The 108,789-nt window shown below is 45.9% G+C and overlaps 3 protein-coding genes across 15 annotated transcripts; 2 read left to right on the top strand and 1 right to left on the bottom strand.

Moving 5' to 3' along the window:
* The first annotated feature begins 22,278 nt into the window (after nucleotides 1-22,278).
* Nucleotides 22,279-38,659, top strand: RPS6KL1 (ribosomal protein S6 kinase like 1). Of its 13 annotated transcripts, none has more exons than XR_011258017.1 (11): nucleotides 22,279-22,413; nucleotides 23,808-24,092; nucleotides 25,402-25,526; nucleotides 26,487-26,579; nucleotides 32,496-32,543; nucleotides 32,932-33,064; nucleotides 33,992-34,600; nucleotides 35,033-35,122; nucleotides 35,289-35,371; nucleotides 35,515-36,876; nucleotides 37,132-38,659. XR_011258017.1 is itself a non-coding variant. In XM_069595181.1 (11 exons), the coding sequence occupies exons 2-11, from the start codon at nucleotides 23,828-23,830 to the stop codon at nucleotides 37,240-37,242; spliced, it is 1,653 nt and encodes a 550-aa protein (XP_069451282.1). In that variant the 5' UTR covers nucleotides 22,279-22,413; nucleotides 23,808-23,827; the 3' UTR covers nucleotides 37,243-38,659. The 13 variants fall into 13 exon arrangements, 4 of the variants coding, with proteins under 4 accessions (XP_069451282.1, XP_069451284.1, XP_069451285.1 ...); XR_011258019.1 differs by having other exon boundaries at nucleotides 35,033-35,136; nucleotides 36,781-36,876; XM_069595181.1 differs by having other exon boundaries at nucleotides 36,781-36,876.
* Nucleotides 38,660-39,754: 1,095 nt separating this feature from the next.
* Nucleotides 39,755-60,693, bottom strand: DLST (dihydrolipoamide S-succinyltransferase). The gene is made up of 15 exons (XM_069595179.1): nucleotides 58,322-60,693; nucleotides 57,687-57,720; nucleotides 54,891-54,939; nucleotides 52,340-52,395; nucleotides 52,132-52,206; nucleotides 51,836-51,891; nucleotides 51,231-51,342; nucleotides 49,572-49,727; nucleotides 49,128-49,204; nucleotides 48,171-48,268; nucleotides 44,765-44,895; nucleotides 43,280-43,353; nucleotides 42,890-42,973; nucleotides 42,330-42,497; nucleotides 39,755-41,341 (listed from the first exon to the last, which is right to left on the bottom strand). The coding sequence occupies exons 1-15, from the start codon at nucleotides 58,706-58,708 to the stop codon at nucleotides 41,207-41,209; spliced, it is 1,692 nt and encodes a 563-aa protein (XP_069451280.1). The 5' UTR covers nucleotides 58,709-60,693; the 3' UTR covers nucleotides 39,755-41,206.
* A 15,254-nt stretch (nucleotides 60,694-75,947) lies between these two features.
* On the top strand, nucleotides 75,948-84,873 carry PROX2 (prospero homeobox 2). Its single transcript, XM_069597072.1, has 4 exons — nucleotides 75,948-77,336; nucleotides 81,404-81,511; nucleotides 82,556-82,750; nucleotides 84,271-84,873. The coding sequence occupies exons 1-4, from the start codon at nucleotides 76,047-76,049 to the stop codon at nucleotides 84,454-84,456; spliced, it is 1,779 nt and encodes a 592-aa protein (XP_069453173.1). The 5' UTR covers nucleotides 75,948-76,046; the 3' UTR covers nucleotides 84,457-84,873.
* Nucleotides 84,874-108,789: the final 23,916 nt, after the last annotated feature.

Here is a 108,789-nt window from a genome sequence, read left to right as displayed (position 1 = left end):
TTCCGTGTGGAGAATGGACCCTAGGGGCACGAGACCAGGTACAAATACCACTGAGAAGGCCAGAAGAGAGTTCGATCTTAATTATGCATTTGAGCTGGTTACCCTGATCATTCATTCATTCCTGAACATTTTTTGAGTCTACTAAGACCAGGCATTTTGTAATGGATACATGTGTGAAGGGGCAAAATATATTAGCACATGAAAGTCTTTCCAGTTCAGTTCAGTCGCTCAGTCATGTCCAACTCTTTGCGACCCCATGGGCTGCAGAATGCCAGGCCTCCCTTCCCATCACCAACTCCTGGAGTTTACTTAAACTCATGTCCATTGAGTCCGTGATGCCATCCAACCATCTCATCCTCTGTCGTTCCCTTCTCCTCCCGCCTTCAATCTTTCCCAGCATCAGAGTCTTTTCAAACGAGTCCGCTCAGGTGGCCAAAGTATTGGAGTTTCAGCTTCACCATCAGTCCTTCCAATGAATATTCAGGACTGATTTCCTTGCAGTCCAAGGAACTCTCAAGAGTCCTCTCCAACACCACAGTTCAAAAGCATTAATTCTTCAGTGCTCAGCTTTCTTTATAGTCCAACTCTCACATCCATACATGACTACTGGAGAAACCATAGCTTCGACTAGATGAACCTTTGCTGGCCAAGTAATGTCTCTGCTTTTTCATAAGCTGTCTAGGATGGACAGGGAGGCCTCGCGTGCTACAGTCCATGCAGTTGCAAAGAGTCAGACATGACTCAGCAACTGAATTGACTGACTAACTGACTAGGTTGGTCACAGTTTTTCTTCCAAGGAGCAAGTGTCTTTTAATTTCATGGCTGCAGTGACCATCTGCAATGATTTTGGAGCCCAAGAAGATAAAGTCTCTCACTGTTTCCACTGTTCCCCATCTATTAGCCATGAAGTGATGTGACCAGATGCCATGATCTTGGTTTTCTGAATGTTGACTTTTAAGCCAACTTTTTCACTCTCCTCTTTCACTTTCATCAAGAGGCTCTTTAGTCCCTCTTCGCTTTCTGCCATAAGAGTGGTGCCATCTGCATACCTGAGGTTCTTGATATTTCTCCCAGCAATCTTGATTCCAGCATGTGCTTCATCCAGTCCAGCACTTCTCATTATGTACTCTGCATAGAAGTTAAATAAGCAGGGTGACAATATACAGCCTTGAAGTACTCCTTTCCCAATTTGGAACCAGTCTGTTGTTCCATGTCCAGTTCTAATTGTTGCTTCTTGACCTGCATACAGATTTCTCAGGTGGCAGGTCAGGTGGTCTGGTATTTCAATCTCTTGAAGAAATTTCCACAGTTTGTTGTGATCCACACAGTCAAAGGCTTTGGCATAGTCAATAAAGCAGAAATAGATGTTTTTCTGGTATTCTCTTGCTTTTTCGATGATCCAGCAGATGTTGGCAATTTGATCTCTGGTTCCTCTGGCTTTTCTAAATCCAGCTTAAATATCTGGAAGTTCACAGTTCACGTATCGTTGAAGCCTGAGTTGGAGAATTTTAAGCAGTACTTTGCTAGTGTGCGAGATGAGTGCAATTGTGCAGTAGTTTGAGCATTCTTTGGCATTGCCTTTCTTTGGGATTGGAATGAAAACTGACCTTTTCCAGTTCTGTGGCCACTTCTGACTTTTCCAAATTTGCTGGTATATTGAGGGCAGCACTTTCACAGCATTATCTTTTAGGATTTGAAACAGCTCAACTGGAATTCCATCACCTCCACTAGCTTTGTTCATAGTGATGCTTCCTAAAGCCCACTTGACTTTGCAATCCAGGATGTCCGGCTCTAGATGAGTGATCACACCATCGTGATTATCTGGGTCGTGAAGATCTTTTTTGTATAATTCTTCTGTGTATTCTTGCCACCTCTTCTTAATATCTTCTGCTTCTGTTAGGTCCACACCATTTCTGTCCTTTATCGAGCCCATCTTTGCATGAAAATTTCCCTTGGTATCTCTAATTTTCTTGAAGAAATCACTAGTCTTTCCCATTCTTTTGTTTTCCTCTATTTCTTTGCATTGATCACTGAGGAAGACTTTCTTCTCTCTCCTTGCTCTTCTTTGGAACTTGCATTCAAATGGGTATATCTTTCCTCTTCTCCTTTGCTTTTCACTTCTCTTCTTTTCACAGCTATTTTAAGGCCTCCTCAGACAGCCATTTTTCCCTTTTTGCATTTCTTTTTCTTGGGGATGGTCTTGATCCCTGTCTCCTGTACAATGTCACAAACCTCTGTCCATAGTTACTTCAGGCACTCTGTCTGTCAGATCTAGTCTCTTGAATCTATTTCTCACTTCCATTGTATAGCCACAAGGGATTTGATTTAGGTCATACCTGAATGGTCTAGTGGTTTTCCCTACTTTCTTCAATTTAAGTCTGAATTTGGCAATAAGGAGTTCGTGATCTGAGCCACAGTCAGCTCCCAGTCTTGTTTTTGCTGACTGTATAGAGCTTCTCTACCTTTGGCTGCAAAGAATATAATCCATCTGATTTCGGCGTTGGCCATCTGGTGACGTCCATGTGTAGAGTCTTCTCTTGTATTATTGGAAGAGGGTGTTTGCCATGACCTGTGCATTCTCTTGGTAAAACTCTGTTAGCCTTTGTCCTGCTTCATTCCGCATTCCAAGGCCAAATTTGCCCATTACTCCAGGTATTTCTTGACTTCCTACTTTGGCATCCCAGTCCCTTATAATGAAAAAGACATCTTTTTTGGGTGTTAGTTCTAGAAGGTCTTGTAGGTCTTCATAGAACTGTTCAACTTCAGCTTCTTCAGCATTATTGGTCAGGGCATAGACTTGGATTACTGTGATATTGAATGGTTTGCCTTGGAAATGAAGAGAGATCATTCTGCTCTTTTTGAGATTGCATCCAAGTACTGCATTTTGGACTCTTTTGTTGACTCTTTTGGAGAAATGGCTGCTCCATTTCTTCTAAGCGATTCTTGCCCACAGTAGTAGATATAATGGTCACCTGAGTTAAATTCACCCATTCCAGTCCATTTTAGTTCCTGATTCCTAAAATGTTGATGTTCACTCTTGCCATCTCCTGTTTGACCACTTCCAGTTTGCCTTGATTCGTGGACCTAACATTCCAGGTTCCCATACAATATGGCTCTTTACAGCATCAGACTTTACTTCCATCACCAGTCACATCCACAACTGGTGTTTTTGCTTTGGCTCCGTCTCTTCATTCTTTTGGGAGTTAGTTCTCCACTGATCTCCAGTAGCATATTGGGCACCTACTGACCTGGGGAGTTCATCTTTCAGTGTCCTATCTTTTTGCCTTTTCACACCATTCATGGGGTTCTCAAGGCAAGAATACTGAAGTGGTTTGCCATTCCCTTCTCCAGTGGAGCACGTTTTGTCAGAACTCTCCACCATGACCCATCTGTCTTGGGTGGCCCTACATGGCCTGGCTCATAGTTTCATTGAGTTAGACAAGGCTGTGGTCCATGTGATCAGATTGGTTAGTTTTCTGTGACTGTGGTTTTCAGTCTGTCTGCCCTCTGGTGGAGAAGGATAAGAGGCTTATGGAAGCCTCCTGATGGGAGAGACTGACTGAGGGGGAAACTGGGTCTTGTTCTGATGGGCGGGGCCATGCTCAGTAAATTTTTAATCTAATTTTTTGTCGAAGGGCTGGGCTGTGTTCCCTTCCTGTTATTCGAGGGAGGCCAAACTATGGTGGAGGTAATGAAGATAATAGCGACCTCCTTCAGAAGGTCCCATGCATGCACTGCTGCATTCAGTGCCCTCATCCCTGCAGCAGGCCACCGTCAGCCCACGTCTCCGCCAGAGACTCCTGAACACTCACAGGCAAGTCTGGATCAGTCTCTTGTGGGGTCACGGCTCCTTTCCCCCAGGTCCTGGTGCACACAAGGTTCTGCTCGTGTCCTCACAGAGTCTGTTTCCCAGTCCTGTGTAAGTTCTGGCGGCTCTATGGTGGGATTAATGGTGACCTCCTCCAAGAGGGCTTATGTCATACCCAGATCTACTGCACTCAGAGCCCCTGCCCCCGCAGCAGTCCACTGCTGACCTGTACCTCCTCAGGAGACACCCAGACACAGTTCTGTCTCAGTCTCTGTAGGGTCTCTGCGTCCTGGTGTGCGCAAGGTATGTTTGAGCCCTCTGAGCATCTGTGGCAGGTATGTGGTTTGATTCTAAATGTGATTTCACCCCTCCTACCTTCTTGCTGGGGCTTCTCCTCTGCCCTTGGACATGGGGTATCTCCTCAAAGTCGCTCCAGCACCACACAGCTGTCGCTCCAGCACCTACTATCTTGCTGGGGCTTCTCTGCCTTTGAATGTGGGATGTCTCCTTAAATTGTATTTTGATGGGGGGAAAGGGAAATAACCAACTTCAGAAACATCTCTTCATTTCTGTCTCACCCAAGGTGAAGAAATTGGGAGAGACAGCTCTGCTCCATGGTGCCATTCAGGGGTTGAGGCTCACTCCTGTCATGCAGTGGCCATCTTCCAGAGCCTCAGATTTTATATCTTCTTTCATGAAGTGTTTATTCAAAATTTTTCTTCTTCTTCATTGTTTTTTTCCTCTTCCCACTGGCAAGAAGACATAATCTCTTGTTATATGTGGCTATAAAATCCACATAATGAAGCCAGAAAGGATGGATACTGTATTATTTCCCAAGATGAGTTCACTGGGGCTTCTCCTTTGCCCTTGGATGTGGGGTATCTCCTCAAAGTCTTTCCAGTTTCCCACTTACTGAAGAAAACCCCATTCTGGAAGAAAGAAGGATAAAGAGAGAGGTCTTAGTTAGAAAGGCTAAGTTGTCTACCTGAGAACCAAAAGAGAGAAGGCACGATGGGAGAGGGAAATAAAAGACATCAGGGTCAGAGCTAGAGAAGGAACTTGGTGTTCTGTTTGGAGCTTCTGATAATAAGTATGGGGTGTGAAGGAAGTGACTTGGGAAGTGTTGATACACTACTTTGCTAATGTTGAAGGCCCTAATTTTTTGTTTTGCTTTGGTTTCTTAGCTCTGCGGCTTGTGGCATCACAGTTCCCCCACCAGGAGTTGGAACTGAGCCCCTGGCAGTGGAAGCACAGAGTCCTAACCACTGTCCTGCCAGGGAATTCCCAAAGGTGCTAGTGTTCTTTTCTTTAAATTTTATTTATTTTCTTAGTTATGTTTGGCTGCGCTGGGTCTTCATTGCTTCTTCTAGTCGCAGTGAGCAGGGGCTACTCCCTAGTTGCAATGGGCAGGTCACTCGTTGCAGTGGCTTCTGTCGTGGCAGAACAAGGCTGTAGGCATATGAGCTTCAACAGTCGTGGCGCACAGGCTTAGCTGCCCCAGCACATGTGGAATCTTCCCAGACTGGGGATCTTACCTATGTTGCCTGCATTGGCAGCCAGATTCTTAAATACTGGACCACCAGGGATGTCCAGCCCTAATGTTCTTAGGGCGAAGCAGAGCCCAGTGAAAAGCCTGGAGTGTACAGAGATATATATTGAGAGAGCTGGACAGAGATATATATAGGGATATATATAAGGCTTCTTATATATATAGATATTTATATAGATACATAGCGCTATATATTTTTATATATATGGACATATATATAGGGCCAGGGCTTCTATGTTTTTCTGTATATATAGATATATATGGGGCTAGAGCTTCCCAGGTGGCACTAGTGGTAACGAACTCCCCTGCCAATGCAGGAGACATAAAAGACGCAGGTTCGATCCCTGGATAGGGAAGATCACTTGGAGGAAGGCGTGGCAACCCACTTCAGTATTCTTGCCTGGAAAATCCATGGACAGAGGAGCCTGGCAGGCTACAGTGCATTGATTTACAAAGAGTCAGACACAACTGAAGCGACTTAGCACATGCATACACACACATACAGAGATAGCTAAGACATTTTCCCTGACCCTAAAAAGAGAGTCAAAGGAATCAGATACGCACAGATGACCACAATAGAAGGGGGAAAGTCCACGTAGAGTCAGCAGATGCAGATGGAGTGCTATTAAAGACGTCTGAACAAATTTACACAGGAGGAAAATCAGGGTCAGCTTCACAAAAGCAGTGACATAGAGGAATAGGCCAGATTGAGTGTGGAGAGATGGCTGGGGAACCCATTAACAGGTTGGAGAAAACCCTTTAACAAAGACCCAGGGTAGAAAAGCCAGGGGTTTTCAAGTGGTTCAGTGTAGCTGATGTGATGCCTAAGGTACCAGCAGATGGAAAAGGCAGGAAGGGGAAGGTGGGCTGGACCCCAGATACCATCCTAGGGAATTAGGACTTTGCAAAGCAGTGGGAGGCACTGAAATGCTTTAAGCCTAAGTGTGGCATGATCTTGGCATTCAAGGTTGAAGAAAACTTAGAAATAATCCATTTCTGTCTCCTTATCTTGCAAATGAAGAAGCTGAGACCCAAGGATCAAACAGGATGTCCTGCATTGCAAGCAGATTCTTTACCCTCTGAGCCACCAGGGAAGCCCAAAAGCTGAGGACCAGTTGTGTCCAAAGCTATGGAAGTTAAGTGAGCCAGAATTTCATGACTGACCAGTGACTGGAATGGATTTGAATACAGATCCGAATACAGAACCTGTGCTCTCTATCCCTCACCATATTATCTCATCTCAGGATAGAGCACAGAGGAGAGGAGGCGGGGAAGCAAATGGTGTCTGCTCCAAATCTGAGAAGCAGGCCAGACATCTATGAGGTGGGTCCACAGAACAGGCCCCTCCGCACACTCTGGTGGGAAACCAAGGCTCCAGACAGGGCGGTGACAGGACAGGGCCGTGGTGTGGAAAGAAGGTTCTGTCAGCACCGGAGCCCAGCAGCTGTTTTTTCCTAAAGAAAGCTGAACCTTCCCTTTCCTGAAGGGAGCCTGGCTCCCGGCCCCTCACCGCCCACCCAACATTGGCTGTGACTGAGGCAGATGAGAGCCTGGTCCCTGCTAGCTGTCTGTGGGCCCCACCTCACAGGCCATGGGGCTCCAGGCAAACAAGATGGCGTGTTTCTAGTTTCTGAGGTAACTTTGTTACCATAGAAACCACCAGACAGGGAGGAGGGTGAGGGCTTCCCCACAGAGCTGGGAGCCCCCGCCCCCACCGCCTCCATTTCTCTCACTTGAGAGAGTGTCACCTGGATGACAGGCAGAAGGTCCAGCCCCCTGTTCTCACTGGGCTCAGAATAGGAGAGACCCCCCTACCCTAACCCCACTCCTGACCCCTATCTCGAAGTCTCTCCCTTCTTCTCTCCCCTCTAAGGCCCCTGTCCCACCCACCCAGCCGTCAGCCGGGGACCTGTGAGTCACCATGTGGGCCACTCGGTAACGAGAGCCTCTGCACTCACACAGCCGGGCCAGCAGCGCTGGTTGTTTACAGACATATGATCATCCGACGCCCCCAGCGGGGCCTGAGGTTTAGACTGTAACAGTGATATCCTCCCCTCCTTGAGCTCTTGATCCCTCTCAAATCTGTCTCTGCCACAGCCCTCTTTCTGAAGTCTGTGAAGTCTTCTCGTTTGCCAGACAAGCTGGAAGGAAGTACTGAGAGGGTGAGAAATCTGCCCAGGGAATTCCAGCCCCAGAGTCTCTGGAGGGTCAGGGGGGCCTGACAGCTGGCCACGGCTGCCACGCAGGGTGAGGCATAGGCCGAGGCCTCGCAGGCTCTGATCTGCTTGTGGACTGGGCGGTTGGCCCTGCGGGGTCCTGGAGGGCATCACTCAGGAGGGAGGGGGGCATCACTCAGGAGGGAGGAGGGCCCAGTCAGAACCTGAGGGTGGGGGGTGCCCAGGGGCTACTCCCCACCGCCCCCACCATCAACATGAAATACACCCTGTCACCAGACTGGGGGAGGTAAGGAGCGGGTAAGACTCTTCCCTCACGACCACATCCTGAGTCCAAATCCAGGAAACTCTGGATGTCTTTGGGATCCTTCTTTAGAAACCAGTCCTGGCTAATCGGGATTAGCTCCAGCACAGAGGCCCCACCTGGGCTATTTCACTGAGACCATTCATCTTCATGTATGTGTAGACTGTCCTGCTGTCTCAGTCCTTCTCCCCTAAGGAAATAACATTTCCCATCCTCTTAGGAACAGATGAATTGCTGGGAATCCCTGGCAGTCCAGTGATTAAGGCTCAATGCTCTCACTGCCAGGGGCCTGAGTTTGATTCCTGAGCAGGGAACTAAGGTCTCACAAGCCACAGCAGCACGGCCACATACACACACAAAGATAAATTGTTAGGTGACTCTTAACACCGATGGCATTACCGACTCGATGGACCTGAGTTTGAGCAAGCTCTGGGAGTTGGTGATGGACAGGGAGGCCTGGCATGCTGCAGTCCATGGGGTCACAAATAGTTGGACACAGCTGAGCGACTGAACTGAACTCTTAATACTAGGTATAAACCTCACTTCTATGAGCACTTGCTTCAGTAACCTGGAATCTCGTGCTCAACCAGTAATGGCCCACTCTTCTGAGAACAACCAGGTATCAGCAGCCTCACTCCATTGACCGTGCTTCTAGAGGGTCAACCATTCCTAAACTCTCTGAAAGCTGACCCAGTGCTGTACTCCTCACTTCCCCACAGTCTGTGTGAGATGACCCCTCTGCCTTGCTCAGAGACTGCCTTTCAGGAACAGCTCTCCGTTGCTGTCCACAGCAAGCAGTGGACTCAAAGACCTTTGTTTCATGTAGTGAGTGATCACAGTTTCCTTTAAAACTCCCCCCCCACCTCCAAATCTTTCTTATAACCTATCACATATTCCTCCAAAGTCTAGAGAATGAACAATACCTTTTTTTTTTTTTCAGCTTTGGTATAAAGTTGGCCTAAGCTGGGGCCAGAAGGACCTTCCTTCTAACCCCTCTGCCCTCCCCACAACATCCTAGCTCCTTTCTGAACCGACGTGAAGCATCCATAAGACAAATAGATCTCTCGTTTGATAAAGTGGATCACTTCCCATGGCATAATTTTTGCCGTGCATTATGTCAAAAGACCCCCTCCTCTTACCCCACCAGGCATGAAGACGGGGAAAAAGGTAGAGATGGAGGAGACTTCCCAATACCAAAATGAGATCATAATATACTCATTATGTTATAACTGGCTTCTCAAACTTAATATGCTGTAGAACTTTATATGTTCCCCCACAACAATAGATATTCTACAAAACGATTTTTTAAGCACTGAATTGCTTTAGAGGAAGATGTGACCACTCACTGTCTGAAACAAGAGTCTGAGTATACTATTGTTTGCTTTGCATCGCTTAGATACTCCATTATTCGGCTAATTGAACTGTTGTTGGATATTTATGTTCTTTGTGTTGTAATAAACCGTGCTATGGTGAACATTCTTGTGGATGTGTCTTTGGGTGTAAATCTTTCTCATCATAAAGATAACGACAGCCAGCCAAAGTTAACCTCAGCCTTCAATGGCTTGTTCACCCTCCAGGTGCCTCTCTATCCCAGCCTCATCCTTCAGATCCACATGTTTTGAGAGCTGTCGAGGTCAACCCACTCCAGTATTCTTGTCTGGACAGTCCCATGGATCGAGGAGCTTGGTTGGTCCATAGGGTTGCAAGACTCAGACGTGAATTAGTGACTGCAACACCTCTACATCTTCAGTCTCTTTTTTGGCGTGTCTACCCACTCCCGGGACACAGCTCTGCAAAAATGACTCCAGGGATTTCGGTGATGCCATCAGCGTTCAGTTTTCACCCTACCCAACAGTACACACTATTCTGAGAATTAAATTCTCAGGCCTTTCCTCAGCCTACCAGCCTCCATGAGGTCGGACGCCTGCCTACCTCTCCAGCCTCACTTCAAGCCGTGTTCCCTCTTTCTCTAGACTCCAACACACTTGTCTTAGTTCCGGGGGTGTGTGGTGACCCCCTCAGGGCTCTTGCTCATGCTGTTTCCTCTGCCGGGAAATCTACGCCCCCTCCGCCCCGCCCCCTGCCCACACCCCGCTCCTCACCCTTGCTGACTAACACATACACATCATCCACCGCTCAGCTCAAAGAAAGTTTCCCAAACCCCACTCCGCATCAAACCGGGTACAGCCCACCATTAGAGGCTTGTGGAGCACCACCTACTAGCATTAACCACTATATTCTGCTTTTAGAAATATTTGATTATTTATTTGGCTGCATTGGGTCTTTGTTGCAGCAGGCGGGCTTCTCTCTAGCTGCAGTGCACAGGCTCAGTTGCCCTGTGGCATGTGGGATGTTAGTTCCCTGATCAAAAATCAAACCTCCATCCCTGTACATTGGAAAGCACCAAGGAAGTCCTATGAATCACCATGTTCCAAAAAGTAATTCTTTAATTTCATGTATTGGCTTGGTAAGATAAAATTTTTTGGCCCACCCAATATAATAGTTAATATCATTTTAAATACCTATATTTAAAATTAATTTATTATCACAAATAATATACCAGTTTACTTTACCCTTTAAAAACATAGAACATTACAGGTATTGTAGAGCTTTATTTGCCCACTGACCATCTCTTCTCCCAAGTCTCGGTCCCTGCCTCCCCCACTCCCTGGGTAACACCACTGTTAGAAACTTAATATGATCACCATAGGGGTCCAGAGCTTGGTTCTGGAGCCAAACTGCTTAGATTTGATTCCCAGTGCTCCTCCTCCCTAAGTGGGTAAGATTAAGCAAGTTACTTAACCTCAGTTCTATCATCTGTAAGATAAGGATTAATAATAGTAACTAATAGTGTAGGATTAGGATTCACATAAGGTGTTCCTTGGTAAATAATTGGGATAGTGCCAAGCTCGTAGTAAGTGCTGGATAGATGCTAGCTATGACTGTCGGTGATAGTTAATTTTATGGGTCAACTTGACTGGGTCATGGAGTACCCAGGTATTTGGGTAAACACTATGTCTGGATCTGTCTGTGAGAGGGTTTCCAGATGAGATTAGCATTTGAATTGGTAGCCTAAGTAGAGCAGATGGCCTTCCCCAACGTGGGTGTGTGCGCATGCTCAGTCGCTCAGTTGTATCCAACTCTTTGCAACCCTATGGACTGTAGGCCGCCAGCCTCCTCTGTCCAGGGGATTCTCCAGGCAAGAATACTGGAGTGGGTTGCCATTTCCTTTTCCAGGGGATCTTCCTGACCCAGGGATTGAATGCATGTCTTCCGTCTCCTGTGTCTCCAGCATTGGCAGATGGGTTTTTTACCCCTGAGCAGCTGAGAAGCCCCCAGAGTGGATGAGCATCATTCAATCCACTGAGGGCCTGAACAGAACAATAAAATGGATGAGGGGAGAATTTACTCTCTGCCTGACTGAGCTGGGACACTGATCTGAGACTTAGACCATCATTGCACCTGATTCTCGGGTCTTAAGACTCAGGCTGGAACTGCCAGGTTTCTCTAGGTCTCCAGCATGCAGACAGAGCAGCAGACCTTGGGACAATTGCCTCCCTGATTGCACAAGTCAATGTCTTACAGTAAGAGCAACTATCTATCTACCGTCTATCCATCCTATTGGTTCTGTTTCTCTGGAGAATCCTAACAGTCTGCAAAATGTGGATAGCATTTAGTGTTGTCTTGGTGTGTACTTTAAAAATGTAAATATAAATGGCATCAAATTGTAGGTAGCTTTTAGGAACTGACTGTTTTTACTCAACAAAACATTTTTGAGATCTTGCATGTTTGTACATATAGATTTAGTCCTAGTTCATTCTTTTAAAATGCCGAATAACTAATAACAAATCAATATATAAATATACTTCATTTTATTAATTCTAGTCTACACTGATATTCCACAATACGTGTTTGGAATTTTTTCCCAATTTTTTTTTTAAATATTGCAGACAATGCTGCAATGAATATCCACATATATCCTTATGAATCTGGGCTAGTTTTTTTTTTTTCCTTCAATATCTAGAAGTAGAATTGATAGGTTATAGATAATTTAGGTTAAGTGTATTTCCACTTAAATAGTTCTGATAAATCACCCTCCAAAATGCATTAATTCATATATCCCTCTCCACCAAGAATATTTAAAGATATTTTCTACCTGAAGATCTTGCTGATATTCTTTAATTCTTATAAAACTGTGAGGTTGTTCTTTTTTTTTAGAATTTTAAACATGAATTTGTTTTTGTATATATTGTGAGGGAGAGATCGATTTTTTTCCTTAAGTCAATTGTCCTGACACCTCTCATGAAGAGTTGTCCTTACCCCACTGGTTCAAAATGCCTTCCTTATCCTAAGTCAAATCCCCCTCAGACGCATGAAGTGCTTTTATCAGGTTTTTTTTTTTTTTTCTGGACTCTAGTCTTTTCTTACAGAATTGGTTGACCAAAAAAAATTTTTTCTATTAGCAGCCTCTTGTAGCACATAGTTGTCTTTAATTTCATTCAAAACAATTTTGTTGGATTGTATTGTAACAGCTGTTATATTAGCATGTGTTTTTAAAAATAACTTATCAAAATTGGTGAATTTTTGTGTAGCCATTTTAATAATGAAAATGGAAAAAGAAGGAACATTTCAGCATATGCTTTATTATCACAAGAAAGGTAAAAATGCAATTAAAATGCAGAGGAAAAAAAGAAAAGTTTGTACAGCATATGAAGAAGGTACTGTGACTGATCAGAGTCAAAAACGGTTTGCAAAGTTTTGTGCTGAATATGTCTCACTGAATGATGCTCAACTGTCAGGTAGACCAGTTGAAGCTGATGGCAATCAAACCTAGACATTCATTGAGAATGATCAATGTTATACCACACAAGATAACAAACACACTCAAAATATCCAAAGCAAGCCTTGAAAACCATCTGCACCAGCTTGGTATGTTAATTGCATGGAAGTTTGGGTTCTACATAAGTTAAGCGAAAAAAACCTTCTTGACCATATTTCCAGCAGCAATTCTCCATTTAAACATAACAAAAACTTCCATTTTAAAAACAAACTGTGACTGGAGATGAAAAGTGGATATGTAGAATGATTTAGAATAGAAGAGTCAAGTGAAATGAACCACTACCAACCACATCAAAGGCTGGTCTTCATCCAAAGGTGATGTTATGTTTATGGTGGGATTGGAAGGGAGTCCTCTATTATGAGCTCCTTCCAGAAAACCAAACAATTCATACCAATAAGTATTTCTCCCAATTAAACCAACTGAAAGCAGCATTTGAACAAAAAGCATCCAGAATTAGTTAACAGAAAACACGTAATCTTCCATCAGGGTAACACAGGACCCTGTTTCTTTGATGACCAGGCAAAAACTGGCTGGGGAGTTCTGATTCATCTACCGTATTCACCAGACATTGCACCTTCAGATTTCCATTATTTCAGTCTTTACAAAATTCTCTTAAATGGAAAAAATGTCAATTCTCTGGAAAACTAAAAGTCACCTGGAATGGTTCTTTGCTCAAAAAGTATTGGTTTTGAGAAATTGGAAATGTGACGTTGCCTGGAAAATGGCAAGAAGTAGTGGAACAAAACGGTGAATATGTTGTTCAGTAACATTCTTGGTGAAAATGAGAAAGGTGTCTTTTTGTTTTTAAGCTTAAAAACCAAAGGAACTTTTTAGCCAACACAGTTTTTATGTGCACTAATGCCAACTGCTTTTTTCAAATTTATTTGTTTATTCTTGGCCACACGGGTCTTTGTTGCTGAACCCTTTCTCTGTTTGCGATGAGCAGGGGTGGAGGGCTACTCTTTGTTGCAGCACAGGCCTTTCATTGCTGTAGCTTCTCTTGTGCAGCACAGGCTCTATCTAGGACTGGTGGTCTTCAGTAGTTGTTGCACACGGTCTCAGTAGCCAGCTGTTTTTAAAACTGCAGCTTTATCGTAAGTCTTTAGATCTGGTAAAGTGGATCCCATCGTTTGTCTTTTTTTTTAGGAGGCTAATGTAACATTTATATATACCGCATAAAACCGTCATGAGATATTAGGTATCTATGTCTGTGTGTTTACTACTGTTTTTTCTGCATTAGAATAAGAGCTCCAGGAAGCCTTTTTTTGTTTTGTTTTGTTTTATTTACCACTGTATCCTCAGTACTTAGAACAAGGTTAGGCCCGAAGTAGGCCCTCCGTAAGTTTTTGTTAAGGAAATGAAGAAACAGATTTTAGAAGCATCCTATCAAGTTCTACAAAGAGTCTTTTTAGTATCTTGTTTGAGATTGCATTCAAGTTTTCCATTACTTTGAGGAGAATTGACATTTTTATGATGATAGTTATCCCATTATTGAACAAAACAGCTGTCCAGCATTAGTCACTCAGTCGTGTCTGATTTTTTGTGACTCCATGGACTGTAGCCCACCAGGCTCCTCCGTCTATGGGATTTTTCCAGGCACGAATACTGGAGTGGGTTTCCATTTCCTTCTCCAGGGAATCTTCCCAACACAACACATCTCTTCCCTTTTTGGTGACTTTCAATTTTATTGTTTTCTCCAGGAAAGTTCAAGTGTGTTCTCAAGCGTTATCATTCAGTCAAGTCTGACTCTTTGCGATCTCAGGGACTACAGTGGGTCAAGATGCTCTGTCTATGGGATTCTCCAGGCAAGAATAGTAGAGTGGGTTGCCATTTCCTCCTTCAGGGGAACTTCCAGACTCAGGGGTTGAACCTGGGTCTCCCTCATTGCAGAAGGTCTTCAGTTCAGTTCAGTTCAGTTCAGTTGCTCAGTCGTGTCCGACTCTTTGCGACCCCATGAATCGCAGCACGCCAGGCCTTCCTGTCCATCACCAACTCCTGGAGTTCACTCAGACTCACGTCCATCTAGTCCATGATGCCATCCAGCCATCTCATCCTCTGTCGTCCCCTTCTCCTCCTGCCCCCAATCCCTCCCAGCATCAGAGTCTTTTCCAATGAGTCAACTCTTCACATGAGGTGGCCAAAGTACTGGAGTTTCAGCTTTAGCATCATTCCTTCCAAAGAAATCCCAGGGCTGATCTCCTTCAGAATAGACTGGTTGGATCTCCTTGCAGTCCAAGGGACTCTCAAGAGTCTTCTCCAACACCACAGTTCAAAAGTATCAATTCTTCAGTGCTCAGCCTTCTTCACAGTCCGACTCTCACATCCATACATGACCACAGGAAAAACCATAGCCTTGACTAGACGGACCTTAGTCGGCAAAGTAATGTCTCTGCTTTTGAATTTGCTGTCTAGGTTGGTCATAACTTTTCTTCCAAGGAGTAAGCGTCTTTTAATTTCATGGCTGCAATCACCATCTATAGTGATTTTGGAGCCCCCAAAAATAAAGTCTGATACCTGTTTCCAATGTTTCCCCATCTATTTCTCGTGAAGTGATGGGACCGGATGCCATGATCTTAGTTTTCTGAATGTTGAGCTTTAAGCCAACTTTTTCACTCTCCTCTTTCACTTTCATCAAGAGGCTCTTTAGCTCCTCTTCACTTTCTGCCATAAGGGTGGTGTCATCTGAATATCTGAGGTTACTGATATTTCTCCCAGCAATCTTGATTCCAGCTTGTGTTTCTTCCAGTCCAGCGTTTCTCATGATGTACTCTGCATAGAAGTTAAATAAGCAGTGAGACAATAGACAGCCTTGACGTACTCCTTTTCGTATTTGGAACCAGTCTGTTGTTCCATGTCCAATTCTAACTGTTTCTTCCTGACCTGCATACAGATTTCTCAAGAGGCAGGTCAGGTGGTCTGGTATTCCCATCTCTTTCAGAATTTTCCACAGTTTATTGTGATCCACACAGTCAAAGCCTTTGGCATAGTCAATCAAGCAGAAATAGATGTTTTTCTGGAACTCTTGCTTTTTCCATGATCCAGCAAATGTTGGCAATTTGATCTCTGGTTCCTCTGCCTTTTCTAAAACCAGCTTGAACATCAGGAAGTTCACGGTTCACATATTGCTGAAGCCTGGCTTGGAGAATTTTGAGCATTACTTTACTAGCGTGTGAGATGAGTGCAATTGTGCGGTAGTTTGAGCATTCTTTGGCATTGCCTTTCTTTGGAATTGGAATTTACAAATAGCTGTGAAAAGAAGAGAGGCAAAAAGCAAAGGAGAAAAGAAAAGATATAAGCATCTGAATGCAGAGAATAGCAAGAGATAAGAAAGCCTTCTTCAGTGATCAGTGCAAAGAAATAGAGGAAAACAAAAGAATGGGAAAGACTAGAGATCTCTTTAAGAAAATTAGTGATACCAAGGGAACATTTCATGCAAAGATGGGCTCGATAAAGGACAGAAATGGTATGGACCTAACAGAAGCAGAAGATATTAAGAAGAGGTGGCAAGAATACACAGAAGAACTATACAAAAGAGATCTTCATGACCCAGATAATCATGATGGTGTGATCACTCATCTAGAGCCAGACATCCTGGAATGTGAAGTCAAATGGGCCTTAGAAAGCATCGCTACGAACAAAGCTAGTGGAGGTGATGGAATTCCAGTTGAGCTGTTTCAAATCCTGAAAGATGATGCTGTGAAAGTGCTGCACTCAATATGCCAGCAAATTTGGAAAACTCAGCAGTGGCCACAGAACTGGAAAAGGTCAGTTTTCATTCTACACATGGACATCACCAGATGGTCAACACCGAAATCAGATTGATTATATTCTTTGCAGCCAAAGATGGAGAAGCTCTATACAGTCAACAAAAACAAGACCAGGAGCTGACCGTGGCTCAGATCATGAACTCCTTATTACCAAATTCAGACTCAAACTGAAGAAAGTAGGGAAAACCGCTAGACCATTCAGGTATGACCTAAATCAAATCCCTTATGATTATACAGTGGAAGTGAGAAACAGATTTAAGGGCCTAGATCTGATAGATGGAGTGCCTGATGAACTATGGAATGAAGTTCGTGACATTGTACAGGAGACAGGGATCAAGACCATCCCCATGGAAAAGAAATGCAAAAACAAAGCAGAAGGTCTTATATAATTCTAATTAGTTTCTTCCTAAGTGTCACAGTTTTTGTTACTCTGATGAATGAAATTTTAATGTTACTATTACACTTTCAAATTACTATTTTTTTAAACTTCTTTAAAGTTTTTTTATTTATTTCTTTGTTTATTTTTGGATGCGCTGGGTCTTCATTGCTATGCATGGGCTTTCTTTAGTTGTGGCAAGAAGGGGCTACTCTTCATTGCAATGAGGGTATTTCTCATTGCAGTGGCTTCTCTTACTGCAGAGCAGGGACTCTAGGCAGGACGGCTCAGTAGTTGTGGTGCAGGAGCTTAGCTGCTCCTCGGCATGTGGGATCCTCCCAGACCAGGGATTGAACTCACATGCACTGGCAGTCAGATTCTTAAAACACTAGACCACCAGGGAAGTCCCATCAAAGTGCTATTGTTGGTATATAGAAAAGGTTTCTTGATTTCAAACATTGATCTGGTGAACACATCAGTTGTTGCTCTGGGTTTTCAAGGTGAGTAATCACATTATCACAAATAATGGCAATAGGGCTTCTTCCTTTCCAGTCTTAAACCTCTTCTTTGTCTTTACTTTCTTATTGTGTTAGTTGTAATTTCCAGTATACTATTGACGAGTAGAGGTATTCGTTCATTCCTGACTGCATTGGGGGTATCATTCAAAAAAGGTCAAGGCTTGCTGCAATAACAAACAGCTCCAAAATCTAGTGGCTTAACACAATCAAACTTTATTTCTCACTTGTACCTCATATTCAACACAAGTTGTGGGTAAGGGAGGCGTTCCTTACTGTTCTTTCTCAAAGCCTCAAGCTGATGTAGGCTCTTTTCCTCCATGGACGTGCGCTTCCACGATTGCTATGACAGAAGGAATTGCACACTGGCTTTGGAAGCCTCTGCCCTGAAGTAACTCATATTCTGTCCACTAGCATTTCAAGGCAAGTCCCATGGCCAAGTCTAACTTCCAAAGGAGTAGGAAGGCGTGATCCTGCCATGTGTCAGAAAGACAGCTGAGCCACGGGAATGTGCCTCATGCTCCATCATCACATACAGTGTTTGCTCTATGTTTCTGGTAGATAGCCCTTTATCAAGTTTAGAAGTAAGTTCATGAGTTTGTTTAGAATTCATTAAGCAAAGAATGTATCCTTATCACAAATGAGTGTTAAATTTTATCAACTGGTTTTATGCCATCTGTTTTATGTATAAATATTGTTTTTCTGCCTTAATTTGTTAAGGCATTTATACATGATGATTCTCTGCCTAAAACATTCTCCTCCACAGTCCTCTTCAAACACTTTCCTTGTTAATTCTTTCTCATTCTTTAGAGCTCATTCATTCATCCAATCAATACTGACTGAGCAATGCTATGTGCCAGATGTTATTCTAGGCACTTAGGACAGCAGTGAACAAAGCAGATGAAAGCCTTGCCCCTGTGGATCTACCTTACCCTGAGGGGCAGGAAGAAATAAGCATATGAAACAAATAAGTAAATCAGATGCAGACCAATAGTCTTTTTTACTTTTACTTATCTGTTTACTGATGGCCGTGCTGGATCTTCGTTGCTGCGCACAGGCTTTCTCCAGCTGTGGCAAGCTGCGGCTACTCCTTGTTGTCGTGCACGGGCTTCTCACCGCGGTGGCTTCTCTTGTTGCAGAGCACAGGCTCTAGGGCACATGGGCTTCAGCAGTTGCAGCATATGGGCTTAGTAATTGTAGCTCTTGGGCTCTAGAGCTCAGGCTCAGTAATTATGACGCAAGGGCTTAGTTCCTCTGCGGCATGTGGGATCTTCCAGGACCAAGAATTGAACCCGTGTCCCCTGCATTGGCAGGCGGATTCTTAACAACTAGAGCACCAGGGAAGTCCCTGTCAATAGTTTTGGACACAGCAGAAGAGAAGCAGAGTAGGGCAAGGGAGAAATGGAGGTATAGGGAGGGTACACTCAGAGTAAGTCTCTCAAAGAGGTGACATCAGGGAAATGACTCAAAACAGGGGCAGGTATCCAAAGGCAGACTGTTCCAGGCAGAGGGCAGCTGCGAGCTAAAGGCCCTAGGGTGGGAGTTGCCATGTGGGTTCTAAAATCAGTGAGGAAGCTCGGGAGCTGAAACTGAGTGAATGACCCTGGCAAGCAATGAAGCTGGAAAAATAGTAGAGGAGGCTGACCATGAGGGCCTTGGAGGAGGTCATAGCAAAAACTTGAGTTTTTCTTGGGCTGATGAGTTTTGAGCTCTGGAAGAGTTTGGAGCAGAAGAGGTACAGAGTCTACTGTGCTTCAGAAGGATCCCCCAATGCAGTGTTGAAAACTGCCTGTAGGCTGGTAAGGGCAGAAACAAAAAGATAGGAGGAATCCCCTATGGTAAACCAGGTATGAGATGAAGATGTCATAGCAGTGGAAATGCTGAGCAGTGGTCAGATTCTGGGTATATTTTGAAGGAAAATACCATGATGATATTCTAATGGATTAGAGTAAAGCATGAGAAAAGAAGCCAACGTGGCTTCAAAACTTTGGCCTGAGCGATGGGAAGGATGGGGCTGGAAGATTGGAAGAGGCTTTAGGAGGATAAGGTTTCAGGTGGGGGAAGATCAAGAATTCAGTTGTTTTTCTTTTTCATTATGATGATTTTTTATTGATTATAATTCACATATCATAAAATTCACCTCTTTAAAATGTGGCTTCGATGCTTCTCAGTATATTCATGAGTTGTGTATTCACCACACTATCTAATTCCAGAAAATTCGTTGACTCCCTCAAAAGACCTATACCCACTATCCACTCTCCATTCCCCCCTCCTTGACATCTACTTTCTGTCTTTATGAATTTCCCTATTTCTGGAAACTATATGTAGATAGAATCATACAACATGTGGCCTTTTGTGTCTGGCTTCTTTCACTCAGCATTCTGTTTTCAAGGTTCTGGACTTGTTGAATTTGAGGTGTTTTATTAAACTTCTAAATATTTAAGTCTAGTAAAGAGGTTCGGAGAAGGCGATGGTACCTCACTCCAGTACTCTTGCCTGGAAAATCCCATGGACGGAGGAGCCTGGTAGGCTGCAGTCCATGAGGTCGCTATGAGTCGGACAGGACTGAGCAACTTCACTTTCACTTTTAGGTTTCATGCATTGGAGAAGGAAATGGCAACCCACTCCAGTGTTCTTGCCTGGAGAATCCCAGGGACAGGGGAGCCTGTTGGGCTGCTGTCTACAGGGTCGCACAGAATCGGACACAATTGAAGCGGCTTAGCAGCAGGAGTGGCAGCAGTAGAGAGATAAGGGCTAAGGGATAAAGAAGATATACGATATCTGTAAATAGATGCACAGAATCATTAACATATAGAATAACACTATTTCAAATCATGAGATGAAGTGCAATCCCTCATCAAGAAAGTAAGCACAGAGAGAACAAAGATGTCAAGCATCTGGGACACCTGAGCCCTGGGACCCTTAAACATCCAGAAGAGAAGACGCTATCACAGGAGACTGAGAAGGGTCTGCAACAGTGACTGGGGATCCTGAAAGCCTAGGGAGAAACTGCATGGAGAGAAGGCTGTGATCCCCTGGGTCTCAGAGGCTCCTAAGAGGTCAAGTGAGATGAGGACCAAGAAATGACCATTGGATTTAGCAAACAGGAGGTCATGGTAACATGACAAAGAGCTATTTCAGACCAATGCTGGGGAAGAAAGCCTCATCAGAGAGAGTTCAAGAAAGACCGGGAGAAGAGAAACTAAGGACAGCAAGTAGTTTCTCCAGTGGGAAGCTTCTCTTCTCCAATTTCTCTTCTCCCCTGGGGTGATAGAGAGGGGAGAAGTGAGGCCAAGACTGGTTTTTGTATGGTTTTCAAGATGCAAGAATCAGCATGATGTTTGTTTCAGATGAGAAAGAAGGATGCAATAGAAGCCAAAAATTAATGGTGCAGGAAAGAGAGGAGAGAATTGCTGGAGGAGGTTCCTTGAGTAGGTGATGGCACAAGATTGACCCCAAGGGGAAGGCTGGCCTTTGATGCGGCACAGACAGGTCATCTACGGAAAGAGATGGGGAGACGGTATGTGGATGCAGACTTGGCCAGCAGGCAGAGTAGGGGTCTGTGTTCCTATGTTTTTGAGGGATGGATGAAGCATGCTCTTTGGCTGACAGTAAGGATGGGAGGAACGCACTGGGAATCAGAAGGGAATGGAATGCCATCTAGCAGGGAGCAAGTATACTAGGGAAGGATAGTATAAGTCCAGGCAGCACTAGGGTGCAGATGAAGTCTGTGTGTCCAGTTCAGAAATCACCCCCTCCCAAAGGTCTTCTGACCCCAAAACTAGGTTACTCCCCTTCCTGTGAGTCTCACGGCCCCTATGGTGCTTCTCTTTTACAACTCTGATCACACCTGGAATGAAATGTCAATGGTATTCTCTAGTTCTTTAATCCCTGTATCCCCTCACTTAGACTGTAAACCCCAGGAAGACATCAACAGACAGTGTCTACTCAGTCGCTGTATCTTGCCATCTAGCTCCTCCTGCACAGTATTCTCTAAATACATAATATTTAAATAGTTGAATCAGTTCAGTTCAGTCGCTCAGTCGTGTCCAACTCCTTGCAGCCCCATGGACTGCAGCACGCCAGGCATCCCTGTCCATTACCAACTCCCGGAGTCTACTCAAACTCATGTCCACTGAGTCTGTGATGCCACCTAACGATCTCATCCTCTGTCCTCCCCTTCTCCTCCCACCTTCAATCTTTCCCAGCATCAGGGTCTTTTCCAATGAGTCAGATCTTCAAATCAGGTGGCCAAAGTATTGGAGTTTCAGCTTCAGCATCAGTCCTTCCAATGAATATTCAGGACTGATTTCCTTTAGGATGGACTGGTTGGATCTCCTTGCAGTCCAAGAGACTCTCAAGGGTCTTCGCCAACACCACAGTTCAAAAGTTGTTCGGCGCTCAGCTTTCTTTATAGTCCAAACTTCACATCCATACATGACTACTGGAAAAACCATAGCCTTGACTAGATGGACCTTTGTTGGCAAAGTAGTGTCTCTGCTTTTTAATATGCTATCTAGGTTGGTCATAACTTTTCTTCCAAGGAGTAAGCGTCTTTTAATTTCATGGCTGCAGTCACCATCTTCAACCATATTCAAATAGTTGAATAAATGCATGAAATAACGAATGAGAAAAGTCCCCAAAGTGGCGCGTGTGCTTTTAGTCGGCCTAAACTTCCGCAGCAACTCCTTCCACATCCCTGACAGAGTCTGGACCTCCACTCTCCGCAGCTCCACCCACACGTCCCCAACTCCATCTCCATCCTCATCCTCATCCCCATCTCCATCGCACCCCCTGCCCATCCCCATCCCCTTCGATGGCCTCTCGCATAGTTCCGCTTTCCCGGCGCTGCTGCTTTAAGAGTCCGCAGAAGCCGAGCCGGGCGCTGATTGGTGGTTTATTCTAACGATAGCGGATGAGCTCATCTGCAACCAATGACCAGGCTGCACCGGCCAGACCCCTGCACCTAGGAGGAAGGCGGAAAGCAGCAGCCCGCGGTGGTACGTCCCCCGCGGGGGCGAAGGGTAGGTGGCCGCAGGGCTGAGTCGGGCCGCGTGGACCGAGCTCCTGGCTCGGGCAGGTACGGTGTTAGCCTGGCTCCTCCTCCATACCCTCTTCCCCAGGAGAGAATGCCCTCATCTCTCATTCCCCCAGTCCCCTTCCTTGGCGACCCTCACGGGGCGGTGCACCTTGCTTGCAGGGGACTCGCGGGCTGGATGCATGTCTTTCTGGGTCCAGACGCAGCTTTGCAGCTCTGCCTAGGAGGACCCGGCCCGGCGGGTGAACCCTGAAGCTAGGCCCTGACTTAGAGCAGCACACACTGCCGACCTGGGTGCCTCTGATCACAGGCCTCCGAGCCGCATGCCCTGGTGACTGGGCCGAATGGGAAGGGAGCGGCTTCCCTTCCTCCCCTCCTCCACCTCCTGGCCTCATCCTGGCCGGGGCTCAGCTGCCCGCTGGCTTGGCGATGTGGGTTTTCCTCTCTGCCTCACTCCCCATCCTGTTCTCTCTTCCCTCTCCACAGAAGTAGAAATGACCTGGGGTTTGGGCCCCGCCCTTTCCCAATGAGGCCTGAGAGAGCAAAGGTGCAGAGGCTTCAGTGAAGGATGGAGGCAGCTTTCTGGCCTCTGAGCTCTTTCCTCTCCTTCCGCCACTGCTCTAACCCTGGCGGCTGCTTGTATCACTTGCTGCTCAGGGTGGAGCTGCCCTCCGGTCCCTGGAGGCCACGTGGCCTCCTGGACTTCTCAGAGCAGAGCCGGGGGGACAGAGCCATCCCCTCCCTAGGGCTGGCTGGGCTCTGACCTCATTCATCTAATTCCATCCAGAGTGGTACTGAATCTGCCAGTCAGTCATTTCATTTGCCTGCAGTCTTTAAGGCCAAGCCTGGTGCCCAGCTCTCCACCTGGCTCCTTGGGGGTCCTCACTCCTTGACCACACTGATCTTGGGACCAAGGGAAGTGAAATAAAGCAGGGGCAATCCCTCCTGTTCGGGGAGGTACCATGGAGCCGAACCCTGAAGGATAAGTGAGATTCCCATGGGAGGAGGAGGGAGGGGCGGACAGGGCACAGTGTAAGGAATGGCCTTTGGGCCCCAAGCTTTTGCTTCAGCCTCAAAGTATGGTGACCTGCATATGTTTAATGTGCACAGAGGCCCTTTGAAGGCAGCTCTGTATCACAAATATTTTCAGCTCTCTCTGATGCTCAGCACATAGTAGGTGCTCCAGAAATACGTGTTGAACTGAATTTGAATGGAAAGAATTGTAAAAACAACTCAGAGCCCAAAGCATGTTTTTATTGTTATGACCACTACTTAGGAAAGATCTGGTTTAGTAAGGGGTATTACCCCCATTAGCTCTGATCCCTCCAGCCCTTGGAGGTGAGTATCAGTCTCCACAATACTCAGTAGAAGAAACCAGGGTACAGATGGGACATTGTCTCCAACTGGGTTCTTCCTAATGCCTCTGCTCATTCCAGGTTCCTGACCCAAGGCAGCCATGAGCCTGGTGGCCTGTGAGTGCCCTCCTGGCCCTGGCCTGGAGCCTGAGCCCTGCTCTCGAGCACGGTCCCAGGCTCACGTGTACCTGGAGCAGATTCGCAACCGGGTGGCTCCGGGGGCACCTGACATGACTAAGCACGACTACCTGGTGGATGCAGCCACTCAGATCCGGCTGGCCCTGGAGCGCGACGTCAGTGAGGACTACGAGGCCGCCTTCAACCACTACCAGAACGGCGTGGATGTTCTCCTCCGAGGCATGCACGGTGAGGCTGGGGCTGGGCAGGGGCCGAGGAAGGGCCCATCCCATCATCTGTCCATCTGTGCTGGGTGAGCAAGGCTCTGTGCTGGCCCTGCAGGACCTATGAGAAGGACAGTAGTATTGATAATAATAGCCTTCACTTATAAAGCAGTTCCTTTACACTAGGCACTGGTCTAAGGGCTTTACCTGTATCAATTCATTTCTGATTCACAGTAATACAAACCACTGTGTATGTTCTGGCATGTACTTCCAAATATACAAGAATGATTTTTATTCCTATTTTCCAGATGAGGAAATTGAGGCACAGGGAAGTTAAATAGCTTGCTTAAGACTCCACAGCTATCAAATGACAAAGCTGAGACTTGAACAGTTTGCGCTCTAGAGGCTATGAACTTGGCCCACTAAGCTCTCCTGCCCCTGGAGCTGGGCTAGGGTCCTGCCCTCTGGGTACTTGCATTCTGATGGCAGAAGATTGATGAGTTGATGATGGACAATTATAGTCCCAGGTAGCAAGGACAATGGGGAGGAAGTAAAGGGAGGGAAAAAGGAGACTGAGGCCAGACAAGCCTGGCACAGGGCATTTTCTAAAAGTCAAAACCCTAATCTGAGCCCTGAAGAATGGTAGGTATGCTGTCCAGCTGAAGAGCCTTTAGTGGGAAAGAGAGGGGACAGGCAGAGAACACAGGCAAAGGCCTGAAGGTAAGAGGGGAGGCCTGTTCAGGGCAAAAGGAGGCATTTCCAAGTTGTGGGAGAGGCTGGCCCTGAGGCCAGTTGGAGACACCCGAGGGCCTTGATGGCCAGCCTGGGGGTAAGAGTCAGGCCCCAATTCACGCTTCTAGTTGCTGCAGTGATGATGCCTCTCAACAGCTGGCTTCATGCCTGTACCATGAACACCTTTACCCTCCAGGCCCAATGCCTGTTCTGGCCTCTTTCATACTGGGCATCAAAGATAGCAGAAGGTGTGCTCTCTGGGGGCTTCTCTTTCTTCCTGAAAAACAGACAGGGAAACTCCGTTCCATCCCTTCCCAGGCTGTGACAGTGGCCAGGAGGTTGTGCATGCCAATTGTAAGGTGCTATAGTCTGAGGGCCGCCCCCCCGCCCGGCTCCCAGGCTCTCCCACCACCATCCTTCGTCCTCCTCCCCTGCTGGTCTCCCACCCAGAAGAGGACTCAAGAACAGATGAGGGGTCAGAATCCACTGACCAGCCTCAGAAATAGCTGCCCTCCTGTGGGGGGCAGAGTGTGGGCAGTGGGAGCCAAACCCCCGCCTCCTCCCAGGGCTGGCAGGGTCCTCTTGACCCCTTCTCCCCACAGTCGACCCCAACAAGGAGAGGTGTGAGGCTGTCAAACTGAAGATAACCAAGTACCTGCGGCGGGCGGAGGAGATCTTTAATTGCCACCTGCAGAGGACGCTGGGCAGCGGAGCCAGCCCTGATGAGGTGAGGAGCCCCCAGAAGACTGAGGGATCCAGGGGAAGAGAACTAAGGCCCCCACCCCCCAGGCCAGGGAACTGTCGCCTTGCCATCCCCGGCTGGGCAGACAGTGGAGAGCACAGGCAGGCTGGCGCGTGTCCCGGGGCTGCCGCCCTGCCCTCCTCCTCCTGGCTTCCTCCCTCTCTCTCCCACACTCTCCGTAGCTCATTCACATTCTAACACTTGGTGAATCATCTCCAGTCCAGTCTCGCACCCTCACAGAGGAGACACACACACAGAGGCAGCTCCTCACCCTCCCACACAGCCCATACAGACACTCACCTGTGTACATACTCAGACTCCCAGAGTGCTTTTCTGCTGGGCTACAGTGAGTGTTTGGAGCAGACATGAATACCCACCCACATGCATATACACAGACATGAATACCCATGTGCATATACACATACCTGAATACGTGCCTATACACATACCTGAATACGTGCATATACAAATGTGCACAAATCCTCTCCCCACATCCTGACCCAGCAGGCCCCTCAGAGAGGGTTGAGAATGCACGCCCACTTTTCAACCCCTAGGTGTGCACATACACACTCCTAGTCTGATGCACCTTGTAAGATGCTTCCCACAGTGCAGGTACCTGGGCCTGCCTTGGTCTTTGAAGCCTGTTGCCCAGGTTATTTCCCCACCCCTGGGAGCATCTGCCTCCTGTGGGTGCCACTTTTGAGAGGGGGTTTCAGAGGACTCCTTGAGCCTGGGAGGAAGCCCGGGTAGGCGCTGAGCTGAGAGGGTGGCCTAGCCACCCTGGACCAAGGCTGGGTCTGTCTCTGTGAGGTGGGGGTCTGCCCGTACCCTGGTCCTTGCCCTCTGTGGCCACTGGTCTCCTGGCAAGCTGAGCCCTGCTCGCTGCAGCTAGGTGAGGAGGCCGTGACCCTGAGGCTGCCGTGGGGCTCTCTCCCGCCACCGCAGGGTTTCAGCAGCCTGAGGCTCCGGCCCATCCGCACGCTGAGCTCTGCCCTGGAGCAGCTGAGGGGCTGCAAGGTGGTCGGGGTCATCGAGAAGGTGAGCGAGCGACGCCCAAGGTGTGGGAGGACACAGTGTGTGTGACCGGGAGTGGCCAGTGCTGGAAAGGGGTCAGGGGGTCCAAGCAGAGAAGGGCAGCCGGGTCCAGGGGTGCCCCACCCCTCCTCCAGCCCAGCACACACCAGCCCCGGCAAGGAAAAAGTGAGGAAGCCACAGAGGCAGACAGCGCCTCTCCACAGACCCTCCAGCTCAGACACAGAACCGCTCCCTCGGCAGTTCAGCACAGCAGCCGCAGGGGCACCCAGCCAGCCTGAGCTGCCTTGTGCGCCCCCACTTCCCGCTTCCTCCAGGGGCTGCAGCCAAGAATCTCCCCTGCCAAGCCCAGCCCAGAGGTTCCTGGGGCAGGAATGTGCTCATCGCTAGAAACCTGCCTTGTCCAGGTCCTTGGCAGCTCTGCCCTCTGTCTCCTGGCTTCTCCCGCGGTGCCCCAATCTGGGATCGGCTCCCTTAATTCAGGGCAGACAGGAGTCGACAGTGCAAACTGGACCTGGACACTCAGCAGAAGGACAGACAGGTTGGGTCAAATGAGATTTGAGCCAATATTCGATTGCTCTCTGCCTGGACCCAGAGATAGCTGGAGTATTTGCTTAAGTGTTTTTATGTTTTTTTCAAACTGAACCGTTCATCAGAATCACCTGGGGGAGTTTCCTAACCACACAGATGCCTGGGCCCCATCCCAAACCCACCAAATGAGAATTTCTAGGGTTGAACCCAGGCATCTGTCATTTAAGACACTCACGGGGGATTCGGGCGGGTGTGGGAGCCAGCAGAGAAAAGAGGACTGGTGTGTGCTCCTTCACACACTGCCGAGGATGAAGTGCTGTCTGGACGGGCACCACGTGGCCCCAGGCAAGCTCTTTGCCCTCTCTGGGCACCGGTTTCCTCATCTGGAAGTGGGGAAGGGATCTTCCCACCCACCCAGGGGGATGTGGGAACTAAAGTGAGATAATTTTTGGGAAAGGCCTGGCACACGCTAAAGCGTCTGATACAAGTTCGATGGCTGAAGGCTGATGACAAGAGTGGGTCAGCAGGAAGCAGGCTTCCCATCCCTGGCTTCGCTCCAGCGGCTGCTCCCTATTCCCTGGAGCAGGCGCCTGGTCTGTCAGCCAAGGCCCAGCCAGCTTCCATCTGCCCAGCCCTTCCCGCCCACCGCGTTCATCCACGTGGCTCGGCCGCCCCCGGGGGGCAGGCCAAGGAGGCGACAGCCACCACTGTTCGCCCGTGTGGGATCCCACTGAACCGATGGTGTTATGGAGAGAGGGGTTCTGGGTCAAATAAGCTTTAGAAACAGTGCGTTAAAGTTACATTACTTCATTGCTTTAATTCTAGGAAGTTTCAGGCTTTGAGGGTGCAAATGTACACAGTGAATCTCCAAGAGGGAGGTCTATGACAGAATTCCCCGAATTTGAATTTGTTTAACCCCAGACACACATGTGCAAAGCATTTTTGGAATCCTGTATTCTGAGGCCTGTGCATATGGGAAAAACAGATTCAGGCCAAGCCCAACCGTTCTGTCTTACAAGTGCCCTCTTTTTTCCTTTATTACCTTTCTTGGGCACTCAACTTAGCCACTCCGCATCCCTCCTAAAATCCTGTGGCCTTTTCCTGTGTCATTCACAAGCCAGGAAAATCAGTCTCCCAAATTAGGAGAGATGTTAGGGCCACTGGGCCCAGGTCCCTGCAGCCACGCCCGGATGGATGTCACTGCCTTTCATTCCATAGCTGTGCCCAGACAGCCCAGGGCAGGTGATTGGCAGAGCAGTGCCAGTCTGCAGCAGCCCCAGCCTCAGGGCAGCAAAGGGCCCCACTTAGGAAGCCTTGAGAGCCCCCAGAGAGGTCCCACTGTGAGGGTTCATGGGGCTGAAGAGGGTTTCCTTGGGGCCAGAAGAGATACCTGCAAGGGTAGGGGGCGGCAGAGAACAGTGAGGTGGGTGGGTCAGGGACTAGGTGGGCAGCTGGCCAGGATGCCTAGGGTCTACTCTCAGGGAGCCTTGGGGGGCTTAGGAGACAACACTGGCTATTTGCTGAGCTTCGTCCAGGAGCTAGGCCCTGAGTCAGGGATGGGAAGAAAGAGAAGGACAGCCAAGTCCCTTCTGTGTTTTTGGCTCAAACATGAGGGTGTTTAAAATTATTACTATTTATCAGCATTTGAAAATTGGCAGGTTTCATAGAGAAAGCCCAAGTTTCCTACTTTTCCTGAGAAATGAGAGGATCTGGAAATGCAGGCTCACATTCCTGCTTGTCAACCCCAGGCAGATGAAGGGCTGCCTGCTTTAATGAGGCGCTCGGCCAGCCCTTTCCTGTCCTGCCCACTGGCACACATGAACAGCCCCTGGGGACCTTTATGCTTGAGAACCTATTTGAAACTTCTGGATTTGTTTGCTCCAGGAGGGAGTCCTCCTGGCCTTGACACTCTGGACATTTTAAAATAAAGGGTTAATGTGTTTTACCAAAGTTTTAATTGTCCACACATCCCAAGAGCTCAGTGGGTTTTATTTTTTAAAAAAGAGACTTCCTTTTTTAAAAAGATGGGAGCTGGCACTCAGAACTGCCTTACACCTTCCTGATAGCCTTCTCTCCTGGCATCTGTTAAGCCCACTGTAGCCGGCACAGCTGCTGCATTAAACCGGCTCAGTCTCCCTGCGGGGGAAGAAGGATTATACTGTACAGTCAGATATAGTAGTCACCAGCCACATGGAATGGAATGGAATCATCGCTTCAGTCGTGTCCGACTGTTTGCGACTCCATGGACTGTAGCCAGCCAGGCTCCTCTGTCCATGGGATTCTCCAGGCAAGAGTACTGGAGTGGGTTGCCATGCCCTCCTCCAGGGGATTTTCCCAACCCAGGGATCGAACCCAAGTCTCTTACATCTCCTGCATTGGCAGGCAGGTTCTTTGCCACTAGTGCCACCTGGGAAGCCCATAATACTATTTTTAAAAAAAATTTTTTATAACACCGCGTGACATGCAGAACTTCCCCGAGTGGGGATTGAATTCACACCTTCCACAGTGCAAGCGCAGAGCTGTAACCACTGGACCACCAGGGAAGTCCAGTTTTAATAAAAATTAAATATTCTCTCAGTGGCACCCACTGTATTTCAAAGGCTTGATAGCTACATGTGGTTCATGGCTTCTATATTGAACAAATAGACAATATTTCTGTTACAGCAGAAGGTCCTCCTGGGCAGTGCTGCATTTTAACCATTGTTCCATAGAGAATGTAACTGAGGCTCATAGAGGTCAAGTGACAAACCAGTGCTCTGTCTCCCGTATTACAGAACAGAAGAGGAAGGGGGTTTTTGTTTTGTTTGCTTGGTTTAATGGTGGCAGGGGGGATGCCCCCTTTGCTACTCTTTTGAAATAGGATGTAAAAGAAAAGAGTTTGAAACAGTAAATGGGAATTTCCTAGTTGTCCAGTGGGTAGGACTCTGCAGTTCCACTGCAGGGAGGCACAGCTGATGCCTGGTTGGAGAACTAAGATCCCGCAAGCCATTCAGTGTGGCCAGAAACAACAGCAACAGCACATATCGCCCACCATCCCACCTCATTCCAAGATAACCAGCATTGACGGTGTGGCCTAATTATTTCTTGATTCTTGTGTGTGTGTGTGTGTGTGTGTGTGTGTGTGTGTGTGTGTTCTTTTCTTTTTTAACTCACTGTTTCAGTGTACTGATCAAGTTTTGTTTCTGGCCTCTCTGACATTCCCTGCTGGTTTTTTTTTTTTTCCTGAATATGTAAATGAGAAGCCTTGCCCAGGACAAGGTGGTGGGGAATCCCACTTGGCAAGAGGCAGTAGGGAATTATCCGGGGTGTCAGCACTTGTGGGAAACCGTGTTATCCTAAATGACCCCAAAGTTCACTCTTTCAAACTCATTGGGCGGAGCAACAGGGACCAGGCTGGACTCCATCTCCGGCTGTTGGAGAAGAGACCTCTAGTGGTCATAAGGGGTACCTCACTCCTGATGCCCCAGCCGTCGGAATCCACCACCTTCATCTCACTGATGGCGGGGAAACTGAGGCCCAGAGGGGAAGGCATGTGCCAGGTCACCTAGCTATGCCCGTTTTCAGTTATGTCTTCAAGGCTCCCGGGTCAGCCCATCTGAATTCGCATCCCGGCTCCGTGGGACCGCAGGCAACGTTACCTCTCTGAACCTCGATTTCTTCATCAATAAAATGAGTCACGTAATACTTGGGGCTGCCCAGGTGGCACAGTGGTAAAGAATTCGCTTGACAATGCAGGAGACGCAAAAGATGTGGGTTTGGTCCCTGGGTCGGGAAGATCTCCCGGAGGAGGAAATGGCAACCCACTCCAGTCTTCTTGCCTGGAGAATCGCGTGGACAGAGGATCCTGGCGGGTCTCGGAGAGTCAGACACGATTAAGCACAGCACAGCAGCACAGGGCCTCACCGGGTAGGGCTGTAAGAATGAAACTAAGTAAACTAGATAAGGCCCTTAGCACAGAGTAATACTATACAGTATACAGTATAATACTATACTGCTGCTGCTGCTAAGTCACTTCAGTCGTGTCCGACTCTGTGCAACCCCATAGACGGCAGCCCACCAGGCTCCCCCGTCCCTGGGATTCTCCAGGCAAGAACACTGGAGTGGGTTGCCATTTCCTTCTCCAATGCATGAAAGTGAAAAGTGAAAGTGAAGTCGCTCAGTCGTGCCCGACCCTCAGCGACCCCACAGACTGCAAGCTACCAGGCTCCTCCATCCATGGGATTTCCCAGGCAAGAGTACTGGAGTGGGGTGCCATTGCCTTCTCCAGATAAGGCCCTTAGCACAGAGTAATACTATACAGTATACAATATAATACTATACTATACTATAGTAATACTATACAGAGTGGTACTATACAGTAATACTATGCACAAGTTTCCCTGTGCCGATATTAATAGCCATCAGCAAAGACTATAGAGAGCACGTTATACAGCAGGCTTGAGCTGCTGCCATACTTGAGTTGTCTGACTTAACAACACCCTCTTAATGGCCTTCTGAAGCAGGTACTGCTATGACCCAGGGTGCAGGTCTTGCCCTCATGTGCCCCCCTGTCTGGGCTGAATCTTCTACCTTTCTGCCCTGACAGGTCCTCTCCCACGGCTGGGGTTCACCCCTGCCCATAATGGAGATGAGTCTAGGGCCCAGCTCCAAGCAAGGCTCTGACCCAGCAGTTGGCAGACCACTGCCTCCAAACAAAACCGACAGGAGAAGGAAGAGGTTGCTCGCCAAAGACAGAGTCCAGAGGAAAAGACCATTTAAAAAAAGCAAAAGACCATCGCATCACTGGGAGTGGGGGGCAGGGGGTGCGACCTGAAGGAGCAAGCCAAGCCCGTGTGGTTTGGGGCACCACTGGGGCCACATTCTCAGAGCCTTGGCTTCTTCACCTGTGAAATAAGAGTTAAGAGAAGGTGACTGGCCCTGAGGTCCCTTCCAGCCATGACACCCTCAGATCCTGTGGAATGAACCATTCGCCTCATGTGTGGAAAGCCCTGACTACTTCCCTGTGTGGCGCAGGGCTCTGGGAATACAGAGCTATACAGCATGGTCCCTGCGCTCTTGGAGCTCACAGCCCAGTGGAGCGACAGGAAATCACACACAGTGTGCTGGGGGTGAGCCTGGAGAGCTCTGCAGACAGATTAGGAGTCCTGGCCTAATCTGAGGTTGGGAAGGCTCCCTGGAGAAGGTGGTACCTGATAAGACCTGCAGGTCTAACGAGGGTGGATGAATCGGACAGGTTCAATGTCATGTTGGTGGAGGAGGGGATATACTCTGTACCACCAAAGCCTGACATCCCTGCCTAGCCTGGGTGGAGGAGCGTGGGGCCTGGGGTTGGGGGTGTGGAGCCCCGGGAACTAGCCTGTGCCTTGACTAGTGCCTCCTGGACCTCTGCAGGTACAGCTGGTCCAGGACCTAGCGACTGGAGGGACCTTCGTGGTGAAGGCAGGTGCCACCCCACCCCCTGCCATTCCTCCTTCCCCTTGAGACCTTCTCGGAGCTCTTGGAAACCCCTGCCTTCTGGGGAACCTCTACCCAGAACCCGTATGGGAAGCCCACGTTCCCTCCAGATCCCACAGCTGCTAGTTCTGCACCCCGGGCATGTGCCCGACTTCCCAGAAAAACACACACATATACTGCCCTACCCTTGGCCCAGACAGGGAGGGGAGGGCCTGCCTTCCATGGTGGAAAGAGGGTTGCGGGTCAGGACAGGAACTAGGGGGAGGCAGCTGCTCCTCAGAGGGGGCTCCCACACTTCATCTGGTTGTCCCTGAAGAGCAGAGTGGCCTCTGGCCGGTCCCCAGCTGATCTGCCCGGCCTGCCCCCTCCTCAGGGCCTGTCCAGGTGCCACGTGGCGAGCCGGGAGCGGCTGACCATCATCCCACACGGCGTCCCCTACATGACCCAGCTGCTGCGGTACTTTGTGACTGATGACTCCATCTTCCTGCACCTGGAGCACGTGAAAGGTGAGCGGACCCCGGGGGCCCCATCGGCTCCTCAGGCCTTCAGGAGATTGTCCTGTCTCATCCCCTTAAAATTCGGAGCTCATTACCCAGCCACAGGCCCAGCCTTCCTGGAGGGTGAAGGCAGGACTAGCCTGCTGCAGGCTTCTCAGTGATGCCAGGGGGCAGGAGACGTCCAAGGAGGACATTCACATCTTGGATGAATGAGGGCACGTATGCAGGTGTCCCCTTTGTCACCATCTCCCCCAGTCTTGGTTCTTTTCACTCTTCTAGTCCATGCCCACCCCCCCGAGTGGCCATATGGGATGATGGTGCCAAAGCTGTAATTACAGGAACTGGGCCACAGCGGATATTTATTGATCAGCTAGGATTTCTGTTTGTTTGTTTTCAATGAGGTGCATCTCTCTGGATCGTGACATATAGTCATCACAGATCCATGCCTAGCCTTCTTTAATTTTACTTAATTAAATTCATGACACTATTCTCCCTTTGTGCTGTGCTCAGTCGCTCAGTTGTGTCTGACTCTTTGTGACCCCGTGAACTGCAGCCCTCCAGGCTCCTCTGTCCATGAGATTCTCCAGGCAAGAATACTGGAGTGGGTTGCCATGCCCTTCTCCAGGATTCTCCCTTTGAAAAATATATAATACATCAGACACTGGAGAACCCGCCACCTAGACCAAAGACATTAGAGAATAATTTACATCTTCTTAGGGGTTAAGCACCTATCTTGTGAGGCTGGGGCCCCGTCACGGGTGGGTGGAGAGGAGGAGAGAGGGCATCCTGGGCTTCGGGAGGGGAGGGAGCCAAGTGAGGATCTGAAGGCAGAGGGTCTGTGCCCAAGACAGAGGGGGAGCAGGCGTGGGACAAAGACGCGTCCACACTCATTTCCTCTCCCGTCCCCATGCTTGCGGCTCCCTCTGCTTGGCCCAGGAGGTACGCTCTGGTCCCACCTGCTCTCCCAGCCGTGCCCCCAGCAGTCTGGGACCGGATCTGGCTCCAGTCTGGAGAGGATGAAGGCTCCACTAAACTCCCGTCTCAGCCTCGGGACCAGCTCAGTGCCCCCGGGGCACACCCGCCCGCGGGACGGAATCCCTCTGGAGCCTCCGTGGACTTCTCAGAGCCTCACCCCAGCCAGGAGGGTGGTGGCCGTTAAACCCCAGAGAGAGACTGGGGGTGAAGCCTCAGCCAGAACGAGCACTGCCCGCGTCTGGGACCTTCCAAAGGCCCCAGGTGGCCGCCTGCACTCCCACACCGGGCGAGGACTTGGCCGGAGCTCGGAGCCCGCGCCCCCATGGGGGCTCCCTTGGGTTCGGGCCGGGGCCGGCCGGGTGCTGGGGGGCTGCAGCCGAGGCAGAGGCCCGAGCCGCCTCTCGGCCTCTGGAGGGGCCAGCCTGGTGTCCGGCGGGGGCGCCTGGAGTCTGAAGGAGGAGCAGGTGAGGCAGTGGGCGGCCGAGACGCTGCTGGCCCTGGAGGCGCTGCACCAGCAAGGGGTGCTGTGCCGGGACCTCAATCCCCGGAATCTGCTCCTGGACCAGGCCGGTAGGAGCCCCAGGCGGGGTGTAGGGGCTGGGGGCAGAGGAGTGGGCCCTAACCCCACCCCACCCCTCAGGAGGGAGGCCCCCACAGCCTTGAGATTTCCCCAGAGCCAAGAGGAGGCAGACGGTATCTGACTGTTCCCCCTGGACCACCCCCACCCCCTGCCTTTTCGGGAAGGCCTCGGCCAAGCCCGGCTGGCCAGCTGTGGTTAAGCTTGGAAAGCACACCCTTTCCCCACCCTGAGCTCTGGGGCAGCCGCTCCTGTGATGACCAGGTTGTTCCAGGGGCCTTGGGGGGCCGAGCCCCTAGGGAACCTCTGCCCAGCACGGCCCACTGGCTCCTGGGGTCCCCTGCCCCACGCCAAAGGCTCCAAGATGACTAACTGTGGTTTTTGTCCCCCTCTGGCTCCTCCCTGCACACACACGGCATGACAAGGCCACATCCGGCTCACGTATTTTGGCCAGTGGTCAGAGGTGGAGCCCCAGTGCTGCAGGGAGGCTTCGCACAACCTCTACAGTGCCCCAGGCAAGAAGGGAAGGGTGAGGCAGCCCCTGAGTGTCTGTGTGTGGGTGGGCCGGGGGACTGAGGATGAGAGAGGCAACAGGCCCATCCTGGAGGTGGGGATGGTGGGGAGGGGTTGAAGGGAGACCTGCCCTCTCAGCAAGGCTGAGGACTGTTCTGGCTCCCACAGAGGTCGGTGGGATTTCGGAGCTGACCGAAGCCTGCGACTGGTGGAGCTTTGGGTCTCTCCTGTATGAACTGCTGACTGGGACGGTGAGCTCTGTGTGGGCAGGGTGTGGAGCCTGGCTGGTGTCACTGAGCATAGAATGGGCTGGGGTTAGTCCAACCGGTCAGTCTTGGGGGCTGAGCCTACCTGATCGCTCAATACCTGGCCATTGGGCCCAATGTCTTGTCAGCACAGGCCCCCTCTCCCCCAGCCCAGAGGCCGTGAGAGAAGGAGGAAGCAATTCCCACCAAGGCCTTGGCCACACCTTGCACCCCGACCCTCGTCAGGCAAGTGGCGATAGCTAGGGAGACTGTCAACTTAGATGAGGGAGAGTCGAGCTGCGGTGCTCAGGGAAGGTTCCTGGAAGAGGGTGCCTGGGCCTAGCTCTGGAGGGCAGCTGAGTGTGACGCAGCCTTGTTCCTCAGATCATCCCTCACAGGCCTCCTCTCCCCACTGCTCACACCACGCTCCACTCCCCCTCACACCCCGTCCCACACCCTTCAGAGCTGTGACCCCTAGACTTTGGCTGGAAGACCAGAGAAAGGGTATCCATCATCCCAGGCCGGCAGCTGCCCTGTCCAGCCTGGGTCGAACCAGAGCTTGAAGTTCCCCTCGCAAACACCTTGCTCAGGGTGGTGGGCTCAGCTCTCTGTCCTCCCTCATGAGCTCAGTGCTGCACCTGGGGCTGGTTAAGTCAGGCAGCAGGGAGAGGCCAACCTCCATTTGAGCAGGAAATGTCCTGAGTGGATGTGGTGTAACTGGAAGTTCAGAGCTGACCGGTCACTCCTGGCTCCCTCCTGCTTTGGTCCCGAGGCCAGGGCCTCTGAGAGCTCTGGCTGCAAACAGCCGCCCAGAGTGGTTCTCTCCTATTAGCCAGGGCCCTCCCACCTGTCCAGCTCAGGGCTCCTGGCCCTCCTCCTGGTGGCTTCTTGCCTGTCTTCCTGACCTCCAGACACACCCCTCTGCTCCCCCGCAGCTGCACCCTTCTGGAACGCAGATAGGTCCTGCCGTCTTCTCCCACCACAGCCCTGCCTTGACCCTGGCAGGAGCATGCCATGGCAAAGGAGCCGCCCGTGGAGATTTGCTTTCTGCAAGGAGACAGGTTTCAGTGCTATTCCTGATAGAGTGCCTGCCCCGATGGCAACCCAAGACCGGTGCTTCTAGCAAGCTTGGAGCCATAGGGGCCTGGGTTCAAACCCTGAACTCAGCACAAATCCGTCAACCTGCTTCTTGCCCTTAAAATGGGGGTGCCAATTGCTTACTTTGAAGGTTGTTGCAGAAACTAGGGATCACAGGTGTCAGGCACCTTCCTCAGCCCGGCAGGCAGCAGATCCAAAGCAGAAGGCGATGGAGTCATGGCCATGCCCGTGAGGTATAACACAGGGTGAAGAGATGCAATCTCCGCCGCCAGTGGAGTGTACAGACTCCTGGGGGCTGCCTCCCTGTGTCTTCCCAGGCGCTGTCCCAGAGCCACCCCTCAGGAATCCAGCCCCACACCCAGCTGCAGCTGCCCGAGTGGCTCAGTGGCCCGGCGGCCTCCCTGCTGACTGAGGTGAGGTGCAGGCGGCCTCCCGGTGGCGCCTTCTTGGCCTGAGGGTGGACAGAAGGGAGGGCAGAGCCCTGTGTGTGAACAAGTCACCCCATGTACTAGGTGTCTGGCATGGGTGCAGGAGGGTCATAGGGCCAACAAATTTCTATACCTCGGTGGCCAAACACCAATGTCGACCCCCTGCCCGCCCCCACCAGGGTAACAGGGTTCCCGGGGCCTGGCCAGCCTGCCCAGGGCTGACTGGGCTTTTCTCCGCAGCTGCTGCAGTTCGACCCGGCCCGGCGCCTGGGCGCTGGAGGAGGCGGCGTCCATGAACTCAAGGCCCACCCCTTTTTCAGTTCCATCCAGTGGAGCAAACTGGGGGGGTAGGAGGGCGTGGCGTCAGCGACGGGAGCAGCTGGACTGGCCTGGATCTCCTCTCCTCTCTTTGCCTGCCACTTCCCAGCAGTGGCCCTAGGGCAAAGAATGCAAGGCAGCTTGCCTTTCCTGGTCAGGACTCCACCCTTGGGCCTCAGAAGTCTCATCACCACTGACCAGGAAGGGCCTTGTGGACTCCCCCAGCCACCTCTTGGAGAAATGCTTTCTAGTCGGTGCTGAGGGGCAGACATCTCAGCCTGTTAGACAGCTTGAACGTCTCCACCTGTCCACCCTCCACCCATCAGTCAACAGTCACCTGCTGTGTCTACACCCTGTACCTTGAACTGGGACCTGCCCTGTTAAAAGGTGCCTTCCTTGGCATTAGCTCTGAGCTACTGACCACCTGCTGAGCCGAGAAATCTTGACTCATGATCTGCCATGTGCCCCACTCAGGGTGTCTCTGGAGACTCATCTCAGGTTACTAGTACCCTGGCTTCCTGGCTCCAAACCAGGGCTGTCCTAGCTCGTCATCTTAGCCACGCAACTAGTGTGCCCCTTCTACCAAAGGCTACTTCCCCAGGGGGTGGGGGAGGCAGGGAAGCAGGGAAGAAGTCTGTAGCGGATATGGGGTGGAGCGGGGAGGGGCGGGGGGGACAACCCACCCCCTCCTGACCATGCTGCTTATCTTGTAATTACAGACCTTTGAGAGCAAAAGGAAAGGAGGGGAGGAAAATAAGGATAAGGAGGGAGGGGGAGAAAGAGGGGAAGGCACAGCTCTGCCACTTACAGAAGCTTTATAAACAGAATAAAGGGCTCCCTTCCCCAGCTAGCCCACCCACGTGGAGAGAAAGCAAACCCTGGCCTGTGGGTCTGAGCTGGGGGACCACAAAACCGACTCCAGCCTGAAGCCACTTGAAGGAAAGTTGTCTCCACTCGGGTTCCCTTCTTGGACATTTGTCCTGTTTACCATTTTGCATTTCAGTGTTGAGGGTCCACTCAATCCACTGCCCACTGTGACTTCATTTCCTTTTGAAATGAAACCACGCATCACCCAGAATGATTGCCCAAGCTTCTAGCCGGAAGCAAGAAGTTTCTGGTCTCTGAAGAGCTAGGATAAGTAGTTACCCCCAAAGATAATTCCCTCCCCAGATTTGGGGGCCCTCTTCTTCCTCTTAGGACTCACCCTGTCACTGGGGTGTGGCATCCAAGACAGAAACTTCCATGGACCTCTGCCCTCAACTCCTTCTCGCCTGAGTCTCCATCACCACCAGGGGGACACCACCCTCCAGTCCTGGCTGTGAAGGGCTGGGGACCGGTGTTGTGGGGAGGTCCTTGGGATGAGTCTGAGGCAAAGGACACAGGGAGGTGCTGGCTCTCCCTGGGGCTTGCCCACCCCTTCCACCCCCACTCCAATAAAGCTTCCTCTTACCTCTGGTGTCCTTGCCTTATTAACACAATGAGAGGGGCCCTGCAAGAACGGGATAAAGGAGGGTTCTCCCAGAGGAGCTCCATGACAACCAAGAGTGTGTTTGGAACCTGCTAGGAAGGAGGAAGCAGGGCTCGTAGTGAGCAGCATGCCAGCCTATACCCCTCAGAGCAGCTGTGAACCCACAGAGAAGTCCCAGCACGTAGAGGACACCGGAAAAGTCTTCAGAAGGCCGTGGTGCTTGCGGGTGGGGGTCCAATCCTCACAGAGACCCCTTGAACACATGGTGGCTCCTGAGAAGGTTGGAGCTCAGGGAGGTAAACGAGAGGGCCTGGCCAGAGCCTGGTGGAGCCCGTTCCAAGTCTGTTCCTTCTGCTACACTCCGTCAAGACCACCCCTAAGCACCGAAGTGCCTCTGGAACTTCTGGGCCTCCTTCGTGCAATAAGCACTGCACATCTGGCACTCTGCTAGGCCTTGGGTTTAGAACTGTGGTCCCAGCGGGGCTTACAGTCTGTCTCCATTTGATAAAAATGGGGCTAAATACATCTCCTTTGTAGGTTTACTAAAGATATGAAAGCTTGTAGCTCCATGCCCCAGATCTGATCATTCTAAAATTCTTTCATTGAACCCAAGTTTCTTCTCCCTACTCGCTCTAGTTCTGCCCTCTAGGAGCCACTCTGTTCCTGTGACCGACCTTCATACAAAGATGGTACCACTGTGAGCAAGGTCCGCAGGCGGGGACTGCGTGGGCAACAGCCAGGCTGTTTCAGCCTGGACACTACCAGGCACTGTCACACGTACGCCACACAGATCAGCTCTCCGCCCCACCCGCTAACCCTCACAGACCACTGCCCCAAGAGATGATCTACTCTCATTTGTTCTGACCAACCTTGAGCTTCTGGGTACCCACGTGGCCATCAACTGAAAATGTGAAATTATGAGTCGCTCCACCTCTCCCCAGTCCATCCCAGAAATAACAAGAGGCCCCACCAAAATGTAAATGTCAGCATTTGAAGGGGCCTCAAGCAGGGGGGAACAAGTTTTTCCTCATCAGTACAACCTCAGTAACCAAAAGAAGTACAGAAGCAGAAACACTGTTTGCGAACATTTGCCCTTTAATTTGCATTTAAAATCAGTTTCTTTAAATATTTTAGTTACGTTCTGAATAGTGAAGACGTAGTAGCTGCTGCAGGCACTCAGTACTGGCTCCCACCCCTCCCCCCACCCAACCCCCAGGCCTTGCTTCTGCTCAAGATACAAATGGGCATTCCATACTAAATGGCTCCCGGTGGTCAAGGGTCAGCAGCCTCAGGCCTGGATGCAGTTGGATACAATGTGATGAAGCCCAGTAACTTTCCTGACAAGATGTGTGCATTTAACCATGCTCCGAAGAATTCCAATGTGGTGCCCAGACCCAAGGCAGCACCTCCGAGGTGACACTGGCCTTTTCCCCACTGTGTACAAGCATCTTGGGCTGGTTTCCACCACAAGCCATCCTGCACCAGACCTGTGTTCTATGGAGGAAGAGCTGAGGCTCCGCTCCTGAAGGGCACTGACACAGGAAGGAACTGAACTGCCTCTGCAGCCCACAGGTTTATACCAACGGGATTTAAAAGCTCAAGACAATTCGAGCCAGTCCACAGGAAGTCACCTCCACGCCAATCTCTACCAGGAGCCATGCGAGCCCGCGGCTGGGACACGCTCGGTCTCCCTGCCAAGAGGTGCTGGCATCTACATGAGGACAGGATGGGAGAAACTGTTCCTAGCAGCCGGGAAAGGTCGGCACCACCTCAGCTGTGTGTGCTTGGGCCAAAATGGGTCTTCCTGGTGCAGTTATGACGGAGAGTGTGAGGGCAGGCCTGGGCTCTGCTCCAGTCTCGTTCGTAACACATGACCTCAGAATCCGCCCTCTCCCACCTCAACGCTGCCTACTCCCCGGCTCTGCCCCTCCAGATCCCCCAGCATGTGCTTCCTGGAAGAGGTAGAAGAGGCAGCTTTTAGACAATGACAGCTGAGAATGCAGGTGCCACTTGAGCAAAGCAGCACCCCGTGCCCTGTGGTCAGTACCTCCACACGGGTGGAATCGAGTGAGGACGCGCACAGCCAGGACACAGGCTGCTCTGAGCCCGGGAGGCAGAGCACCCTCCTAGGCGTCTCAGGAGAACAGACGTTCAAAAGATAGAAACTTAATCACATGGTCCCCGGCAGGTTCCCTACAGTGTACTGGACAGGAAGAAAGTGAAATCACCTCTGTGGAGGGCTAATGGGAGGAAAGGCAGGAATAATAACGAGCATCCATTAAGGCTCTCTCTCTCCCTCAAGCTTAAGGAAATCAGATATTTTCGCATAGGAGAGGGTGCAGAGAGGGAGAGAGCCTAGCAGGAACACCGAGAGAGGCCTGTGACTGCTGGTTACATAGTGCCCTGGTTTCCTTGCTTGAGGCCAACAGCATGTGCCTGTCACCAGGCTAACCTGGGGCCTGTGAGGGGACAGGGTAAGACTGGTTTTCAGTTCCTGCATGGTTGACGGGTAGGGCACAAGGCTTCCTCCTAAAGGTCCAGTAGGAGGACTCTGGGATCCTCTACTGCTGCCTTGATTTTGCGGAGGAAAGTCACAGCCTCTCTGCCGTCGATCAGCCGGTGGTCATACGTCAGGGCCACATACATCATGGGCCGCACCTCCACCTATAGAGAAGAGAAGTCAACAGGTTTGTCTGCAGTGGGGCAGAGAAAGCCCTGATGAAGCTGGGAGATGACTAAGCACAGCCCACAGGTAAGTCCCCAGGTCCAGAGACTTTCCTACTTTGCTTTGTTGCTTCTAGATACAATGTGTTCAAAGACCAAGCCAGACCCTGAGTGCAAAACTCACATACTCAAAAACAAAAAGCTTAACCCAAGAAAAAAGGAGTCTCCTTACAACTGTCTTTAAATAAAAACCATGCTCTGCCCCCTCACTTGTCTGCCATCTACAAGGAAAAGTTCCTCTTCAATTTTGGCTACCTGCAGTTTTTTCTTTAAAGACATAATAATATTTTTTTTAACTTGGGGTCCACAAATTCTTTGAAACTCTATGCAAGCTTGGGTATATGAGCATTTTCAGCAGATATCTATAATTTTTGGATTCAAGGAGTTAGGGACTTCAAAAGGTTCTAAACACAGGGGTCCCAGAAAACATTTTCCTATCAACATAGCTCGCGAGGCTAGCTCAAGACCCTCTGACCTCATTCCCTGACTCCCAGAAAAGCTCTAACCCTCGTTACGACAAGCGGGCAGGCTGGCAGTGGCTCTGCATTGCAGTCCTCCACTTCCCGAGGCAAGGACCACGCCTTCGATGGCACCCCCACGCTCCCTAGAGAAGGAAGCCTGCTGACTAGTCCCAGATGAAGGAGCAAGCTTTCTCAGCTTCATGGTGCTCAAACCTTAACGTGCCTCAGAACCATCTGTACTTTCTGCTTCACTAGGTCTGGGAAGGGGCCAAGAGTTTGCATTTCCAACAAGTTCCCAGGTGCTGCTGTTCCACACACAATTTGAGAACCAATGCCTTAGCTATTAATTAAAAATGAAGAGATTCAACTTACACCTGAAATTACAGCGAATCTTTAAGGAACGTTTAGTTAAGACTTCCCTCACCTCATCATGTAGCTGCTGGGACATTAATGGGGATGGTTCCTACCTTGCCTCCCACGACCACTGGCCTATCAACGATGGCATGCATGCCCAGGATAGCAGACTGAGGGGGGTTGATGATGGGCGTTCCGAACAGCGAGCCGAAAACACCTCCATTGCTGATGGTAAAAGTACCACCATCCATATCTTCAATGGCAAGTTCATTCTTCCGGGCCTAAAACCAGATTTCATGATTGAAAGGTAATGTCAACTCAGCTTCCTCCACCTAAAGGAAGTCCCGAAGGCTCACATCTGAGATTAATGGTCCAAGTTCTAGCTTTAACTGAGATGCCTGTGACTAGTTACAGGCCAGAGGAAAGGACTCCGGGATCTTTCCTTTTCCGAGCAGGTTTAACTGGATGAGATGAGATCTTCACTCACAAGAGCACCATAAGCTCCACCAGAGCTGTACTTCGACTCTCGCTCGTGACTGCCGTTCTCAGGGGCCACGTCCTCCTTTCACAACAAAGGGAAGCTCCAGCTCCCTGAGCACCGCTCACTGGCCCAACCTTCCCAGGGTCTCTTCCCTGACCTGCCCTGCAGCTCACACACACCCTTCCACTTTACCTTCTCTCCCAGTTCACTGATGGTTCGCTCAATATCGGCATAATTCATTGTTTCCACATTCCTGATGACGGGAACCACCAGACCCTGATGAGAGTAAAAAGCTCTTTTCAGGTGGAAATTAATAGTACCCATTATAGTTACAACTCTCTTGATTCAAGCCAAAGGTCTCCCCGCCCCAGAGTATCTTAATTACTCAACATGATTAATGTAGTCTAAAATATTTAGACTTGCAAAAGATAAAAGAATGTGGTATGGTCAAAAACGGGTTTATTCTTCAAACAACTCCCTTCTAGAAAAACGAAAGTACAGAAAAAAGTCTCTCAAGAGGTCTGCTTCTTCAAATGGGTAAGAGTCAAAGACCAGAGCTCTCCACTTCTTGCTCCAACATACCCGAGGGGTGGCCACTGCAACGCTGATGTCAATATAATCCCTATACACCACCTCTTTGGTTGCATCATCAATCACTATAAGAGAGAAAACACACATTACATACAACTCCCCAGGCTGAGGCTAGTGAGGAAACATTTGCATTAATAGAGTAAAAGTCCGAGACGCTTCGTACGGCGTGGACTGACAAAAACCACTGCATTACAAGTGGCAGCCGGCACCCCTCTTATTCCCACGCCAATCAATCCTAACTTCTCCCAAGTGTCCTGACTAAGCTTGAGCACAGGAGCATCCGTCAACTCCGCAGCCCTGACAAGGATCGGTACACGGGCTAACACAGGGTAAGTATGTGCCCAAGTTCTCATTCACCAGCTCTACTCCAGCCCTCCCTCAGCTAACGGCTGAGGTTTAAAAGTACCCCCCAGAAAGGGCAAGTTAGTAAAGGAAGTGGAAGTGGGGGGATGTCACCCATTCTGCTGCTCACTTGCAACAGGGAGCGAGGGAAGCCTCTTTCCAGAAGACTCAGTAGGAAGCGGTGTGGTCTGTCTTTAATATGCTAGCCTGAGAGAGCAAACCAATAGCTAAGAATTTAGGTCTGGTGCTCATGAGAAAACACAGGCTCAAGAATCTTTTCCATAGGAATTCTATGTTGTTTTGTAGATAAGACACCACAGAAAAGCATATAAAGTGAGAAAGAGGACAAGGGAATTCTGAGAAATGCCTACATGTACGGGCAAGCAGAAGAGATGGAGAGAGTCATCAGGAAGCATAAGAACAGAAGAATTTCAGAGGTTTCACATTTGGATGAAACCAAGCCCTTCCCCTACCTGAGGGCACACCACCTGGCGGAAGGGATTAGGATTTCTATTTCTAGTCCTTTCGGGACCCTGCACTGCTAAGGGTTGCAAAAGTACCCAATGTGCTATAATCTTCCAAGGACACAGAGAATTCTCTCAGTGGAGAAGAGAACTGCTTGTTAAGTCCACATTTCAATGATGTAGGTGAGGAAAAAGAAAGGAAAATGAGCATCAAGCCCACAAAAGAGGGGCCAAGCCCAAGGCCTTCCAATCCAGTCCACTGATCAGAAATCAAAGGTTACCCTGGAGCTATGCCAAGTACAAGAAGTCAGGTCCCAAGTTACAGGGCTTGTGGGAGAGTGGGCACCAGCCACAGCAAGAGTTTCCACACTGACATGAGAAACTTGGAGAGATGGACTGGCTCAGAACTGCCTGTCGCCAGAGCCGCTGCCAAGCTCTGCACTGGAACGGGAACCTGTTCTGCCCGGCTGGTGGGGAGGAAGCACTCATGATGCCCATTTAGGAAGGTCAGTCCAGAAATCCCTAAGAAAGGTACTCAAGTTCTCACACATCTGAAATAAGAAGCCTCAGTCAGAGGACCATCATTTTTGTGTCTTAAGCAGGGGGAGAATTTCTGTATTTACACACATACCTCCAGGACCTCTGCTGATTCTGGCCATCACAAACTCACCTGCATTTACCACAGGCTGCTCCTGCAAGGCAAAGGCTGAGGCCTTCACAAATGCAGACATGAAGCCTAGTTTGAGGTTATGTTTCTTCAGAAAAGCATCTTTGTGCCGAGCCCGCATCTCCTGGATGTTACTGCAAGAACACATTACAAAACAAACTGACCACAAAAGCCTCAATTCTGACTTTCACACTGGTTTCTAACGTCAGGCATACAACTGGGTAAAGTTTTCCCTTACTCTGGACCATGTAAGTTCAAGTTTTGAAATACTCCACTAGAGGTTAACACAATTACTTCATTCCTTTAAAAGCCTGGGTCCAAGGGAATCAGATCCACTCTGTGTAAGGATGATTTCATGCTCCAGAAGTCAGAGATTTTGTGACAGACAAAATGAATGAGTTCATAGCACATCAACAGTTTCACCCTGGACGAGAAAGTGCCTTCTAGCTGCACTGAATTTATGAGCTATCTACTCTGAAAATAGTTTGTTTTTTTTTTTCTTAAAAGCATAAAGTCCACAAAACAAGCACCATTCTTTTTATTAAACAGGCTTCCCTGGTGGTTCAGATGGTAAAGAATCTGCCTGTAATTCAGGATACCCAAGTTCAATCCTTTGGTTGAGAAGATCCCCTGGATAAGGGCATGGCAACCCACTTCAGTATTCTTGCCTGGAGAAGTCCATGGACAAAGGAGATTGGCGAGCTACAGTCCTTAGGGTCACCAAAGAGTTGGACATGACTGAGTGACTAACTTTTTCATTCACTATTTCTTGTTTATTTTCAAAATACCACCAAACCTAATTATAACTTTCTTGTGACATTCCTAACAAATGAAAACAAAAAAAAATCCCAAACCACACACGTGCACAGGTTTCATGTGAGCAAAAACAGTCTTGACTACCTATGGATGGATACAATCCAGAGCTGTGTTAGGCTCATGAGGAAGTCAGTGTATTCATGCATCCCCCCAGAGTGAGCAGTTCTATCTGCTTGGTTCCTTCAAATGGGCACTCACACCCACCACACACGGTGGTCAATGCAAGACACCAAGACATAAAGACAATACACAGTTCTTGCCCTTAAAATTAATATAATGAACATAGTTTCCTTGGTTATTTAGAAAAGTGACCATGTGTGGACCTAAGCTTTTTAAAGTATAAGCAACAAGGCTACTGGGAAACCTTTGCAGTGAGACCAATCTTTGTTCTTTTGGGGCTGGTTTTTCACAAACATACAACACGTGTACTAGAGTTAGCGGGAAATGGCTTTCCCATCATTTTGCTGCAGAAATCTCCGTATTTATGGGAAGACAGTTGTGTGACGGAAATTGAATTTAACTTTATCTCAGGCCCAAATGCTCAGTTTTCTCTTTCTCCCTATAATGGCTTAATCTGACATTAGCATGAAAGATAAGATGGTATAACTTTAACTCCCCTCTTTAGACCTCTTGTTTTTTAAAACGGAAGTTTTCCTAGGGGGACCGATTGGGTTTAAAATGTTTGTTTTCCTGAGTCTAACTACATTTAGTGCTAGGATTACCACCCTAAAGACATTACTGGTTCCCAAGACACAAGAGCTGCAGAAGAGGGAAAGAGAAGCGATAAACATCTCTGCTCTCAAAACTGCCCAAATGCTATTGTCTGGTCATTAAGTAGTTTCTATTTCAGAGTTCTGTCCTTGGAGGCAGAGGCTGGGACAACAGGGGAGAGGAGGCAGTCTCAGAAAGGCCCCTTATGGGTTAGCTGATCAGCACAAGACCCAAAGGGCACTCAATCTAAACCAGATTACCGACTGCAGAGGGACCCCAGGCCATCATTAAGTGAGGCCTCAATTAGCTGCTGAAAGGAGATCCAACTACTGTACTTACTTTCCAATCAAAGCTGTTGGGCCAACTGCATCTTTCAAGGCCACAAATATTTACATGTTTTGTCTTAAGGAATTGGGTAGAATTTCAAAATCCAATTCAATTTGTGTACAATTTGGCCCTAATGCACTGAAACATAAGCCGCAGCCTTTGTGATTCATTAGTCAAGGTCCTTCCCTACATCCTATGGATACAGGAGAAATCTTTGGCTTGGATGACGTCTAGTCTTTTGGGGGAGCTTCACAATAGAATGGATGATGGCCAGTGAAATGGACCACAGAATCCTACTCTGTGAACAATGCTACAGCATGCTGTGACTAAATCTTTTCCCTCTCTACATTTTTCAGACCCCTTCCAAAGAAAACTGTTTATCCTAGTGAAATGCAGATTAGCAGACTAAGCACTTGGGATAAAAAGAAGCAAAGAGATGACCTAAAGACTTGATGACTTTACTTCGTGTATTAGATACAAACTCTTACCCTGGCCCTGAAAACATTCTGTCATATGGATGCAACTTTCTTTACCATTCTTTCCTACACCTCTTCCTCACAGTGACTGTTTCTCAGACGTGTCCTGTACTTTTCTACCTGTGCCAGGTCCATACTGTTAACATCTTCTGGAACGACGTTCCTCCATTATGTCAAAATGTGAATCGTTAAGGCCCCTCAAAGATCTTTTTCTCCAGGAAGCCTTTCCTGACTCCTACCTCCACCTCAAAAACAAATGATCTCATTCTCTCCTCCACCTCACACTTTTTGTATTTTTGTGATACTTGTTTTTCTAGATTTTACTTTACATTTATCCAACAAGATGGTAGCTCCAGGCTAAGGGTTCTTTATCACTCATCTTTGCATCCCACCAAAATATAGTGTAATATCTTGTGCACAGTAAGCACTCAAAAACCGTCTGTGGACTTTAACTACATTCTCTTCCCTACATCTGTAAACAAAGTCTTGAAGAAGAAAAGTGAGTCAACAATTAGCTCAGTATAGAAATAAGCTTACTGAATCAGCCCGTTTGGTTAATATTCTGAGGTCTTTTTCTTTAAAAGCAAAACTTGCTTCCCATTTCATTGTCAAAGTTGAGAAAGGTGAAAGATATAAAAAGCCTATGCCTTTCTACCCACTCAATCCTGAGTCGCTTAGGAACACACATAAGGAGCAGTCAGAGTGAGAAGGAAGCAGGGAATGGCCCCTTGACTCTGGGCATGCTGTCAAACGATCCTCCATCCTGAAGGGGAGCCTTGTTGGCCTGGCTCCCCTCTCTCTACTTGTTAATAGTGGTCATTAGAGCTTAAGACTATTACCAGCCTCGTTTATCAGAAATCACAGGATTCAGGTATACATCTACAAGGCTAAGTTTTTTAAGTCACAGAGGAGACAGGCATAGTATTAGGAAAGTCAATCAGAGAATGAAACCAGTGGGTCACTCTGTATAAGTCAAGAAACAGTGCAAAGAAGTACTTCTTTCCTGTTACGTTAATTTTGGGCAACTTCAAGTGTTTTTCAAGAAAAAGAGCACAGGGAGGAGGAGGACTAGGGCTCACCTCATGTCAATCTCATTGAAAGTGGTGAGCATTGCGCAGGTGTTCTGAGCCTCCTTCAGACGCTGAGCAATGCGCTGCCTCATTCTGTTCATTTTCTCCTGAAAGAGGGAGTGGGACAAGTATCGCCAACCTGGTGTCTTTGGACCTAGCCCTCCCACTTAATCTGCAGGAGCACTGGGCTTGCTGGGAGGGGATAATTAAGGACTGTATCCAGGCTTCCTCTTTCCTGGGGTGGCTTGCTCCTCTGAGCAAAAACAAGGAAATACAGACAAAAACTACTCACTCAGATGTGCCCTGAAGTCTGATGAAGAACAGAGGCCCAGGAAATGGTTTGGTTTATAAACCAAAACCAATTTATGGAAAGGAAGAGTGTGGTGTAGGGCTAGCCAGCCCAAGAGTCGTCATAGACAAGGCAATTTCTGGTGATAAAGACTTGCATGATAATAGCTACTTGTAGAATGGAAACTCAGAAGCAACACATTTCTCAGGCTATCGTATTTTTAGGAGGTATTCTCAGGCAGAGGAACCCACACTCTTGACCATACTTCCTTGAGATTTTATGTCTGCCCCTGACTGCCACTGGGTAGCCCTCAGCTAAGCATCCGGGAAGAACAGGAATAGAGCTCACTAAACCACCTCTCTGAAGTGTGGGAGGGAGGAGACGCGTTACTAGGCTACCATCCCCCGCATGCACCTTTCTCACCCACAGCACTTCAGTGGGAGCACGAAAGAGTGGGAAAAACCAATGGACAAGTGTTCAGAAGGCCTCCAGTTCTAGTCTCATCATCTGAATGAACAGTCATATGAATGAACAAGCCACTTCCTAAACTGAATTTCCTTGCCAGGCCGAGGGAATCAGCTGCCGGTCACTCAAAGGCAGGCAGAGCAGACCCATATTTTATTAATCTCAACACTGCTCCTCGGCTTTTTTCTTGGAAGTGGTCCTTAGAGGCTTACCCGATGTTCTGAACGCAGACCTATACCAGCTCCTGCCTCAGCTCTTGGCGGGGCAGCGGTGGGTTTCACAGCAGACACTGTAAATGAAGAGAGGGTACACTGCATCAGAAAATGAGAAACATTTACTTGAGTATATGCCCGTGCTTTCACACTGCACTTGTCACTTAAGCCTCAAGGTGTGCTAAGATACATTAGTCATTCCTACTTCACAAATGAACAATCTGGTCAGAGAAGTTAAATAACTAGTCTAAGGCCACACAGCTATACACAGAAAGCTGAGATGCAAACTCAGGTCTTCTGATACAAAGTCTAGAGTTTCTTCTACAATGCAGCCAATGAAACCTGTCCAGAGCCATAATTAGTCTTAGACTTTGCCCTCTGAGGGAACATGGCAATAGATGAGATGGTCTCCTGTAGAAAGACACGTGGGAGGCAGAGGCTTACCTGGTTTGCTAGTGAGCGGCTGTGAGGGCGAGGGCACAGGTGGCATCTGGGTGGGTATAGGTGCTGCAGGGGGAGGAGGAACAGCAGACACTGCGGGTTCTGCTTTTGGGGCTGCGTCAGCAGGGGCTGCAGCTGGCTTGGCCTTAGCAGGAGCAGCTGGAAAACAAGAAAAATAGATGCCACTGGCACTATGTGGAATGGAAAGCAACCAAACTGCAGATACTAAGTAGAATTTAGCAGCAAAAGCTCTCTCTCTCTCATCAATTAGCAAATGCTTCCTGAGTACCTGCTATACGTGTAAGGCTATGAGATACACAGAGTGATTTAAGGCACTGTTTCCCCAGGACTCCTAGACGTCCTACATTAGATAACTGGCTGAATTCAGCTGCCTTCCTGATTGCATAAATATCTATTAGTCATCAAATTCAGCCAGTACTTTCAAAGCACCTAAGTCAATGGTAATAGACTTCAAAGCAAAAGAAACCCAGCAATTTAAGATGCTGAAACACACACATAAAAGCAACAACTTTCCAGTTACAGTAATACTGACTGTCTCCTATGTCTCCTATTTTAACATCACATGTGGAAGAACTATCTTAACTATTAAAACATAAACGCTTAAATAATCAAGGTCACATTTAGACTTCAGAGTTCAAAGCATTTTATCTAGAATAACTCTCAGAAACCAATGAGGTGGTCAAGCAATGAAATTCACAACTTTAAATATTTTTTTACTTTACCCATTTGGATATCACCATCTGGGTTTATATTTAAATCAGAAGAACAATCCTCTTAAGGAATGGTCAGAAGATGAAATTCTCCAACCAGAAGAATCAATCTTATTCCCTAGTCTTCTACTGTATTTTCTTTCCATTCTGGGCTTCTAATCTTACCCTGATTGAACATAATGAGGCCATCTACCATCTTTCTGCTTACCTATCTTAACCATGAAATAGACTTTAGTAGTTACAGCATTTCACTAAGAATCAAAAGTCTTCTTTCCTAATCTCTAATATACTGACTATAAGATCCAATATAAATTCATTTCCTTATTTCTCATTTCTTCCCAAGAAAAATTCAACCCTCCTAAAAAATGTTGTGACAGAATAGATGTGAAAAAACTACTCCAAAATTCTCCATAATAGACGTGATCAAACACTGCTACTTCTCACTTTAGAATAGTGGCTCCCAGCCCTGGCTATGTATCAGAATCACTTGGAGAGTGTTAAAGACACTAACAAAAACTATGATAGATAACCAGGATCTGAAAACCCCAGATTTAATATATCAGAATCCCTTGGCCTCAGAATCTGGGCATTTGTATTATTTTTAAAGCCCCCATGTGACTCTGCTGCCAGGGTGGGGGAAGGGGATGGGAAAAAAAACACTATCTCTAGAATCTTCTTCCTTCCTATTTAAGAAAAGGTCCAGCACCAAAAAGAACACTATTGTGAGGTTTATTTTCCTAATAACCCTTTTCTTCTAAAACTTGACATTTAAAGCTCACACTATATATATATATGTCTCCTCTTTCTGCCTCACTAAAGGCAGAGGGAGTGCAAAATGATATTTGATGTATCAAGGAATTAGTATATTATGCTCAGCCCCAATTCCGAAGGGGAACACTGGAGACCTTGACAACCAGGAGAACTTCTTTACCGCCAGTTTTCCTGAGTGTGAAAAGAGGAGTGCCTCCTTCTACTTTTCCCCCATCAGGTACCAAAAGAGCTTCAATCACGCCATTTGCTGGTGATGGAACCTGCACAGAGGTCTTCAAAAGGAAGACAGATGGAGAAAGAGTCCAAAGTTTTACTCAGCATTAGAAAATTAATTGTATAGAATCTCAAATGAGTCACAAGAGTTGCAACACAGATATACAAGACCCTGCATAAACATCAAGGCCACACTTTCAGAATAAGAGTAATCAATGCTACTGTGAAGATGTACCTTGTCTGTCCTTTCCCAGAAACATTAAAGCAAGATTCAGTTAGTGTTGCCAAATGATACATAAAAAACAACTGGAAACAGTTCATGTATACACACATAAAAGCTATAAAACCAAAGCTACTAAAGTACATAGTACATACACCTAGAACAATCTAAAATTAAACTTTAAATGCTTTTCTTCTTTTTACTGAGCTATTCCAACAATTTTACTGAGGCAACTAACAATTATCTTCAAACAACTAAGTCCATGTTCCTTTCATTAGGTTAAGACACCAAGCGGAAACCATGAAAAGATGGCACTAACAGGGCAAGCCTACCTTGTCAGTTTCAATCTCACAAACCACTTCATCTTCTGCAACTGTGTCTCCAACAGCTGAAAAGACAGTCAAAGGCTACCTGTTAGGGGTGAGCAGTGGGTAACAAGAAAAGTAGCCATAAAATCCCCTTTGGCAGGTGTTACAGGACCCCTTTCCTACAGGCCAGGGGAAGGTACACTGCATGTAAAGAAAAGAGTGGAGCCACAGGTTCCACTGATTATCACGAAGGTGAGGGGAGTAAAGGGGACTTTTCAAAAGTATTTAAACTTAAAAAGTGAGAAGGCAGTAAATCTTACCTTTCTCCCACCTGACATCCCCCTCTGTGACAGATTCTGCAAACGCTGGGGTTTTGACTGTAATCACATCATCCTCTAGGAAAAAAGGGGAGGGGGGAAATCACACAGTCCATATTTTTCCTTTTTTTTCTGCCATTAAATTCAGTCAATTGCTATTCTTCTCATTAAAATTCCATCCCCAAGAATGCAGGGAGCTGAAGGTACTTACTGCATACAGCTGTAGTTCTAAAGAAGCGAACGCTGAAGATATTACTGCTGTTAATGCTACAAAACAAACATAAAAGTAAACTCCTTTAACAGGTGAATCATTCACATTTTAGTCTAGATAAGGCATGACGAATCACCTTTATTTTTAATAAATTTTTACTGGAGTATAGTTGATATACAATGTTGTGTTAGTTTTTGCTGTACAGCAAAGTGAGTCAGTTATACAAATATCCACTCTTTTTTAGATTCTTTCACCTTCCCTTTAAACCAGTGACTCTTGACTAGGAGCGCCCATCACTGTTACCTGCGGAACTTTTTCAAAGCATACCTGTCTAGGCCCCATTCCCAGAGATCCTGACTCAGCAGGTCTAGAGTAAAGCCTGGATTACTTGGGTGCCTCAAGCAGTGAGGCCCTTGGGTGAGTGAAATGTGCTGCAGTGAAATGCCAGCTCTTCCAGAACAGACTTACGTTTGCATCTCTGAAGAAAAAGACAGCGTCTTGGTCCTTTGCACAATCACAAAAGGACTCAGCTTCCTGATTAGGTTTTTTCTTAACTAAATCCAAGTAAGATAAAACTGTGTGCCCTCAGGGTACTTGCCACTTTGCCATGTAAAACAGAATTTCTGTCTATGTGATTAAAGATTTAGATAAGACAGCAAGATGAAAGTAAAACAAGGTGTTATATGCAAAATAAACAAAAAAACAAACAAAAAACCCCACTGAAAACCTCATAATCACGTGTTCTCCTGCCAGAAGGCAGCACATCAGTCCACTTTGGACTCACTCAAGAGGAACCTCAAAAGAGCAAGGTATTCTCTGATATGACACTAACCTGAAATAACGTAACCTGGAGAATGATATGACCATGGAGAATCATGGTATCTGGTATATGGTATCTGTGGTTATCTGTCATATACATACATTTTGGAAGAGTGATTTGGACTGATGGGAACTTTCACTTTCTATACTTCAAGACTGTCTGAATAGTCTACAATGAGCACCTTTACAATAAAAAGTGAAACAGATTTAAGTTGCCTTTGGTATTTTTAAGTTCTATGTAAAATCAAGGGAAAATGTGTTATTTAAAAAAATACAGAATACAAAGTGTTCTGCATAAAAGTTTCCAACCATGTATAGGTACATGTTCATGGGCAATAACTAATGGGTAACGTGTCAATGCAGAGACTGCTCTCTGAGGACACCCAGAATCTGGCACATCGGCTGTCTCTGGGAATAGGAACGCAGTAGCATGGGAGAACAGGATAAAGTCTTCTCATGGACACTCTTTTTACTTTTCAACCATGTAAATGTGTAACCTATTAAATAAAAACAAAAAACCAAACACAGTTTTACAATAAAAGATTTTTAGTAAAATGGGTACCTTATGCACAGAAAAAAGACAAGATACAATACAAAAACAGTTACTAGATTAGAGTAATACCCTAATCTGTGATCCTCATCATTCAAAGTTTAGGGGTTTTTAAAATAATTAACTTTTAAATAGTTATTTGTCTTATTTATTGCACAGGATTTGTAGTCGCTCTAATTTTCATTTAAACTATAGATGAGAAACACACTTTGACACTCCCTAAATAATTTTAAATTTACAAAAGTATTAGATGTTAACAGTAGTAAACTTAGAAAGAGCAAAAAGAACATTCACAATGGGACTATACCATACAATACAAAAGGAATAATTTTATAACTTGCTTTTTCCCACTTGTAGAATGAACATATAGCATAGCATAGCCTAACCCATCCATTGTTGTTTGACCATTCTGAGAAACACGGGTACACTAGGCGTTCAGTACAGAGCCCTAGAAATGGGATTGCTAGATCAAAAGGTACACACAGTTCAAAGACTTATGAATGCCAAACTGCCATTGTAATGCACAGTGAAGAAGGAGCAATCTGCCGACCCTTCATTTTAAAGATTCCACCTATAGAGAAAAATAGCTTGACAGCTGCTCAACAGGAAACTAAAGAGCGTCCTCTTACTACCACCCTGAAAATACTTGGAATGCAAAGTAGCATTAAGCAACATTCATAGGCAGAAGTTAATCTGAAACACACATGGGTGGCCTCTCTCCAAATTTTGCATTATGCAATAGTAGCATTCCTTCCCTCTACACTAGTCAAAGTCCCAGGAGTTAAATACTAGTCTCTTGCTTTTACTGTTTCTAAAATGCGTAACTATGCAACCAAAAGGATGCTCTTAACCTCCACAATAAACGTAACCTCCAGTCCTTCAGCTTCACTTGTAGCCAACCAGAATATTTAGGAGCATCCTTCTAACAATTCCCATAAAAAGAGGATTCCAGCTCCACTTTCATTATAATCTGAACACCTGGTCCTGACACACTCCTGGTCCAATACTTCACATGGGGCTGAAGCTCAGGCTCATATCATAAATTAACATCAAGGTCAGGTCAAGGGACTCAATATAACCAGCTTGATTACTAGGCTTGAAAGACAGGAAAGAAAGCAGATGGTCAAACTGGTGTCTTCAATACCCCGGGTCCACATATCTGTGCTCCCCAGTGATACTTACACAGTCTTCCTGCTGTCAGGGTAACCTGGTCCCTGACATAAGGAGATCCCTGCAAGAGACAAAACAACTCTTAACCAACAACTCTTTATCTCATACAGGATACCTGCTGGGAATGGAGAAGCAGTTGTTCACCCCCTAACTCTGAGATAGAGCAGGATCAACAGCAGGCAATAATATAATCTGTATCACACAGAGTCCTGCCTCTTAAACTTTTCCACCATAGTAACCGTAATGGCAGAGAACAACAGGTATGTGCGACTGCGGGGAATGGGTTTGAGGAAGAAAGGGGAGAATTCTATAATCTTATTTATCTCGAAATTCATAAACTTTCATTATCCCTGTATGTTTTCATGATAGAATGCCTCTACTTCCCAAGTTTTCAAATACAATGGAAGCCTGAGACACATGATAGCTTATCCTGTGACTACACACAGCCTAAAGAAGCAGTGGAAAGTTTGGTCCGAGTTTGTTTCCCTGGTTACTTAAAATGCACTGGAAGTTTTGTTGCCTGAATCCCAACAGCAAAGACCAGGCTACTTCTGGCCCAAGGTCTTCAGCTTGCTCAAGCAAACTATTACACCTCCTTTCCATTTATTGCCTTCCCACTCTTGCTGAGACCTTCCATTCTGGTCACACTCAACAAGGTGAGAGCTTCTTTCTGCCCCACCAATTGTCCTTATTACAAATAATCGCACTGCTGCCACAGACAACTAATTACTCTATCTGCTTCACCTGATTATATTCTTTCATGTGTCTTGTTTTTTCAGATCAAAAACAACTCTTTCTGAACCATGGGCACAGGAAATACCAACTGGAAGACAATTCTCTCTTGTCCCAGCTTCCCACAAACATCCTCAAGGTTGCAGTCAAATAAGTCACCTCTTTATGATCAATAGCCAACAACTATAGTACAAATCCCAAACACAGCATGTTGATGAGCTTGCAGCCAGCAAGCAGCCCATACTGATTTTTGGAACTCTAAGTTCACTTTAGAGTTTATCCTACAGCAAGTTTCATTTGTACAGTGCTTTAGAATTTATAAAAAGCTTTCATATAATGACCTCATTTTGATTTTCATCTCACACTCCCTGAAGTGGAATGACCATTGCCATTCTTCTCATTTCATATATAAGCAGAGCTTTGGGAGGTTAAGTGGCTAGCCCAAGGAGAAGCCCTTAACCAGAACACAAAAGGGAAGAACAAGGCGCTTCCCATTGTCCTGCCAGTCTATAAAATGGAGAAAATGTTTACTGACATTTTTCAAAACTCCAAGGTAAAGAGTTTATTAATGAGAGTCCCCTATGAGCTAACACTGTGCTGGGTTCTTATGATCTCATGACTCTAAGGATGAAGTCCAAAACCTTTACACGTTCCTGTCCAGCCCTTCCAGACAAGCTTCTTTTCCATTTCTATGACTGGTCATGCCTCTTTCTGTCTGAAAACTTTGCCTAAGCCATTCATTCCCTTTGCCTAAAATATCTTTCTCTTGGCCATCTCCTATATATTCTCCAAGACTTGGCATAAATGTCACTTCTCTGGGGAAGCCTTTACTGATGGTGCCACCTCACTCACCACCCTCCCAAGCCTGGCTATATCATCCTACCCACTACTTCTCTTTCACAGTAATCACAATGTAATTATGTACTTATGTAATTAAGGGTACTTATGTACCCTCCTGGAGGGTAGAGACCACCTCTATCCCTGCCACCTAGCATAGTGTCTGGCATGTAGTGACAATTCAACAAATAATCTATTCATTGTGAGTAAATGATAATATGATGGGTGAGGAGTTCAGGCTGAGGAGCAGACTCAGCTTGACCAATAGTTGGCACAGTGACCTTGGTCAAGGCACTTAACCTCTCTTGGCCTTGAGTCATACATTCGTAAAACAGAGAAAATGTTTATTTTACTGTTTCTTGATGAGTAACTGAAAAAATGCACAGAAAGCACTCAGAACAATACTTGGCACATAGAATGCCCATAAGAAAATCAACTCATTCAATGAATATTTATGCCAAGCATATAAAGAAATTATTGGGATTAAAAACCTGAATTCTTTCCACTCGTCTTTCTGCCATCTTCTATCTCATGCCACTCTCTCCCTCAATCAAAATGCTCTGGCCAAATCACCTCTTTTGCTAGTTCCAAAATATCGACAAGCGCTTTCCTTCCTCAAGGACTTTATACATGTCATTCCCTTTCCTTCTCCTGCTCTTCATCTGGATGGCTCCTGTCCTGCCACATCCTCTGGGTCACAGCTTCAGTGTCCAGCTTCACTTGTTTCCTTTTCAGCATCCAGGATAGTCCATTTGTTGAGCAATTTACATATTCTTTCCCTAGCTAGGTTGTAAGCTCCCGGAGGGTGAGAAACTCACCATCCGCCCTTCACTGCTATATCCCCTGTGAGTGCCTAGCAGCACAGGTGCCTGACACTGAGTAGATACTGAGTAACTGTGCTAAAAGAACAAACGGCAGCTGTTACTAAATAGCATTTGGGGTGGCTTCCAGTGGCTAGGACTCTGCACTTCCAACCAATGCGGGGCAGGGGTTGGGTGGGGCAGCGATCCCCGTTCCATCCCTGGTCGGGGAACTAGATTCCCAAGTGCCTCAACTAAGACCCGGTGCAGCCAAATAAATCAATAATTTTAAAAAATAAAATAATCTTTTGTTTCGCTCCTCTCTCTCTCTCTCTCTGAACACGAGGCGGAGAAACACAGGCACCCAATTTCCTCACACGCGGTCTACCCACGAGGAGGCGAGAGCATTTTTAGGGGACGGCAAAAGGGCAGAACTTACCAGGCAGGGAACGTCTCACTAGAGGGCAGTTCCCCTGTTGAGAAAGAAGACGTCGGTCACCCGAGACGAAAAGTGAGGGAAGAAACAGCTTTTTCAAGTACAGACCTAAAGCTGCCCCCGGGACTGGTGACAGGTGAACCTCGGGCCTCCTCCCAAAGGCAAAGGCAACAGCAACAACGCGGGCGGGACGCCGGGCCTGCCAGACTATCTCAACCTTCCCCCACAGGAGTGATAACCCACCGCCTTTTAACAGATTAGAAAAGAGGCCCTGGGATCCAGACGGGGGCTTCCGCGGGGCCTCCCGCCCCGCGTCCCCGAGCTCTAATAGAGTCTGGTGTCCTGGCGGACGCGGCTCTGGGCGGCTCCTCCGCCCGCGCGGACGCAGGGTGGGGTCCGGCAGGGGCCGCGGCGCCGGCGGCCGCGGGAAGAGCTCCCGGCCGCTAGGCTCCACAAGACGGCCCCGGAGGCGACAGCGGCTCCGGGCCGCCCAGCCCCGCGGCGGCGGCCTCCGCGTCCCGGTGCCCTTGGTGCCCGGCCTGGCCGGCGCGCCACGCCCCTTGTCGTCCCCACCCCACCCCGTCTGCCCGCCGGCGACTTTCTCACCCGCCGGGGGTCCCGGCCCGGTCGGACCGTACCTTCTGGAAGGCGGAGAGCGAGCGGCTGAACGCCCGGGACGCGCAGCGGGACCGGGACAGCATCACGGCGGCGGAGCCGAGGGCGGGCGGACACCGGATATCGGCCCCTGCAGCAACCGGAAGTGGGTCGGGCCGCGGCACTCGCTGCGCGGGGAGGGGGGGTGAATGGGTGTCCGGACCGAACCACTGGCGGGAGGAACGGGGCGGGGCCTGCTGCGGCTCAGGCCGGGCCTCCCGAAGGCTCCTGAGACCGTCTGGCGACAGATCGCTCCTTCTCCGGGTTCCCACCCTCCCCGTATCTCTCCGCGGAGCTTTCGGATAAACTCGGCGTCCATCTCTCTTGGGACACCCTCCCACCCAGGGCACCGCGCTATTCCTCCCCCGCATTCCCGGGGGGCAAAAAGCCGAAGGCGACGTGGGCTTCTTCGGACTCGGACCTTGGCTGACGTGCCTGTGCGATCTTACACTTTGTGTGGCCTTGGTCAGGTGACATTGCTTCCCTAAGCCTCAGGTTCCTCAAAGATAGAGCGGGGGAAAAAAAAAAAAAAAAACAAAAAACTTCGCTCGCTCCCTAACCCCGGAACAAAGAAATGGAGCACCGAGGAACCTCTAAAGGGCTCCCGTTGCCCTTTAACTGACCTGAAGATGTTCAGCAAGCCTTCTGCATCCTTGTCTCCTCATCATCCCTGCTCAAACTCTCTCCAGCCGAGCTGGTTGTTCCCCATACCTCTTGCGCGTTTTGGAGGCTGTTCGTCATTCTACCCCTCGAATATAAACTCCGTGAGATTAGGAACGTGGTCTATCTTGTTCACTTCTTATATCTCTGGCCATTTACTAAAACTACAGTTTTTGTTAAAATATTATTAACTTGTAGCACTGTATACGGAGAAGGCAATGGCAGCCCACTCCAGTACTCTTGCCTGGAAAATCCCATGGACGGAGGAGCCTGGTGAGCTGCAGTTTATGGGGTCGCGAAGAGTCGGACACGACTGAGCGACATCACTTTCACTTTTCATTGTCATGCATTGGAGAAGGAAATGGCAACCAACTACAGTGTTCTTGCCTGGAGAATCCTACGGACGGCAGAGCCTGGTCGGCTGGCGTCTATAGGGTCGCACAGAGTCGGACCCGACTGAAGCGACGCAGCAGCAGCACTGTATAAATTTAAGATAGCGTAATTTGATTTATGTATCTCATGAAGTGATTATCACAAAAAGTTTAGCGAGCATCATCACCTCAGCGTTCAAAAAACTAAGATCTTGGCAATCCATTCCCATCACGTTATGGCAAATAGATGAGGAAAAAATGGAAACCGTGACAGACTTAATAAAAGTCTCCAAAGTCACTGCAGATGGTGATTGCAGCCATGAAATTAAAAGACACTTGCTCCTTGGAAGAAAAGGGATAACAAACCTAGACAGCGTATTGAAAAGCAGAGACATGCCTTGCGGATAAAGGTCCACCTAGTTAAGGCTACGGTTTTTCCAGGAGTCATGTACAGTTGTGGGAGTTGGACCATAAAGAGGGCTGAGGCTCTCCAATTGTGGTGCTGGAGAAGACTGTTGAGAGTCCCTGGGAATGCAAGGAGATCAAACCAGTCAATCCTAAAGGAAATCAACCCCAAATATTCATCGGGATGACTGATACTGAAGCTCCAATACTTTGGACACCTGGTGCAAGAACCAACTCATTGGGAAAGACCCTCATGCTGGACAGATTGAGGGCAGGAGGAGAAGAGGGCAGCAGAGGATGAGATGGTTGGATGGCATCACTGACTCAATGGACATGAGTTTGAGCAAACTCTGGGAGATAGTGAAGGACAGGGAAGTCTGGTGTGCTGCAGTCCGTGGTGTCTCGAGGAGTTGGACATGACTTAGCAACTGAACAACAAATCATCTCATATAGATACAAAATTTAAGAAATTTTTTTAAAAAATGCTTTTCTTGTGATGAGAACTCTTAGCGGTTATGCTCTTTAAAACATTTATATATATTAACAACATACAAAATAATTTATCATATTGTATGTTGCATCCCTAGTACTTATTTATAACTGGAAGTCCAATCCCCCTTCCTCTGGTAACCACAAGTCAGATCTCTCTATATGTTTGTTTGTTTTTGAAATATAATGTATCCCCAGCACTTAGAACAGAGATTGCGATAGTTTAGATGTGCAGTAAAAATTTCTGGGCTGAATTGTACTGCCCTGCTTCAAACTGAAAGCACATGGCACTCCCTCTATTCTTTAGCTTTCCCTCCCCTTAAAGTCCCAGGCTCCTGAGTATTCACTTTCATAGTTCACTCTCCTAATAGAAAAGGTGTTCTATACGCTTCTGGTTGAATTAAGAATGAATGAATGAGCCACTTGGTGCCTACTCATGTTGGTTTCTTTAGTTGAGTCCTCTTGCCTGGTCTTTAGGAACTTTATGGTGCATTCAGTGATGCAAACCCTGAAAGCGCTTCCCCTGGAATTCTGGAGGGATGAGCAGAAGCCGTAACTTGAAATAGAGAAAACATCCTTGCCCTGCCGCTGCCCCTGATCAAGTCCTCAACATCCTTCACCTAGATTATTTTAAAAAGCTTCCCGAAAGGACCCAGGGGGCCATTCCCAAATTCTCTTAACTCATTCCCCACACCTGTGTCAAAGATGTCTTTGAAATGCAAATCCAATCCTGTCACTCCCCTGCTTAAAGTCCTTAGATTGCTTCTCCCTATCAGTGGGATAAAGTCCAAACTCTTCAGTGTGACCAGATAATCTGGCCTCTGGCTATGCTGTAATCCTCTCTCTACTTGCCTACCCTCATTTGCACAGGTTCTGAGCTTCCGTAGCTTTCTTTCACTCCTTCACATCTTTGCCTGGACTGTTCCCAGCTCCCGTTTGCCTGCTGCTGCTGCTAAGTCGCTTCAGTCGTGTCCGACTCTGTGCGACCCCATAGACGGCAGCCCACCAGGCTCCCCCGTCCCTGGAACTCTCCAGGCAAGAACACTGGAGTGGGTTGCCATTTCCTTCTCCAATGCATGAAAGTGAAAAGGGAAAGTTAAGTCGCTTAGTCCTGGCCGACTCTTAGCGACCCCATGGACTGCAGCCTACCAGGCTCCTCCATCCATGGGATTTTCCAGGCAAGAGTAATGGAGTGGGGTGCCATTGCCTTCTCTTAGGCACTCCTAATCATCCTCTACATACCTTGTGAATCCCCTCCAAATCCCATGTAACAGAATTAACATATCTTTTCCGCTTTTCCAAAGCATGTGCCTGTATCTCTACATTGCATTGTAATGTCATTTTTACCTGTCTGTATCCTCTACTGGGCAGAGTAGCAGAAGGAAACGTAGACTTTGTTTTCCTGAATGCTCGGCACAGGATGCGGTCTCTGGTATTCCGTAGGTACTCAATAAATACAAGTGGAATGAACACAACTGCCATGCTGACAACACTGACGGATGCAGCTGAAGAGTCCAAAAACAGTGATCAGAAGTCGTGGCAATCTCTTGCAGGGGTAGCTGTTAATATTTCTTAATAGCTACTTAATTTTTGCAGTTTTCAATAATTAGTTTTTGAGATTCTCATTGACAGTTTAGAAGCTCAAGCCTGGAAATGTGGCAAAGCATTTCTCCTGGAGTTTCAGTCATCACCCAAGTTAATTAGATGTTACAGTATCAGTTACTGCACACATGTAGGAGTGTACATGTGTGTGTACACACGCATCTGGTAACAGGCAAAATTTATCTCACAGGATAAAGGTAGAAACTAATTTTCTTGAAATTCTCATATAAGCTTCCGTGGAGCCCAAGGTCCACCCCAATCAGCTTACACCTTCTGTATTTAAAGCCTCCCAGGACATAGCATCATCTGTTGGGACAGGAGTTGATGACTACAAGTTCATAAACTTGTGTTTATGGCAGGAGTCCTAAGAAAATTTTTAAATTTTTATGGTAAAATATATATTCAATATGGCATACATGTGTGTGATTTAAAGGAAAGGAATAAAAAAGAATACCCATGCTCACCATGCAACTTAAGAAATGACAAAGCCCTGTGTGACCCTCCTTTGCTGGTCATCCCAGAGTTAACCCCTGCTATACTGGACTGTATATTAACCATCTCCTTGTTTTCATCGCAGTTTCAGTCTGCATGTGTCCTAAACTGTACTCATGTTTTTGGCTCTTTAAACTGAGGAAAATATGTATTTCCTTTCAAATTGTACAAGGAAAAAATATGTATTTCTAGGAAGAATAAATGGCTCAGTTAATTAAGAAAAAAAAACACCGCAGAGAGGACATGTGCGTGCGTGCTCAGTGGCGTTGGGTCTTTGCAATCGAACCTGTGTCTCTTGCATCTCCTGCATCAACAGGCGGATTCTTTACCACTGTGCCACTTGGGAAGCCCCACAAAGAGAGCAGCTCAGCCTAAATAATACACACAGTTTAATTTTTCTCTAACTGAAATCCTCCAGTATTCATAAGTGTGTCCTGAACTTCACACTCAATCCTTTCTTACATTTTTCCTAATATTTACCAGATGGTAGATGGAGCTAGAGCCTGGGGTCCATAGAGACTATATCCTATATTCTCTTTCTATTCTCATGATACCCAGATTTCATCCATCTATCTCTTCATTCATTTGTAATTAAAAATAATGAATGGATATGTACTCAGCAATAATCTACACATTTGGGCCTATTTTTAAATGCAATATAAATGGAATCACAGTACCTGTATCATTCTGTGACTTAAGTCTTTCACTCAACATTATGCTTTGAGGACTTATCCATGGTGAATTGAGCTTTAAGCTCATCAACTTTCATTGCTGTGTTTCACAACATTCACTTTACTTCCCAAAATGAAGGAGAAGTTGCTAAAATTCAAGTGATGTTTGGGGGAAGTGATTTGGCCAGTGAGTTCTCCCCAGCTCTGCCAGAGAAGGGGGCTTTGGGCCCAGCAAATGACCTCCCCAGACCTCTGCTGGAGGGAGAAGTCACATAGCTTTCCTGCAGAGCTGAGATGCCATGTTTTTGGTGCTGAGCTGGTTTCCTCAAGAAACTTGAGGGACAGGGAGAAAAATGATCCCTTTGGTGCTGACTCCCTGGAGAATCTGGAAGCAGAGGTCGAGAGCGCTATGTAATGGGAGAAGCTGGATAATTCAGTCTCAAAATTTCAAGAGGCTCTGTGGATCCTTAGGCAACAGCAGAAGAGATGGTATTTCAAGAAGGTCCTCTCTGAGCTGGCTCTTCTGCGCATCTGAGTTGGGGTGGGAATGGGAGATGGCAGGGGGCAGCCAACCAGCTCCGGCCTCTATCTGCATATTCATCAGCCCCTCCCGCCCCCACCCCCATACCGGTCGGATGTGCTAGGCAGCCCCCACTGTCCCCAGTGCCTGCGGCTGCTTCGGAGCTGGGTCTGTCAGATAGTGCCTTGTACTGAGAAGAGGTGGGAGGCTTCCCTCACCCAGCCACAGGCACCAGGCCTGCCTGGGGAGGAAGCAGGGAAACCAAAATCACTTCCTGACCATGGCTCTGTGCCCAAGGCTGGTAAAGGGTGGGCTGCTGCAGCTCCTGGGGTGGTGAACCCCACCTGGCTGAAGAACCTAGGACTGGACCTCCCTGAGGGCATCTTCTCCGTAAGTAACACCGTCTCTTCGGTTTACCTTGCTCGAGTACTTTTGTGGATGACGATGGAATGCTTGCTATGAAAAATTTCAAGTATTCAGAAAACTGTAGAGATAAGGGTAACTATACCCATCTATGGACCCTTCACCTAGATTAATCATTGTTCATATGTTGCCATATTTGCTTCATCTCCTTTTGTTGGCTGAAATACTTTTAAGCAAATCACCGACCATGAAACTTTTCACTCCTAATACCTCATTCTCTAATACCCTGGAATGCATCTCCAAGCAGGTTTGTTTTTTTGTTGTTTTTTTTTTAAGATTTGTTGATGTGGAAGTCTAGAGTTTGTTAAAACATTGCTTCTGCTTTATGGCTTGGTTTTTTGGCCCCAAGGCATGTGGGATCTCAGCTTCCCAACCAGGGATGAACCCACACACCCTGCATTAGAAAGTGAAGTCTTAACCCCTGGACCACTAGGAAAGTCCCTCCAAGCAGTTCTGAAGCTCTTTTTTCATTAGATCCTTAGACAGTCTTGAGTGAGGGGGTGATAATCATCCCTATTTTAGAGAAGCAGACAAGGCAGAAAACGTGCCTTGAGGGCAAATGGCTGGGAGTGGAGCCCAGACCTACCGTCAGCTCAGAGCACCCATCTCAGCCACAAGAAATGGACTCTCCCGCTGAGCTGTGTTGTTCTAGACAGCACTGACACATGGCAGCCACTGGCTAACCTTGGGCATGTCATGCCACCTCTCTGGGCTTCAGTGGCTTCATCCATAAAGCAAAGGCCTGGCTTGACGATCACGGATCGTCAGTGATGTTTTCACTGATTTTCAGAAAAGACAATGTAAAGAGTTGTTTTTTTTTTTAATGAAGCTGGATATTATGCCAGTCCTCATTTTTAAAAACAGGGTGGTTAAGATTCTTTTTTTATGAAATAAAATGAGAGTAGATTTCAGTCTTTGTACACTTATTTTTTGTGCCCTTACCTGCAAATAAAGTGTCAGCGACTCTCAGGCTGATCCTTTTTTTTTTTAATATAAATTTATTTTATTTTTTTTTATTTTACTTTACAATACTGTATTAGTTTTGCCATACATCAACATGAATCCCTTTTTAAATTATTATTTTATTAATGATTGAAATCTAAAAGTCTGGAAACACTTACTGTACCAGGGCATTCCCTAAGCCCATTCCAGTGCTAAAGTGCCAAGACTATGGGGCCTCCCAGACCTGCCCTAGGGGGAAAGGAAGCTTCAATTTAAGAAACACCTATTATCAGTGCTGGAGAGTGCAAGTTCAGGTACTGGGCATGTGTTAACATCTGTAATCCTCACCAAATCCCTAGGAAATGGCATTATCAACGCCATTTCACAGACAAAGAAACTAAGGAAAGAGGCAAAGTTAACCTGTATGAGAGCTGGTGAATCCAGCACAGTAGATGATTCCATAATTCATGAGCACTGGTCACACGGACCACCAGGGCTTCTGAAGGGATTATATCTCAGTCTGTCAGTGGTCAGGGCTGTGCCTACTGGGCCATCAGTCTGACCTCCTCTCACCATTTCCACTATTGGCCAGTGCAGCAGGCAGAGCTACTCAGGGCTGGACCGGAGATGAATGGGTGCCTCCGCTCCTGCCTACAGCCACATGAAACTAATGCAGGGGCCACAAGAAGATGAAGCAGAGGTGAGGTCATATGTGAAAACACCTTAGTAGAACATAAAAATGCTGTATGTCCTTGAGATATACCACCTAGCACAGGTCTTAGGTGGCAGCTAAAGTTTGCTGAGCCTGCTAAGGACTTGGATGGAAAGCTGTTCAGAAATACTATGGGTCAGGCAAAAATGCATTTGTATATAAGTGTGTGATTAAGAGATCATTATTATGACTCACTGGTGGTGGGCCCTTAGATCCCATGATAATCTGCTCAGGAGAGGCTGTTTCAGGATAAGGCTGCTGCTGCTAAGTCACTTCAGTCATGTCTGACTCTGTGTGACCCCATAGACGGCAGCCCACCAGGCTCCCCCGTCCCTGGGATTTTCCAGGCAAGAACATTGGAGTGGGTTGCCATTTCCTTCCCCAATGCATGAAAGTGAAAAGTGAAAGTGAAGTCACTGAGTCATGTCCAACTCTCAGCGACCCCATGGACTGCAGCCCACCAGGCTCCTCCATCCATGGGATTTTCCAGGCAAGAGTACTGGAGTGGGATGCCATTGCCTTCTCCACTTCCTTCCATATTTCTCCAACCATCTTGGGGCAGTGATCTACTAGGCTGGTCCAGTCAAAATCCAACTGAGTCTAGGAAGTGAATGAACAAAATCCTGCAAAGACAAACACTAAATTTTCCCAACCCAAACTTGGCAGGAACATTATCAAGGAAATAACAATAAACCTCGTATAAACCTTGGGCTGAGCATCAGTCACAGGGATGAGAATGAGTCAGTATCTCTTGGGCTTCACATGGTGCCTCTCATCTAAGGACTCCCTACGGCCAACCTTGTTTTATTGACTGGTTCTCAGTGGCCCTGCTGGAGTCTGTCAGAAGTGTTTGCTGTTCCACAAGCGTGGACACATCACAGAAGGAGAGACATAACCTGTGAGCTGCTGGTCTCACCCCAGCCTACCCTGTGGGCAGCTCTTCCCCTTTGTCCTCTTGGGGAAGAGCTTTTGGGAGAACTCAAGAGCGATTCCGTGGAAGGGCACAAACTCACAGAGAGAAAGGTTCTCAGGTTAAGAAGTGATCTGTGTTGTTGAGAATACCCCAGACACTGACTTTTAAGCTGGTGCCATGACTTCAAACACTTCGACTGAAAAGAAATGACACAGAGCTTCTTGCCTATATCTGTTATTTACTTGAAATTCAACCTCGCCCGCATTTCGCCCTTTCTAGTTATAAAATCCTCTATAACTTTGGAGTGATCTTATGAGGCCTGAGTTCTATGCTTGTGTTTGTAGCTGAATTTGCTTTTCCTGTCTGGTGCCCAGAAATGTATGTCTGGGAAAGAAAAATGCCTGTTTTGTTTGTTTGTTTTAATAGATCCCATTTTTTAGAGCAGTTTTAAGTTCCTGGCAAATTAACCAGAAAGTACGGAGATTTCCTATATATTCTCTGCCCCTAAATATTCACAGCGTCCCCTATAAATGCAAGTTTTTAATTATTCAAGGCAAGGGATCCTTTTTTAAAATTACAAGAGTGAGAACATACCCCTTAAAAATATGGAAAATATAGAAAAGTTAAAAAAAAAAGAAATAGAGAAAAAAATTACCTAAGGTTCCATCACCCCCAAAGAACTATTGCTAACAATTTAATATATTTCCTTCTCATGCTTTTTTCCTTTGTATTTTTAATGTGATTTTTCTCTCCCCCTATTTATTATAAAATAATATCCTACAGACTCTTCTCAAACATGATTTTTTAAATGACTGTATGACATAGCATCACATAGATGATACCATACTTTATAATTTATTTAACCATTCTCTACTCTTATAAATAATAATAAGGTAATCATTGTTACATAAATCTGTGGGTATCACATCAATTTTCTTTTTTTAATTTTTAAAAATGTATTTTATTTTTTAATAATGTCTTGATTTTACTTCTTAGATGTAGAGTCATCGACTCAAATGACATAAACATGTTTAAGTTTCATAATATATGCAACATAACTATTTCTCCCAAACTATATGAAAAATGAGCAAGAGATACAAATTATGAGATAACATTTTTACCTGTCATGTTGGTGAAGATTTAAAAGACTGACACTGATAAAGAACTGACATGCTCGGTGTTGGTGAGGATGAGATCATATGTGTTCTTGTAAAGATACGTTGGTAAGAGAGCAAACTATTTAAAAGTATACAAGTACAAGTAATGCATGAGTACCTTCTGATGAAACTTCAATTAATACAGAAATATACAGTTACAATTAAAAATTCTCCTTCAGACCCTCATCTTTACTCCCAATCAGTTGATACATTTCTGGAGGGCAGGTGGGTGACAAGTATGAAAGTATATGTTGAACATAAGTTCAACATATACCTAGTTTCCCAGAATTTCCACTTCCAGAAATGTAACATAAGAAAATAATATGTTCCCAAGGATATAGATAGGAATGTTCATCTCAATACCATCTCAATAATAAAAACAGCTAACACATCAGCAATTGACTATGTGCCAGGAACTGTTCTAAATCCATGACATACGTTAACTCATTGGATCCTTACAACAGCCCTGTGATAACAGTGCATATTATGGTTATTCCTGTTTTAGTGAGAGGAAGGCTGAGTACCAAGAGGTCCCAAAGCTAGTAAGTGGCTCTAGGGATTCAATCTGGGCAGGCAGCCCCATGTCTGGGTCATGGAGTGGCCACTCTTGGTCTCCTCTGCAAATTAGCTCCATCATCAAGTGCCCTCATCCCTGCCAGCCGTGGGTTTCTGTCGAGGTTCCCACCAGCCCACAAACAATAGCAAGGCAGCCAGCCCCTCCAGCGGCTCAGCCAGTGGTCACCCATGACCACCAGGATTCCCTGGGTTTCACTTTCAGTAACAACTTTTGCAGAGGTGCCCAGTACCCTGGGGACGCCAGCCCCTACCACCCCAGGCCCCTCAAGGTCGACTCGGGCACTGATGGGCCACCTTCTTTTTCAAGAAGTCCACACCCCTATTCATGGCCATGGTGTTGAAGTCCTCAGTCCCCCAGCATCCAGAGGCATGGTCACCTGTGACCTGGCTTGGAAAACCATGAGGAAGCAGCAGCCTGGTGGCCAGCCCAACAAAACCAACACCAGCCCCCCGTCCAGAGTGGTCACCGCCAGCCACCAGGCTTCCTTCCAAGGCTCTAGGCACTAACAGCCCTGCCCCACCCCTCCCCTTCCCCCAACCCCCGACCTCAAGGCTTCACGGGCAGTAGCCAGCAGAAGCAGCTCCATTCTTTAATATCAAAACAGCAGAACTCCAAAAAGGAAGTTAAGAGGATCTCCTTTACTACTCAAGCCACACGAGAACCTTCCCGACACCCCATAACTCTGTGCCTGACACCAAGTGGAAAGTCAACAAGCAAAAAATTAAAAAAAAAAAAAAAATCCAAGCAGACTCCAGGGTCCATGCTCTCAACGCCTCTCTACGGCTATAACAATGAAAACAGAGGAATGAATCTAACTGTCCCTAGAAAGGAGCAAAGACGCCTGGTGGGCTACTGTCCATGGGATTGCAAAGAGTTGGGCAGGACTGAGCAACTAAGCACACACACACAGAAAGAGAATTTACCAAATAAGTTATGGTCCATCCATACAATGGACTACTATCAGCTTTTACAGTGTTGCTGTAGATTAATATTCTTTGACACAAAAAAAGGGAACAATGGAAAGCTACAGAATTAGGTATTTATGATTCCATTTTATTTTTAAATAAATAGAATTATGAAAATTATGGAGCTTTATACACAGAGAAAAAATGATGAACACCAGTATGTCGGCTCTGAATTTTTTTTCCTGGGAGGCAGCATTATAAGTGTCTCTCTTCTCCTATTAACACATTTCTGTATTTGGGAAGTAAAATGATCCTGTATTACTTTCATGACTTTCACTTTTCAAGAAAAGCAGTAAACCTGTTTTTAAAAGGTTGTGACAATGGTCACTTCTATCAGTGTGTGTGAGAGTGCTGCTAGTTAATTTTCAAACAGACAGCATCGCTGCTTCAAGCCACACCCAGACCCGGGGCTGGGGCCGCAGGCTGGCCCAGCATTAGAGGTTTCCTGTTTCTTGGCTGCCTGGATGCAGAGTTTCCATGACTGTCCTACAGAGATGGGCGTGACCGTCTCTGGGCAACCGGCCACGGTAGTGTCTGGCTAGACTTCCAGTTTCTGACATCAAAACATTCTTGCTGATTGTTGCTTCATCAAATATACCAAGTCCTGTCCTTTACTTTAGTGGTTGTGCCGTGCAGGGCACATGGACTATACCGAGCACCAGAAACGATACCGTCAACAACCCAGGGAGATTTGGCAGCTGGTGGTTCTATGCCCTTCTGTCTGTCTGTTTCTGCCTCTTGGTCTCGCTGTGTTGGTTTTGTTTCATGCACAAGGCTCTGCGCTTGGTGTTGGGGGGATCTGAAATACCGCGCCTCTAATGAGGAGATAAAAGTCAGTCCAAATAAAGTGCTGAGAGAATATGTAACTGAGCACAAACCTGTGTGGTGACAATTGGTGATCAGGCACTACTTGGAGAACTTAGAGCGTGAAGTGGGGTGGGGGACACACTGACTACTTCAGAAAGGAGCAGGCATTTCAGTTCGATTTTAAAAGTAGAGGCTCATCAGGTGAAAAAGCAGAAGGGCCCCCCAGTTGGAGGGAGCAGCAGGTGCGAAGATCTGGAGGCATGAAGCAGTTTGGTGAGCTCAGGAAACACAGCCCAGGAGAGCACAGCCCAGGTAAGGGTTGAAGGTAGGGGCTCCAGAGGAGTTAGAGTAAGACCGGGGTTACCAGGAGCCAAGACATCTGCACCTTACTGTAAATAGGAAGCTAGCAAAGGCTTTGATTCCACGGAGGGGCATAGGCAGACCTACATTTTAGAAAATTAATGTCAATGACAATGTTGCTGAGAAAAACCATCAAAAGGGACTTCCCCCACCGAGCTCCCATCACCGCATCTACCCACCTGCCATCTCCTGCCCACGTACCTGCCTTTCTCATGCCACCACCAATGAACTGAGGGTTCTCCTCTCTAAAGTCAGCCCTCATCGTCTGCGCCACATCACGCCCCCTCCTTCCTACCCAAAGACAAACCTCCAGAAATTCTCCCCCTCTTGCCTTTATTAACAAACATTATCTTTCTACAACATCATTGCTATTAGCCTACAAACATCCTGTGATGCCTCCTATCCTGAGAAGTTATCTTTTTTTTAATTTAATTTTTATTGGAATGTAATTGATTTACAATGTGGTCTTAGTTTCTCATGTACAGTTATACATATCTATTATTCCTTTTCAGCTTCTTTTGCATTATAGGTTATTACAAGATATTGAATACAGTTCCCTATGCTATGTAGTAAGTCCTTGTTGTTTCTCATTTGCTTTGAATGTAGTAGTGTGTATATGTTACTCCCAAATTCCAAATTTATCCCTCCCTCCATCTCCCCTTTGGTAATCATAAATTTGTTCTCTATGTCTGAGTCTGTTTAATAAAAAAGTTCATTTGTATCATTTTTTTAGATTTCAATTATAAGTGATACCATATATTTGTCTTTCTCTGACTTACTTCACTCAGTATGATCATCTCCAGGCCCATCCATGCTGCTGAAAATGGCATTATTTCATTCTTTTGTATGGCTGAGTAGTATTCCATTGTATGTATGTACCACTTATTCTTTATTCATTCATCTGTTGATAGACATTTAGGTTGCTTCTATATCTTGGCTACTATAAGTACTACAGATATGGCGGGGGTGGGGGGGTGCATGTATCTTTTTTTCCACACAGCAAGCAGGATCTTAGTTCCCCATTCAAGGATGGAATCTGTGCCCCCTGCAGTGGAAGCTTGGAGCCCTAACCACTGGAGGCAATTCCCTGCATGTATCTTTTTGAGTTAGAGTTTTCTGCTGATATATGCCCAGGAGTGGGATTGCTGGGTCATTTTAGGAACCTCCATGCTGTTTTCCACAGTGGCTGCACCAATTTCCACTCCCACCAATGGCGTGGGAGGGTTCCTTTGAGAAACCCTCTCTGAGCCCACTTCTCTTTCCAGCTACTTTCCCATTGATCTCTTCCTTACAAAACACCTTGAAAAAGTTGTCACAGTCAATGTCACCAATTCCTCTTCTTGTCCTCTCCTTAAAATTCAGTCCAACCAGGCTTCCCCTGCCCTCCACTCCACCAAAACTGCTCTGATAAACACCACAAGTGACTCTGAGTAACATCTGGAATTACTAACTTGAACGGTCAATTCACAATCCTTATGTGACTTGACCTCTCCCATCTCCTAGAAACACTTCCTTCACTGGGCTCCCAGGACCTCACACACCCCTGGACCAGACTAGACTAGACTTCTTCTTACTTCACTGATTGCTCTTTGTGCTTCCCGTTTAGGTCCCCTCTTGCCCAGCCTCTTCATGCTATTAAGTCCCAGGACTCAGACTTCAGCCCCCTGCTCCTTGATAAGTCCATCCATCTATTTACCAGCAACTCTCAGTTGTATATTTCTAGCCCAGATCTCCCCATTGAGCCCAAGGCCTAGTTATCCAATTCCTTTCTCAGCATCCTCATTGAGATGTCTGGTCATTATTTCACATTTATCACTTCCAAAACTGGGCTCCTGATATTCCCCCCCCAAGTCGGCTTCTTCTGTAGCCCTCCCCGTCTCAGTTCATGCAACTCCATCCTTCCAGGCCGAACAATTTGGAGCCATCATCAGCGATGCTTCTTTTTCTCTTGGGCCTCACATCCAGTTTGTTATTAACAGTAAATCCCACTGGTTTCAACTTTGACATACATCCAGGATCTGACACCACTTTCCACTTCTGTTGCCGTCACCCTGGTCCAAGCCATCTCATCTGAATTATTATCATCTAGTTGATCCCTAGAGCCTCCTAAGCCATCTCTCTGTTTCAACCCTTGCTCGCCACCCCTAGTTTATTCCCCACCGAGTAAAGAATGAGCCTTTAAAACCTAAGTCAGGTCACGTTTGCACATAGCCTTCCAATGGGTCCTCGTTTATCTCAGAGTGAAGGCCAGTATTTTCACAGTTATCAACAAGGCCCTGTATATTGGCCTTCCATTCCTTCCTAAGTTATTACATCTGTCTCCCTTTGCATGATTGTTAGCTCCACTTGGGCAGAGGATTTTGTTGGTTGTCACCACTCAGCCCATATTTGTTGAATGAATAAATGAATGAATGTAGAAAAAGGACCAGAGTGAGAAGAGGCTAGAGGATGGGGACCAGGCATGAGGTATTGGAATTGCCCAGGTGAAAAATTATGAGATGCAGAGTCAGGAAAACATAATGGGAACAATATGGCAGAATGCGGTTCAGAGTCATTTTTTCCCAAAATTTACCAGCCATAGTGACCACATGTTGAGGATAAGAAGATGGGCAGGGGTCAAAGAAGCTCTCCAGCTTCTGGACTGAACAAGAAGATAGGTTGCAGAGAGGTAAGGCAGAGGGCAGTCATAGACTCTGGGTTTGAAAATGTTGAGTTTAGGAAATGGTCACTAAGAATAACTATAACCAAGCCCTTCTTTTTGGAAGCTGTGCTGTGCTTAGTTGCTCAGTCATGTCCAACTCTCTGCGACCACATGAACTGTAGCCCACCAGGCTCCTCTGTCCATGGGGATTCTCCAGGCAAGAATACTGGAGTGGGTTGCCATGCCCTCCTCCAGGTCTCTTGCATGCAGATTCTTTACTGTCTGAGCCACCAGGGAAGCCCAAGAATACTGGAGTAGGTAGCCCATCCCTTCTCCAGGGGATCTTCCCAACCCAGGAATCAAACCAGGGTCTCCTGCATTGCAGGCAGATTCTTTACCAGCTGAGCTACCAGGAAATATACCATGTATATTTTAACTGAAAATATACATGGTTTGTACTGTTGTTATTTAGTCCCTCTAAGTTAAAATATCAATTGTGCCAGTGTAGTGATCATTATTCGGAGAAGGCAATGACACCCCATTCCAGTACTCTTGCCTGGAAAATCCCATGGATAGAGGAGCCTTGTAGGCTGCAGTCCATGGGGTCGTGAAGAGTTGGACACGACTGAGCAACATCGCTTTCACTTTTCACTTTCATGCATTGGAGAAGGCAATGGCAACCCACTCCAGTGTTCTTGCCTGGAAAATCCCATGGATGGTGGAGCCTGGTAGTCTGCAGTCCATGGGGTTGCTAAGAGTCGGACACAACTGAGCAACTTCACTTTCACTTTTTACTTTCATGCATTGGAGAAGGAAATGGCAACCCACTCCACTGTTCTTGCCTGGAGAATCCCAGGGGCGGTGGAGCCTGGTGGGCTGCCATCTATGGGGTTGCACAGAGTCGGACACGACTGAAGTGACTTAGCAGCAGCAGCAGCAGCAGCAGCAGCAGCAGCAGCAGCAGTGATCATTATTGGTTAGGAAGCAGCTAATGTATATGCAATGATCAAGTTGTACTTATTAGATGATATGATTTTTAAATATTTTTTTCATGTTATACAAATAGTGTATATTCATTGCCAAATGATCGCAGGAAGTTAAATGTTTCTCTTTCCAAGAGGTGGTAAACTATCCAAACTATTGGTAAAACTTGGCAATAGCAAATTCTTTCATTTATATTAATTTGGCAAATCACTGATTTTTATTTTTAGTAATTTACAAATGTCTTACTTATTCAAAGCCAGAATCTTCTAACTGACCTGAGAACCTAGCCTTCTTTCAGTGGCATTTCCCTCAAAATGGCATGCAGTTGCCATTTCCTCCTACTTTTCACTCTAGTGTTGGCATGAAGTTGCCCTCAGAGAGCTTGTGTTGTGTGTCTGCCAGCTGCCAGCCAGCTCCAAGTGGAGGCTGTGGTCAAGTCTACCAACTAGAATCCATTGGCTGCAGAAGAGCTGGGATTTCCTGAAGCAGAGAATTCCAAGCAAGCTTCAAGATGAAAATGGGAAGAAAGCAAAGTCTCTCCCACCAGCATTTGTACTAGAGAAGCAATCAAGAGTGGAAATCTGTAGAGAAAAAAGAAATTCATTTAAAATTTCTAGGAAAGGATGAATCTGCTTAACAGGCAGAGAAGTCAGTCTCTTGTGCAGGTCTTCTTATCTTTGAGGAAGGACCTGAAGTGTGTTTGCATTAGAAGACTTGGAATCTTAGTAACTGAGAGCCATTCTTAACCTTGATGAGCCTCAGTTTCCTCACCTACAAAATCGGAGAATTACACCAACTGTCAAGATTGGTGCGTGATGTAATGACTACACATATGAATGTTTCATAAACTCGAAGTGCCTTATACCTGCTACCTGAATTACCTCCTGGTTCAAATGCAGTGCACTTTGATATTCATGGGAATAAAACAGCTCTATGCATCCTTTTCTAACATTGCTCCCTCATTCTCCCATACCTTCATCCCAGTCCCTTATTGTCTTTTTTCTTCATAGAAGTTATCATGACCTGAAAATGTACTTATTTATTCTCTCTTCCCCTGCTATACATCTTCCTCTATGAGAGTAAGACTATGCTGTTTTATTCACCACAGACTCTCCAACCATCCAGAAGAAGTCTTGATGTACAATAGATGCTTAAAGAGCAGCGGTGAGAATGTTGAAAGATAAATGCATGATCCAACTCTTCCTGGAGCAGGACTGCATAGTGGTCAAACAGCACATTCTCAAACTTCATTTTGCTTGTTTCAAAGGCAGGTGCCCTAACACAGTACCAAGGACTTCTGATTAAGCAGGACTGGTGGGCCTACTGGATCTGCTATTTTTAACAAGTCCCCAGGGTGATTCTATTGCAGAAAGTCATTCTAAATCAAGATAAATCTTATTCTGACTCCAGCCTGACACTAACTATATGACCTTAGGGAGGTAACTTCTTAATTCCTCTGAGCCTGTTTCCTTTATCTGTAAAATAGGACTGCCAGCATTCCCACGGAGCTGTTAGGAGAATTAAATCAGGTAATGGGTGTAAAGTTATTGGCGCAATGCTAGTTAGGCAACTGGCTGCCACAATCATTATTATGGATTATTTTATTTTTATGTCCTGGCAGGACAAGAACTTTCTCTTGGGAGGCCTGCTCTTGGGAATGTCTTCAAACTGTGGTTGGGACCAGCGGCATCACCTGGGAGCTGGCTGGGGATACAGAAACAATCGCTGCCCCACGCCAGACCTGCTGACTTAGAATCTACATTTTAACAGGATTCAAGCTGATTCATCTGCATGGTCAAGTTTGAGAGGAACCGCTCAAAGTCACAGGTCCTGTTTTCTCCCGTCTGTTTTCAGAGTGCACAGGAGGTGGGTGAGCGCCCGGAATCCCAGAGTCTGAATCCTTCCTCTAAGTGGAGAGGAGAGATCCCCAGCTCCCTGGAGGTGCACCTCCAGCTGAGAGCCTCCGGAGGAGGAACTCTCTGGTGGAACCCTGACTACGGCATCTGTGGAGCCAAGAGATGGATCCAAACTCCAGCTTGCTTTTGGGTCCAGCCCAGTATCTGACAGAACCTTGTATGGAAGGTGGAAGAAGCCTGTCCCCCAGAGAGCAGAGCAGATGCTCCCCCTTTGCCTGGAGTCAGGTCCCCAGCTCCAGCCTCTCCGACCCTGACTGCATTGGGGATGAGCACATCCAGGCAAAGAGGGCCAGAGTAGAGACCATCGTCCGAGGCATGTTCCTCTCCCCAACCTCTCTGGGGCCAGGCAGGGCCCCCCCTGGGGACAGCCCAAGCCGCCCAGAGAAGCCCCGGGGGCGGAAGAGGAAGCAGAGCCTTCCCATGCAGCAAGACCCCCTGGAGGCAGGCCCCGCAGGGAACCGGGGCGGCGGCAGGAAGGGGGGCCCTCGGGTGAGAGGACAGCTCCACCTGCTGAGGCAGCAGATGAGACACCTGCAGGAGCGTATCCTGCAGGCCGTGGAGCCCAGGGCCGCAGCCCAGGGCCCTCCAACAGCAGGCCAGAGGAACGGCTCTGGGTCTGGGCCCTGGGGGGTGGACAGCGACCACTGCCAGGGGTCCATCGGGGACCTCTCCAGGGTGGAGAAACACAGAGCGTCTGAGGTCCAGTACCTGTCTGAGGGGCCCAGATTTCTTCCCTCTGAAGCACGGGCCTTGCTGGAGAGTCTGAAGAAAGAACTGACGGGGGCCATATCCCAGGCTGTGGACTCGGTGTTACAAAAGGTACTGGTGGATCCATCGGGGCACCTGACTCAGCTGGGTGGGAGATTCCAGGAGCCGGTGCCAGATGGGAGAAGCGAGCCCTTGCCTCCCGAGGGCAGTGCCCGTAAAGATCCGCTTCCTCTGGCGGCCTTGCCCAGACGGGCCCAGCCGCCAGCGGGGGCTCCGCTGGGAAGCTTATCGCTAGCCAAACCTCTAGATTCTCCCAGGTACCCCGTCTCTCTGAGAATGATCCCCAAACCCTATCAGGCTTCCCCAGCAGACTGTTCCTTGGTGGTTGCACCTGCCCACATCCAGGAGGAGCAGATTCTCGGCCAGCTACTGGGCCATGGGCCCGGTGGCCGCTGGAGGGGTGGTCTTCCTCAGGACCCGTCTGCCCCGAGCCAGCCCTCCTCCGAGGTGGCCCTGCGACCTTGGGGAGCTGCCAAACTGCGACCTCTGGCCTTGAGCCAGCAGCAGTGCCCCTGGCCCTTCACGTCCACCTGTTTGGAAAGACTGCCCCTTGTTCCCCCAATGAAAATGGAGCCGGGTGGCCGGCAGGCCGTCATGGACACGCTTCCTTTCTCTGCGGCCCACATATCCTTTTTGGGCAATTGGGGTTCTCGTTTGTCCCAGCCCAGGGAGACAGGAACTCTGGACGCTGAGGGGAGGTTAGGGGACACATAACTGCTTGGCACAGGGAACTGCTCTGCTCTTCCAGAGGAGAGGGGGTCTTCTCAATGTTCATTCTGGGGCTTCCTTCCCCTGTGGCTCATAGCTAGTAGGTTCCTGAGAAAGTGGTGACCAGTTCTGAGATCTAAGGGTCTGGGAGAGCTCCTTTACCTTCTTCTGTAACATAGATTCTATCACTACTGACTTAGTCCTTTGGGTCTGGAAGGGGTTTGTTTATTTTTAAACCCAAATGGGCTCCCAAAATATGACAAAAACACGCTGTGGAAGGAGGGACCCCATCACTGAGACGTCAGCTGCTCACACCCCTCGGCCAAACAGGCCAAAGGAATGGCCTTAACTGAGGCGTGGCTCCCGGAACCTCTTGTCTCTTCAGGCAAAAAGAGACATCTGCTTAATTGAGACATCTCATTAAATTGCACCTCCTTGTGTCTGTGGAGTCACACAAGCAGGGTGAATAGTCCTGCCCCTTCTACCTGCACCAACTAGATAACTCATGGGCAATACACGAGGGGCCAGAAACTTGCCGGGCTGATGGGAAAGGGGAGATTTTCTTCAGGGACAAGACCTGAGGCCAGGTGAAAGGGGTAAGAAGACTTCAGTTTAAGGACTAGCTTCTAAGCTGCAGCTGAGGAGAGAGCTGGGTGCTGTGTGGGTGTGGAGCAGGGTTGGGGGCCCCCGCCAGGCAGGCTGTGGGGCCCAGGCTGGTCTGCAGGGGGTCTGAATCTTACTGCATCACCTTTGCAAGCCGTAGAGAGATCCCACTCAGAAACAGGCATTTCTTCAGAGTAACGCTCCCTCAGGAATGTAAAAGTTTTTGAAGCAAGAGAAGTAGTTGCTTGGGTAAACACTGGGTTAATTCTATTTCTGTGGGACTGCTCAGAGCCTTTTTAACATGAAGTCCGATGAAAAACACTAAGAGGAGAATGTATACAGTCCCACATGCATAAAACCAAAGAACCCTCTTTCAACCAGCATCTTGTGAGATTAAAGCTCCTGAGAACATATTTTGGATGTGGCTTTTTTAGTGAGCCAAGCTCACGCTGCTGCTTCTCAGGGACAGCCTTAAATTGCATCTCCTGGGTTCTGTGGAGTCACACAAGCAGGGGTGAATAGTCCTGCCTCTTCTACCTGGCAAGCTGTGGCAAAGGCGGCAGGAATGGGGTGGAACCAGCACAGGGCCACACCAGGCTGGCTCTTGTGTCCTAAGTGCATGAGCGCCACCTGCTGGTCACAAGTGTTGGCAACACTGCCCAAGCTTGGACACCCCTGGGTTCTTTTCCTGGCAGGCAGAGAGCAACAGCCACAAACAAACCCAGAGCTGAGAGCATCTCGACAGCCACCAGCACACCTCTCCAGCAGCAGACACGGAGATATCACCATAGACTGATTTTCTTGTCAGATGAAAGCCCTCTGTAAGAGAAGCTATCTGTCCGGGTCTTTGATAAGAGGCCGCTGGTTAAGTCTCCCTGTCAGAGTCAGGCTGTGGAAGAACCTCAGGAACTCAGTCCCCAAAGATACTCCACTGACCTTCCCCTGGGAAGGGTATTCTGCTGTTTCAGAAAAGCACCTCCTGTATGCCTGGCCCTGCCTCGTGAAATGAGGCTTGGGCTCTGAGAACTTCAGGAGGTTTTTCAGGGGCCACTCACAGGGCCTGGCTGCCCCGGTCATGTAGTTGACTACCTTTGGAACGATTTGGGGCCCCCAGGCAGCATCCTGGCCCCAATTATTCCCTCATTCTAGAATTATAAATTTGTTCTTCTGGGCCTTGAAAACCCGGAAGAGCAAGATGCTTAAGTATAAATGAACTTTCCCTTCACATGACACCCCTGTGAACAGGTGGAGCGGGTATCATGATGAGACAATGAGGAGTGACCGCACACCTCCTGGGCGGCAGGCATTGGGACTGACAGTGCCCCTCTGCACTGCCACCTAGACACAGTTCTGGAACTCAGAACGCTCTGAAAACCTCTATGATTTCTTTCTCCTAAGGCTGATGGGAGATTCTCTTGGTTGCAAAACCTGACCTGTGCTGTGGGCTAAGTTGCTTCAGTCGTGTCCGACTCCTTGCAACCCCATGGACTGTAGCCCGCCAGGCTCCTCTGTCCATGGGGACTCTCCAGGCAAGAATACTGGAGTGAGTTGCCATGCTCTCCTCCAGGGGATCTTCCTGACCCAGGGATGGAACCCACATCTCCTGTGTCTCCTGCATTGGCAGGCAGGCTCTTTACCACCAGTGGCACCTGGGAAGCCCTACCTGTGCTGATAGGAGGCCTCTTATAGACTATCTCACTTAGCACAATTAGTCATTGATTTTGCTGTGGGAACTTTATAAACTATCTGATTAGACAGCTGCCACAGACCCTGCTGTGGGCGGTAACTAACACGTCATACACGCACCATATTGCCTTGATACAATAAATTCTGAAACCTGGCGTCCATTCGGCCCACTGTTTCAGATAAGGGGTTGCGAGCCCGAGTTACCTCACCATCCTCCAGTATCCACTCTAGATCAGTATCTGAGAGGGACAGAGAAGCGGACTAAGTTGCTCAGAGTCAAAGACAGACACACGCAGAGCCAGGGTTCAAAGCCAGCATCTGACTGCCCAGCACAAGTTTCAACCACTACACTCCGCAGTTTAGAAATGGGGCCCAGAGAAGGTAAGCGGCTTGCCCAGGGTCACACAGGGACTAGGTGGCAAAATCTATTATCTGAAGCTCGGTGTTTGAACTCCCAATCCAGGATTCTTTCCACAGCACTTATAAATGATAAGAAGTAGGGCTAATGAGGCAGGGGGCAGGGGCCTCCTGGACAGCGTGATACAGTTGTGATCAGTTGTCTGGTTTCCTTTGGGTAAACTGAGAAGCCTTCATTGTCCTAAAGCTACAGCTCTCAGCCTCAGCTCCAAGGTTACCCTGTGTGTTTCCCACACAGCCCTAGGATTGTTCCTGGGAATGCTAAGTGTTTTAGCGTAAGACTCTTTATTTCCCTACCACCCTGGTGCTAGGTTTTCAGGCCACAATCCCCTACTCTCATTAAAGGGGAAGGGATCTGTTCCCAGAGTGAGAGGCATGGGTTGGAATAGAACTGCCATAGTTAATCGTGGGTTAAAGTTGACAATTCACTCACTTATTCCTTCATTCACCAAACATTTATTGAGCACCTACTCTGCTCCTAGCACCGGGCTAGGCACGTGGAATAAAAAGATGAAAGGGTAAGGCCCTCGCTCTCAAGGAGCTCACAGTCTAAATGGGGAGACAAACATGCAATAAAAATCCCAATCACGTCATTCTTACAAAAAACAGCTTATACAAAGAACGTTGGTAGCCCAGGGTAAGGAAGGCCTAATTCGGCAAGGAAGGGTTTCACAGCAGAGGGGGCATCTGAGTTGAGGTGGGGAGGGTGAGGGGGAACTTCTGCCAGGCAAACAGAGAGAAGTGCAGCCCAGCAATTCGAGCTTCTTGAGCCAAAGTAAACCGTGATCTGGTACTCAGTCAGGTTAGGTGCTCGTTGGCATCACCACCACAAACGCAAAGATGAGGGCCAGAAAGCTGACTCCTCTCATTTTACAGACGAGGAAACTGAGACAGAGAGGAGAAGTCAGTCTCTACTTGGGGTTTTGAAATAGTTTATCTGGGGGACAGCTGCCATCTCTTCCCACCCTATCGTGAAAGCGCGCACACACACACTGAATACAACAAATTGTATTTGCTATCACATATGCAACAGATCTTTAACACATCAAAATGTTTTTTAAACTCTGCAGCTTTACTGTACATAGATGGTATTCAGCATCTGGAAAGAAAGAAGTTTATCTGATCATACTTGCTAGAGACAGAAAAATGAAGCAAATACATCATTCAACCAGAAAAAAATTAAATAGAAACCATAAGGAACAGGGCAATTTACCATTTGGAAAATTTGACAGAATCATTTGATAAACTGGTCTTAGTTTTCCTTGACCCTGGGCCAAATCCAGGAGGGCCTCAATCCTGGTCACTTGAAGAAGGCCAAACTAATGTTTTTCTTCACACGCTACCCCAGCTCCAACCTCCTGAAGGCTTACTTCCCTGATGTTCAGGTAAAGTCCTTCAACTGAGTTTCAGTCTCTGCAAAACTCCCAAGTGGCCGCAGGTGTTTCCCACGTTGAGTCAAATCCTAGGTCAACATCTGTGCACTTTAGCTCTTCTTGTTGTGGCATTTTTGTCCTGGGCTGAGAAACTGAATAAACAGGGGTAACTTTGGGGATAGGAAGGTTGGGTCTCTGGATTTAAGCTTCTGAGCTATAGTTAAGACCCAGAAACACTTGGGGAGGGAGGCGGGGTTACAGAACCACGAGTAAACAGCATCTTTAGCCCAGTGTGCTCTCTTTGCTGGGGCCACTATAAAAAAGAAAGAGTATATCAAGAGTTGGACACTGCGGCTGTTAAATTGACCTTTGAACTTTGGTGTTTCAAAACTGAGTGAAGGAGCATACAAATCAACGTGACAATGAGACAAATCAAGCTCTGATGGTTGGAACCAGGCCTTGCTTGTTTCCATAGTTTCAGAGGGCCTCCTTTACCCTGGGTGTTGGGTGAGGGGCTGTTAATACTTTGTATCCTTTGTATCTCAACATCTTTTTTTTTTTTTTTTTGAGCTATTTCCCTCATACCCAATCGCTTGCTTCATTCCTGAACCAAGTTCTCATTAGCGATTCATTCTGCAACTCTGAGTTGCCAATACACAGTCCTCCAATCTATACCATTACCCCTTCCCTTGGCGCTTTACCTGGCAGAGGGCACTGGGGCTGCGATGTAATCTACCTCGGTGCTGCAGACACTGGGACCACATTGATCTTGACCTTGAGCCCTCCCAAAGTCACACTTAAGGAGTGAAAAACCTTTATAAGTCTAGGCTATAAAATACATTTGTTTTCTACTGGGCATTACAGCTAATTCAGATTTTTCCATGTATAACTGTATAGGCTTAGAAAATAGCTGTGACTTCTTTTTTAAAGAAAGCCCTGTTTAGTGTGAACTGAAGCCACTCTTGCTAACCCCCGTGCTGAATTGGAAGCTGACAGTTCTGACTCTGAGCACCTCGTGGTAAATGTTTGACTTCATGGATCCTGTTGTTTGCACAGTTCAACCGCTGCATCACCTCCCAGATGATCAAGTGGTTCAGCAACTTCCGTGAGTTTTATTACATACAGATGGAGAAATTTGCCCGGCAAGCGATTTCAGATGGTATCACAAATCCCAAAATGCTGGTGGTTCTCCGTGACTCAGAACTTTTTCGAGCTCTCAATATGCACTATAACAAGGGAAACGACTTTGAGGTAAGACCATGCACTCGAGTCCCAGGAGGTCTGATGAGTGCCTTCCCTTTGTGATTGGAGTTTTAGAAAAGATCCCCTTCCATGTCTGTCCTTACGTCACTGAGAGCAGGGCAGCCTGGGACCCATCTCTGTACCATACACAAAGGTGACAGCCTCTGCATCTTCTCGTAGGCAACAGGTAGATGCCAAACTGAATCTCCAGCCAGTCTTTGTTCAGAAACATGGGCAGAGGGCCAGTGTTATGCCATTTTAGACAATACTCTGTAATGACCGGGTTTTATACCCTGAGAGCCTTCTTGCCTTTGCACCAGAAGGCCCAGGGTAAATGCCGGGCTCTGGCTGCAGCACTAGTTCTTGGCCAAGGTTTTCTTTACACCAGTTTCTGTTCATCATTTGGTTCTTTTCTTTATTCTCCCTTGAACAGTTTTATCTGTGGGCCTTCCATGGCAAATCATCTCAAATCCTTTCTGGAAGTAATACACAATACTTAAGCTGCTCAGTCCTTTGGGGATCCCTGTGAAGGCACACTGGTGGCACCTTAGAGGTAAAGCATCGGTGGAGGGTGAGCAAGTGGCCCAAGTGTCATCAGTGAGAGCTTGCAATCTTCCTTGTGTGTGGCCAACAGCTCTGTTCAGCTGGCATCTTGTTCTGCAGGTGCCCGGTGTGTCTGGTCACTGAGCACACTGCCCTCTTCTCACATTTCTCCCTTGACTGTGTGGTCACAAAGAGCAGTGTATGGACACCTCCAAGGAAGCAGAGAACTGCTGGCATCCGCTGTTCAGATGCCCCATCGAAATATGTTTAGAAACTTAAGCCTACCTGTGGGGAAAGTGGACCATGCCTCCTTTGAGAGGCTCGTGGGGGTCCAGGCATGTGGGTTGGGGGCAGCACTGCGTCTTTCTATGTGGGGGTGGTCATCTGGCAGGCAGTGGGGGCAAGCCCCCAGCCAGGCTGGATCTGGAGGCCCTGTGGGATGTCCCATCATTAATGTTGCCAGTTTGGGTGAGGTCCTGGAACGTAGTCTTGAGCCCTCTCCACCCCCAAGCCAAAGGTTGGCTTTGGAAGCAGGAATGATTCCAAGTCCTTTGAATCCAATCCCCAAAAAAGGAGGAATGAGGTACGACAGTCATAAGCTTGGGGGTGGTTCTTTCCATGTGAGGCACTAAGGAAAAGAATACTAAAAACCTCTTTTGAACCACAGATTTCATTTCAACCAGAGTCAGCATTTCCCACTTGCTAAAAATGTCACCCATTAACGGAATCAGCTACGCCTACAGAAGGAGTGTCCCTAATCCGTTTTTTTCCCAGGTCTGTCTCATCAGGATCATCATTTTAAGGTCTATATTTGATGAGGGAGCAAGGGATTCCTGGGGCTGCAAAAGCCAGGGGCCAGTAGAGTGGGGGTGCTCCGATCAGCCTGCAACCCAAGGAAATGGCAGCATCAGGCAGTGAGGTCTGGATGGCGCCAGGCTTCACAGCCTCACGTTTTTTCTTTCTCGTGGGTCTCTTTGGGAATGCAGGTCCCAGACTGCTTCTTGGAAATCGCCAGCTTGACTTTACAGGAGTTCTTCAGGGCTGTCTCCGCAGGCAAAGACGCAGATCCTTCCTGGAAGAAACCCATTTATAAAATTATTTCGAAACTGGACAGTGACATCCCAGAGATATTCAAATCTTCCAGCTATCCCCAGGAACTGTTTCAGAATTAAGATCCCACAAAGTGAGGAGTGACTTGTCTGGCTTTCCTGGGTTTGGTTCTCAAATGGAAGTCAGTACAGCTGTAGTCATATAAAGAGGGCATAAGGAGAAATCCCTCAAATAGGTACTACAACCATTTTTGATCATTTATTTCCTCTTCCAGAATAACCAGAGGTTTAACATTAACTATAAAATACTGTAAAAGGAACACAACGGTTTGGAACCAGAAGACTCTCCACTCCACTGTTTCCAGGTATCATGACCCTGGGAACCTGCAGTTATCTCTGCATCTGTAAAACGAGGTTGTAAGGATAGAGATATGTCTGAGAGTACTCTGTGAAATGTTTATTACTCACTACACAAATGTTCTTTTCTTCCCCCCTTCAGTTTTCAGATAAAGTTATCTTATTTGGAGTCTTTCTTACAAACTGCTGTTTTTAGTTATCTATTTATCAAGTTTCACTGATTTGCAAGACACTTTCAAATACATTCAGTTCAGTTCAGTCGCTCAGTCGTGTCCAACTCTTTGCGACCCCATGAATTGCAGAACGCCAGGCCTCCCTGTCCATCACCAACTCCCAGAGTTCACTCAGACTCACGTCCATCGAGTCAGTGATGCCATCCAGCCATCTCATCCTGGGTCGCCCCCTTCTCCTCCTGCCCCCAATCCCTCCCAGCATCAGAGTCTTTTCCAATGAGTCAACTCTTCGCATGAGGTGGCCAAAGTACATTACCTTTAAGCTATTTATCCTGAAAAGTCGATATTATCTTCATTTAAAAAATAGCCAAATAGAATCTTAGAACTGTGAGGTAAGTTGCCAAAGGCTATGAGGCCGGGGCATTTGGGTTGGGAGGGGTGGTCAGGAGCATGGAGGCACCCATGACCTTCTGATGCCAGGCTGCATGGGGACCACCTCATGCTGCCGCCCATGCTCTCAAACAGGCCACTGTCCCCGGTGAGCATCCAGCACGGATGCGCCACTGTCTTCTGACAACCCCTGCCTGACACTTAGGAGTGCTTTGTCACCCGGATGTCCACCGATCCTTTCAGCAAAGCCAACACAAACTTTCTGCAGGATTTGAGAGTTGTTATACATTCACAGTCATCAGGTGGAAGTTCATCAGCAGTTAAATAACCCAAACTATCTCTAGTCGACCAGTGTAATGAATGCCCCAAGCTCCTATGTTCTGAAGAAACTGAACTTCAGGCCACGAAAGCTAGAAAGGGCCTGAGGGGGCTCATCTGGCCCCGCTTGCTTAAATGAGGAAGGAGGAAACTGCAACTCAGACGGGAGGTTTGTACACAGCCTCACAGATGATGAATGGTGTAACTGAGACAAATACAGCATCACACAGAAATGGAAACTCCCCTGCTCCATAAGGACCTTACAGCCCATGGTCAATCTTTCACAGATAAAGGAATTCAGGAAATCAACTTTTTTTTCTTTCCCCCCTGCTGGTCCAACGCAAATGGTGACTTGCTCTGAGCATATAAGCAAGACCTCTGGAATGCTGGGTAATTGCAGCATCCCAGCTAGTCAGAAAATCAAGTCTTTGAAAGCATGCCGAAAGTGCACAGGCCAGGGAGGGCATCCCTCAGAGCTCGTTCTGACTAAGGAGTGTCTGTGATTTCATTAGCTTACTGCTTTCTCCTCTACAGAAATTACTATGCCAACTACCCTGCTTCCTTTTGAGGTCAGCTGGATCAGATAGGGTGAAGTTCCTAAATTATTGCTAGATGTATCAACACAGAAAGGTAGGAAAGGTGACTTTCTTTTTAATTTTCTCTTACTCCAAACAGCCAAGAGGAAAAGCAAAATTAAAAAAAAAAGAAAGAAAGAAAGAAAAAGAAAAATATTCAGCCCGAACCAGTCTTTTGGGGTTGTTTCAAGGTTATTTGTAAGTGTCCTTCAGTACATCCAACTGCACTCAGATGATCTTTGCCCTACTTTCTCCCACAATGTTCCCTTTACAAAAATGAAAGACTCTGCCAAATCTAAGTTTTAAAAGTAAGCAAGCACTGAGTATCCTGAGCAAAGGCAATCAGTTATCTGTGTTTGGAGACAGGAGAACCTGCTGTCCAGAGTGACATTACATAGTTATTTAAGACATTTAGGGGAAGCAATTCCAAGTTCACATGATTGTCCAATGTGGAACAGCCACTTTCTGCCCCAAACCTGAAATTCATTACTGTGTGTTTTAAACACTGAGCCAAGCCACCTCCAGGGCAGTGAACCTTGAAATGCACAAGTTCAAATTGAAAACACTTGTGTACCACAATCTTTCCAGGAAGTGTTCTCTAACCACTGAGCTAAACACACAAGAATGTATAAATACATGTTCTCTGCCAACAGAAGAATTTTCTATTTTATTTTTCTGTTTCTACCAAGAATGGAGGGAACACATTCGGAGTGTAAGCTGAGCTGGTTATCGTGTTCTTTTAGCAGTCATAATATTGCCAAAGGTCAACTGTTTATTCACCTTTTTCTTCCCATTAAGGTGCATATGGGTACTATTCTCTCCCAAATTAAACATGCCCAGTGTCTAGTCAAATACTGCATAATCCTTCGTTGATGGACAGTAGGGGCTGGACTGTGGTTTAAGATGATGGTACTACTGAGGGGTTAATGTCTAATTATCAATTAAAAGCAGGCAGTTAATTGGCATTCCATGCAGAAAGAGGTTCATTAGGACCCTTTATTTCAAACATGGTTGCATTTAGTATACACAGCTCCAGACCAGATTCATACAGTAAAAGTCCAAAGGCATCTCCTAGGTACATAAGGGCACCTGAACCATTTTCTTTCCATCAGAGAAAGTGCACACTGGCAGAGACAGCACACCACTCTTTAATAAAGCTGCATCCCCCAGGCCCACGGAGGCACATGGGTCTACTTTTTAAAACGTGTCTTTGTTTTCAATGATGTAGAATCTTGAGAGAAATTAATAATTTAAAATAAGGCTTCCATAATTTTACATGTGCCTTTAAGAAAACACATCTTTTAAAGTCAAATCCTTAAAAAATTTGCTGAAATTTTGGTGACCAGTTTCCCGGATGAAGTGTTATCCTAAATTGTTCATAATCTCTTTTTAAAAGTGAAGTATAGTTGATGTTTGTTAGTTTCTGGTGTACAGCAAAGTGTAAATGCTCATGAAAGTATAAAATTACTCCTGGTCAGAATTAAGTATATACAATGCACACTGTAAGGCATGAGCTCTGGTTACCTATTTGAGATTACTGATAATGTGTGCCGTATCTCTGAGGTCAATCATGGTGCTTATACTTAAAAAGATGTACTAAGTGCTCAGTTGTAGAATAAGATAATTTATGAAAAGGGCATTTTTAAAGGGTAGACAATTCCTACACAGAAGGAGCGCTTTCAGATTATATAAACTTAAATAGTACAACCAAGTACCCAGGAGTTGATGCTCAATCATGTTGTTTTAGAAAATCAGATGTGAGGCCCCAGAGAAGGAAGGGAATGTCTGATGAAACGTTGAGGACAGGTACAGATGATGAAAACAGTCAGTACAGGAACACCCACCCACCCACCTCCAAACTCCACCAATCTCACATGTTCATACATTCCCTGAGGAATCTGCCTTCCCTTTCACCAAGTCCCTTGGGATTGTTTCTCACAATCTTATCCTTCATACTCATAAACTCTTGCTTTGCCACTTCGGAATTCTTCAGAGTGACCCCTTAAATGTCAGATCCGAGTCTTCCCTTCAGTTCAGTTGCTCAGTCATGTCCAACTCTTTGTGACCCCATGAACTACAGCACGCCAGGCCTACCTATCACCAACTCCTGGAGCTTACTCAAACTCATGTCCATCAAGTCAATGATGCCATCCAGCCGTCTCATCCTCTGTCGTCCCCTTCTCCTCCTGCCTTCAATCTTTCCCAGCATCAGGGTCTTTTCAAGTAAGTCACTTCTTTGCAGCAGGTGGCCAAACAATTGGAGTTTCAGCTTCAACATCAATCCTTCCAATGACTATTCAGGGTTGATTTCCTTTAGGATGGACTGGTTGGATCTCCTTGCAGTCCAAGGGACTCTCCAAGAGTCTTCTCCAACACCACAGTTCAAAAGCATCAATTCTTCAGCACTCAGCTTTCTTTATAGTCCAATTCTCACAGCCATACATGACAACTGGAAAAATAATAGCTTTGACTAGATGAACCTTTGTTGGCAAAGTAGTGTCTCTGCTTTTTAATATGCTGTCTAGGTTGGTCATATTTTCTTTCAAGCAACAAGTGTCTTTTAATTTCATGGCTGCAGTCACGATCTGCAGTGATTTTGGAGCCCCCCCCCAAAATAAAATCTGACACTGTTTCCCATCTATTTGCCATAAAGTGATGGGACCAGATGCCACGATCTTAGTTTTCTGAATGTTGTACTTTAAGCCAACATTTTTACTCTCCTCTTTCACTTTCATTAAGAGACTCTTTAGTTCTTCTTTGCTTTCTGTCATAAGGGTGATGTCATCTGCATATCTGAGGTTACTGATATTTCTCCTGGTAATTTTGATTCTAGCTTGTGCTTCATCCAGCCTGGCATTTCTCATGATGTACTTTGCATATAAGTTAAATAAGCAGGGTGACAATATACAGCCTTGACTGATTTGGAACCAATCTGTTGTTCCATGTTCAGTTCTAACTGTTGCTTCTTGACCTGCATACAGATTTCTCAGGTGGCAGGTCAGGTGGTCTGGTATTCCCATCTCTCTAAGAATTCTCCACAGTTTGTTGTGATCCACACAGTCAAAGGCTTTGGCATAGTCAATAAAGCAGAAGCAGATGTTTTTCTGGAACTCTCTTGCTTTTTTGATGATCCAATCGATGTTGGCAATTTGATCTTTGGTTCCTTGCTTTTCTAAAACCAGCTTGAACATCTGGAAGTTGTTGTATTGTTTATGTATTGTTGAAACCTGGCTTGGAGAACTTTGAGCTTTACTTTGCTATTATGTGAGATGAGTGCAACTGTGAGGCAGTTTGAGCATTTTTTGGCGTTGCCTTTCTTTGGGATTGGACTGACCTTTTCCAGTCCCGTGGCCACTGCTGAGTTTTCCAAATTTGCTGGCATATTGAGTGCAGCATCATCTTTCAGGATTTGAAATAGCTCAACTGGAATTCCATCACCTCCACCAGCTTTGTTTGTAGTGATGCTTCTAAGGCCCACTTGACTTTGCATTCCAGGATGTCCAGCTCTAGGGGGTGATCACACCATCTTGGTTCTCTGGGTCGTGAAGCTTCTTTGTGCAGCTCTTCTGTGTGTTCCTGCCACCTCTTCTCAGTATCTTCTGCTTCTGTTGGGTCTCTACCATTTCTGTGTCCTTTACTGTGCCCTCATATTGTTCTCCTCATATTTCTCCCACCCAGACTCCTATCTCCTTGATCACTGCTTCTCCTTAACTAAGGTTGAAAAGTAAACAAGCACTGGGTACCTTAGGCTAGAAAAGCAGTCTTAGGCCAGAATGTCTCATTTTCCTCCACTTTATTCTCAGTGATCTGATCTGCAGTCTCCTTACATTCACTTTCCCCCTAAACCAACACCTTTCTGAAGAAGAGTACTGTGGTTGGGGCATGAGTTCTAGAGCGTCTTTTCTTTCTGGCTCACGCACCTACCAGCTATGATCTCTGCAAACTGTTTATTCCCTTGGCGTCAGCTTTCCCATTTGTAGAACAGAGATAATAAAACAGTAACTACCTCAATAAAACTGTTCTAAGTTTTAGGTAAAGTCATACACATGAAATTCTTGGCACACTCCGAGTGTTCAGTAGGTGCTCAGTAGCTATGTTCTTACTCAGCAGTCATAAACTCCTACCAGTGAAAAGTAATTATTTCTTAAGAATGGCACTGATGTATGACATTACTGATACAAAACATATTCTAAATTTTCTTTTCACTACAACCATGCAGTAACGTGCACTGATTTAGGGGACGACAGCATAAAGCAGCTTTAAAGTGCTATCTCCTGAGAGGTAAACAAAACCCAGCTTTAAAAAAAGCCTTGTACTGTGAACTTCATATGCATTCTCAATTACTTTTTGTAAAAACTGCATGTTGACGCGCTACTTACTAGACATATGACATGATCACTGCTATCTGCTGCTGCTGCTGCTAAGTCACTTCAGTCGTGTCCGACTCTGTGCGACCCCATAGATGGCAGCCCGCCAGGCTCCCCCGTCCCTGGGATTCTCCAGGCAAGAACACTGGAGTGGGTTGTCTAGTTGGTTGCTAATACATCAACCAGCTTTTCTTTTTTACAGGCTGATACATTACTTTTTTGACATCCTTTTAACCATAAACTTTGTGACTGATGTACTGACAGCGTTTCTAAAATTATCCTACTTGCTGTCTTTAGCAACTGCTTTTTAAAGCTGTATCATTGTCCACTGGACAGTTCTTGGCTTGAGTATTTTATGAATTAAGTTCTGTACAGTTATTCAAAACATCTTTGAATTGTTCCACTTGTTAAAGAGGTTGTCTCACTGCTTTCTTGATTGGGTGGGTGGGTTCAGGGAGCATTTAATGACATAACCCTAGCTTTCCTTTCTTAATATTTGAGAGGAAATTAGTATTTCTTAATATTTCCTCTCTTAATATTTAAAATCTACATTTCCACAAAGATAAGCTTGCTTTCTAATTGAAAATAACCTGAAGTCTCTTCTGGTTCTTTTCATTTTAGAGTCATTAAATTTGATTATTTTCTTCCTCTGCTCTTTTATGAATGTGGGTTGGTGCTTACTTTTTTCAGAATATTTAAGACTCTAGATTTTTTTGCCTACTGGTTCTAAATAAGCTGACTTTTTCAAATCAAGCTTTATGAGACAATTTGTTGTCATTCAGTTGCTAAGTCACGTTCAACTCTTTGCGACCCCATGGACTGTAGCACACCAGGCTTCTCTGTCCTTCACTATCTCTTGGAGTCGCTCAAGTTCATGTCCATTGAGTCGGTGATGCTATCTGACCATCTCATCCTCTGTTGCCCTCTCCTCCTTTTGCTGTCAATCTTTCCCCAAATCAGGGTCTTTTCCAGAGTTAGACTTTCGCATCAGGTGGCCAAAGTATTGGAACTTCAGCTTCAGCATCAGTCCTTCCAATGATTATTCAGGGTTGATTTCCTTCAGGATTGACTGCTTTGATCTCCTTACAGTCCAAGAGACTCTTGAGTCCTCTCCAGCACCAGGATTCAAAAGCATCAATTCTTCAGTGCTCAGCCATTTTTATGGTCCAACTCACACATCTGCGACTACTGGAAGAACCACACCTTTGACTATATGGACCTTGCCTGCCAAGTGATGTCTCTGCTTTCTAACACACTGTCTAGGTTTGTCATAGTTTTCCTTCAAGAAGCAGGTGTCTTTTAATTTCCTGTCACTGTCCACAGTGATTTTGGAGCCCTCTTTTTCCCCCAAAAGATCTGCCATTGCTTCCCCCTCTCCCTATCTGCTTGCCATGAAGTGCTGGGACTGGATGCCACGATCTTAGTTTCTTGAATAGTGAGTTTCAAGCCAGCTTTTTCACTCTCCTCTTTTACCGTCCTCAAGAGGTTCCTTACTTCCTCTTCACTTTCTGCCATCAGACTTGCATATCTGAGTTTGTTGATATTTCTCCTAGCAATCGATTCCAGCTTTGGATTCATCCAGCCCAGCATTTCACATGATGTGTTCTGCATTTAAGTTAAATAAGCAGGGTGACAATATACAGCCTTGTTGCACTCCTTTCCCAATTTTGAACCAGTTATTCTATGCAAGGTTCTAACTGTTGCTTCTTGACCTATATACAGGTTTCTCAGGAGACAGGTAAGGTGGTCTCATATTCCTATCTCTTTTAAGAATTTTCCAGTTTATTGTGATCCACACAATCAAAGGCTTTAGCGTAGTCAATGAAGCAAAAGTAGGTATTTTTCTGGAATTCTCTTGCTTTCTCTATGACAATAGGATTATCAACTGGATGCTTTGCTGAACTCACAGTCTATCAAATCCCTAACAAATATCCTACAATTTTATAGGGCAGAATATATTCTTTATAAATACCCCAACGCTGCTTTTATTCAAGATGAATATCTTGGTATTTAGAAACTTCATCCCTTATCATACATCCCATTACTTCATCAGGGCTGAGCTCACTGACTGAACCAACCAGAACAAACTCCAGAATTATTCTCTCCTATGGAACTCTTGCCAAAAAGAGTGTCAGAAATAAGAGTTTCTATGGAAGAGAATGGGGTGCAGAGCACACATGTAAACAGTTTTTGCTAGATTGTAGATTTATTTGCAAATCCTGGGAACAGAAAGCTTAACACTGGACTTACATTCCTAAACACCTTAGTTTTGCCATACTGGATGCAAAGATAATTAAAATCCCCATACCATGTAAATGGTAAATATGATTATGTATCATTCAGCTCTGGAGACACTAATTACCTAAACAATGACAGGCAGAGTTTAATATGTTGACAACGCTCAGAATATGCTGTTAAGTGACAGTTTTCAAGTGTTATAGAATCATGCCCATTCACTTCAAATATATCAGGGCATTTCTCTGGGAGGTGGACAGTCTTCTGTTTTAGGGATTAGAAAGACACTATTTATTGAGCAAATCTCACATGTTCTAAAAATTGGCAGGAAAAGAACTTCCAAACATTCAGTCCCTTTGTTGTGACAGAACTGTTGAATTTGCCCAATTTGCTATTTGATCAATAGCAGATTTTTATGCTTAGGGGTATACTTATCAGTTCACTCTCTTTAAATATAAGTGATCACAATTTACCTCCTCGAAGCATAGTAACTGAGACACACATCTGTACTGATGATCCCATGGGGGAAAAAAAAAAGACCAAAAGCCATCTGAGGTTTCAAAAGCTATGTGGCAGCCCCCAGCAATACAAAGTTACGAACTCAAGCCCGGGATGGGACTACAAACAAAGTGACTCGTTCCATAGCCCTTAGCAGTTATTCAGAATCCCTTGTGAAGCATTATATCACGAGTATGGTAGTGGTTACACAAAACTACACATGAAAAGCTGCATAGAATTATAGACACCTACACACTTGAGTGCTTACAAAACTGGTGAAGTCTGAACAACCTCCATGGAGTAATCAGTGCTGATTTCTTGGTTCTGAGACATAAACTCTGCTTATGTAAGATGTTGTCATGGTGGAGACTGGGCCACGGATGCGTGAGGGCTTCGCTGTGCATTTTTTTAACTTCCTATGAATCTATATAATTCTTAAAAAAAAAAAACAAACCTACAGAGGTCAGAATCTTTAAGAAAGGGTTCTATTGAAGAAGTAATATACTCTAAGGAAGACACATATCAAAGTTCATACCCAGCACAGATTGGAGTGCTTCTAAAAGGACACAATTTTCATTTTGTTAGGGTTTATTTGGTTTTGTTCTGAGTACACAGAGAATTAGAACTATCAGCTAGTTCTGTTCTCTTTGGGATCAGAGAGAAGTCACAAAATAACCTGTCCTGCATGCCCACCTCACTCCTCTACTCAGGTCTCCTGTATTGTAGGCAGATTCTTTACCATCTGAGCCACCTGGGAAGCCCCTGTCTACAACACCCCTTCACAAATCATATTTCCCCTCTAAACTTTAAAGCTGAAGTAATGTTGTACAGCAACTCATTTCTATCTGTTGTTAGGAACCTTCACCACAACTGTGAAAGTCTTGGCTTGTTTTCAAGCCCAGGGGCACATATGTGTTTTAGATTAAAACACATTTTAAACACTGGCTTTATTTGCTCCCAGTATAAGCCAGATTCTTCCTGTGCCTAAGCTGTTCCTTGGCTATATCAAGCACTTTTGGAAACTCTTTCAGGCTCAGTTCAGTTCAGTTGCTCTCAGTCGTGTCCAACTCCTTGCGACCCCACGAATTTGCAACAAGCCAGGCCTCCCTGTCCATCACCAACTCCCGGAGTTCACTCAGACTCATGTCCATTGAGTCAGTGATGCCATCCAGCCATCTCATCCTCTGTCATCCCCTTCTCCTCCTGCCCCCAATCCCTCCCAGCATCAGAGTCTTTTCCAATGAGTCAACTCTTCACATGAGGTGGCCAAACTACTGGAATTTCAGCTTTAGCATCATTCCTTCCAAAGAAATTCCAGGGCTGATCTCCTTCAGAATGGACTAGTTGGATCTCCTTGCGGTCCAAGGGACTCTCAAGAGTCTTCTCCAACACCACAGTTCAAAAGCATCAATTCTTCAGCGCTCAGCTTTCTTCACAGTCCAACTCTCACATCCATACATGACCACTGGAAAAACCATGGCCTTGACTAGACGGACCTTTGTCAGCAAAGTAATGTCTCTGCTTTTCAATATGCTGTCTAGGTTGGTCATAACTTTTCTTCCAAGGAGTGTCTTTTAACTTCATGGCTGCAGTCACCATCTGCAGTGATTTTGGAGCCCAAAAAAATAAAGTCTGACACTGTTTCCACTGTTTCCCCATCTATTACCCATGAAGTGATGGGACCAGATGCCATGATCTTCATTTTCTGAATGTTGAGCTTTAAGCCAACTTTTTCACTCTCCACTTTCACTTTCATCAAGAAGTTTTTTAGTTCCTCTTCACTTTCTGCCCTAAGGGTGGTCTCATCTGCATATCTGAGTTTATTGGATATTTCTCCCTGCAATCTTGATTCCAGCTTAGGTGGATTTTATTTTTCACTTTAGGAGTTTGTTATTAACAAATAGCATTCCTACACCTCCAAATTCTTCCACACTTGCAAAGTTATGGACAAGGGCCTTTCGGAATTGTAATTAATAAAACTATCTTCAGACAGAGATAAATTAAAGTTTAAAATCTTTGGCCTACCAGTTCTCAAACTTGGCCACCCACTGGAACCACCTGGGGAACTTTAGCCTGAACTTTGAGAGTTTTAACAGATCCCTAGGGTAATTCTTACATGCAGTTTGATAACTACTGCTTTTAGCACACAACTCTTCACACAGAACACTTCTCATATTTCATCATTCTTCCAAACATGCATAAGGAAAAGAGTAATCATATGCTTCAGTGGTCATGGAATATAAGCAATTATCAATTATTCAACTGGAACCATAACAATTCTTGGTCGGGCCTCCACTGTCAATACCCTTCCTTGACAATAAACTTTGGGACTGCCTTTCAGATCTTGTTAGAGATCCTACTGACCACACTCAGATCCATATCTAATGAGAGCAGAAGGCTCATATGAAAATTAGGAAATCCCTCATTCTATATATATGTACATACTTTATTTTTTCAAGCCATTTTGAGCTCACAGAAAAACAGAGCAGAAGGTAGAGATTTCCCATATATACTCCCTACCTCCATGTAAGTACAGGCTTCAATATCCATTATCAACATTCCCACCAGAGTGGTGCATTTGTTACAAATGATGAATCTACGCTGATATATCTGCATCACAGTCTAATAAGCATTCTCTTGGTGTTGTACATCTCATGGGTTTGGACAAGCATATAATGACATGTATCCACCATTACTGTATCATACAAAATAGTCTTGCTGCCCTAAAAATCCCTCCCTTCCCATTAACCCCTAGCAATCACATTAATCTTTAGTATCTCCATAATTTTACCTTTTTGAGAATGTCATATAGTTGGACCAATACAGTGTGTGGCATTTTAGACTGGCTTGTTACAATTAGCAATATGCATTTAAGTTTCCTCCATGTCTTTTGATGGGTTGATAAATTCTTTTTACTGCTAAACAACGTTCCATTGTCTGGATGTACCACAGTTTATTTATCCCTTCACCTACAGAAAGTTATCTGATTGCGTCCAAATTTTGACAATTACAGAACAGAGCTGCTATAAACCACCATGTGAAGATTATTGCGTGGTCGCAGTTTTCAACTCCTTTGGGTAAATACCAAGGAGTGTGATTGCTAGACTGTATGGTTAAGAACATTCTGACTTTTGTAAGAAACTGCCAGTCTTCCTAAGTGGCTATACCATTTTGCATTGCTACCAGCAATGAATGAGAGTTCCTGTTGCTCCACGTCTTTGCGAGCACTCGATACTGGCATGTTCTCGATTGCTCTCGATTTTGGCCATTCTAATAGATGTTGTGCTGTCTAGATGTGTAGTTGTGCTGTTGTTCTTCAGTCACTAAGACGTGCCTGTTTGTTTGCGACCCCAGGGACTATAGCACACCAGGTTCCTCTGTCCCCCACTATCTCCTGGAGCTTGCTCAAATTCATGTCCATTGCATCAGTGATGCTTTCTAATCATCTCATCCTCTGCCACCCAGTCTCTTTTTGCCTTCAATCTTTCCCAGGGTCTGTCCCAGTGAGTCGGCTCTTAGCATCAGGTGGCCAAAGTATTGGAGCTTCAGCTTCAGCAATGGTCCTTCAAATGAATATTCAGGGTTTGATTTCTTTAGAATTGACTGGTTTGATATCCTTGCAGTCAAGGGACTCTCCAGCACCACGACTTGAAAGCATCAGTTCTTTGGTGCTCACCCTTCTTTATGGTTCAACTCTCACATCTGAATAGGACTATGGAAAAACCAGAGCTCTAACTATATGGACCTATGTTGGCAAAGCAAAGTCTCTTTTTATTAATAATACTCTTTCTAGGTTTGTCATAGCTTTCCTTCCAAGGAGAAGGCACCTTTTAATTTCATGGCTGTAGTCACTGTCTGCAGTGATTCTGGAGCCCAAGAAAATAAAATCTGTCACTGCTCCACTTTTTCCCCTCCTATTTGCCAGGAAGCAATGGAACCAGATACTATGATCTTCAAGCCAGTTTTTTCATCTCTTTCACCCTCATCAAGAGGCTCTTTAGTTCTTCACTTTCTGTCATTAGAGTGGTATCATCTGTATATCTGAGATTATTTCTCCTGGCAATCCTGATTTCAGCTTGTAATTCATTCATTCTGGCTTTTCCTATGATGTACTCTGCATGTAAGTTAAATAAGCAGGGTGACAATATACAGCCTTGTACTCCTTTCCCAATTTGGAACCAGTGAGTTGTCCCATGTTTGGTTCTGATTGTTGTTTCTTGACCCACATACCTCATTGTTTAACCTGCAGTCCCTAGACACAAGATGTAAAACATCTTTTCATATGCTTATCAATCATCTGTTTATCTTCTCTGGTGAGGTGACAAGGTTTTTGGTCCATTTTAAAATTGGGATTTTTTCTTATTGTTGAGTTTTCTTTCTGATTTTGGATAATAGTTCTTTATCAGATATATGCAGTTTGCAAGTATTTTCTCCCAGTCTGTGACCTTTTAATTCCCTTGACCATGTCTTTTGCAGAAATTTTAATTTGAATGAAGTCTAATTTATCGATTCTTTCTTTTGTGGGTTATGCCCTTGATCTAAAAAGTCATCACCAAAACCAAGACCATCTACCTTTTCTCCTATGTTCGCTTCTAGAGGTATAGTTTTGTGTTTTACAATTAGGTCTGTGATCCACTTGGAGTTAATTTTTGTTTACTTATTTGCATGTCAATGCTGTTTCAGAACTGTCTGCTGAAAATACCATCTTCGCTCCACTACATTGCCTTTGCTCCTTTGCCAAAGATCAGCTGATTATACATTCATGTGGGTCTACTTAGGGCTCTCAATTCTGTTCCACTTACTTATTTTGTCTGTTCCTTCATAAATACCACACTGTCTTGAAGTCCAGCTCCAAGTAAGTAGGACTAGTCCTTGAGTTTTGTTCAATACTGTTAGCTATTCTAGATCTTTTGCCTCTCCATATAAACTTTAGAATCAGTTTGTTGACATCCACAAAAAATTTTGCTGAATTTTGATTGGGATTGCATTGAATTTATAGATCAATTTGCAAAGAACTGACATCCGTTAAAATTTTTTTTCTTCCTTTATTTTTGGCCATACTAGGTCTTCATTGCTGTGAGCAGGCTTTTTTCTCTAGTTGCAGGCAGCAGGGGCTACTCTTGAGTTGTAGTACACAGGCTTCTCACTGCAGAGGCTTCTCTCCTTGGGGAGCACTGGCTCTACGGTACACAGGCTCAGCAGTTGTGGCTCACAGGCTCCAGAGCACTAGCTCAGTATTTGAAACACACCTCCTTAGTTGCCCCACAACATGTGGAATCTTCCTAGATCAGGGATTGAATCTGTGTCCCCAGGATTGACAGGCAGATTTTTAACCGCTGGACAACAGGGAAACCCAAGAATTGACATCTTGACAATATTGAGTCTTTCTATCCATGAACATGGAATATCAGCATTTATTTATCAGAGTTCCTTTTCTTCATATAGATCTTGTACGTCATGTCAGATTTATACCACGTACTTCATTTCGGGGGCGGGGGGCGAACGTAAATGGTTTTGTTTTAAATTTCAAATTCTACTTGTTTATTGCTGGTACACAGGAAAGCAACTGACTTTTATGTATCCATCTTGTGTACCCTGCAATCTTGCTATAATTGCTTCTTAGTTCCAGGAGTTTGTTGATTCAGATTTTCTACAGAAATAACCACATCTTCTGTACACAAAGTTTTCTTTCTTCCCAATGTATATACATTTTGTTTCCTTGCCTTACTGCATTAACTAGGACATCAGATACAACGCTGAAAAGTGCTGGTATGAGGGGACATCCTTGTCTTGCCCATGATATTAGTGGGAAAGCTTCAAGTCTCTCATCATTAAGTGTGATGAAACATGTTAGTTTGTAGGGTTTTCACATTCTTTATAAAGTTAAGGAAGTTCCCCTCTATCCCTTGTTAACTGAGGGTTTTATCTTAAATGGGTGTTGGATTCTGTTAGATGCTTCTACCACATCTATTCATATGTGTTGAACCAGCCTTGCATAGCTGGTATATTTCCCACTTGGTCATAGTATATAATTCTTTTCCTACATTGTTGGATTTGCTAGTCTTTTGTTGAGGATTTCTGTATTTCATGTGAGAGGGCTATAGTCTGCAGTTTTCTTGTAATGTTTTTGCTTTTGATATTAGGACAGTAACTGGCCTCATAATGTTAAGAAGCATTCCCTCTGTTTCTATCATCTGGAAGAGATCATAAGGAATTGATGTAATATCTTTCTTAAGTGTTTGACAAAATTCCCAGTGAATTCATCTGACCCTGGTGCTTTCTGGTTTGGAAGGCTAATATTTATTGGTTTTTAAAATACTGGTTGGCCAAAAAGTTCCTTTGGGTTTTTCTGCACAGTTATGTGGAAAAACCCAAACAAACTTTTTGGACAAACCAATAGATACTGCACAGGTCTATTCAAATTTATACCTTCTTGTGTGAGTTTTAGCTGATTGTGCCTTTCAAGTGATTGATCTGTTTCATCTAGATGTCAAAACTGTGGGAAAGGGTTGTTCATAGTATTCCTTTGTTACCCTTTTAATGTCCACTGAATCTGTAGTGACATGCTCTTTCATTTCTGGTATTAGTAATTTGTATTAAGGAACACTCTTTTAAAAAGATTTGTAAGGGCACAGTATAAAAACCTACACTTTCCAGGATTATTCAAACTAGTATTTTTTAAAATGTGTGATGTGAAAAAATATTTTCACAGCTCCCATGGATCCAGTTGTAATTCCCAAGGGAGCAGAAAAAGATTTGGAAAAAGGAACTTCATGATTAAGGGAGATTATTTTCTCAATTGAAAATTTCATTTCCCCACCACTGAAACACATCACTCAAAAGCTTACTAATTTTGAACATGGCTACTTCCTAGACCCTATTTTGCTTATCTGTATCAATTTCAAATTGATTCAAAAGGCAGATGTTAAATGAGTAGTAATATTAAAACTAGAATTCTAAAATACTCCCCAAAAGCATTTCTTTTGAAACCCTGGACATTAAGTTAGGACTTTCTCTAAAACACACACATATATATAATTATTAGGAGGACATAAAAAAAGAGATTGTTTCCTTATAGCCCAGTAATTCAATTACTTTTTTATCTGGAAAATAGGAAATTATACCCCCAAAATGGACATTTACAAGGATGTTCAATGCAACATTATGACAACAGGTAAAAACTGTCACAAATAAGGGAAAATACAATAATCTGTTATATACATATAATAGGATATACACATACATAAAGTGTGTATGTGTATATGACATAGTGGGTCTACAAAACAATGTGTAAAGAATATCACTCATTGAAAAAATAAAAATATATCCTTATAGATACACGTATATTTGTTGTTGTTCAGTCAATAATTCACGTCCAGTTGTTTGCAACCCCATGGACTGCAGCCAGACAGGCTCTTCTGTCCTCCACTATCTCCTGGAGTTCGCTCAGATTCATGTCCATTGAGTTGGTGATGCTATCTAACCAACTCATCCTCTGCTGCCTCTTCTCCTTTTGCCTTCAATCTTTCCCAGCATCAGGGTCTTTACCAGTGGGTTGGCTCTTCATATCAGGTGGCCAAATATTGGAATTTCAGCTTCAGCATCAGTCCTTCCGATGAATGTTCAGGGTCTGCCGCCTCTTCTCTTTTTGCCTTCCATCTTTCCCAGCATCAGGGTCTTTTGCAATGAGTTGGCTCTTCACACCAGGTGGCCAAATATTGGAGTTTCAGCTTCAGCTATCAGTCCTTCTGATAAATATTCAGGGTTTGATTTCATTTAGGATTGACTGGTTTGATTTCCTTGCATGTCAAGGGACTCTCAAGAGTCTTCTCCAGCACCACAATTTGAAAGCATCAATTCTTTGGTGCTCAGCCTTCTTTATGGTCCAACTCTCACATCTGTACAGGACTACTGGAAAAACTGTAGCTTTGATGATATGGACCTTTGTCAGTAAAGTGATGTCTTTGCCTGTTAATACGCTGTCTAGATTTGTCATAGCTTTCCTTCCAAGAAGCAGGCATCTTTTAACTTCATGGCTGCAATCACTGTCCACAGTGATTTTGGAACCCAAGAAAATAAAATGTCACTGCTTCTACTTTTGCCCCTTTTATCTGCCATGAAGTGATGGGGCTGGATGCCATGATCTTAGTTTTTTGAATGTTGAATTTCAAGCCAGCCTTTTCACTCTCCTCTTTCACCTTCATCAAGAAGCTCTTCAGTTCTTCACTTTCTGTCATTAGAGTGGAATCACCTGCAGATCTGAGGTTGTTATTTCTTCCAGCAGTCTTGATTTCAGCTTGTGATTCATCTAGCCCAGCATTTCACCATGTACTGTGCATGTTAAGTTAAATAAGCAGGGTGACCATATATAGCCTTGTTGTACTCCTTTCCCAATTTGGAACCAATCTGTTGTTCCATGTCTGGTTCTTACTCTTGCTTCTAGACCCACATACAGGTTCTTCAGGAGACAAGTAAGGATCTGGTATTCACATCTTTTAAGAATTTTCCCGTTTGTTGTGACCCACACTGTCAAATACTAGGATAGTCAATGATGCAGAAGCAGACTTTTTTTTTTTTTTTTTAGAAGCAGACTTTTTTTGGCATTATCTTGCTTTTTCTATGATTCAACAGGTGTTGGCAATTTGATCTGTGGTTCCTCTGCCTTTTCTACATCCAGCTTGTACATCTGGAAGTTCTCAGTTCACATACTGTTGAAGCACAGTTTGAAGGATTTTGAGCATTACCTTGCTAGCATGTGAAATGAGCGCAATTGTACAGTGGTTTGAACATTCTTTGGCACTGCTCTTCTTCGGGACTGGAATGAAAACTGACCTTTTCCAGTCCTGTGGCCACTGCTGTTTTCCAAATTTGTTGACAAATTGAGAGCAGCACTTTAACACCATCATCTTTAGGACTTGAAATAGCTCAGCTACAATTCCATCACCTCCACTAGTTTTTTGCTCACAGTATTGCTTCCTAAGGCCCACTTGACTCCACATTCCAGGGTGTCTGGCTCTAGGTGAGTGACCACACCATCATGGTTATCTGGGTCATTAAGATGCACAGAAAATGGTTTGGAAAGCCACATTCCAAAATGATAACAGTAACTACTTCTAAGACTTTTAGGTGTTTGTTGCTCAATGGAGGGTTTTAGTATTATCTCTGATACACTTTTAAAAATAATGAGCTTATATTTTATGGCTGAAGAGAATTTCGAAAAGATAATGCCCCAAAACATACTTAAGAAATCAAATATATCAAAAGTATACCCACCTTGACACGGATAGGTGCCAAAGAAGCTGTAATGACACGCATCCTCTTTCCTCAGTGAAAATAGTAGAATGCAATGGAGAATTAAGAAAACATTCTGGTTCAAATTTGCATCCAAGTATGGCTGCTTAGCTGTTTCACTTAACCAAAGGGAACTCTTGCTGTCTTCTTTCTCTGGGACAGGAGTGTGTGCCCTCTATTTAACTGTGCACACATAAGGTGCTTACCTGCATCTTGATAAACGGAGTCATTGGAAGGATGTTAGCCAAGGAAGGGGGCAATTCACATGCTTCCACGTCAAAGCAAGAAATGGATAAAAATCAACCCACTGCAAATTCAGCATCAGTACATTATGTATGTGTTACCATCTGGCTCAAGGAAAACAGAACTGCTCACTCCAAAATATCCGTCAAAAGGTGTTTGTCAAAATATTTTTATGCCATCTATGTGATATAACTTGATGTTTCCTTTCCCATAGGTATCTCCTTTAGTGCCAGGATTCACCACCCCTTATGGTGCATGTCCCAAAATGATGGCTGAAGGATGAGACTTCCAGAAGTGATGCGTTTACATCTACTGTATCGCCCCCATGGTACTCTGAAAAGACTCCTTCACACAAAGATCCAGATTTCCACCTCACCTTCACCTGGCAACACTGGGTCTACCTTACTTCATGGCAACCATGGCTGGGGAAGAACTATCGCAGTGAGACAGGGCAAGCACTCTGCAACATCCTAGGCCCCACATGCCTTACTGTCTCTTCAATACTAAGGCTGAGAGTCAGCTGCCCATATCACTCTGCTTCCATTGCTGGTTTTGTCCTAGTAGGGTTAGAAGAGAATACTTGTACTTACATTCCTACCAAATGTGGGAAAGCTAATGATACAGAATGTCAGATGCTTCAAGAAAAATGGGAAAGAGGATATTTTTCTAATATTTTGACAGGTCCAATAACAAAACAGTGTGTTTCTGATGAAAGAATAGAACTTAGCATGCCATTATAAAACTATTGGCCAATTCTCTCACTTATGGTATCTTCCTGTCCATAGTAGGCATTTGCATATCTGATGTCTGATTTATACAATACTTATGCATATGTCACCAACCAAAAGATACAGAAGCAGTGAAGAAGCAAACAAAAATTGGAGTTTTGTGAATTACATATTTTTTACTGATATGAATTAACTTCATATTTAAAATAAACCATGCTATCAATTCTAAATATGCTAACTGAAAAAAAACAAAAAATAAAAATAAATAAATATGCTTGTTGAGCACCAACTATACCAAAGGTACTGCATATTCAGTGTTATAAGGATGAAGATGAACAAAACAGTTCTTACCCTCAAGGAGCTTGCATCTGGGAGTGGGAACGGATGGGGGAAATGGAATAGAGAGGTATATGAGTTACTCTCCTAGAAAGGCAAAGTAAGAGAAGATCACGGAACAAATATCAACAGAAGCAAAGCCCTAAGAGAGCTGGAGGGAGCAAGACAGGAAAGCTTCAGGAAGAAGGCGGCATGTGTGCTGGGCCTTACAGTTACAATTTCTAAAAGATAAGATAAAAGGAGGCAGTAAACCAAGAAATTTTATGGAGTGTTGAGGGTAAGCCACACAACGCACCCGCCGTGCAGTGCGCATGTGGCAAGAGAAGTGGAAAAGGAAGCCCAAGAGGTAGTTTGGATGACGTTGTTGACAGACTTCACTGCCAAGCTGAACGCATCTGTCCTTAACAAGGCAGGTAATAGGGAACTTCTCAGTGAAGGAGTAACACTTGTCATTGGAGCCAAAGCAAACAGGCTAGTTGCCTTATGTAAGCAATTATAAAGCACTGAAACATACTTACTCCTATAAGAAACAGACCAGGAAAACTAAGATTTAGCCTTCTCTTGCCATCAGTAACTGAGCAAGTCACTTCTCTTCTTTCAGCCTCAAGAAACCTCATCTGTAAAATGAAGGAACTCGACAGGAATGAACTTTTAAGGCCTCTTCAACCTCTTATCTAAATATCAACAATTTCAACTTGGCAGCCTTCAAGTATGAAATGACAGGTAGGTGGTGTGGGCTGAAGTGCTTACCAAAAAACCAAACAAGAAACAAAATTTTCCTGGTGCTAATATATTGAAGATCTCACATAAAAATCCAGTTTTCTCACTTCTCTGGAAATCCTAGAAAAATCTGGCAACACAAGACCCAAGTCCCCAGATAGCCACAGTCTGCTGTGGCCGAGCAGGTGTTGCGTATCCTGCAACAGGACCTACCTTGTTCTCCAGTTTGCCACAATCTCCACCCTCTGCCTCACACATCTGTTACCTGTCCGACTCTGAATGAGTGACCACTGCCATACAGATAGGAGACATCCCCTCTATTTATTCACTCTACAGATAAATGAGCCATGTACTGAGCTAGATGCTGTAAAAGAAAAAAAAAAAAATTAGACATGCCAAGAAGTAGGAACTCACTGTCAGAAACAATAGATCTGAGAGTGGGATTTCAAGTCATAGTGGAAGAAATTATTTTAATTATTTAAATATCATAGGAAAGGGAGCTATAATCTACATCAGTACTGTCAAATCTAAGAATGTGAATATCTGGTAGAAAATTCAAACTTGGGTATAGGAGTCAAAGTCAAGTCTCATCAACTACATAGTAAACCATTAAGTCTATGGATCTTCTTAGTATCACAAGCGCAACTTCCTGCTGGCAGGCCGAGGGCTGTCCATAATTCAGTCCTGAGGATGCTCCTTGACTGCAGTCTGATGTGAAGGCAATAGAGCCTGAGAACTGAGTTCAGATCAGCCATGGAGATGCAGAAGAATAAATACCTAGGTGAGAAGAGAGTGAACTAAGGTCTAAACTCTGTTATGTGTGGACCAGGAACCCATCTGACTCTGGCCACTCTAAGCCCTCAAAGACCCACTGGGGTTCTTTACTCTGTCAGAATTCTATACTGCAGGATTTTCCAGGAAACAGGATTTGCCTTTTTCACTTCGTTACTGTCACTTCCCTTGACAGTTCATCGCTGTGATGTGCTGTGCTGGCTCTTAAGCGCCTGTCACCCTCAAGGATGCCTATGTAACTGATGCCGTAACCAGTGCTCCTTCATTGCTAGAAGTCAGGCAAGTACAGGAGTGGTGTAATGGTAACAGTGCATACAAGTCACAATTTATAACAGCAGAAGACAGCTTAAATATCCATCAACAGAGACCTGGTGAGCTACATTATGATAAAGACATAAAACATTCTAAGGCTATAAAAGAGAATGGGATGGAATGCTATCAATTCCACCCATTAACAGCATTTATGAATGCTAGCAATAAACAGAACAAAATACTGATAACACATATAACAACCTGGATAAACGTCAAGGGAATTACAGGAAGTGAAGAAGGCCAAAAAAAAAAAAAAAAAAAACAACCCCCAAAGGTTACCTACTACATGATTTCACTTATAGAACATTCTTTAAATGATAAAATTATAGAAATGGAGAACAGATTAGTGGTTGCCTAGGGTCAGAGGTGGCCGCAGGAGTCGGAGAAAGACGGGGGTCGATACACAAACCTACACATGATAAAACTGTATCGAGACAGATCCATACAATACATACATATTCTGTGCCATTTACCTGTAAAGAACAGAAATACAGGTAAATTTCTAAAAACTGTCAGTGAAGCTCCTTATAATTAGAAGGTACCTTTGGAAGATTGAGGAGGAGGGAAGAGGAGAGAGGGAGAAGGGGGAGGGGAGAGTAGGAGCCGGATGAGGATGGGACTGTCCCATGTGACCAGAAGCCCTCCTGGACACTGTAACAGACACAGCGAGCCAACGTGGGCAGCACCCCACCACTTGGGTAAAGCGAAATTAACTGCTTATCCACAGAACTTTTCTGAAAGGACACAAAAGAAAGTCAACATCGGTTGTCTCTGTAGACAGGATAGTGGGAGGCTGAGGACGGCGATGGAAAGATGATGTTAAACCTTCCGAATTTTATACCATATGACTGTATTACTTATTCATAAAAAATTACTGTTTTCTTTTTGAATATGTGACAAGGAAAATCAATGCTTTAGCGCCTTCACCTTTGTTCACACGTGTGGTCTGGCAACAGCTTTCCATTAGTACTCATCCCTTCCTGGGTTGGAAAGATCCCCTGGAGAAGGAAAAGGCTACCCACTCCAGTACTCTGGCCTGGAGAATTCCATGGGGTCACAGAAAGTTGGTCACAACTGAGTGACTTACACTTTCACTTTCCTCCTGGGTACTTACTTATTAATTAGCCTTTGCACCTCAGTGATTCCTTTAAACAAACCTCCATACTGGTTTTGAAGATCAGTTTCAGTGGTTACCTGAAAATGCTTCTAAATTATTACTCTTCTAACCTACACTCACCGCACTATTTCATATGGCCTAGCTCAGTTATGGTAGCTAACTGTAAAAGGTGACAATTATCTTCAAGCCAAGTGAGAAGTTTTAATTTTAAAAGCACATATGAAAGAACAAGTCAAAAAAATAATGACGGTGGCCAGTTACCAATTTTTGAGCTTGGTGCTGTGCCAAGCAGTTTTATAAGTGTTATCTAGTTTGCTCCTCACATAAACCTTTGATAAGTGAGTTTCGTTGACTTTTACTTTCTAACTTGATTAAGTAAATAACTTAAGATCATACAGCTTTCAAGAAAGGAACCTGAATGTGTATTAGGACCAGTCAAGGCTAGAAATGAGGAATCATTTTTCTCTAGCCTAGTAAAATTCATCTCAGTTTTGGTAACTTTGAATTCTAAAATCCAGTCTGAAACATCTGAATGGTCTCTTTATACCTGACAACCTGCTGCTTTTACAGTCCTAGTAGTAAGCTGACTCCAGATGTCTATTATTACCAAAATATCTGCACCTTGCGTAGCTAGCAAATAAAGTACTTTACAAAAGAAGCAGAGGTGCCTTCAAAGAAATAAATTTTTAGTCACTCCAATTCAGAACGTAATACTTAGTCTCCAAATGAAACGGAGCTTACTTTGATCTGGTCAATCAACAATCAGGATTTTCACAAGGGACATGAACCCAGTCAGTAAATTTAAGATCCAGCCAGTAAATTTAAGATTTTATCTTTATCCAAAAGAAAAAACCTTCTGAATTAACCATTGACATCTTAACCAAATACAAACTTCTAGAAAATTATGTGAATCAAATAAGTATCAACAAGCAGACTACCCAACAGCTTTCAGTTTCTGTAATCAGTCACAACATATTTTGAACATGCCAGCTTAACCCTAAATAAACAATTCCCCAACAGAAAGATTTCTGCATCTTATCCATGTTACTTGCACAGGGAGTTTACAGGCAGAATTCAACTGCTGCAGAAAGAGGTTTTACATTTACTTTAAAAGATCTGAAACATTAAAAGATAACTGGAACTTTTCCAACATCAGAGTATTTTGTATTAAGTACCAATTTTAAATAAACTTAATATGCTTAAAATAAAAAATAAAAACAAACATACCAAGCAGCTTTCTGAGCATGTTCATAAAATGCTAGCAAATAAATGCAACCAAAGTTTAGTCCTTTGTATTCCAAGGGCATCTTTTAATAAACTTAGAATATTTGTGTTCTAAGGTAACTTGTGCTCACACCCAAATTTCTCCAACATAGTCCTGATCTTTCTCTTCTATTCTGCTTCAAGTGATAAAAGTAAATTTAAGAATTTCTTACCAGTTCCGTATCAGACTAGACGTTCCTCAAATGTCAACAGACTAATACTTGCTTTTGGTGCCTGATCTTTCTCTTATTAATCCCATTCACTGGGTTATATTATACCAATTTCCTAAAGCAGGAAACATTCTATGTTAAACACCTAACAGTAATATTAATCAGTATCTTTTGAAAATCAGCAGAGGCTATTTCTGACCCTGTTCACTTTTCCCTACCACCCCTTGGAGTAAGATCACAGACACAAAGCCATGGCTGCAAGGCAAAAACATGACAGATTTAAAGTGATTCGTGAGTGATTACCACCTCTCATTTCACTGGCATTCTGAATGCTGTTAGAACATAAAAAGGTTAAGAAATTGAAGGAAAGCATCTTCTATAAGAATATATATATACCTACCTCCTGACCTAAAGAGCACATTCTAGAAATTTTGTTTTTGTTGAAAACAGACATTTGGTAGATTCAATAATTAATAAGTTGGTCTTTGTATAAACAATAGTTCTGTTGACCATCTTGTGACGTACCTTCACTCAACATAATAAAGGTGGCTGAGAAAGATCACTACATAGA

This window comes from Ovis canadensis, chromosome 7 (genome assembly GCF_042477335.2).
Source record: "Ovis canadensis isolate MfBH-ARS-UI-01 breed Bighorn chromosome 7, ARS-UI_OviCan_v2, whole genome shotgun sequence".
NCBI lineage: Eukaryota > Metazoa > Chordata > Mammalia > Artiodactyla > Bovidae > Ovis > Ovis canadensis.
Note: the sequence above shows the minus strand (reverse complement) of the source record. Positions and strands in the feature narration are given on the sequence as shown.

Bases quoted from the DNA above. Each gene is read 5' to 3' on its own strand.
- PROX2 (XM_069597072.1), top strand. From the start codon at position 76,047: ATGGATCCAAACTCCAGCTTGCTTTTGGGTCCAGCCCAGTATCTGACA. The intron at 77,337-81,403 runs ATATCCTTTTTG...ACCCTGGGCCAA, and splicing joins TTCCTTTCTCTGCGGCCCAC to ATCCAGGAGGGCCTCAATCC. The intron at 81,512-82,555 runs GTAAAGTCCTTC...TTGTTTGCACAG, and splicing joins CTTACTTCCCTGATGTTCAG to TTCAACCGCTGCATCACCTC.
- DLST (XM_069595179.1), bottom strand. From the start codon at position 58,708: ATGCGGGGGAGGAATAGCGCGGTGCCCTGGGTGGGAGGGTGTCCCAAG. The intron at 51,892-52,131 runs GTAAGATTTACT...CTGTCTTTTCAG, and splicing joins GGATGTCAGGTGGGAGAAAG to CTGTTGGAGACACAGTTGCA. The intron at 42,498-42,889 runs GTAAAGTGGAAG...ATCTGGTTTTAG, and splicing joins TCAGTGAACTGGGAGAGAAG to GCCCGGAAGAATGAACTTGC.
- RPS6KL1 (XM_069595181.1), top strand. From the start codon at position 23,828: ATGAGCCTGGTGGCCTGTGAGTGCCCTCCTGGCCCTGGCCTGGAGCCT. The intron at 26,580-32,495 runs GTGAGCGAGCGA...GGACCTCTGCAG, and splicing joins TGGTCGGGGTCATCGAGAAG to GTACAGCTGGTCCAGGACCT. The intron at 33,065-33,991 runs GTGAGCGGACCC...TGCTTGGCCCAG, and splicing joins GCACCTGGAGCACGTGAAAG to GAGGTACGCTCTGGTCCCAC.